The following is a 144,179-nucleotide window of genomic DNA, read 5'->3' as shown; positions in this document are numbered from 1 at the left end:
TGTTTTTCTCACTTTCTGACATGAAATCACAATAAACCTTTCCCATTTTAGGTCGATTAGGATTACCAAAATGATTAATATTTTCCTTTGTACCGCTTTATAACGGCGATCAGGAAAAAGAATATAGCGCCCCCCAGCATTGGAAAATCTCCGGGATTTCAGTTACCAGGGGTAGCTTAGAACCTGGAGATCATGATCCGGGTCAGTTTTTCCGGTTCCCGGTCATGTGATCGCTGTTACAAACCGTATAACAGTGACCACATGAAAGTCAATGCTGTGCCGGTAAAAAATTAAATCATCTTCCATCTGGCAGGATCAAACATGTCAGATGGGAGATAAATGTCTTCTCCGGTCCCCCAGTGTGGCCAAAGTCTCCAGCCCCTGATCCTCATCCCCAGCCTTATGATCTAAAATGGCCGCCGCCGCATGAGTGGTGTGCCTGCCGCATTCATCATCCTCCTCTGATTTCTGTGCAAGCTGACAAGACAGATGGCACAGAAAGGTCCTCCTTGGTCACCCTCTCTCAGGCTGTCACCCCTCCGGTCCTCTTCCAGTCTCCCGTTACCTGATGCAGCGACGATCCCCCATGACCCCTCCTCCTTGTCTTCAGAAGAAATGCTCTACACATGTGCAGAACAACTCTCAGCTGGCTCCTTGTGAGCGATGTTACTGTAGCTCAAACTGCCTTCAGTTGGACTGGGGCCATGTGAGTGCAGTATTCTCAGGTCACTGCACCCACACTCCTCACATGGAGGGTCTGCACTTCCAGAAAATGGGGGATACATTCCCTGAGCATGCCTTCTATATCCTGGAACAGAGTCGTTGTGGGACCTCTGAAAAGGATTGTAGCGGACCGGATTTTATTTATTTTTCAATAAATTGGTGAAAGAGTGAATGTGTTGGTGAGCGTAGATACCGTGACCGTCACTAACCCCATGGCTTGATGCCAGGTGACATTACAGCTGGTATTAATCCCATATATTACCCCATTTTCCACTGCACCAGGGCAACGGGATAAGCAGGGGCGAAGTGCCAGGATTGGCGCATCTAACAGATGCGACACTTCTGGTGCGGCTGCAGTCTGCTATTTTTAGGCTGGGAAGGGCCAAATAACCATGGTTCTTCCCACCCTGAGAATACCAGCTCTCAGCTGTCAGCCTCACCTTTGCTGGTAATCCAATTTGGGGGGCACGCCACATTTATTTCTTAATTACTTATAAATAATTATAAAAAAACAGCCTTGGTTGCCCTCTAAATTGGAACACCAGCCAAGATAAAGCTACCAGCTGTGGTCTGCAGGTTGCAGCTATCTGCTTTAGCCTAGCTTGCTATGAAAAATGGGTGTACCTCACAGCATTTTTTTTTTTTTTTGCAAACTACAAGGCTAAACACGCTTTAGTGCCACATGAAAGTCACTTCAGAGTGCCCGCAAAGAATATGTAGGATGGTGGGACATTATATATGTATTTACATGTCTGTCTATCCATCCATCCTAGCTTTTTTGGCTGCGTGCCCATGATTAGGGTTTGAAGCATTTTGGACGCTGTGTTTTCGATGCATCCAAAATGCTGCGTTGTACAACAGAAGTGCAGTGGAAGGATTTTTTAGAACTCTCCTGCCCACTGTCCATATTTTCTCCACAGCATAAACTGACATCTGGCGCTGCAGAATGTCAATTTATGCTGCGGAGATGAGTGTTGTCCGTGGGGCGAATAAAGCTAAAGTCAACAGCAGCCACAACCTGGATAGTGGTCATAGGCAGCTGCGTTCTTCCGTTGACAACACTCACATCTACGCAGACTCAGTGTTGCCAGATTGTGGGCACACAGCATAAAAGTGAGAAATTTGCTGCTACAGCAACATAAGTGTGACATCCCCGGGGATTCAAAATGTTCACTATACCCCTGAATAAAATCCTTGAGGGGTCTAGTTTCCAAATTGGGATCACTTGTGGGAGGTTTCTGCTGTATAGGTACCTTTGGTGCCCTGCAAAAGCAAAATAGTGCTCGCAATCTATTTCAGCTAAATTTGTGTTCCAAAATTAAAATATTGCTTCTTCTATTCCGAGCCCTCCCATTTGTCCAAACAGAGGTTTCTGATCACATGTGGGGTATCAAAGCGCTCAGAGGAAATTGGGAAACAAATTTTGGGTTCCATTTGGTTGCGCTACTTCTTCTAAAAGTGAATAAATTGTGACTAGAGAAACATTTTTAGGTAAAATGAGTTTTGTTCAAATCAAAATTTATTGATATTATTAAGGTGAGCACAACAAGAAACACATTTTCAAGTATTAATAAATGACAATTGAAAGGAAAATTAGAATGCCACTACATCAATTTCAAAGAACAATGTCTATTCAAGAATCTCAGGAACCAAATAATCATATGAGCAACAAAGAGATATCTTATAACAAGAGGTCAGATCTGCAAGGCAACCTAAGACAGATAAAGAGAAGTCTTGGCTCCATCACATATATGACTAGAACATATTTACTTGAGGAAATAAAGAGGTAGAGGAAGAAAGGTCAAGATTGAGAACAAAGCTGAAAAAAAAGTATAGAGGAATATAGAGGAGAAGAGAATTAGGAAAGCAGAAAGGTAGAGTAGATCCTGCATGGGTAGCCCAAGTCCCACCCCACCCTAAACTCCCACGCCCGCCCAGCTGAGTCATCCTGTAATCCAGAGTCCAAATTCCAAAGAGTCCCTAAACAGAAGCCAAGGGGCCCAAAAATCCATTACTTTCTCCGAAGTATCTGTTGCCTGATCTATAAGTTCTTCCATATGAAAGATCTCATTGAGTTCTGCTACCAGTTCAGATCTAGAAGGGGTCTTCACCTGTTTCCATAGTCTGGGGATCAGTCTCCGAGCAGCCGCCAGGAAGTGCCTAAGGATGCTTCTCTTATATTTAGCAAGAGACACAGGGACAAAAGGGAAAGCCCAGGGGACAGACGAATCCCCAACCCAGAAACCTTATTAAATAGATCAAACACATACGCCCAGAAAGTGTTAATAGAATGGCACTGCCACCAGATGTGCATATCAGAGCCTCTTTCACTCATACATTGCCAACAGGTGTCGGAAGCTCTGGGAAACATAGTCGTCGGACATCTTTACCATCTTATCAGATTCTTGTAGCTCCTCTCCTATGTCAGAGCACATATACTGTAGAAGAGTGCTTCGTAAATAGCAGTATCTTGGCCAGATCTTCCTCAGAAATAGGTCTCCCCAGGACCTCCTCCCACTTAGAGAAAAAGTGAAGTGGAGTACTTCTAGATGTTACAGTTTCCAAGAACAAGCTATACAACAGTGAGACCGAATAGACAGGCGGGACAATACCCAAACAGAGTTGTTCAAATGCTGTAGGGGATCTAAATATGTTGCTACGTGGAGAGATTTGATATAACTCTTTACTTGTATTTATAGAAACCAAGCCCCTGACGGAATAGTAGCCTCCGGAAAAAAGGAAGAGAGGGGCCTAACTTCCGAAGTGTCGATGTACTCATTAACTATTGGGTAATCTTGTGTAGTATGGTGTGGTTTTGTAAGCCTACCGAAAAATTAGAATTTCCATATAAAGGTGTAAGTATGCCCGGGATTGTGGGGAGGTGAGCTGTCTTGAGATTCCACCTTACCCATTTGGTTCTGAACCAAAAACGACAGCTCCCGGAGGGGTGTTTGTATAGTTTCTGGTGACCAGATCTCAGCCAATGGTCCAATATTTGTCTTAACATACTCAATGTTCACCCAAAGCTTGTTACTCCTATGGTGAAACAGATCCAAGATACAAGTTCCCAAGCAGGCAAAGTGGTACTGTCACGCTCCCCGGGTCCCCTGCCCTGCTCCCCGGCTCACCTGCCATGCTCCTCGGCTCCCCTGCCTCGCTCCCCGGTTCTTCGGTCCGGTCTCCGCCGCTCCCCGCTCTCCAGCCTCCATTGCCTGCGCTTCCCAGGCGTCCTGGTCCCCGCTCCCGGCGCCCGTCGGCTTCTCAGCCCCAGCCCGGCTCTGCTGCTTCCTCCTCACAGCTTCCTGCTCTGGCTTCTCGCACCCGTGCCGCGCGCATGCGCATTAGGGCGCGCGCGCGGTCATTGACCCTTTCTTAAAGGGCCAGCGTCCACTGACAGGAAATGATGCACACAGGTACAGGGTATAAAGGGGTTTAGTGTCCAAGTGGGCGGGGCCTGTTCTTCGTGTTTCCCAAGCTAGGAGTCAGGTCTCCTTGTGTTCCTGTGAGATACTCACCTCTCTTTCTTCTAGAGCCGATCCTGCCTTGCCATCCGGTCCTGCCGAATCCCGCACCCCGAACGCTGCCTATCTGCCATCCTGACAGTCCGTACCATCTCTGATCCCTGTGGTGACCCGTCATCTCGCTCCAACGGTTCCGGACTCCGCCTGACAACATCTCGGCTTCCGAACCTGAGCTCCGTCACCCGGACTACCATCAGTGACTCCGTGGTCCCAGGGACTTCTCCATTATACTCTTGTGCACGGACTCTCCTGCTACCTGTAGTGCTCCAGCTACCGGACCCCTTACCATCATCAAGGAGTTCGGCCCAGTGGATCCACCTCCTGGGTCTGCCCGTCCACCTGGCCCTAACAGGTACAAACGAAAATCAGGTAATCTGGCTCTGCCCCCCTTCCTTGATCTGTGTAGGATCTGATAGAAGATGTGACATTTTTTTATTGGCCCAGATGAATCTACTAATCAATGCCTTAAGTCTGGAAAAGAAGGAAGCTGGGAGACTCATAGGGATAGCTTGAAAGAAATATAAAAGGCGGGGCATAAGGTCCATTTTGACCATATTTATCCTGCCAAACCAGGAAAGGTTTAACTTGTTCCATTTAGTTATATCTTGTTCAATAGACTGTAAGGCCTTATGAAGATTCAAAAGAGGGAGATTGGATAGATCTTCGGATATTTTGATACCCAGATAGGTAAGAGAATCTGTGGTCCACTTATAAGGCAGAGAGGTATGTAATTGCAATTGCATCACCAGATGCAGAGGCAAAGAAATATTAGGAATTTCCGACTTATGTGAACTGACCCTAAAGTTGCTGAGGCGACCAAACCTAGAACTCCGAAACCAGATTTGGAATACTGGTAACCGGGGATGTCATATAGAGGAGCAAATCATCGGCAAAGAGGGCCAACTTGTGTTCTTCCTCTCCAACACTCACCCCCCTTATGGAGAGGTTGGCTCTGATCGCCACAGCAAGGAGCTCCATGGTCAAAACATACAGCAATGGGGAGAGTGGGCACCCCTGCCTGATTCCATTGCCAATGCCAAATGGCTGAGAAAGGGAACCATTTATTTTAACCTGCGCAGTTGGTGAGGCATATAGAGCTGAAATTCTGTTGAGCATACTATCACCTAATCCTATACTTTTAAGTGCCAGGAACATAAAATCCCAGTGCACCCTGTCGAAAGCTTTTTCAGCGTCTACCGACAGGGCGCACATAGGGATGTCTTTCCTTTTAGCCCAATCCACCAAGGAAACTGTCTTAATGATATTATCCCTGGCTTCCCTACCCGGCACAAACCCCACCTGATCTGTGTTGATTAGCATTGGGAGGAGGGATTGTAGTCTATTTGCTATTAATTTAGCATAGAATTTAATGTCAGTATTATTAGAGATTGGCCGGTAACTATTACAAAGGAGGGGGTCTTTCCCAGGTTTATGAATTACTGTGATATGAGCCCTAAGAGCCTGTTACGGAAACCTGCCCCCGGAGGATATGTAGTTACACATCTCAGGAAACATTGGACCCAAAAGATCTGCAAATTACTTGTAGTAGCCAGCGGTAAAACAGTCTGGGCACGGGCTTTACCTTTTTTCACATCTTTTATGATGGTCACTACTTCTTCCAAGGTAATGCCCTCCTCCAATTCAGTCAACGCACTTTCAGACAAAGGAGGAAGCCTATGCTGCCGGAGATAAACTTCAATTTTTTGTTTCCTCTGTTTTGCCGATAGATCAGCATCAGGATTTATAATATGAAGCAAAGCTGGATATAATCTCTTGTGTGATATGTACTTTGGAACCTCCTGCATTGTTTACACATGGGATATACAGTAAGTAGTTGCTATCCTTGGATGAAGAGCTCTGGACAATAATTTGCCACTTCTATCTCCCATATGGTAAAACTTGCTCGTAACTCTGTCCCGCAAGGATCTAGACCTCTGGTCCAAGATACTCATCAATTCTGGTGCTCCATGGCTAACTGGCTATATGTCAAGGGTGACAGGTGTTGCTTGTATTGTTTTTCTAAATTAGCTATGAAAGATAAGTTTTTTATATCCTCGGCTCTTTCCTTCTTAATTCAGGTTCCATGGGAAAAGATATCCCTCTAATTTACGCATTTTAAAGCCTCCCATTTGATTGAAGGTGAAGAAGGGTCGTCCCTATGATCCATTGCAAAATTCTGTATGGCTTGAGAGACCTCTGCCCGACACAATGGGTCCCACAGTAGGTTCTCATTTAAACGCCAGGTCAGATCTTGTCCACTACGGGTGCCCAGATTTAAGCTCAGATAAACTGGAGCGTGGTCAGACCACAGAATAGACCCTATCTCCTCCTCAACCCGAGAGTCCAATAAGGAGTGGGAGATGAAAAAGTAATCTATCCAACTATAAGTCTGATGGACTGAGCAGAAGAAGGTGTAATCCTTAACTTCATGATGTAGTATCCTCTATACCTCCACCAGTCTCAAGTTGTGTGTCAAAGCCTTTAAGTTCTCACTAATGAAAGAGAATATGAAGACCTACCCGAGGAGACGTCCAGACAGGGATTTAGAGGCACATTAAAATCCCCTCCCATAATTACTGGGGAAGAGCCAGCAAAATCCTTTAGAAGGCGTAGACAGTCCAGATGGAATTTTTCCTGGTTTTGGTTTGAGTTGTAGATATTTACGACCACGAATCTGGAATTCTTCCATGACACCTGGAGGAAGATATAGTGGCCTGCGGAATCAATAAGAGATTTCAGAACTTCAGGGACAAAGGATCTGTGGAACGCCACTGAGACCCCCGAGATTTAGACTCCGGATTTGTGCTATTAAACCAAGTCAGATAATTTCAGTTGGATAGTTTTGGAATCGAATCTGCCCGAAAATACATTTCATGTAGCAACAAAATTGCTATTTTTTGCTTATGGCTAGAGAACGTTATTTGACTTCCCTTCTTGGGCACATTCAGTCCCTTCACACTGTATAAACAGGTCTTTAACCTATTCATAGTCTAGAGGAAATCAGGCGGGAATCAAACGGGCGGGAGCCACCCCCCCATACAGGGAAAGAATAGAACAAAGAGAGCAAAGAAGAAGAAAGGGTATGCCAGAGAAAAGGTTAATACAAACTATAAAAGAATCCTGGCACACAGTTCAGGAAAGAATTGAAAGAGTCAATGGGTTTGTGGTATGCTAGTGATTTATTCAAGGTTGTCAAAGTGATAATTCACATGAACGGTTCTGTCCGACGCTTCGGCTCATAAAAGAGCCTTCATCAGGGCAAAAATGATACTAGATAAAACAGGATATAACAAAAAGATAATACAAATCTCAATATGACATCACATAGGATATACAGAGAAACATACAAAAAATGTCACAAAATTGACCTGTGAGAGATATATAGAAAAAGGGGCGATATCTATGCATGAGGAATGTGTGTGGAAATAAAAGAGTGACACTAATGCTGCATGGTTATGTGTCCGTGAATCGGAAAAGGAGGAATAACTTAAGAAAAAAAGGGGGTGTGTGAGAGAGGAAGAAAGAGGATGAGAGCAAGAGAACAAGAAAGGGAGAAAAAAAGGAGAAAAAAGAAGAAAAGAACGAAAAAAGAGGGAAGAAAAAAGGAAGAACAGGAAATAAGAGGAAAAAGGGAAAAAGGACGAGACAAAATAGTAAGGGACGTACCCGTAGAGTCAAAAAGGGAGAAGAATCCAATCAGCACATATAAAAAGGAGGTAGGTCTGAAAAAAGATGAATACAATATGAATATATGTTATGTTGCAACAAAGTGGCGTAGGGAAATAATGTAACTCACATGCCACGTCCTTTGGAAAAGGAATAGGATAGGACACCAAATGCGGGTCCAAAGAAAATAAGAAGGTGAAGGTGAATTCTGGATGGCAAATGAGACAAATAGGGCTAATTGCTAAGTGAATTGAACACAGAATATAATAAATTCATGTATAGTGGTACATACCAGTATGTGGGCTGTACTTAAAACTGGAGCTCACAGGTAATATGTTATGCAGCCACAGTAGTACGCTGAGGCTAAAGAGAGCAGTGATATATAACAAGGTTATAATAAAGTGTGTGACCAATGAGGGACACAATGCATACTGGGAACAGGTAAAATCTTACCCTGCAATGGTAAAAAAAGGATCTGTGGACTAATGACCAAAGGGGAAGCAAACCCCCATACAGTCAAAGGTGACCCAACTATGAGAGAAAAAGGAGGGCCATGAAAAGGAATTATATCATGTTAATGTGTAATATAGTGTATAAAGTAGAACATAACTAAGGCTGAAAAAGCATAGGTAAGAGTACCAGGAGAAAGGCCTGCAACAATATTGGAAAAGCAGGTGAAATATAGTGTACGAGAAAAACAGAAAGCAAGAGTGGAGTATACCGATCTTACCTATAGCCAGGAGACATGTGAAATCAGGGAGCCCAGAGACAGAGTGAAGGAAGGACGGTTTATATGCCAGCAAGGTAACGTGTGTTCAATTTCCGGGTATGGGATTGCTGGGAGATAGTGACATGTAGCACGTGCGCATTGCGCTAGACTCGCTCGCCTTCCTGTGTATGAAACGCAAGTGAGTCACGCAATGTACGCATGTGCGGTGCGGAAAAAGACGTAATTGCTCTATGCAGTAGTAGTTGCTATGCTGTGGTGTCCAGATCTGATGGAAACAGACGGTGGTGGACTGTGCACATGTGAGCAGGGCTGTATTTTGCCTTCGTGCTGCCCTAGGCACTTTAAGTGGTCGCGCCCCTTAGTGACAACGTAACACTGAGTTTTCGCACACAACATCTGTTTAAGGCAGATCTACTCTGTAAAACACTTGAAAAAGTATCAATGAGAAACGAAGGGCACTAACCCCCCCCTCCAATGGGGATCACCACGGGCACATCAAAACATAGCAGGAGTATAAAATATTCCCACCACACCATCCCCACTTATATACTGTGACTGCCACACTGCCCCTAATAAACTACACACTGCCCTCCCTTATAAATTATACCCACCACACCTTCCTCAATTATGAAATATGATCTGCACATTGACCTCACATCATGCTGCCCCCTCCTCACAATGTCCCATGCATGCTGCCCCCTCCTCACACCATGCATGCTGCCCCACTCCTCACAATGTCCCTATGCATGCTTCCCCCTCCTCACAATGTCCCACATGCATGCTGCCCCCCTCCTCACAATGTCCCATGCATGCTGCCCCTTCCTCACAATGTCCCATGCATGCTGCCCCCTCCTCACAATGTCCCATGCATGCTGCCCCCTCCTCACAATGTCCCATGCATGCTGCCCCCTCCTCACAATGTCCCATGCATGCTGCCCCCTCCTCCCAATGTCCCATGCATGCTGCCCCCTCCTCACAATGTCCCATGCATGCTGCCCCCTCTTCACAGTGTCCCATGCATGCTGCCCCCTCCTCACAATGTCCCATGCATGCTGCCCCCTCCTCACAATGTCCCATGCATGCTGCCCCCTCCTCACAGTGTCCCATGCATGCTACTCCCTCCTCACAATGTCCCATGCATGCTGCCCCCTCCTCACAATGTCCCATGCATGCTGCCCCCTCCTCACAGTGTCCAATGCATGCTGCTCCCTCCTCACAGTTTCCCATGCGTGCTGCCCCCTCCTCACAATGTCCCATGCGTGCTGCCCCCTCCTCACAATGTCCCATGCATACTGCTCCCTCCTCACAATGTCCCATGCATGCTTCCCCCTCCTCACAATGTCCCATGCATGCTTCCCCATCCTCACAATGTCCCATGCATGCTGCCCCCTCCTCACAATGTCCCATGCATGCTGCCCCCTCCTCCCAATGTCCCATGCATGCTGCCCCCTCCTCACAATGTCCCATGCATGCTGCCCCCTCCTCCCAATGTCCCATGCATGCTGCTCCCTCCTCACAGTGTCCCATGCATGCTGCCCCCTCCTCACAATGTCCCATGCATGCTTCCCCCTCCTCACAGTGTCCCATACATGCTGCTCCCTCCTCACAATGTCCCATGCATGCTGCCCCCTCCTCACAATGTCCCATGCATGCTGCCCCCTCCTCACAGTGTCCCATGCATGCTGCCCCCTCCTCCCAATGTCCCATGCATGCTGCTCCCTCCTCACAGTGTCCCATGCATGCTGCCCCCTCCTCAAAATGTCCCATGCATGCTGCCCCCTCCTCACAATGTCCCATGCATGCTTCCCCCTCCTCACAATGTCCCATGCATGCTTCCCCCTCCTCACAGTGTCCCATACATGCTGCTCCCTCCTCACAATGTCCCATGCATGCTGCCCCCTCCTCACAATGTCCCATGCATGCTGCCCCCTCCTCACAATGTCCCATGCATGCTGCCCCCTCCTCACAGTGTCCCATGCATGCTGCTCCCTCCTCACAATGTCCCATGCATTCTGTCCCCCCTCACAATGTCCCATGCATGCTGCCCCTCCTCACAATGTCCCATGCATGCTGCTCCCTCCTCACAGTTTCCCATGCATGCTGTTCCCTCCTCACAATGTCCCATGCATGCTGCCCCTCTCCATGAGCTCCTAATGCTGCCTTCCTCTTTTCCATAATGACACCTCCATGCTGCCCCATTCATCATACTAAGACCACCACACTAACGCTTATGCTGAGACACCTCTCCCACACACACACACACACACACACACACACACACTACCCCACTCTTGATATTGACTCCCCTACATTGCTCCACTCCATACTGAGCCCACACATGCTGCCCCTTCTCCATAATGAGCTCCCAATGCTGCCCCCCTCTCATTCTGAGTCCTTACACTCCCCCCCATCGATTTTGTCATTGCACTATCCCTCAACCCTTGTCCTCTGTCTCTTGGATTGGCCCCTCTCTCCCATTCCCCCAGCAGCAGCCACTCTCCCCCACCTTCACTAGCAGCCTCTCCCCCAGCTTCAGCCTCTCTCCCCCCAGCCTCCCCCAGCTTCAGCCTCTCTCCCCCAGCTTCCCCCAGCATCAGCCTCTCTCCCCCGGCTTCCCCCAGCATCTGCCTCTCTGCCCCCAGCATCAGCCTCTCTGCCTCCAGCCTCAGCCTCACTCCTCCCAGCCTCCCCCAGCATCAGCCCCCCCAGCATCAGCCTCCACCCTCCCAGCCTCCCCCAGCATCAGCCTCCCCCCTCCCAGCCTTCCCCCCTCCCAGCCTCTCCCAGTATCAGACTCCCCCAGCATCAGCCTCTCTCCTCCCAGCCTCCCCCAGCATCAGCCTCTCTCCTCCCAGCCTCCCCCAGCATCAGCCTCCCCCAGCATCAGCCTCTCTTCTCCCAGCCTCCCCCAGCATCAGCCTCCCCAGCATCAGCCTCTCTTCTCCCAGCCTCCCCCAGCATCAGCCTCTCTCCTCCCAGCCTCCCCCAGCATCAGCCTCCCCCCTCCCAGCCTCCCCCAGCATCTTCCTCCCCCAGCATCAGCCTCCCCCCAGCATCAGCCTCTCTCCTCCCAGCCTCCCCCAGCATCAGCCTCCCTCAGCATCAGCCTCCCTCCTCCCAGCCTCTCCCAGCATCAGCCTCCCCCAGCATCAGCCTCCCCCCTCCTAGCCTCCCCCAGCATCAGCCTCCCTCAGCATCAGCCTCTCTCCTCCGAGCCTCCCGCAGCATCAGCCTCTCCCAGCATCAGCCTCCCTCAGCATCAGCCTCTTTCCTCCCAGCCTCCCCCAGAATCAGCCTCTCTCCTCCCAGCCTCTCCCAGCATCAGCCTCTCTTCTCCCAGCCTCCCCCAGCATCAGCCTCCCTTAGCATCAGCCTCCCTCCTCCCAGCCTCCCCCAGCATCAGCCTCTCTCCTCCCAGCCTCCCCCCTCCCAGCCTCCCTTAGCATCAGCCTCCTCCTCCCAGCCTCCCCCAGCATCAGCCTCCCTCCTCCCAGCTTCCCCCAGCATCAGCCTCCCCCCGCACCAGCCTCCCCCCAGCATCAGCCTCTCTCCTCCCAGCCTCCCCCAGCATCAGCCTCCCTCAGAATCAGCCTCCCTCCTCCCAGCCTCCTCCAGCATCAGCCTCCCTCAGCATCAGCCTCTCTCCTCCGAGCCTCCCGCAGCATCAGCCTCTCCCAACATCAGCCTCACTCAGCATCAGCCTCTTTCTCCCAGCCTCCCCCAGCATCAGCCTCTCTCCTCCCAGCCTCTCCCATCATCAGCCTCTCTCCTCCCAGCCTCCCCCAGCATCAGCCTCCCTCAGCATCAGCTTCCCTCCTCCCAGCCTCCCCCAGCATCAGCCTCTCTCCTCCCAGCCTCCCCCAGCATCATCCTCCCCCAGCATCAGCCTCTCTCCTCCCAGCCTCACCCCAGCATCAGCCTCCCTCCTCCTAGCCTCCCCCAGCATCAGCCTCCCTCCTCCCAGCCTCCCCCAGCATCAGCCTCTCTCCTCCCAGCCTCCCTCAGCATCAGCCTCCCTCCTCCCAGCCTCCCCCAGCATCAGCTTCTCTCCTCCCAGCCTCCCTCAGCATCAGCCTCCCTCCTCCCAGCCTCCCCCAGCATCATCCTCCCTCCTCCCAGCCTCCCCCAGCATCAGCCTCCCCCAGCACCAGCCTCCCCCAGCATCAGCCTCTCTCCTCCCAGCCTCCCCCAGCATCATCCTCTCTCCTCTCAAACTCTCCCAGCATCAGCCTCCCCAGCATCAGCCTCTCTCCTCCCAGCCTCCCCCAGCATCAGCCTCCCTCCTCGCAGCCTCCCCCAGCATCAGCCTCCCCCCTCCTAGCCTCCCCCAGCATCAGCCTCCCCCCTCCTAGCCTCCCCCAGCATCAGCCTCCCCCCTCCTAGCCTCCCCCAGCATCAGCCTCCCCCCTCCCAGCCTCCCCCAGCATCAGCCTCCCCCCTCCCAGCCTCCCCCAGCATCAGCCTCCCCCAGTATCAGCCTCCCTCCTCCCAGCCTCCCCCAGCATCAGCCTCCCCCAGCATCAGCCTCCCCCAGCATCAGCCTCTCTCATCCCAGCCTCCCCCAGCATCAGCCTCCCTCAGCATCAGCCTCCCTCCTCCCAGCCTCCCTCAGCGTCAGCCTCCCACCTCCCAGCCTTCCGCAACATCAGCCTCCTCCCTCCCAGCCTCCCCCAGCATCAGACTCTCTCCTCCCACCCCATCCTCCCACCCCATACGCAGATCTCCAGTCTGCATTAGAGACACCCCCACGCTCCTTATGAATCTTCAGCTCTGCGAGCACTTACCTGCTCCAGGGCCCGCCGTCATCTTCCTGGCTCACGAGAGTATCCTCTTCTGACACCGGCTTCCATCGTGGCGTCCTCTGCGGCGTCCTGCTGTGAGCTCTGCATGTAAAATCCACACAGCATTGGACGCAGCACAGAGGAAGGAGCTGATTGGCGCGCCTGTGACCCCGGAAGTGCAGGCGCTGGCAGTTCCGGGGTCAATCAGCTCTCTGTGCCCGGCCGCCGCAGTTTGTCTGCATTCGCGTCTTAATTGACGCGGATACAAATAAATAAAGGTGCGCCTCTCCCCCCTCCGAAAATACAGCGGATTTAATGAATGTGTAAAAAAAAAAAAAAAATTAACTTTTTTTTTTTTTTTACTACTAGAAGCTGCCACCCCCCGGCATCCTGCCGCCCCAGGCACGGGACCACGGGTGCCTAATGGTAAATACGGCCCTGCATGTGAGGGAGCTATGTGCTCACAGAGAGGCCAGTGGAGGGTATTCTAGGACATCTGGAGGAAGAAAAGGGAGAGAATTAAAAATTTGAAATGACAATTAACATATATAATTAATACAATATGTTTGTATGAACAATGGTAAAAATTGCCAAAAGAATACATACAGTTAGGTCCAGAAATATTTGGACAGTGACACAATTTTCGCGAGTTGGGCTCTGCATGCCACCACATTGGATTTGAAATGAAACCTCTACAACAGAATTCAAGTGCAGATTGTAACGTTTAATTTGAAGGTTTGAACAAAAATATCTGATAGAAATTGTAGGAATTGTACACATTTCTTTACAAACACTCCACATTTTAGGAGGTCAAAAGTAATTGGACAAATAAACCAAACCCAAACAAAATATTTTTATTTTCAATATTTTGTTGCGAATCCTTTGGAGGCAATCACTGCCTTAAGTCTGGAACCCATGGACATCACCAAACGCTGGGTTTCCTCCTTCTTAATGCTTTGCCAGGCCTTTACATCCGCAGCTTTCAGGTCTTGCTTGTTTGTGGGTCTTTCCGTCTTAAGTCTGGATTTGAGCAAGTGAAATGCATGCTCAATTGGGTTAAGATCTGGTGATTGACTTGGCCATTGCAGAATGTTCCGCTTTTTAGCACTCATGACCTCCTGGGTAGCTTTGGCTGTATGCTTGGGGTCATTGCCTATCAGTACTATGAAGCGTCGTCCGATCAACTTTGCGGCATTTGGCTGAATCTGGGCTGAAAGTATATCCCGGTACACTTCAGAATTCATCCAGCTACTCTTGTCTGCCGTTATGTCATCAATAAACACAAGTGACCCAGTGCCATTGAAAGCCAAGCATGCCCATGCCATCACGTTGCCTCCACCATGTTTTACAGAGGATGTGGTGTGCCTTGGATCATGTGCCGTTCCCTTTCTTCTCCAAACTTTTTTCTTCCCATCATTCTGGTACAGGTTGATCTTTGTCTCATCTGTCCATAGAATACTTTTCCAGAACTGAGCTGGCTTCATGAGGTGTTTTTCAGCAAATTTAACTCTGGCCTGTCTATTTTTGGAATTGATGAATGGTTTGCATCTAGATGTGAACCCTTTGTATTTACTTTCATGGAGTCTTCTCTTTACTGTTGACTTAGAGACAGATACACCTACTTCACTGAGAGTGTTCTGGACTTCAGTTGATGTTGTGAACGGGTTCTTCTTCACCAAAGAAAGTATGCGGCGATCATCCACCACTGTTGTCATTCGTGGACGCCCAGGCCTTTTTGAGTTCCCAAGCTCACCAGTCAATTCCTTTTTTCTCAGAATGTACCCGACTGTTGATTTTGCTACTCCAAGCATGTCTGCTATTTCTCTGATGGATTTTTTCTTTTTTTTCAGCCTCAGGATGTTCTGCTTCACCTCAATTGAGAGTTCCTTAGACCGCATGTTGTCTGGTCACAGCAACAGCTTCCAAATGCAAAACCACACACCTGTAATCAACCCCAGACCTTTTAACTACTTAATTGATTACAGGTTAACGAGGGACACGCCTTCAGAGTTAATTGCAGCCCTTAGAGTCCCTTGTCCAATTACTTTTGGTCCCTTGAAAAAGAGGAGGCTATGCATTACAGAGCTATGATTCCTAAACCCTTTCTCCGATTTGGATGTGAAAACTCTCATATTGCAGCTGAGAGTGTGCACTTTCAGCCCATATTATATATATATCATTGTATTTCTGAACATGTTTTTGTAAACAGCTAAAATAACAAAACTTGTGTCACTGTCCAAATATTTCTGGCCCTGACTGTATTTTGTTATACGTACATAGATAAACGGGTACATCACTATAAGGAAACATAACATGTAATAGTGATGTGCATATCTCTCACAGGTCAATTTTGTGACATTTTTTGTATGTTTTTCTGTATATCCTATGTGATGTCATATTGAGATTTGTATTCTCTTTTTGTTATATCCGGTTTTATTTAGTATCTTTTTGTCCCTGATGAAGGCTCTTTTATGAGCCGAAGCGTCGGACAGAACCGTTCATGTGAGTTATCACTTTGACAACCTTGAATAAATCGCAAGCATACCACAAACCCATTGACTCTTAATTTTTTCCTGAACTGCGTGCCAGGGTTCTTCTCTAGTTTGTATTGACTTTTTTCTCCTGAGCACCAGACTAACAGCGGTTGAGCCTAGCATAATTCCTCTATTGCTAGAGAAAAGGTTAAAGCAGGGCTCAAATAGAAGAGGCGAACCCTGTGAGACATAAGTGCTAAATTAGTATGGCAAATAGCCACTTCTTACACCTAGAGGGGAGCAAGTGGAAGTCAAGAGCTTAGAAAGCCCCTACAGCCCCCCCCCCCCCTCCTATGCCTGAGTAGTAATACTATGTTAAATTTTTGAGAACAATTCTCCGCTATGTTATGGAGAGTAGAAAACACAACCCATAGACAAAATTCTCAAAATATGTAAGACATAAGGTATCAGGCATGAGATAACTGCCCATCTTCTCCAACCGCCAGGAGAACCAGATCAAAACAGTATGCAACAAAAAGAAAAAAATAATCCCTCTCTTCCGTCCTCAAGGCATCAGCCCCAAACACCTCGGCAGCCTCCAATTCAGGGAACAACAGGTTCTCTGTGGGGTTCCTCAAGGACGAGAGAGGAGGTATATTGTTTCTGGACAGAGATGCCTCATAACAAAATCTCACGTGTCCACGGGATGTCAAGTGTCCTCTGAGGTGCCATCTGAGGCCCTTGTGACGCCCTGGGCAAGCCAGGGGTCACAGGTCATGACACCACCACACCCTACACCCCGGATAGGTACACCAAAGCTAAACCAAAAATCCTTGTTGCCTTCCTCCAGGGGCTGGTGTCCACACCAGGGGGGTGGGCCAGGCGGTTGGCTCCGCTCACCGAGGAGTTCACAGCCCTGGAGGCGGGAAACCAGGGAGAACAGATCAGAGAGAGATAGAGTTTGGAGGAGGAAGTGAGAGGCGTTAGAGTGAAGTGGTAGAGGAGCAAGAGAGAGGAGAGAAAGTGATAGTTGAAAGCCTGAAGTTGGTCCGGGTGTGTGCCCCGGACTGAGACAGCAAGGTTGGCAGACGGTGGTGACCGTCTGCAGGAGAGGCTGATCGGAGGTTGCCGAAAGGACCGTGGACGGGTGGTGGCCCGGCGGTACCGGAACGGTATACGAAGAGAAGCCAGCACCATTGGCAGGGGCATTTCGGATCCCGGCAAGGGTAGGAGTCGCCGTGAATTTGCCAAATCCGTCAGTGAAGGGGACCTCTGGGTCTCCCAACAACGAAGTCCCGATTGAAGGCAACAGTCCAACCGTTGGAGAGAGACACCGCCAAGGCACCAGTTTCTCAGGGCCAGCGCCTGCGGGCAAAAGAGGGGCTCCTCCGGCCCATATCCAAGTCAGGGAGCGGGTAACCGGTGGGAATCCATCGCTACCAACAGTTACACTAGGTGCGGGGACAGAGACCGTCACCGCCAACTACCGGGGAAAAGCAACAGCAGCCGTCCGTGGGAACCATCTTTCCAGCCGTGTGTTTTACCGAGAACGGTGCAAACGTCTCTGGCTGAGTGAGTACCACCGTGCCGTGCGGCACAGCGCTGCCCCCGCGACCCTGCACCTCACCAGGCCCCGCACCTGGCCTGTCATCCCTCATCCTCCACCCCATCACTGGGCCCCGGGACAACCCACCCCTACCCACGGAGGGGAGAACTAACAACTCTGCTGCTCCCTGTCACCGCTCCCGGGATCCCTATACAGAGCAGCGGTGTTGTCCACACAATCACCACAACCGTGGGTGGCGTCACGGACAACAATAAATCCCCAAAACCAATCCCCTTTTCACTCACGGGCGAGGAGCGCCGCTCGAGTCCCCGGGATCCGGCCCATCGCTTGAGCCACCGAGCAGCAGAGGCCGCAGCCGCAGCGGCAGCCGGACCCGAGCAGTGGGAGAGCGCAGCGTCCCCTCCTCCGCCCGCGACACCCTATTCTTATTCTTCTTGGCCCGATGAGCCGTGATCCAACGCGGAGGAGAAATAGGCAGTTCAGGGGTAGAGGGCCACTCTGGCAGGTCCACCATAGAGATTTCGAATGTTCCAAAGAAGTTGGCAAGGTCTCCTAGGGAACAAAAGCTGGCAGATTTTCCTCCTTTGCTGGCTGTTAGTTGGAAAGTAAACCCCCCACCTGTATGGAATGTTTCTTCCCTTGAGTTGAAGCAAGAGAGGTTTTCTAGCTCTTCTTTGTAGTAGGATACATCTAGCCAGATCCAGGAGGAGGATTATCTGAGCATCCATAAAATTGATCGGGCCTTTTCCACGTGCTGCTGGCATAATTGACTCCTTTATGTTAAAAAAGTGAATGTGGCAAATGACATCACGGGGTCTGGTGTCTGAGGACGGTCTGGGGCCAAGGGCTCGATGTATCCTATCCAGCTCCACTGGGTAAGGCCCCTCTTCTCCCAATAGCTGCTTGAAGAGGTTTTGTGCAGCCTGGTCTAGATCTGCATTGCCGACAGCCTCAGGTAAACCTCTAATGCGTATATTATTCCGCCAATTGCGGTTTTCAAGGTCCTCCAGCCCCCCCGTCAACTCCTCCAGCTTGCAGGAATTACTAAGGATGATCTTTCTGTGGGCCTGGAGTTTGCTCAAAACTGCATCCTGTGACTTTTCAACCTCCTCCACTCTTTCAGTAAAAGCAGTGGTCAGGGACCACAGCTCCTTCCTATGTTCAGCCTACAGCCTGCCAGTGCAGGCCTCAAGATCCTCCCTGGTGGAAAGCAATTTTCAGTGCCTGTTTATTTCTGAGAGGGTCATCTCCTCCTCCCTCTCTGTGTTGTCACCCTGGGTCACCTCCAATCGGGCTCTGCTGGATCCGCTCGGCTCCTGCAGTGACAGTTCTCCAGCGCCATCTTGGATCTTACTGACCTGGGAGGCTGCGGCGTGGATCTTTGAGTTATGAAGCCATCCATGCATGCCGGTGCTTTCAGATCGGTCGTGCCCACTCCAGAGGTTCTCTGGATTCTGCCCATATGTTCTGGACCGCAGAGACTGAGTTTAGCGGAAGGATCGGGGGACACCGCAGGGAGCTTCAGACTCGCTTGTCTTACACAGCCATTAGCAAGCCACGCCCCCTCGATTTATTTTTTATTCCACATCGCTTTAGTTCCTTTGAAGCACCTGAAGGGTTAAAAAACTTCTTGGATGAGTACGTTCAGGGATGCAGTTTTTATAATGGTGTCCCTTTTGGGTAATTTTAAGCACCTTGGCCCCTCAAAGTCACTTCAAATGTGATGTGGTCCCTAAAAAACTGGTTTTAGAAATTTTGATGAAAAATTGGAAATTTCTGATGAACTTTGACCACTTCTAAATTCCTAACCCCCAAAAAATTGTGCTGCTGTAAAGTAGACATGTGGGAAATTTAATTTATTAACTAGTTTGTATAACCTAACTCTTGTTTAAGGGCAAAAAAATTAAACGTTTGAAAGTTGCAAAATTTTCAAACTTTGTGAAATTTCCGATTTTTTTTCATAAATAAAAGCAAAAAATATCATCCTAAATTTATAATTATCCTGAATATGTCACAAAAAACAATCTCAGAATCACCAGGATCTGTTGAAGCATTCCAGAGTTAACCTGTGGAAGTGACACTGGTCAGAATTGCAAAAAATGGCTTGGTCATTAAGTACAAAATTGGCCTATGTCCTTAAGGGGTTAATAATGGCACTTTTTTGGTCAATATAGTAAATTACCAGGTATTTTTATTGTCCCATTACTAGTTCTTTCCCCTATCGATTCCTTGTTTGGTTATTACTGTATTAGTATACTTAACTCCCAAATGTCCAGCATCCAACAAGAATAGGGAACAAAGAGGTCTGTTCACACCAAACGGATATTTTTCGTTTGAAGACTAAAGGGTGCTTTACAAGCTGCGATGTTGTGCACGATAGCACCCACCCCGGTCGTTCGTGCGACATTTGATCACTGCCGTAGCGAACATTATTGCTATGGCAGCGTCACACGCACATACCTTTTCAACGACGTCGCTGTGACCGCCGAACAATCCCTCCTTCAAGGGGGAGGTGCGTTCGGCTTCATAGCGACGCCACTGCGGTGTCACTAAGCGGCCACCCAATAGCAGAGGAGAGGTGGAGATGAGCGGCCGGAACATGCCGCTCACCTCTTTCTTTCCTCATTGCTGGTGGAAGCAGGTAAGGAGATGTTCGGCGTTCCTGCGGCATCACACAACGATGTGTGACGCCACAGGAACGACGAACAACCAGCGGCATGCACCACCAATGATATTTTGAAAAGGATACAGGGACGGAAAATAGGAGTAATTCCACATATCATATATTAAAATATCATATTTTATTATAATTTAGTACAAAAAAAGAGTGATAGACATACAAAAAACACACATTAAAATTGCAGTATTACAGTAACAAAAACACGCAAGGATGCATAGGGTTAACGTGCCATGATCCTATTGTTGGAAAGGAGTCTCAAGGTTACAATAAGCATTAGACTTTTTACAGTTTTGGTTCAAGATTCCTTCATTTAAAGATGTATAAGATGGGTAACATTGGGGGGCAATGGATGTAAATTTACCAATGTAGTACTGGACTAGTCCCAATGATATCTAAATGGCAACCAATGGCTGTAACGTATATAGCATTTATCAAGCTACACAATCAGAGTTTATAGCATGGACTTCCACATATAGGGATATAAATTGATTCAATAGATTCTGCATACACAGGTTAGACAGTCACATATCACTCAGTATAAAGCAATGCTAGTGAGTTCTAATTTCAGTGCTCTGTGGCAGTCATAAATATCACTATAAATCACAAGCCCAAATGCCACAAACCTATGCATAATCACATAGATGGTTTAGTACATTATGCATGAAAGGTCTGCCACCATTATACAGTTTGCGCTGTTTGTATACAAGCCCATAAGTACACCACTGTCAATTTCATAAATTACCCATGTTTATAGTGGTGGGTCAGCAACGCATAGCGACGCCACTGCGGTGTCACTAAGCGGACACCCAATAGCAGAGGAGGGGCGGAGATGAGCGGCCGGAACATGCCGCTCACCTCCTTCCTTCCTCATTGCTGGTGGACGCAGGTAAGGAGATGTTTGTCGTTCCTGCGGCGTCACACATAACGATGTGTGACGCCGCAGGAATGCCGAACAACCAGCGGCATGCACCACCAACGATATTATGAAAAGGAGCGACGTGTCAACGATCAACGATTTTTGACATTTTTGCGATCGTTGATCGTCGCTCCTTGGTGTCACACGCTGCGATGTCGCTGACGGTGCCGGATGTGCGTCACTAATGACGCGACCCTGACGATATATCGTTAGCGATTTTGCAGCGTGTAAAGTACCCTTATGAGCTACTGCCAGCTCGAAACACGTCAGCAATGCTTTTAATGTGAATAAAAGCTACAAAAAATATCCCTTTTGTGTGAACAGTCCTCTTCGTTCCATATTCTTGTTGGATGCTTGACATTTGGGAGTTCAGTATCCTAGTCTGTGTTACCTGGGAGTTAGCCCAGAGATTTTGTCCGAGCACTACACCTTATCCTGCAGGACGCTGAATGAACTTTGGATCTGGTGAGCTGATCGACTATTGTTTATAGACTATTATTGTATTAGTTTTTACTGGTGTCTTCAATGTCTGTGCCAATGGGTTTCATGACTCACTTCCTGTGAATGCCAGCAGAGCGCTGGCACTCATAGGAGATCAGCATTTCTGCTGTTCAGAGGGATGCTGAAGCATTCCTCTGCACAGGAGAAGTGATCAGACAGTGCAATGGTAAAGTCCTCTAAGGGACTAGTAAAAATCAAAAAATAAAAAACCTAAAAGTTCAAATTACTTGCCTTTTGCCCCATTGAATATAAAACAATAAAAAAATTACACAATTTTTGTATTCCAGAGTTCAGAAATGCCCAATCTATCAAAACTTAAAATCAATTAATCTGGCCGACAAAGGGAGTAACGAGAAAAAAAAATGCAAGAATTAAATATTTTTGGTCGGCACAACATTGCATTACAATGTAATAACAGCAGGCGATCAAAAATGATGTGATTAAAAATGTAAGCTCAAGATGCAAAAAATAAGCTGTCACTGAGCCCCAAATCCCGAAAAATGAGATTGCTAAGGGTCTTGAAAAATGGCAACAAAAGTGCGTTTATTTTGGCACAAATTTTAGACATTTTTTTTCACCACTTAGATAAAAGTAAAACTATATCTTTTTGATATCTACAAACTCGTACTGATCTGGGGAATCATATCGCTATGCCAGTTTTACCATATAGTAGGTATGACAAAATTAAAAACCCAAAAAATAGTTGTTGAATTGCACTTTTTTTGCAGTTTCACAGCACTTGGTTTTTTTCCCCCTGTTTTCTAGCACAATAAGAATGAATGGTGTTATTCAAAAGTACAACTCATCCCACAAAAAAACAAGCTCTCATATTGACAGAAAAATAAAAAAGTTATTGCTCTTGGAAAAAGGGGAGGAATAAACGAAAAGCTGAAAAATGGGATGAAGGGGTTATTGTAGTTTTGATAGAATTTTTGTTTGTGTGATATACATGTAGCAGAGTTATATCTTCTGGACTATGCATAATCATGTCCACGCCACTGACTGTCAGCTTCCTGTAAACAAGCTGTTTATTGCTGTGAATTGTCAGCAAGCTGCTAATCAGTGCTGGGGTTAGCGTTACACTGATTGGCCTGACATCCAGACACCTGAGATATATTCATGTAATGTTAATCTCCTGCTGATAAAGTACAGATTGTGTTGAAACAACAACACACAGCCTAATAAGTGACACATCCATGTAATAATCTTCTTGTGCTCTCAGAATTAATAGCAAAATCCTCCTGACAGATTCCCCTTAATCCACTAGCCACCAGTACAATCATATAAATGCCGAGAAGCTGAACTAATTATGCTTGTGAGTTTAGCATTATGCATATACAGTAAGGCCATGTGCGCACGTTGCGTCCAGTACCTTGCAGAAATGAACGCATCCCTCTGGCAGAATTTGTCATTGCCAAATTTGGTTTTGACCACAAAAACGCAGGAAATAGGCATGCGTTTTTATAGCGTTTTTGCTGCGTTTTGACCGCGTTTTACATGCATTTTCATTGCTTAAATTGAGATGCGTTTTCAAAACAAATACACAACTAAATAAAGTTTGAACATTCAAACAGTAGGAAAAAAATGAAAAAAAAAATAATCTTTAAATCAAACACTATAATGTTAATTTACAGAAAATGATTAATGAGATTTAATAATTATATTCAAAATAAAGTAAAAGTATTGTTTGACTCATTTTTTTAAAGTCGGAATGGATGTGAGGGCAAATGGAAACCTCTTGACCTCACTATAATGACAAAAAAGCATGCATTTAGCATCAAAAATGCATGTAAAATGCAAGGATTTTCTTTTAGGATGCGATTTGATAATTCTCATTGACTTCAATGTTAGCAAAAAGCTGCCAAAATGGTAAAAACAATTGACATGTTGCTTCTTCAAACGCAGAGATTTTGACACATTTTTGACACCAAAAACGCTGTGTTTTTAAAAGCATCGTGCGCACAAGAAAGCCCTATTTCCATAGACATTGCCTGGTAATCAAAACGCATGCAATTTTGCATTAAACCGCTGCAGCTCAAAATGCTGCAGAAATGCATGAAAAAAACGCAACGTGCGCACATGGCCTAACACCTGTTTTTGAGCCTATTGTGGATACCAAGAGCCTCCGCATGCAAATAATCCAAAGTACAATTTAAGTAATAAAAAATATGGAAATGTGTGTGGGATCCAAGTAAATTATTTTGTGGATATAGTTTCACCCCCAAACAATGCCCCATGTGACCCCTCTCTCAGTATAGCGTACTTGGGTTAGATCTTTATACAAGACTTTTGTTACTAGTTACAAAACCCTTTCATGGAGTATTTAAAGAGGGAAAAATATTTGGTAAAGCACTGGGTAAAAAAATATGTTCACTGGTCACCAGCATCTTAAGGGCTCATGCGCACGTAACTGCTGAATATTCTGCAGCGATTTGACAGCACATGTGCACTTCAAATCGCTGCAGAAACACTGCATAATGGATGCAGTTTTTTTGTAAAACAAAAGCTGATTTCATGCGGTGTGGCTGCTGCCCCCACCACAGACAGAGTGGGAGCTGCATCCAAAAAGCACAAATTAATTGACATGCTCATTTTATGAACTCACGGATTTGGCTCAAAATTTTAGCACCCAAATCGCTGTGTTCATAAAAGCATCGTGCACACGTATCATGCACAATCTTCATAGATTGTGCAGGGGACGCAGGACGCATGCATTTACGCTGCAGTGCAATATGCAGCGTAAATGCATGCTATTACGCAATATGTGCACGAGCCCTAACTTCCCAACAGTCTGTGTATAATCTCGAGCTTTTGTCAAAATATTTCTCGCTGTTTGACAATCACTTTAAAATAATAGCAATTTGATAAATAGAGATGACCAAGAACTAATTTTACCAACCATATTTTGGGGGGGAGGCGTAATAGGCAAAAATAGGCTTGAATTTTTTTTTGCTGCATATCAGGCCGACTGACCATATAGGCAATCAATGGAGAAGCATGTGTGGTAAATGTCTAAAGGAAGAAGCTACAGAGAATAATATTATTGAGGAAGGAACAATTCCTATATCAATCAGAACTCTCATCACCTGTCATGTTTCAGGAACATGATAAAATGACTGTCAGGTATTTGTTTTGGACATACATATGGCCTGGTGAAATATTGAGGAAGTATAGAACAACATTGTATATTACTGAGATAATAACTGACCTCAGCATTGATACAAGAAAGTACAACACATGACAACTTAGGCCAGTCATTGCCTGTAGAAGTCACGTCAATACTCCTCACAAAGTCCGGCGAGGACCCCTGCAGCATGCTTTATTATACAATCAAACAAAAAATGTCCCCTAATAGTCACAGGTTTCCCAAAATCAAACCAATGAAAAATATGTTTCTTCCTACATAAATCAATCCCTCATACAGCTGAGTCACCAAAATAATAAAGTTCTGGCCCCTAGAAAATCACAATACAATATTTTAATATATGCAGAAAACAATTCACATTGGATATCATCACAATTGTAGAATAAAGTTCATGTTCTAACTTTATTTCAAATGTAAAACGAAAATTCCACAATTAAACAATTTTTGTAATTTTTGACGTGCAAAAATGGAAGGGACATCTCTGAAAACTAAAACTGCAAAAAAACAAGTTCTTAGCTCCACTGACCTAAAAATTAAAAATCAAGTGTATCTCATGATTAGAGTTGAGCGCGGTTCGCAGTTCTCCAGTTCAGGGCTCGAGTGATTTTGGGCCTGTTCTAGATCGAGCTAGAAGTCGAGCTTTTTGCTAAAGCTTGATAGTTCTAGTTAAGTTCGAGAACGGTTCTAGCAGCAAAAGCAGGGCTTTTTACAGCTACAGTGAGCAGGAGCCATCGCTGGCAGCCTGCGGTAAGCTGGTAACTAAGGTAAACATCGGGTATCAAAGCAAAGCGCTTGGGTTAGTAACCCGATATTTATCCTAGTTACATGTGCAGGAAGCCCACACTTCCCCGCTCAGCTCGCTCCGCCCCCTCCTGCACGCAGCATATGTACACACACACACACACACACACACTCACCTGTCCCCAGCCATGCAGTCCATGACACTGACGTCCTCAGCGCCACATGGTCCCGCTGGGCTCCACCCACTTCACACTCCACCGCCCGCACACATAGCCCCGCTAGGCTCCGCCCACCTGGCACTGTGCACACATGGCCCGCTAGGCTCCGCCCACCTGGCACTCTGCACACATTACCCCGCTAGGCTCTGCCCACCTGGCACTCTGCACACATTAGGGCTGCTTCTCACTTGCGAGTTTCTCGCAGTAGAGCAATGCGAGAAAATCTCGCATTGGAATCGGACACATGTTAGTGAATGATTCAGCTCTCATCTGCGATTTTTTTCTCAGTCCGAATCGGACTGAGAAAAAAATCGCAGCATGCTGCTTTTTTGCGAGTTTCTACTGCGAGTTTCTCCAATGCAAGTCAATGGGAGCGTGTAAAAAATCGGATGTCACGGGACGGCACTCACACCATCCTAGTGACACCCGATTTTCTAAATACATTTCTCGCATGTTTCCTAAAACACTGGAAACGAGCGATGTCTCCCAATGTCTGTCAATCACTATTCTCTGTCAGTCGGTCTCTCCCTCTCGGTCTCTATTCTCTCTCTGTCGGTCCGTCACTATCTCTGTCCCTCTCTCACAGTCTGTCGGTCATTTTCCCCTCCTCTCTCATACTCACCGATCCCCGGCGCGGCGCTGCACGGCTTTCTCACTGCTGCGGCGGCTTTTACTATTTTGAAAAAGCCGGCCGCCGGGGATCGGTGAGTATGAGAGAGGGCTGCTAACTTCAGTCACTCGGGGGATTAGTGGTCACCGGTGAGCCCTTCACTGGTGACCGCTAATCAGGACGCGGCACAGACAGAGCCGCAGCATGACAATGAAGTCGGGGGAAGTTAACCCGAGTTCATTCTGATTGTGCGGCTCTGTCTGTGTCTGCTGTCATCTGCCATTCAGCTCTGCTACATGGCTGTCTGTGTCTGCTGTCAGCGGCCATGTAGCAGCGCTGAATGGCAGATGACATAGTAAAAAATACGCATTACACACGCATTACACACGCATTACACACGCATTACACACGCTAGTAAAATCATTAATTTATTCAGAAATAGCATCGCACTTGCGTTGCACTCGCACCTAACGTGAACTAAAATCAGCCGAGTTTTTTTCAGCCCAGTCGGACCGATTTTACTCGCATAGATGTGTTTCCACCCTTACCCCGCTAGGCTCCGTCCACCTGGCACTCTGCACACATTACCCTGCTAGGCTCCGCCCACCTCGCACTCCGCACACATGGCCCCGCTCGGCTTACCTGCAGTGATGAAGTCTCGCCCTCCCGACCTCAGCACTGTCACTGTTCTCCATGGCCGCCGCTTGTCACATCACCTTCTCTCGCTTCCGACTAGAGACTGTGGCTAGCGGTGACGTCACGGGCATCTCGCGATACTTGGCTGTGAAGGTCATTGAACTCAGTGACAGGTGCTGTCAGCAGTGCAGGAGATCAGCGCAGGTAATATACCTTGCTGACAGCAGCACTTGTCATCCCCTGCAGTGACCTGGGCTATTGATATTAGCTCAGGTCACTGCATTGCTCTCCCAGCCAATGGGGAACATCCTGCTCTTCATTGACTGGGACAGTGTGGATCATCATGGGAACGCCTTGTATTACAGCAGACCTGGATTTGTTTTTCTTTCTAATAAATTGGTTAAAGAGGGAATGTATTGGGCATTGTTTTTTCAAATAAAAATGTGTTTGTCGTCTATTAGTTTTTTATTACTGACTGGGTTGGTGATGTCGGGTATCTGATAGACGCGTGACATCACCAACCCCAGGGCTTGATGCCAGGTGACATTACTCATCTGGTATTAACCCCATATATTACCCCGTTTGCCACCGCACCAGGGCACGGGATGAACTGGGGCGAAGCACCAGGATTGGCGCATCTAATGGATGCGCCACTTCTGGGGCGGCTGCAGCCTGCTATTTTAAGGCTGGGGACAGTCCAATAACCATGGACCTCCCTAGTCTGAAAATATCAGACCCCAGCTGTCTGCTTTACCTTGGCTGGTGATCCAATTTTGGGGGGACCCCACGTGTTTTTTTTAAAAATTATTTATTTAATTTAAAATAACAGCGTGGGGTGCCCTCAGTTTTGGATTACCAGCCAAGGTGAAGCTGCCAGCTGCGGTCTGCAGACTGCAGCCGTCTGCTTTACCCTAGCTGGCTACAAAAATAGGGGGAACCCCACGTCATTTTTTTTCCATTTTTTTGGCTAAATACAAGGCTAAGCACCCCTTAGTGCCACATGAAAGGCAACAAAGGGTGCAAAATTACAAACTGCAGGAGAGTGGGACATTATGTGTCTTTCTGCCATTATAATGACAGAGAAGACTGATATGAAGTGTACAAGCAAAAGAAAATCACCAGAGCGCTCTACGCTGTGAAAAGCAGTAGAAAATGGCACTGGAGTGAACATGTGACCGCCTCATGTAGGTTGAAGCTATGGATCTGTACCGCCCTGGGGGCTCGGCTGCTCTTTGCCGAGCCGCTCGGATCCGGGCTTGGGTTGTCGGTGGCTCGAGCGCCTCCGTACCGGGGGCCACGTCGCTCTGGAAAGGGGGGGTTGGTTGTTTGGTTTGGGGTGGACCGGTTTCACGGCCGGAGCCGCGGTGACCGGTAACAGTTCGTGACGCCACCCATGGGTCGTGGTGAGGTGATGGGCACCACCGCTGCGGTGAGGGTGCGGGGGCTCGTCCAGGATCGGTGGTGGGTCGCAGCTAGGTGTTGAGCCCTCCGTTGGGTAGGGGGTTTGTTGGTCCCGGGGCCAGGTGGCAGGGGCGGGGGGTTGCAGGATGCAGGGGCTCGCTTGCAGCGCGGTGCCTGATGGCACTGGTGTACTCACGATTAAACCACACAGAGTCAATGGTAAACCAAGTTCGGTAAACCAAGTTCGGCCCGCAGCCGGCTGCGTGTGTCCTCAGTAGGTTGGTGATGTCGCCTTTCTCCTGCACCTTTAAATTTGCTATAGTGACTCCCATGCTTCAGCAACGGTAGTCCGCTCCCCGGCTTTTGGGTACCGGAGAAGCCCTTTTGCCCGCAGGCGCTGGCCCTTGGCGGTGGCTCTTATCCGGAATCTGTGGGCTGTTGCCGTCTATCGGGACTTTGAGTGGGAATGAACCCCTGAGGTCCAGACCGCAATCAGTAGATTTGTCTCAGCCCGGTTGCTTCTGGGCTAGAACGGGGTCTGAGTACCCTGCCTGGTGCTCCGGTTGACTTGTTAGCTCCCTGGTTCGGGTCCGAAGGGTCACCACCCTCTACTCGATCCCTACGGTTCCGCAGTTCAGTCCCTGACCGGACTCCTGCAGACGGCCACCACCGTCTGCCTGCCTGACCATTCCAAGGGGTCCTAGGCTCCGTCCTAGGCCCCTGACTCTCAGCTCGCCACTTTTACTCCTCTCACTACTCCTCTCCCCACTCGACTCACTTGTCTTTTCCCTGCCTCAGGCCAGCAGACTCCTCGGAGGGCGTGCCTATCTGCCTGGCTCCGCCCACCTGGTGTGCCTTGCTAAGGGAGGCGGTCAGGACTTGTTGGCTGCTGGTGCCTCACTGGGGTGGGGGTGTGTGTGGTGTTGTGTGTTGTTACCTGTGACCCCTGGGGGTCCAGGGCATCACAGATCCTGGGTAAATTTATTTATTTTCCCTCCTTCAGTTTTTTTGCAGTACGCAAACAAACGGAAGGCACACGGATGACATACGGACCGTATATGGAACAGAAACGGATGCCACACGGATGCACCCGTAAAAAAACGAACCGTTTTTTGCGGACCGTAAAAACGGATCGGTCGTGTGAATGTAGCCTTATTCTGATCTGCCGTTTATAAACAGCAGGCAGAAATAAGTGAATAGCGCCCCCCAGCGTCAGAAAATCTCCGGGGTTTCAGGGGGTAGGTGAGACCCTGGAGATCATGATTTAGGCCGGTTTTTCCGGTCCCCGCTCACGTGATCACCGGTATACACCGTATACCAATGATCACGTTACAGTAAATGACAGCATTGGTAAAAAATTATTTATCTCCCATCTGGCATGAACAAATGATAAATCTCCTCCCCGGTCCCCTCCGGACCCCCGGTGTCGCCAAAGTGCCCCCCCTGACCCACTCCCGGAAATCCAAGATGGCCGCGCACATAGCAGCGCGCCGGCCACATTCACCCTACTCCTCTGATTTCTGTCATATGTGCCATGACACATGCGACAGAAAACTCCTCCCCAGGCCCTGCCAGGTCACCCCCTATAACCTCACCGGTGTTCCCCGGTGTCCCACGGTACCTGTGTAGCGTTGATCCCCCGCGGCCCTCTCCTTCACAATAGATGCTGCCGCATGCACAGAGCGGCTGTCAGCTCAGCTTCCTGTGTTCAGACACAGTGAGTGGTGGTTATGCATCTGTAAGCTAAATGGGTGGCACGGTGGCTCAGTGGTTAGCATTGCAGTTTTGCAGCACTGAAGTCCTGGGTTCAATTCCCATCAAGGACACCATCTGCAAGGAGTTTGTATGTTCTCCCCGTGTTTGCGTGTTTGCGTGGGTTTCCTCCGGGTACTCTGGTTTCCTCCCACACTCCAAAGACATACAGATAGGGAATTTAGATTGTGAGCCCTAATGAGGACAGTGTTCCCAATGTATGCAAAGCGCTATGGAATTAATAGCGCTAAATAAATGAATAAAATTATTATTATTACTGCAATGCCCTGCTCATGAGGTAAGGAACATAGTTGATCAGGAGAGCTATATACTACATTTCCAAATGGAGGTATTTGATTTTATAGTTGCCCTGCTGAACGACTACCAAACATGAGAGTCCATTATATGCCACAAGAAAACACATCTAAATATCGAGCTCTGTTTAGTATTCATTCAGCTGGATAACTGGACTTAAAGGGGTATTCCATCTCCAAGATCCTATCCCCAATATATAGTAGGTGGAATAGCAATAATATCAGCAAATACCAATATTTGGAAATGTAGAATAGTTCTCCTGATTAGGCATGCCCTTACCTCATGAGCAGGGCATTGCAACTTTGGTAGCAACCGTTATGACATGGACTCTGCTGCTGTGGACCCGGGGAGAGTGAGTGCAGATTCATTGCACCCACACTCCTCACATGGAGGGTCTGCACTCCTAGAAAATGGGGGATACTTTCCCTGAGTGTCTCCCCCCATATTCTAGACGGTCCAGAGTCGTCGTGGGACCCCCTTATTTTTTTTCTTACAATAAATTGGTGAAAGAGGGAATGTTTTGGGGAGTTTTTTTTTCAAATAAATGTTTTTTGTCGATTTTTTTTTGTTAGTACTGACAGTTTATGATGTCGGGTATCTGATAGACACCATGACATCACAAACTGCTGGGCTTGATGTCAGGTGACTTTACAGCCAGTATCAACCCCATTTATTACCCCGTTTGCCACTGCACCAGGGCACGGGATGAGCTGTGGTGAAGCGTCAGGATTGGCGCATCTAGTGGATGCGCCACGTCTGGGGTGCCTGCGGCCTGCTATTTTTAGGCTGTGAAGGCCCAATAACTATGGACCTTCCCACCCTGAGAATACCAGACCACAGCTGTCCGCTTTACCTTGGCTGGTGATCCAATTTGGGGGGGACCCTACTTTTTTTTTGTAATTATTAATATTTATAAAATAATTATTAAAAAAGAGCCTGGGGTGACCTCCACATTGGATCCCCAACCACGGTAAAGCTGCCAGCTGTGGTTTTCAGGCTATAGCCGTCTGCTTTACCCTAGCTGGCTATCAAAAATGGGGGGACCCAACATCATTTTTTTTTTTAACTATTTTTTAAATAGAAAAAATGAATGGGCTTCCCTGTATTTTGATTGCCAGCCAAGGTAACGCCAGGCAGATAGGGGTGGCAACCCATAGCTGTCTGCTTTATCTTCACTGAGAATCAAAAATACCGCGAAGCGCTGCGTCATTTTTTTTAAAGATTTATTTTTACAGCACTGTCATGTAAGGCAATCAAAATACAGGGAAGCCCTTTTTGTTTTTAGTTATTTAAATAAATAATTAAAAAAAAATGTATATGGGCTCCCGCTGCATGTTTTGTATTGCTAGCTAAGGGTAATCCAAGCAGCTATTGGCTGCTAACCCCCACTGCTTGGTGTTACCTTCACTGGCAATGGAAAATCCAGGGAAGCATTTTTTATTTTTTTTGCCAAAAAACTACAAAAAAAAATGACGGGCGCTTCGCCATATTTTTGTATGCTAGCCAGGTACAGTAGGCAGGTACGGCTGCCCGCAGCCCCCGGCTGCCTATTTGTACCCGACTGGGAACTAAAAATATAGTGAAGCCCTTTTTTTTACTTAATTCATGAATTTTATGAAATAATTAAAAAAAAAAAAAAAAAAACAACGTAGGCTTCGCCCCATTTTTGTGTCCAGCCGGGTACAACTAGGCAGCTGGGGATTGGAATCCACAGCACAGGTTAGCCCGAGGTTTCTGGGCCCCTCTGCTGCAAATTGCAGTCCGCAGCCGCCCCAGAAAATGGCGCTCTCATAGAAGCGCCATCATCTGGCGCTGTATCCAACTCTTCCAACAGCCCTGGAGCCGGGTGGCTTGTTAGGTAATCATGAGTTAATACTGGTTTTGCTTTACTAGCCAGTATTAAGCTAGAGATTCTTAATGTCAGGCAAGTTTGACCCGGCCATTAAGAATCTCCAATAAAGGGTTAAAAAAAACACCACACAGAGAAAAAATACTGTAATAGAAATAAATACACAGACACATTAGAGACTCCATCTTTATTACCCCCTGTCACCCCTTCACGATCCTGTTCTTCGGTCTTCTTTCCCCTTCAACACATGCAGCTCTGTCTGCTCCATCAGACAGCACAGCTGCATGGGGAAAGACGCTGTGCTCCATGCAGAAATCACTCTGTGAGAGTGACCACAGGCTCCCGGCTGTAAGCGGTGGCACGGGTTGCCATAGCAACGCTGCTCCGATCACGTGATTCCGGTGCCGCTGCGTGCTGGTAGCGGGACGTCCCCGTCACCGCTACCAAGCGCGTTGCTATGGCAACGGTGATCTCCATGATTGACCGGCTGTGTCAGCCGGTTAGGAGCCGGCTTCTGCGGACGCTGGTAACTACGGTAAACATCGGGTAACCCAGAAGCCCTTTCCTTGGTTACCCGATATTTACCTTCGTTACCAGCGTACGCCTCTCACGCTGTCAGTGCCGGCTCCCTGCACACATAGCCAGACTACACATCGGGTAAAATTAACCTGATGTGTACTCTGGCTAGGAGTGCAGGGAGCCAGCGCTAAGCGGTGTGCGCTGGTAACCAAGGTAAATATCGGGTTGGTTACCCGATATTTACCTTAGTTACCAGGCGCAGCATCGCTTCCACGCGTGCTGCTGGCTGGGGGCTGTGGTCACTGGTTGCTGGTGAGAACTGCCTGTGTGACAGCTCACCAGCAACCCGTGTAGCGACGCTCCAGCGATCCCTGTCAGGTCAGGTTGCTGGTGGGATCGCTGGAGCGTCGCTTAGTGTGACGGTACCTTAAGGGAACGGGGAAGCAGAGCGGGGAGTCGACCGTGTGCTAGAGCATGTCGCCGGTACACGGCGATACACAAACGTGCACCGTGTAACAGAGATGCAATGACAGGTCCTACATGATGCGTCATAGTCATGTGACCAGTCTGTAGCCAATGAGATAACAGACACATGACTGGTGTGAGGTAGCGTGGTCGGCTGCGCGGCAGAAGACACGGGATCCAGGCACTAATGGTCACAGCACACGGTTTATTGTACAAACAAAAGTCCACAACAGCACCCATGTGTTATCTCCGGCAGAAACTCAGGGAGTTGTGTTCACTCCCTCACACTAGGCAACCACGCCCATGTTCCTGTTTCCTTTTAACCCTCCTTTCAGCCTGTAGGGAAACAGCATTAACCCCGGAGTGGAGTTACTTTCTATCATGGAGTGAGCACAACCGGGGCCAGACGTACCGGCCGTCATAGATAACCCCGGTCACAGTCTCACATACCCCCCCCTCAGTTCAAGCGAGCGGGGTTGAACTCCTGCCATCAAACACGGGCCGTGGGACAAGGCATCGGCGTTGCCCTGCAACCTACCGGCCCGGTGTTCAACCGTAAACCGGAAGTTCTGCAGAGAAAGGAACCACCGGGTAACCCGGGCATTCCGTTCCTTGGCGGACCTCATCCAGACCAGCGGAGAGTGATCAGTCACCAAGCGAAACTGTCGTCCCAGCAGGTAATAGCGTAGGGACTCCAAGGCCCACTTGATCGCCAGGCACTCCTTCTCCACTACGCTATAATTCCGCTCGGGAGGGGTGAGCTTCCTACTTAAGAAGGTGACGGGGTGTTCCTCCCCCTGAACCACCTGAGACAGCACTGCTCCCAGGCCGACCTCCGAGGCGTCAGTCTGTACTATGAACTCCTTCCGGAAATCAGGGTTGACCAGAACGGGCTGTCCGCACAGGACCCCCTTCAGGGCCCGGAAGGAGTCCTCGGCCTGCGGAGTCCAGCGCACCATGACGGACTTCTTGCCTTTGAGAAGGTCCGTCAAGGGGGCTGATAGTCCCGCAAAATCTTTTACAAACCTCCTGTAGTACCCCACGATACCCAGGAAGGCCCTAACCTGCTTCGTGGTCAGGGGTCTAGGCCACTTCTGGATCGCCTCAACCTTGTTAATTTGGGGCTTAATCACTCCTTGGCCTATTACGTAGCCCAAGTAGCGGGCTTCCGTGAGCCCCAACGCACATTTCTTGGGATTGGCTGTCAATCCGGCTGTTCGGAGCGCGTTCACCACCGCTTGTACCTGTTCCAAGTGGGTCTGCCACTCAGAGCTGTAAATAATGATGTCATCAAGGTACGCTGATGCATACGCCTGGTGGGGTTCCAGCACCAAGTCCATCAACCTTTGGAATGTGGCCGGAGCGCCATGTAACCCAAAAGGCAAGACAACATAGTGGAAGAGACCCTCCGGCGTAACAAAAGCGGTTTTCTCCTTGGCGGACTCCGTCAGTGGCACCTGCCAGTACCCCTTGGTCAGGTCGAGCGTGGTGAAATATCGCGCCTGTCCCAGCCTATCAATCAGCTCATCCACCCAGGGCATGGGGTAGAGATCGAACTTGGATATTTCGTTCAATCTCCTAAAGTCATTGCAGAACCTTAAGGAGCCATCGGGTTTTGGTATTAGGACAATGGGACTAGCCCATTCACTCCGGGATTTTTCGATGACCCCCAGGCATAGCATGGTCTTCACTTCCTCTGATATGGCTTGTCTTCGAGCCTCCGGCACCCGGTATGACTTCAGGCGTACCTTCAGGTGAGGCTCGGTGACAATGTCATGTCGTATTAGACTGGTCCTACCAGGCAGCTCGGAGAAGACATCGGGGTTCTGCTGAACCAGCCGTCTGGCCTCTCGCCTCTGTTGCTTGGTGATGGCTTCTCCAATCCTTACTTCCGGTTCGTCCTCTCTGGAGGTCGCTGGAGCCGGGTTTGAATGACCCGAAGAGGAGGGAGATGGGGAAAAAGCAACCATCAGGCTTTCCCGTTCCTGCCAAGGTTTTAATAGGTTGACATGGTATATTTGTTCAGGTTTCCGCCTACCGGGCTGCAATACCTTATAGTTGACCACCCCGACTTTTTCCTTTATCTCGTAGGGGCCTTGCCATTGAGCCAGGAATTTACTCTCCGCCGTGGGGATCAATACCAACACCCTATCCCTGGGTTTAAAGGTCCGCACGGTGGCTTGTCTATTGTAGCGGCCGCTTTGCGCGGCCTGAGCCTCCTGTAAATGCTCCTTCACAATTGGCATGACCGCGCTTATGCGGTTCTGCATTCCTAAAATGTGTTCAATCACACTTTTATGGGGGGTGGGCTCTTGCTCCCATGTTTCCTTTGCCAGGTCCAACAATCCCCGGGGATGTCGCCCGTATAACAACTCAAAAGGCGAAAACCCCGTGGATGCCTGTGGCACCTCTCGTATGGCAAACATCAAATCGGGAAGCATCATATCCCAGTCTTTCCCGTCTTTGAAAATCACCCTTTTGAGCATGGTTTTCAGGGTTTTATTGAATCGTTCCACTAAACCATCCGTCTGAGGATGATACACAGACGTACGCAACTGCTTGATCTGGAGTAGCTGGCATAGCTCTTTGGTCACTTTAGACATGAATGGGGTCCCCTGATCCGTAAGGATCTCCTTGGGCAACCCCACCCGGCAGAACACAGCAAACAACTCCCGAGCTATAAGCTTCGCCGCAGTATGTCTGAGAGGTATCGCCTCTGGATACCGGGTGGCATAGTCAACGATCACTAGGATGTGTTGGTGCCCTCGAGCAGACTTTACGAGGGGCCCCACCAGATCCATCCCTATCCGTTCAAAAGGGACTTCTATAATGGGTAACGGTACCAACGGACTGCGAAAGTGGGTCAGGGGTGCGGTAAGCTGACACTCCGGGCAGGTTTCGCAGAACCGTTTTACCTCCCCAAAGACCCCGGGCCAATAGAACCTTTGCAATATTCGCTCCTGCGTTTTCTTGACCCCTAGGTGGCCACTCATCAGGTGTTTATGAGCCAAGTCGAGGACCCGCCGGCGATACGGCTGGAACACCACCAACTGCTCTTCCCCCACGCCCCGTATTTCATCTACCCGGTAGAGTAAATCCTGCTTAAGAGCGAAATGGGGGTACCTTACCTGGGCACCGGGCAGCTGTGCCACCCCGTCAACCACTGTCACCCGACTCCGGGCATGTATTAATGCAGGGTCCTGGAGTTGGGCTGTCCCAAACGTATCCGGGGACGCCTCCAACTCCGGGATGGGCTCGACCGTCTCAGCCTCTCCTGCCAATACCTCTAGGGGCGACCTATCGGGTTCACATTCTGTCCCTATCATGGGGACCCCTACGGCAGGCGTCCCGGATTCGGGATTGTAGGGCTCAGGTCCCGGACTGACCAATATCTGAGGGGACTTAGGAGGTCCCTTCCATAAAGTCCAAAAATAGGGCAGATCCCTTCCTAGGATCACGTCATAGGGAAGAGTGTTAATAAGTCCCACCTCATGTTGCACCTGACCGCAAGGTGCTGTGATGGTGACAATCCCCGTGGGATAGTCTCGGCGGTCCCCATGTATGCAAACCACCCCCACGGTACGTCCTGTGGCCTTTACTTTAGCCCTTAGGGTTGATCGCACAAGGGTCACCAAGCTTCCGGAATCCAACAAGCCTGTAACCGGACATCCATTCACCTGTATTTGGCACAAGTGGGGCTCAGTCTCTGGGGAGACAAGGTCAGCGGTACACACCACCTGAGCATACATTGAACCCCGCCGGGTAACCCCACAATCCATGGGCTCCGTGGTGAGTGGACACTGGGCTTCCATATGTCCCACCCGCTGGCACCGCCAACATCTAATAGGGAAGGAAACCCCCTTGACGAGTTGTCGTTTAGGGTACATAGCCTTCCGGACCTCAGGGACGGCGGGCGCGGCCTCAGACGGGACGGTAGCGGACTCCCGCACCGGTGTCAGCGGTGGGTCCTTGGCCCTAGGCTTGGAGGGGCCGGACCGACGGGCGGTACGCAAAGTCTCAGTGTCCCGTATCAAGTCCTGCGTAGCCACATGCCGCTCTACCAGGCACACTAATTGGTCCAGGGTACTTGGGTCGCCCTGTCCTACCCACCGTTGAATGGTGACGGGTAAAGTGCGCACAAAACGATCAACTACTACCCTTTCCACCATTTGCGCCGGGCTCAGAGTGTCAGGCTGCAACCACTTCTTTACGAGATGCAACAAGTCATAGGCCTGGGAGCGTACGGGTTTGGCTTCCTCATAGAACCACTGATTTACCCGCTGAGCCCGTACATAGGTATTCACCCCCAACCGAGCAAGTATTTCGGCTTTCAGGGTCGCATATTCTAGGGCGTCCTCGGTACAGAGGTCCAGGTACGCTTTTTGGGGCTCCCCCGTCAGATAGGGCGACAATACCTCAGCCCACTGGGGGGTCGGCAGCTTTTCCCGCTCGGCCACCCGCTCAAACACCGCCAGGAATGTTTCCACATCATCCCCCGGGGTCATCTTTTGCAACGCCTGTCTCACCACTTTCCGGACGCTGCCGTCGTCACCCGGTCCCGGAGTTGTTGCTGCCGGTCCGGCACGGATCGACTTGGCCAGGAGAACCATCTGTTCTTGGTGCCTTTGTTCCTGCAACTGCAAGGATTGCTGCTGACGATCTAACGTCCGGAGCAGGTGTGTATTCGTCTGTTGTTGCTGTGCATTAGCCTGAGCCAGCTGCTTTAGTATGTCCTCCATGGCGTCGCCGGGTTTGGGCTGTAGTATAGCCGCTCGAATCCAGGACATGCGCTGCCGGGTCACCAGGGATGGATGCTACACCTCACCGGGCTGGCATGCCCGCATTCTCCACCATCTGTGAGGTAGCGTGGTCGGCTGCGCGGCAGAAGACACGGGATCCAGGCACCAATGGTCACAGCACACGGTTTATTGTACAAACAAAAGTCCACAACAGCACCCATGTGTTATCTCCGGCAGAAGCTCAGGGAGTTGTGTTCACTCCCTCACACTAGGCAACCACGCCCATGTTCCTGTTTCCTTTTAACCCTCCTTTCAGCCTGTAGGGAAACAGCATTAACCCCGGAGTGGAGTTACTTTCTATCATGGAGTGAGCACAACCGGGGCGAGACGTACCGGCCGTCATAGATAACCCCGGTCACAGTCTCACACTGGTCACATGGCTATTTTGACGTCACGATAGGTCCTGCATCACTGCTGGCAGTGCTGGTTACCGGGAGGATTCAGCGATCATCGGATGGAATAGCGGCAGGAGACAGAGTGCAGGAGGGATCGCGGGGACCGGTAAGTGTTATGGCAATGTTTATTAACTGTATGTGTACATTTATAATGTGTTTTTATGTGTTTGTGATTGCCTCCCATTGTTTCCTATGCGGTTCGAGTGGTTCGCCGAACCGGTTCGCCGAACCGAACTCGACCGAGACCTCCGTTCAGCGAACCGAACTCGAGCCGAACCACGGCCGGTTCGCTCATCTCTACTCATGATGTTAACTTCTTTCCAGCCACTCCTACAAATAATGCAAACCAGCTGGATATCTACGAGATGTAAATCTTACATCAGCCCCACATAGCTGTGTGGGGCAGCAAGATAAACGGATAGTACTGACAATAGGGAATTAAATAATTGCTACATCTTCAAACACCTCATTTAGATTGTAAAAGTCAAAAGCATTTACATGTATTAAAGAGGACCAACCACCAGGATTTTGCGATATGAACTAAAGGCAGTGCCATACTCACACTAAAGCAGGCTTTACACGCAACGACATCGCTAACGAGAGGTCGTTGGGGTCACGGAATTCGTGACGCACATCCGGCCTTGTTAGCGACGTCGTTGCGTGTGAAACGCACGAACGACCATTAACGATAAAAATTACTCACCTAATCGTTGACCGTTGACAGGTCGTTCTAATCCCGGTTATCATTGCTGTTGCAGGGCGCATGTTGTTTGTCGTTCCTGCGGCAGCACACATCGCTGTGTGTGACATCGCAGGAACGAGGAACATCACTTTACCTGTGGCCGCCCACAATGAGGAAGGAAGAAGGTGGGCGAGATGTTATGTCCGCTCATCTCCGCCCCTCCGCTTCTATTGTGCGGCCTCTTAGTGATGCTGCTGTGACGCCGAACTAACCTACCCCTTAAAGGAGAGATTGTTCGGCGGCCACAGCAACGTCGGTGAAGAGGTAATTGCGTGTGACGCTGCCGTAGCGATATTGTTCGCTATGGCAGTGATCACCCCGTGACGCGCCACTGACGTGGGCGGGTGCTATCGCTCGTGACATTGCTAGTGATGTCGCAGCGTGTAAAGCTCGCTTAAGATGCTGAATCTAGGAATGTCTGTTGTAGAAAGATTGGATGCTTAGTTAATGAAATATATTTAATCAAAGTTGCAGAAATACACGGCACTTTGATTGACAGGTGCAACGGGGCGGGCCTTTGTGGGTCAGGTTCTCTGCATTTATTTCTCTTCCTCTAGCGTCCACCTGGCTTGCCACCTTTTCTTTATTTGAATATCGTACTATGCAGCCATTGCTGTTGGTTGGTGGCACGTGCACATTGCCACAATAATTCTGTATTCATTAAAATGAAGCCGGAGTCCGTCCATGCGCGTACAGCGATCTCAGGTGCCATTTTATTGAAGAGACTTCTGTGAAGACTATGCGCGGCAGGGTGCATGCGCAAATGTAAAAAAATAAATCTTTGCTTTTCATAGTCTTCACATAGTGTCTTCAATAAAATGTTGCTGGAGATTGCGGTATGCGCATGCATAGACTCAGACACTATTTAAATGGTGACAGAAATACTGTGACAATGCACTTGCACCGCCAACAACAGTAATAGCGATGCGACCCAATATTCAAATAAAGAAAAGAGGGCAAGTGAGAGGACGCCGGAGGAGGAATAAATGTGAGGACTCGACCCACAAAGTCCTGCCCCAGTTGCACAGATCATGGAAAGTGCAGTGCATTTTTGCAACTTTGATTACCCCTTCACACCCAGGCGATTTTCCGTTTTTTTCAGAGTTTTTTTGCTCCTCTTTTTCCAAGAGCCGTAACTTTTTTATTTTTCTGGACAACATGCCATATGAGGGCTAGTTTTTTGCAGGAAGAGTTGTACTTTTAAATGAAATCATAGGCTTTACCATACAGTGTAATGGAAAACAACAAAAAAATTCCAAGTGTGGAAAAATTGCAAAAAAGTATGATTGTTTATTATATGGTAAAACTAATGTGTTGGTGTGATGCCTCGTATCGGTACGAGTTCATAGACCCCAAACATGTATAGGCTTGCTTTTACCTAAGGGGTAAAAAAAAAAAGATGTTTGTCCAAAAAAGTGACACACTTTTTGCGCCACGTTCCATGATCCGTAGCGCTCTTTGTCTTTTGGGATCTTTAGCTCAGTGACTGCTTTTTTTTTGTGTCTTGAGCTGACGTTTTTAAATGGTACTATTTTTGCGCAGATGCTACGTTTTGATTGCCTGTTATTGCATTTTGTGCAAAATTTGCTATAACCAAAAAATGTAATTTTAGCATTTGGAATTTTTTCGCTGCTACGCCATTTACCGATCAGATTAGTTGATTTAATATTTTCATAGATCAGGCATTTCTGAACAAGACAATACCAAATATGTGTATATTTTTCTATTTTTTAATCCTTACATTTTCAATGGGGGTGATTAGGGGGCGATTTGAACTTTTAGGGTTACTTTATATTTTTTTTTTACTTTTTTTATCTTACTTTTTCCCCTAGTGGGCTACAAGGATCAGCATTCTGATCGCTGATTCTTTTCTCCTGATCAGAGCTGCATCACTTTGATCAGGAGAAATGCTGCGTTCTTGTTATAGCCAGTGCTCTGTCTTTCAACAACAGGTATGCCTAGATTCAGCATCTTAGTGCCTGTATGGCACTGCCTTTACTTTATATTGCAAAATCCTGTTTGGTTCTCTATAAGTGCTGTATAAATATATCACCTTTTTCGTTATTTGCTTTTGCTTCTTCTGTGTTTTGATATATAAACCTTTTCTACCTATCTGCTTTTACTCATATTAGTTTAGATTATTGGATTTAAGTTACATCTCTTTTTCCATGTTTGACAGGAGATGATATAAATTCTTTTATTTATCCACACCATCCTCTTTGACTCCTAGAAGAATTTTGACTTTGCTATGCAGTTGTACTAGGATAGATGAGCGGTTTGCAAATCTCCCGAAATACTGTAGGTACTTTAGTGCCCCAAGTGGGATTAAAGAGGTGTACAGTCTACAACATTCTTAGAAAAATATCTCAATGAAAAACAGATGAGGTAACCAGGAATGCATAATATGAATTATGTTGTGCCAGACCACATGATGTTTTGCAGTGAATTAAGTAGAAGTATAAAAAGTTCATCTGGTGTAAAGATGAGACATGGTTTTAATTAAAGGTTTACTTAAAAATGTACTTATTTGATGTCATTTAGCAATAATTTGATTGCTTGTCTTAATAATTTTTTTAATCATTTCTGTCACAAACATATTAACTTTAAAACATATGTAATGGAATCTGTGACATGATATTTTGCGGTTTCAAAAAAGAACCCACATGAAAACTGTTTTAAAACTGTTTTTTATTTAGCTGATATCAATGTATAAATTTATCACCAATGATCAAAAAAAAAAAAAAAGGAAATTGTTTGATGACTATTCCTAAATAGAGATGAGCAAAGAAAAAGGTGCGCAAATCTAAAATTCGGCACGAGCTTTAAGATTCAGATTCGGGTTTGGATACCAGAACACTTTTTTCAAAATAAGTTAAATTCGGCCTTTATTCGGTAACTGTACGGGTTTACACTATTACAGAAACCATCCACTTCCGTCCCCATCATAAATCATATCAAGCATTGGCATGGCTGTGATTGGCCAGGGAAATCACTGTAAGAAAAAAAAGGAAGCAAAATGGTTAAAACAGAAGATACCAGTCTCCACTCATTATGGAAAATTATGGAAATGTGACCGCTCACTGCGGCTGTCAGGGACACACTGACTGAGCTGCAGCTGTGATGTCACTGAGTTCACCTGACGCCACAGCTAGAGGTTCCCACGGTACCCCAACTGTGACCTCAGGTGAACTGATCTCTGGTGAATTCATTGAACACAGTGACCTCACCTCAGGTGAAGTCATTTAACTCAATGCCAGATTACCGGATTAGGTAATATGTGCACATTAAGTATTTGGTTGCATCATTCTTGCACCAAATCTGCATTTGCTGGCAAGAAGCGCATCAAAACCACATCGCGTTTTAATGCATTTTTTTTGCCAGAAGATGAAGATTTGGTGTTTGAGTATTGTGTATAAATTCCTACACCAAATCTGCATCTTTTGGCAGAAAAACATAGCTTGGATCTGCACCAAATTTCTGTACCAAAAGTTCATCTTCTGGCATCAAAACCACAGGTTTTGTGTGACTTTCTACCATTAGATGCAGATTTGGTGCTAGAATTGATACACCAAATTACTGCATGAAATCTGCATCCCCTGGAAAAAAAAACGCATCAATATTGTATCAAAACTGCAACGTGTTAAAAAGCGTTTTTTTGCCAGAAGATGCAGATTTGATGCAGGTATTTGTTGTATACATTTCAGCATTATGAAAGAAGGTTTTCTCCCAGGAGATGTAGGTCTTATTAAAGTCAATGAGTTCACCTGAGGTGAATTTACCTGCGGTCACAAGTGGGGGACTGCAACTTCAGTATGTAGCAGAGGCAGGATCATCGTAGGATGTCATGTGGATCCCATTGGATCTGCAACGGTGTTTGGGGGTTGATAAAGGGGGTGTGTGTATTTTATTTCAAATAAAGGATTTTTTGAGGTTTGTGTTTTATTTCTTTTCACTTACAGGATTAGTAATGGGTGGGTCTAATAGAGTGAACCCATTACTACTCTTGGGCTTGATGACAGCTGACAAATCACAGCTGTCATTAACTCCTTATATTAGCCCGATTGCCAACGCACCAGAGTATTCGTGATGAGTCAGACAAAGCCTGGAATTGTCACATCTAATGAGTGTGACAATTCTGAGCAGCTATGAAGCTGGTATTTTTAGTCTGGGGGGCCCAATAACCATGGGCCTCTCCAGCATGAGAATACCAGCCCCCAGGTGTTGGTTTATCTTGGCTGGGTATCAAAATTGGAAGGGGGAACCAAAAGCTATTTTTTTTTATTTATTTATTTCAATAAATTTAAAAACAACATACAGGACCCCAATATTTTGATACACAGCCAAGCTAACGCACACTGCTGTGTCTGCAGCCTGTAGCCGTCTGCTTTGTCCGTGCTGGGTATCACAGTATGGGGGACCCATGTCAATTTTTTTATTTCTATATTTTTACACCACTATAGGGATGCAGATAGCATGTGTGATTCAAACAAATCACAGACACTGTCACACCGGGTGGGGGTGTGATCTGACTGCAACTAGAGATGCCGGGACTGATGGTGGAAGCAGCGAATATGTATGAGCTTAAATGATCGGACCCAAAATTAGTGTTACAGCTACGGGTAAGGTTGGTAAGTATAACTGTCCTGCTTTATTCCTTATTTTCTTTCTTTTGTGGCCACCCTAGCCTTTACTAACACATAAGTTTTGCCTCCAATTGAATTCAATGGTGTTCGGATAGGTTTGTTGAATTGTTCAGCAAACACTGGGAAAGTCGGCGAATCGAACCTCGAAAGGTTTGGTTATGTCTGTTCCTAAATTTTCTGATTTATTGATTATAAAAGGTCCCAAAATTAAGTGTTGGTTCATAAAAAGTATGGTGTCATACTGACAATGCTTCTAAGAAAAGAAACTCAGAAGTGCCACCTATTCTAGTGCTCAATAGATCGAGATTTTGAGAAATGAAGACAAGTCTCATAGATACTATGTTGAAGACGTTGTACACTTTCTACATCCCTGTTCTGTAGGATTAGATGTTACAAATGAACAAATTAATGTTTGAAAGGGGCTTCATCAGTAAAATTCATTTTACCACAGTCCACTACAGGCTAATCTATGTTCTTCTTGCAATTATTTTCTCTAATAACGCCTCCTTCAGACTGTTTGGAATATCTGGAAAAATGAATGACAATTATGATTGTCAGGAAAAAGAACAGTGAGCGTTACCATTAGATCTGTGTAATGTCAGCAGTAAAATATTTTGTGACCACTCATACATGGGGTTGCATTTCATCCAATGGAGTGGGCTCACTGATAATGTTACCTTAGAACCCTGCCATGAAGAAAGAATGGAATGTAACCATTCCCCCCATTCACCTTTTGTGCCTCCCCTATTTCCTCATAGACTGTAAGCTTACGAGCAGGGCACTCACTCCTCCTGGTATCTTAATTTTGATTTTTTGTATTGTCTCAAATTGTCTGTACATGTCCCCTCTGAATTGTAAAGCGCTGCGGAATATGTTGGCGCTATAGAAATAAAAAATTATTATTATTATTATTATCATCCTCCAAGAGCAACTATTACATTCATATAGCATAAAGGAAACGCACTAAAAAACTGCAACTGACCCTGCCGGTTACTGCACAGATGAGAGAGCCCAACCCCACAGTCCCTAGAGGTTTCTGCGGGAATTGGAATAGCCCTGACCACAGACTAAACAATGGTTACTCGAGCCTATGCTGCTCGATCGTCCATCAAGGACTTCATGTTCCTCCTAGAGAACCAGATTGCAGAACAGAGTGAAAATTACCACCAGGAGGAAAGGTGTTCTAAAGTAGAAAGAGATCCCAGAATGAGTAAGACAAACAACAAAATACAAGAAAGGGTGTATAGTGCTAAAGAATATGCCACCTACTTACTAACATTAAACAGTAGATAGTTGCAGAGTAAAAAACAAACCGCACTGAGAAATATCTCAACTGGTCTTCCACTGGCTGGCAAAAACTAACAGCAAAATGGCTGGACTTCAATATGAGACTATCAGGAAATACCAGCAAAAGGAAAGAAAAGCCGCACCAAAAAGGTGATTGGGCAAGCTAACAAGTAAATGAATACACCTGTTACCCTAATAGAACAAAGCAAGGACAACAGAAACTAAACATCTGAAGAAAAGATGTATCTGCTGTGGTCCGGTGGATAGAGAAGCCAAACACAGACTCAAGGGTTTGAATCCAGACGCATGACAGCAACTTCTCCCAACAATCCAGAATCAATTTTGTGATGAATATTGTTTTTCCAGTATGAAGGAGTACTATGTCACAAGGCAAAAAAGTGATAACTACATGGCATATTGAAAAAAGCATTGAATTTTTGGATCCAAATGACAAAAACTCTCAATATCCCAATCCCATTGAGAACCCATTGCCCATTCTCAAAAAGCAGATTGGACAAACAAATAGACATAAATTATAATAAACTCCAAGCACCAATTAGGCAAAAATAGATTGCCTTCCGATGGGATTTCGCCCAAACGCTGATATCCTGCATGCCTGGGCAAATTGTAGAAATCTTGAAAAATAAGCTACAACACTGCAAATATCGAGTCTTTACATAAGCTAGATATATTTGGCAATGAAAGCTTAAAAAATGATGTAATCTTTATGATTTTACTTCAGTAACCATAGAAACATCTGATTAAAGATAAATACCGAAGCAACAAACTTTTCTGTTGGTCACAACTGTAGTATAGGCTATTAGTCAATAGCAGGTTCAAAAAACAAAAGTTTAAAATATTTAAACAAATAAATAAAAATGAAAAAAATTATATATATATAATAACCTTGCTTTTCCCCACATTAAAAATAGAAACATATTTAGAACTGTTATGTCCATAAAAATCCAATCTAGCACAGCATAAAATTATTTAACCTGATCGATAAATGCTGTAATGACAAAAAAAAAACACCAGGATGTGTTTTTCAGTCACCACCCATCCTTAAAAATCCAATAAAAAACCACGATCAAAGCATCGTACAGTATGCATCTTAAAATGGCATCAATAATGCAGCCTGCTTGCCATGCAAAAAATAAGTCTCACTTAGCTCCATTAATGAAAAGTTAAAACATTACTGGTTTTGTAAACTAGAGATACAAACCAAAGTTTATTTTTGTTTTTACAAACATCAACATTTTTTGCCACCATTTAAATAAAAATAGGTAAGTTTAGTATCGGCATAATCATGTTGACCTGGAAAATCAGATTTCCAGATGATTTTTGCTGTACAATGAATACTGTAAAAAGAAAACCCAAACAACTATGGCAGAATTGCTGAATTGTCACCATTTTATCCCACTTAGCATTAATTTTACTGTACAATATGCTCAATAACGGGAAAAAATTCCATCACTCAAATTACAACTCAATCAAGAAATAACGTCTGGAACACCATTCTGAGTCTGAACTGGGTGCAAAAACCTAAAAAGATCTACACTATATGGAGATAAGGTATGCACACCAGTGACTATGTAAGGGGAATATATGAAAAGCAGAAACTGCCGTGTGAATACTGAAATGAAAAATCCAATAACTGTATGTAAGAATGAAAATATGAAAAATGGAATCTGCATTACTGCCATTAACATATGAATCAAGAGAAATTTAGCTACTGAATTGATCAATGCAACAGAGCCCCAACACTACGCCAAAGTATTTCTCTACGTTGGGGTCCCTAGCTAGTGTGTGTCCTCTCATGCAGTTAAAAAACTTACCGTGTATGGGAAGCTGAGACCCAGGCTATACAGTTAGGTCCAGAAATATTTGGACAGTGACACAATTTTCGCGAGTTGGGCTCTGCATGCCACCACATTGAATTTGGAATGAAACCTCTACAACAGAATTCAAGTGCAGATTGTAACGTTTAATTTGAAGGTTTGAACAAAAATATCTGATAGAAATTGTAGGAATTGTACACATTTCTTTACAAACACTCCACATTTTAGGAGGTCAAAAGTAATTGGACAAATAAACCAAACCCAAATAAAATATTTTTATTTTCAATATTTTGTTGCGAATCCTTTGGAGGCAATCACTGCCTTAAGTCTGGAACCCATGGACATCACCAAACGCCGGGTTTCCTCCTTCTTAATGCTTTGCCAGGCCTTTACAGCCGCAGCCTTCAGGTCTTGCTTGTTTGTGGGTCTTTCCGTCTTAAGTCTGGATTTGAGCAAGTGAAATGCATGCTCAATTGGGTTAAGATCTGGTGATTGACTTGGCCATTGCAGAATGTTCCACTTTTTTGCACTCATGAACTCCTGGGTAGCTTTGGCTGTATGCTTGAGGTCATTGTCCATCTGTACTATGAAGCACCGTCCGATCAACTTTGCGGCATTTGGCTGAATCTGGGCTGAAAGTATATCCCGGTACACTTCAGAATTCATCCGGCTACTCTTGTCTGCTGTTATGTCATCAATAAACACAAGTGACCCAGTGCCATTGAAAGCCATGCATGCCCATGCCATCACGTTGCCTTCACCATGTTTTACAGAGGATGTGGTGTGCCTTGGATCATGTGCCGTTCCCTTTCTTCTCCAAACTTTTTTCTTCCCATCATTTTGGTACAGGTTGATCTTTGTCTCATCTGTCCATAGAATACTTTTCCAGAACTGAGCTGGCTTCATGAGGTGTTTTTCAGCAAATTTAACTGTGGCCTGTCTATTTTTGGAATTGATGAATGGTTTGCATCTAGATGTGAACCCTTTGTATTTACTTTCATGGAGTCTTCTCTTTACTGTTGACTTAGAGACAGATACACCTACTTCACTGAGAGTGTTCTGGACTTCAGTTGATGTTGTGAACGGGTTCTTCTTCACCAAAGAAAGTATGCGGCGATCATCCACCACTGTTGTCATCCGTGGACGCCCAGGCCTTTTTGAGTTCCCAAGCTCACCAGTCAATTCCTTTTTTCTCAGAATGTACCCGACTGTTGATTTTGCTACTCCAAGCATGTCTGCTATCTCTCTGATGGATTTTTTCTTTTTTTTCAGCCTCAGGATGTTCTGCTTCACCTCAATTGAGAGTTCCTTAGACCGCATGTTGTCTGGTCACAGCAACAGCTTCCAAATGCAAAACCACACACCTGTAATCAACCCCAGACCTTTTAACTACTTCATTGATTACAGGTTAATGAGGGAGACGCCTTCAGAGTTAATTGCAGCCCTTAGAGTCCCTTGTCCAATTACTTTTGGTCCCTTTAAAAAGAGGAGGCTATGCATTACAGAGCTATGATTCCTAAACCCTTTCTCCGATTTGGATGTGAAAACGCTCATATTGCAGCTGGGAGTGTGCACTTTCAGCCCATATTATATATATAATTGTATTTCTGAACATGTTTTTGTAAACAGCTAAAATAACAAAACTTGTGTCACTGTCCAAATATTTCTGGACCTAACTGTATATGCGTATAATGTGGACTGGCAATAGGTGTGGGTGGGGCCGGGTTCACAAACGAAAGACTACAAATCAATCAAGAAATAACGTCTGGAACATTATTCTGAGTCTGAACTGGGTAAAAAAAAAAAAAAAATCTACACTATATGGAGAGAAGGTATGCACACCAGTGACTATGTAAGGGGAATATATGAAAAGCAGAAACTGCTGTGTGAATACTGACAACACTACGCCTCTCTTTATTCATATGTTCATGGCAGTAATGCAGATTCCATTTTTCATATTTTCATTCTTACATATAGCTATTGGATTTTTCATGTCAGTATTCACACAGCAGTTTCTGACAGCAGCAGGCAGAGTAGTGGATCATCTGGGATGTATGGATGGATAGATACGGCAGCGGCAACCGGTGTGGATTATTGCAGTGACAGGTATCGTGTTAGCCAGCCAGCGTGAATGGTAGCAGCAACAGATCAGCAAACTGGCACAGCACTGAGCTATAGATAAATGTCAGTGGCAGCACACAGCCCAATAACAGCAGCAGCACAAAAGGGACCTGAGAACTAGCAACATAACTAACTCGCTGCCCAGGCACCTACCTTAAGGAGAAGGTACATTAAATACCTGAAACCTCTCATCTGACCTAAGAGAGGCACTTCCAGGTGAGGTGCGCTGGCCCTTTAAGAAAAGGGGTGTGGCCGCACATGCACCCTTCAGGCAGAATCAGGATGTACTGGGAGACAGCAGCCTAGACTGGACACAGGGCAGCCACTACAGGACAGCCGGGCAGGTGAGAGAACTGATGTCCTTGCCAGGGGAGGAGAGCAGGACCGTGCGGGGACGTTGTTATGGGCATTACAATGTAGTTACAATATGTCTACATCATAATATTCCTATGACTATGTGGTCTGGGAGTGCAGAAGTGCTTTGGTTGTGTGCAGGTGTACTGGGAGACCGTAAAAAAGTAGGACTATTTATCATTATTGATATATCATCAAAATGTATGTGGTGTGCAGAGCTTGCACTCACATTGAACCTTTGAACCTGTACTCCTAGAGATAAGTGATTATTTCTTTGATGAATCTCTCTTTTACTAAAATTGCTAACTTCTTCAAGGAATTAATAATTTCGAAATTACCCAACAACATATTAAGTGGTTGAAAGGGTGCAGCTTTACTTTACCTTGGAATTTGGAAGAATTCCAAATGTATAATAGATGTTACATGTATATTTACCACAAAGATAAACCTTACATATCTGCATGACCATGCTATTTAGAATAGTATTTACTGCTTTTGTTCTTACAAATTTTTTCAACTTTTCTGTTAAAGTTAATGTAGAAGGGAGTGTTTGGTAAATATTCACAATCACCCTGGAGGCATAGGGCATTTCCAATTCTAAAAATGTGTACCTCTGCGATAGGCAGGGAGGCCCCAAATGCATATGTTTTGCAGACGTTACATTATTTGCCAGAATCATAGTACAGCCTTGTGCACACAGTTTACATTCTCATTTCTGGCACACTTAAAGGGGTTTTTGCATGAACAAAGTTAATTTTATCAATAGATCTTGAAATAATATTAAGTTCCACAATTGAATTTGTTTATCCAAAAAAAAGTTCCTATGCTGAGATAATCTTGTATACGTGTCCCTGCTATGTACTGTGTAATGGCTGTTTCTGACCATACAGGGACATAGTCTGATAATGGCACATTTCCTGACCGGGAAGGTAGTAATAGTAATAATATTTATTCATTTATATAGCGCTATTAATTCCACAGCGCTTTACATACATTGGCAATTGGTATAAATTTACATTGGTAAAAAAAAGTATACAGACATTACAATACGGAATCACAAATAATTCTTTCTTTGTTTTTAAAAAAATGTTTTACTTCAGTCAGGGAAATGTTTTACCTGAGAAAAAGAATCCGCTTCTGACGCTAGTCAGTACACAGACAAGTCAAGAGACAGGATAATCAAAAGTTCTGGGTTCGGAATGTGACACTGTTCACTACACAGACAAGTCAAGAGACAGGATAGACAAACGTTCAAGGGTCGGGTACCAGGAAAGCACGATAAAAAATAAAAGGAAAAAAGGCAGAGGCATAGTCAGGCCAGAATACTTGGAGGGCAGGGGATTAGAGCAGAGGGATGAGGCAAAAGGTAGGTGAAACAAAGTCAGAGGTCTGGCAGCAAAATATCAATACACAGAGAACAAATAACAGGCCAACAAGCCCCACTCAACAGAAGGCTAAGACTGGCAATGTACTGGGATAAACTGCACAACTAAATAGCTGGGAAATTATTGGGAACAGGGGACACCTGAAGAAACCCAGCACCACCCAGTATGGGATTAGATGACTGAACTGTGATTCAAAACTTTGACAGCTCAGCATGCCCCTGCTCCAAGTTGGACAAATGAGCTGTCGCTCATTCAACTGACAGCTCAGCGTGACACATTGATCACTGAATGGAGGAATCATGACAGTACCCCCTCTTCAAAGGGGTGTCACCGGACCCTCAAGTTTCCCAAGAAACCTCCAGTGGAAGGCGCTGATCCAACGATCAGCATTTACAGAAGGTGCCAGAACCCAAGATCTCTCCTTGGGTCCATATGCCTTCCAATAAGGCAAATATTGGAGAGAATTCCAGACCTTCCAAATTTATGAGAATCCACAGTCCTCTGAACCTCGTACTCTAAACCCAGGTCAACGGAAAAAGGAGGAAGCGGAGACAAGAGCGACAACACAGGAAAAACAAATTCCTTTAAACAGAGTTCTGTGGAACACACTTGGGATGTGAAAAGTACTGTCCTACTTCTCTTGCTCGGCAGGGATGCCGAAACACTCACTATCCCGGGTGCTCTGCGGTTTCTGCTTCATTTTCTCTCCATGCTGCCAGCTCCCAGGCCCAGCTCATACTGCACAGGCCTCCTGGGAGCACACTTAGGTTGCGTGCACCTATTCTTAGTGGGCTAGCCTATGACTGAGAGGCACTAGGTATTTAAGGCAACCTCCCCTCATGGGAGGTGCCTGGCAATGAGGTCTAATCTAAGAGACACGTTGCTAGTTGTTCAAGTCCCTTACGTACGTGCTACTGCTGTTACTTACATCTGTTTCATAGTACCAACTGCTCCTACTGCATTGTTCCATAATGGCCATGCCTGATGAATCGACCACCCGCTGCTGTACTTATTTACACAAGCCGTACCTGCCATACCTGCTGCTGCATCTATACCGGCCGCATCATCAGTCCCAGCTGCATCTGTTTTGCCAGAGACTGTCAGTATCAATACCCCTGGGGCCAGCTGTCACAGTACAGAGTCTCCCTGAGTGGCATGTGGTTGCTACCGGCAGCCCAGTCCATCATCACTATCAGAGGCTCTGGTGAAAATTCAGTGTGCCTAAGTCACGCCTCTCAGGTGTACTGTGTGTGGCTCTACTCCCACTTGAATCTGCGAGCATTACAAACGTTTTAATCTAAAGGTTACTGAATTAACTACCTCTAAAATCTCACATGGGCCAATAAATTTAGGACTTAACTTTGTCAATATAACCTTCAGCTTAATATTTTTAGAAGATAACCAATCCTTATCTAATACTATGAAGATGGAATCTGCTGAATGGTTCCTATTAGCTTTCTCTCCCTCCAGACATCCACGCGTTTTTGTATGGCTATGCACAAAAAGATAATAGTGTTGCTTACCGTATAGTGGTAATGAAGCTCTGTCCAAATGACACAGAGTGCCTTCCATCTGCTGACCAGCAGGAAAGTGTGCAAACAAAAAAAAAAAATGGTGCAAATATAATAAAACTTTCTTCAATCTTTATTACAGTCCACAAGATAAAACCCCCAAAAATGGGCCACAACATCTGATGTGTTTCTGGTGCACTATCGAGGTTCACTCATTAATCCTCATACATATTCACTGCTTCCCCCACCCACCATCAGTCCCAGTATTTATGATGGATTTTAGCCAGACTGCGCCCCAACCCTGTGTGATAGGGTCTGTGATTAGTGGGAATCACACACGCCTGCATCCGCATAGTGGTGTAAAAATAAAAAAATTGGCCTAGGATCCCCAGTATATTGTGACACTACAGTCTGCTGCCCCCAACAAAGTGCATATCTTAGCTGTATATCAAAATAAGAGGCACTCAATGCAGCTTTTTACCCAGCCAACATAAGGCTGACAGCTGGGGGCTGGTATTCTCAGGCTGGTGAGGCCCATGGTTATTGAGCCATCAGCCTAAAAATAGCAGCCTGCAGCCACCCAGAATTGTCACATGCTTTAGATGTGACAATCCTGCCACTTTAGCAAACTCATCCTGATTGCCCTGGTATGTTGGCAATGGGGGTAATATAAGGGATAAACAACAGCTCCCAGCTGCCACTAAACCTTAAATAAGTAATGGGTGGGGTCTATGAGACCCCTCCCATTACTAATCCTATAAGTGTAAAGAAATAAAACACAAACAATAGAATAAATCATTTATTTGAAATTAAAAAACCCTCTTTCTCAAATTTATTAACCCACCAAATACCTAGATCCGACATAATCCAAATGAGGTCCCACAATGATCCCAGCTCTGCTATATCCTGAAATTTCAGCTCGTGAGCATATTACAGAACATGACAGCCCACTGCGGCTTTAGGCAAACACTGACTGGACGCAGCTGTGAGCAGTGCCAAGTCAGCGAGATGTAACACTCCTGGCCATGCTTGCTCATCTAGGGGCCAGTAGTAAAATGCACCCTGGGAGACAGTTTCTCAAGGAAAAGGCAATGACTGCAACATGATGGTGCAGCGCATGCACAGTTTTATTAAAGAAATATTGGTGATTAGGCAACTTGTACTAGGTGACTGCACCAGCCATCAACTTTCGGAAACCCTCTGTATCCACCAGGCAGAAAGGCAGTATTTCCGTGGCCAACAGATTGGATATGGTAAAGTTCAAGCTATTAGCTTTGGCATGTGTAAGAGGAAATAATATTTTCTGTGACCAAAACCACTGTGCGGGACCGAGGCCTGGCTGGTGTGCTGAGAGAGGTCACAGTAGGTTTTACTCAACAAGCTGGTCGATAAGGGAGGTGCATGCAAAGATGTAATGGTGGAATGTGAAACGTGGTGTGCTTGGTCTGTGAAATTGTTCAAAATCCACAGGCATGTCCACTTCCATAACAACTCATGGGCTCTCACTCACCCATACTGCGGAATTGTAAATAAGGGATGTTCTGCAGGCGGAGGTCTAGGTGAGAAAAGTTTTGAGAGTGATGGAGAAAGAAGAAGCATCAGATGTGGTTGATGGGGTGTCGGGTGGTTGGGGATGCCTACTAGGCCACATTTTAGCGGAGTAAGGTTTTCAGACTAATGGATGTTGGTTGATCATGTGATAGTTCATCCATGTAGTAAACAAATTATTTTAATTTCTCCATCTACTGACTAATTTTTCACAAAGTTTGCAGAATACGTGAGTTGGGTCATCCATTCTGGTCACAAAACTGCCCAGGATAGGCAAGACTTGCCACTCCTGCTGCTGAACACAGCCCGAGTTGTAGCTGATGATGCAGTGGTTGTCCTGGTTGCATCACTCCATGTCTGTGTGAGATGCACCTCATCTTCCTCCTCCATCTCCTCTGTGGAGCTATTCAGCTGCGTGCCTCTGTGTTCACACCAAGTAGGATGTACAACTTCATCATCATCCTCTCTATTGTCCCACTCCTCTCCCTGACAGTCACCCTCCTCCTCTTCCTGATCGGATATCACACTACAGTACGCGTACACCTCAGGTATCTGAGTCTCATCATCATTATTATCTCCAACCCCCAGGGATAAACTTCTGTTGATGAGGGTCTAAATCCTGCTTGGACTCTACTTCACCTGTGCCCAGATACAACTGAAAAGATTTTGGGCATCGGTGCAGATGCTTTACTACTCTTCGGTCTGTGAAACTTTGTTGCAGACCTCTAATACCCAAGGGATAGAATGTGTGAACAGCTCTGCAGACTCACCCATGTGTGGTTCCCCACAGTCATATTGGAGGTTGGAAAGTTGTAACGGGGTGAGACACAAATGTAATTTGGGTGGCACTTTTGAGGAATGAACGGTGTTTGATGTTGAGGTGCAGGAAGAGGAGAGGCCACTTGATGCAGCACTTGCCATCCACTTTAGCACATGCTGTTTCTGGACCTCATTTACAAGTTGAAGCATTGTGCAGCTGCCAAAAATAGAGTGGAGTACTCATCCAATAATGGAAGTTGTTCTCAGTTCTCTTGGGATAGGACGAGCCGATGTTTGCTGAGTAGAGCTTTGATTAACATTAGAACGTCCCCCACATAGACCTCAAACACCCCGCCTATTCCTCCTTCCACCATGACCTCATGGCCAACAGTTGTCAGACACCTGACACAAAAGTATAATTCTATATTTCCTGGCTGAGATGGCAATATTAGGATGGCCTACAGCAGTACCAATACCTAGCTAGATGATTTGCTAGAAATTTTTTAGCAGGCACCGAAAAGTACCAATACCTACATAGATGGTTTATACAGGCAACTTTTTAGCAGGTACTCAAAAGAACATTTACCTAGTTAGATGGTTCACTGGCAGCTTTTTATCAGGCACTCACAAATAGCAATCCCTATTTATATCATGAAATGCCAATTTGTAGCACACCCCTTTCCCTACACTGCACGTCCCTATTCTACACTATTGCCCTCCTATATATCTAAACTACCTAAAATTAAACCCACTAGCTAAGCTAACTGTGTAGCAGCAGCAGCAGCATGTCCACTAAGCTTTAGCAATCACAAAATGGCATCGATGCCGTATGTCCACATTTTATATGCAAAGGGACATGTGACTTAGGCAGCCAATGACACAAACCCTTGTGTCTTAACCTTGTGGATGTTTTCTGTGCCATAATTTGCTGCAGGAACATCCACAAATAAAGTGAAGGAAAAAAAAGTCAGTCGCTCCTTTGGCCTCTTCCCACCCCTTCATGTCATTAAACCCATCCTCCTATTCATCATACAGCACCACAATTCTATCCGAAAGCATAATATGTTATTAGAAAAGCATTTTGGAAACCGTGAACATAGCAGAACATTACGTATTTTCACAAAAATGCTTGGGTACCATAGCTTGAAGCAAACAGGAAAATGCTTGTACCAAATTTAAATTTGGCAGAGGTCAACCGAACAAGTTTACCTTTCTCTAGTGACCATCACAACCTTTCAAGGTGAGCGTTGCTTGTCTTTTTATCCTGGCATATCCCCCGGATAAGACCCCATTTGTGCTTCTGTGTCTTCCAGGCTAGTTTCTTCTTCAGAAGAACAGTAAGGCATAGGACTATGGCATCTCCACCATCAGAGGTCAACTGAAGGTTAGGGATAGCCTAGGGACCCGAGTGAATAGGAGCCCCTGACCAGCCCTGATCTAGTAGCACCTTTCTCCATACTCTGGAGGGATGGGGTGGTACAGTAGCGTGTAAACACTAACAGTGATAGACACAGAGGTGAAACTAAAACTATCACACACCACACTCACACAGAGTAATCATACACGAAGTGATAAGGAGGAAAACTAAAGCAGGTAGTAAATAACCAGATGACAGGAGGAATTTCATAGCACACCAAACAACATGCAGTAAATCAACAGACTGGAAACCAACCTCACACAGTCCGGTTTACTACAAAGCTGTAGATGGCACAGGAAGACAAATTCATCCATCTTAAAAAGGCGGGGAGCACCGGTGATAATTGTCCAGGACCAAGTGATCCAAAAGGTAACCAGCAGGCTAGCAGAAAATAACTCCTGCTAGTCTGTCTGATCAATAATGAGCACACAGCTAGTCAACGCCCAAGCCTGCCTGTGCTACTCAGAAGCATCAGAGAAAATATAGTGAGGAATGTCAGAATCTGTGGTCTGATGCTGCCATGACACTTGGTAAGTTTAGAGCACACCACCATGTGACAGTTCTTCATAAAACTTACAATTGCACAGAATCAACTCCACTTTAGACTGGCACAAAGCTGGATAAGTAGTTTGTTTTTTGTTGGTTTTTTTTAAATGGCTTTCAGCTCGATCTCAAGCTATGTCGACTTGATGAATGAAGGCTCTGTAGGAAGATAAGTCTTGTTTAAGTCTAGATAGGCCAACTAAGGTCTTCTCTATCGTTACACTGAATGTATCAAGCCTTTGGGTTGCTGGTCTTCCTCTTCGCATGTTTCCTTCTATTCTTCTGACATTTATGTGCTTCTCCAGTGATTGATCTCTTCGTATGATGTCTCCAAATTAGGAAAGTCATAGCTTGGTGATCCTTGCTTCAATTTACATACCTGGCTTGATTTCTTCCACAATTGATTGGTTTGTTCTTCTTGCCATCTATGGGACTGATAACATCCTTCAGCACATTTTAAAGGTGTTGTTTCCTCTTCTGTCTTGTTTAGCCAAGTTATTTTATTGACTTCCAGTGTTATCATTGCATGTTGAGTGATCATCGATCCGAGATAAGAGAATTCATTTACAACTTCCAGTTTCTCAAATGTGTCTCGGTCATACCTGGCAATAGTCAATATCTTTGCCTTCTTTGTGTTAAAAAGCAGTTCTATGTATGAGCTTTCCACCTTTGCACTGTGTAATAAGTCTTTCATACCATCTACACTTTTTGCTATCAATCTTATATTGTCAACATATTTAAGATTGTTGATGATTTATCCAGCTATTTTGATTCCTTTTTTTTGGCAAGTTCAGCCTTCCAGAAAAAAAAAGCTTCTAAATATATATTGAAGAGAAATGGTGACAGGATACTGCATTGTCTAACACCCGCTCTAGTTTGAGCCATACAGTGTTGCGGTGTTCCGTTCAGACTGTTGCTTCTTGGTTAATGTAAAGGTTCCTAATGAGACTGATGAGACTGATCAGATGGTTCAGTACTCCCGTATTCTTCTTGGTATTCCACAGTTTCTGTTGATCAACACATTTGAAGGCTTTGCTGTAGTCTATGAAGCAAAAATAGTTTCCCCTTGTTGTATTCTTTGGCCTTTTCGATTATCCATTTGTTAGCAAATCACATCTCTTGTCCTCTGCCTTTTCTAAAGCTCTTTATCAAAGTAAGGCTGAAACAGTCTTTGTGGGATCTTCCGTACAGTAGTATTTTTCTGGTATGAGTGCAATAGTACAATAGTTTCCACAGTTGGTAGCATCTCATTTCTTCAGAATAGGAATAAACACCGATCTTGTCCCGTCCTTGGCCCATTTGCCAGTTGACCACACAGTTGCAAGTAGCAATATCATGATTACCACCTAACACCACACTTCTCTCCAAAGAAAAAATTGTTAAGTTGATAATTTTTATGGCCTGCAAATGATGGTATACATTTCTAAATACACCTTGGCAAAAAATGTTGTCCACCCCTTGCCATAAACATTACAGTCATTTTTTCCATGGTGTTAATATAATGAAAAAAACAACTATCTGCTACAAAAACGTCACCTTAAAAGCATAGTCAAGAGATAATTTAATGACAAATGATGCATCTTCACATAGTTAAATTAACGTTATTGCAACTTTCAAATGCAAGTTAGTACACTAATACATCTAATTCTCTAGGCTATAAAGCTAAACATGCGTTTTTTTATTTCGGCTCTATAACAGTTGCATGGGAAGGCCTGCAACAAATATATGTGTTTCTTGTTACTCTCATATTTTAATAGTTATAACCATAAGATGCTACTGATCAGTGAGTGAGGTTTCATTTTGCAGATGTTCCAGCAGACAATCCCAGGTAACAAACATCATTTTATATATGAAATAAGGAATTGGGAACTTAAAAAAATATCCCTGTGACATACCTATAATGTATTTTATACAATTCTAGAATCAGTCTAGAAAATGCTGGAATGCATTAGCACAAAAGATTTCATAAGAAAATAAGCTTGTCTTCCCAGCCCAAGGGGAAAAAATGTTTGGCAAATGAAAAGTACATTTTACAAAATAACTAGACCACTTCAAGAGCGAGATGACATTAAGCAGTGAGAACAATAACGTTCCATTAGAAAGGCAGCATGTGAGCATAAAGAAGAGTTTAATCAATGATATATGTGCAGAGTCAACAACTGCACAGCACATACAGTGGCATGTAAAAGTTTGGGCTCCTCTGGTCAAAATTACTGTTATTGTGAACAGTTAAGCAAGTTGAAGATGAAATGATCTATAAAAAGGCATAAAGTTAAAGTTGACACCTTTCCTTTGTAGTTAAGGCACAGAATATATAGTTTTTCAGCTTTTACATTTGAAAAATTACAAAAAGGAAACTAGGCCAATGCAAACGTTTGGGCACCTGTGGAAATTTGTGTGCGGAGATAAATTTGTTCATCGTTTCAGACCTTAATTAGCTTGTTAAGGTTATGACTTGTGTACTACTATAGTTGGGGAAACCCAAGTGATGCAAATTTCACAGCTTTATAAAAACCTTGCCTCCTCTAATCTTGTTGCAAAACAGCAGCCATTGGTTCTTTTAAGGCGCTGCCTAGAACTCTGAAAATGAAAATGATGGAAACCCACAAAGCAGGAGAAGGCTATAAGAAGTTAACAAAGCGTGTTCGTTCAAGTTGCCCTTTCCTCAGTTGAAATGTAATTAAGAAAAGGCAGTTAGCAGGAACAGTGGAAGTTAAGATAAGGTCTTGAAGACCAAGCAAAAATTTTATGAGAACTGTTTCTAGGATTGATAGAGAGGTAAATCAGAACACCTACTTATCTGCAAAAGACTTTCAGGAAGATTTAGCAGACTCTGGAGTTGTGGTACATTATTCTACAGTTCAGAGACACCTGCACAAATATGGCCTTCATGGAAGAGTCATCAGAAGAAAATCTCTCCTTCATCCTCACTATAATAGCATCAGAAGTATGCAAAAGAACATCTAGACAAGCCTGAGGCATTTTAGAAACAAGTCCTGTTGACCGATGAGATTAAAACAGAACTGTTTTGCCCCAATAATTAAAGGTATGTGTGGAGAACAAAGGGCACAGAATTTCAGGGAAAAAAATCTCGCCAACCATAAGGCATGGAGGTGGATCAAACATGCTTTGGTGTTGTGCTGCAGCCAAATGGCATGGGGAATATTTCACGGGTAGATGGAAGATTGGATTCAATTAAATTTCAAGAAGTTCTTGATGCAAACATAACATCATCTGTAAAACAGCAGAAGTTGAAAAGAGGATGGCTTCTACAAATGGATAATGATACTAAACACATCAAAATCCACAATAGACTATCTCAAAGGCGCAAGCTGATAGTTTTATAATGGTCCTCACAGTCCTCTGATCTGAACATGATTGAAAGTCTGTGGCTAGATCTCAAAAGAGCAGTGCATGCAAGACTAGCCAGGAATCTCATTGAACTGGAAGACTTTACCAAGGAAGAATGGATAAAAAAATCCTCAAAACAAGATTTGAAAGCCTCTCGGCTAGCTATAAAAAGCATTTACAAGCCGTGATACATGCCAAAGGGGCTCCTACTAGGTAAAAACCATGTTGGGTGCCCAAACTTTTACATTGCCTGATTTTCCTTTTTGTAGTTTTTCAAATGTAACAGATGAATTATTTTTTGCCTAAAACCCCAAAAGTTAAGGTTATCTTTAACAGTATGTCTTTTAGTGATCATTTCATCTTCAACTTGCTTATCTGTTCACAATAACAGTAATTTTGACCTGGGGTGCCCAAATTTTTATATATCACTGTAGAACACAGTACATGTTGTGACTGGATCCCACTTGTGCAGTTGTGAAAATTACGGCTATAAATTCTAGCAGGTAATCTTACCAACCATTTAAAATTGTTCCTGATCCCACTGCATTTTTGCAGTGCCTCCTAGGGTTCCATCAGAATCCTATAAAAATCCAATTTTTCTTGGTTTGTAATAGAAGCCCCAAAAGAGTAACTGAATGCCATTCGTGTCATCGCATTCTAGGAAATCAGTTTGTGCTTGTTTCAGAAAAAAAGTTCAATCTGAATTTTGTGTTTCGAGGACTCATACGGATCTACAGGACACCATGCATAAACGCAGTGTGTAGAATGCTTTAGCAATATTAGGATCACCAGCTCAGACTAGACAGCATCCCATGATGATATTATATTATTGACATGATATGAATAACATGGTGTTGCTAAATGTAATTGATTTGCTTGCAAGCTGTTTATTTTGCTGCATATACAAGTCTTGAAAGTCACTGTCTCTGTATGATATCAACCAGCCTGAACTAAAAACAAAATGTGGCAGAAAAACAATCCATATAGACCCAAAATACATTTAAAGGGAATCTGTTACCAGGTTTTTGCTCCCCCATCTGAGAGCATAATGTAGAGACAGAGACCCTGATTCCAGCGATGTGTCACTTACTGAGCTGTTTGCTGTCATTATGATAAACTTAATGTTTTCTCTGCTGCAGATCTCCCAGTTATACATAGCTCATGAATATGCTGGCCTACCTCGCAGCAGGCCAAGTAGTCCTCTAATGATAATCTACTGCTGATTAAGCAGTGATTTTATCAAAACTACAATAAGCAGCCCAGTAAGTGATACATCGCTGGAATTAGGGTTTATGTCTCTAGATTATGCTGCTCTCAGATTAGATGGCAAAAACTTGGTGACAGATTCCCTTTAAGCTTATTATGGAGCCTCTTTCAAGCTTTGCAAAGAATTTAGATGGCAGGTGAACATTCCTGATGCAGCTAATCAGCTCAGTCAGAGATTCAAGAAATATATTGCATTTTACAGTAATGCATTAGAACCTAAAGAAACGAAGTTCATCAATGTAACAATGTGATCCCAGGGGTTTGTATTTACTTCATTGTTTGATAATTTAGCTTCCTAGCGACCAGTGACATATAGATCCATAACAGGTGATTTATCCGGTACAGCAACTGAAATCCCTCACTGTAATTCTTTAGTTATTGCCAAGTGTGTATCCAATTGTGTAGTTAAAAAAAAACAAAAAAAAAACAAAAAAAAACAAAAAACAAATGCCTCCCCAGCAAAAACGTGAACAAAGTATAAGTGGTAAAGAAAAACAGATATGTTTAGTATCATCAATATATAAATTTGCATCAAAATTTTTTACATTAGAAGATGAATGAATTTCATTCAAACCTTCACGCACACTAATCTGTACAGCTACTTCAAAAATACCACAAAAACCTACATGAGAAGTAAAAAACAGAAGCATTATGCTTATAAACAATTCTAAAAAGAAGTGTCAGCAATGACAGATTCCAAATTTATTTTATTAATGGCAGGATAGATCATGAAAGTTGTGAAGTGATTGGTTACCATGTGACCAGGTATTTGTGTTTTGTCAATGTATAAGAGCCACGGTTGTACCTGGGAAGGATAGCATGACACGTGCCTAATAAAGAGAATGCAGCCATTTTGGGCATTACAGATAGTGATTTTTTTTTTTTTAGTTTTTGCATTACTCTTTTTACACACAGACATTTTGTCAATTTAGCCCTGTTTTTCATAGGTCAAGTTTTATTTAGAGATGAGCCAACTCAAACTTTAAAAGTTCAACATTCGGGTGCTTTACTTACACAAACCATTCAAGTGAGGATTGCTGTACTGAGTGCTCAACCCAGTGCGAGCCGCTTCCAGTGTTTGAATTGCTGGTACTGGGGGTAAAATCAGCGTTATTGTATGTATACAAAAAAAAAAAAATGAAAAAGCCAGCACTCCTTCCCCCGGAAGTGATCTATTTATAGCTGGCTGTATGTGGGCGGAGAGCCGAACTGGCCAATCAGAAACTTCCAATGGGGTTCGGGTCAAGAACAGAACTTTATCCAAAGTTTGGCTTAACTCGCAGAACCCGAATTTCCAGTCATCTCTAATTGTATTTTTTATTGTCACCATTTTGAGACACTTTTTTTAACTTGTTTTATTTATACAACATAACAAGGTTACATTACAGAACAAAAGAACAAAACAGCATTTCTCAGTGCTTATTAATACTGTATGGCAAAGGTAACCTTGCCTTTAACATACCGTGGGTCCAATATCTTAACCAAAAGCATAAGACTCCTATGTCAGACAACAAATATCACATACTGTAATTATGAAATAATATTCCACATCACCTGGTGACTAACATGAGTCAAAAGACAATCAAACCAAGTTTTCCATACCTTATCAAGTTTTGGAAGACAATGTCTACCACCCTCTCATAAGAAATTGCAGTATTTACCACTTTGAAATCTGTTTGGGTCTCCTATTCATTCAGCTCATGACAATAGGTCTATGATTCAAAAACAATGTTTCTCTGAAATATTAGACAAAGATTACACAATAAACACAAAATGCCATTTTTAAATGACGGTCTTTATTATTAAGGGGAAAAGAAATACAAACTTACAGGCCCCGTGTGGAAAAGTGCTAGCCCCCCTTAAAACATAACTATGGTTTATCACATCTTTGGGAGGCGGAGTTCAATTCTCCAAGTCACAACCAGGCCTGATTACTGCAACACCTGTTCTCAATCATGAATTCACTTAAATAGGACCTGCCTGACAAAGTGAAGTAGAATAAAAGATCCTCAAATGCTAGACATCATGCAGCGATCCAAAGAAATTCAAGAACAAGTAAGAAACAAAATAATCGAGATCTATCTGTCTGGAAAAGGTTATAAAGTTATTTATAAACCTTTGGGACTCCAGCAAATCACAGGGAAGAACCACTATCCACAAATGGTGAAAACATGGAACAGTGGTGAACCTTCCCAGGAGTGGCCAAAATTACCGCAAAAGTGCAGTGCCGACTCAAAGAGGTCACAAAAGACCCCACAACAACATCCAAAGAATTGCATGCCTTACTTGTCTCAGTTAAGGTTAGTGTTCATGACTCCACCATAAGACACTGAGCAAGAATGGCCGGCACGGCAGATTTACAAGATGAAAACCACTGTTGTGCAAAAAGAACTTATAGGCATGTCTCAGTTTTGCCAGAAAACATCTTGATGATCCTCAAGACTTTTGAGAGAATACTCTATGGACTGATGAGACAAAGTTGAACTTTTTGGAAGGTGTATGTCCAATTACATCTGGCGTAGAAATAACACAGCATTTCATTAGAGGAACGTTATACCAACAGTAAAATATGGTGGTAGTGTGATCATCTTGGGCTGTTTTGCTCCTTCAAGACCTGGAAGACTTGCTGTGGTAAATGGAACCATGAATTCTGCTGTCTACCAAAAAATCCTAAAAGCAAAATATCCGGCCATCTGTTCATGACCTCATGCTGAAGCACAATTGGGTTATGGCAGCAGAACAATGATCCAAAATCCACCAGCTTTAGAAAAACAAAATTAAGACTAGAGTGGTTTAGTCAAAGTACTGACCTTAATCTGATTGAGATGTTGTGGCATAACCTTAAAATGATGGATTGTGCTCGGAAATCCTCAAATGTGGCTGAATTAAAATGATTCTGCAAAAATGAGTGGACCAAAATTCCTCAAAAAGCATTGTAAAACTCTCATTGCCAGTTATCGCAAACGATTGATTGCAGTTCTTGCTGCTATGGGTGGATCAACGAGTTATTAGGTTGAGGGGGCAATCACTTTTTCACACAGGGGCCTGTAAATTTGGATTTATTTTCCACTTAATAATAAAGACCATCATTTATAAACTGCATTTTGTGATTACTTGTGTTATCTTTGTCTAATATTTAAATTTGTTTGGTGATCTGAAACACTTAGGTGTGACGAACATGCAAAAGAATAAAGAAATCGGCAATGGGGCATACACTTTCACACCACTGTACATTAGGGCTAGCTTGTTTGACGGTAAAACATTGTGGGGAGGTCAAGGCCTCACTCCAATTTTCCTCTGAAAGGAAAGGCATTATTATCCTCCATTCGGCCTCTACTAACAAAACTCCTTTAGGTCCTTGGGTCCATAAAATCTCAAATCGGGTATGAGGATATGAGAGAATTTCCAATGTCTTGGAACTGGGTATTTAAGGCATGATTTAGTTACAGATACCTAAAGAAAACGCGTCTGGGGACTTAATAGAGTTGTAGACATTTCACAAAGGAAACAAGAACACCCTGGATATATAAATGTGTCTTGACTTAAGTTTGACCAAAACTGAGAATCTCAGGATTGTAGCAAGTCAAAAACAGCTGTTATGCCATAAACGGGACCCAGCTTTGTTGTCCCTGATTTGAAAAATCTTTTTGGCGGCTCTCCAAACTTGATCCGAAAGTCTGTGAATAAGAAAGAAGGAGTGTGAGTATTGCTCTGGTGCCTGCAAAACTTCTCCCATAGACTATGAAGACTCTTAAGGGTACTTTACATGCTGCGACATCGCTAGTGATCTAGTTGGCGATGTGAAATTCTAGAACGCAAGTGCGATCTTTCGAGATCGCACATGCGTAAAATGACCTATGTGCGATCTCGTAAGATCGCACTTGCGATCTAGAATTTCACATCGCTAACGAGATCGCTAGCGATGTCGCAGCATGTAAAGTATCCTTAACAGTGTGAAAGGTGGTGTTCAGAGTTAAGGGTGCTTTACACGCTGCGACATCGCTAGCGATAGCTAGCGATGTCGTGCGCGATAGCTCCCGCCCACGTCGCTGTTTCATCATGGGGGTGATCGCTGCCGTAGCGAACAATATCGCTACTGCAGCGTCACACGCACATACCTGCTTAGCGACGTCGCTGGAGACACCGAACAATCTTTCCTTTAAGGGAGAGATTCGTTCGGCATCACAGCGGTGTCACTAAGCAGCCACCCAATAGAGGAGGGGCGGAGATGAGCGGCCGGAACATGCCGCCCACCTTCTTCCTTCCTCATTGCCGGTGGACGCAGGTAAGAAGATGTTAGTCGTTCTTGCGGTGTCACAGGAACGACGAACAACCAGCGGCATGCACCACCAACGATATTATGAAAAGGAGCGACGTGTCAACGATCAACGATTTTTGACGTTTTTGCGATCGTTGATTGTCGCTCCTAGGTGTCACACGCTGCGATGTCGCTAACGACACCGGTTGTGCGTCACTAACGACGTGACCCCGACGATATATCGTTAGCGATGTCGCAGCATGTAAAGCACCCTTTAGGCAAGTGGTTACCTGCTATCTAGTGCTCAAAAAAGTGAATTTAGCCAGCTATGTAATATAGAAAGAAGACCAGGAGTGCTTCACCCCTACCTCATCCTTGGCCTTCTAAATATTAGTCAGTTTCAGTTTGTGTCAGTCTTGGACCCGTATATAGGATGCTAAATAGGAATTGACTGTGGCAAAGACCTTGTGTGGGACTATAGGGGGGAGGGGTGGGGGATTAAAAAAAAAAAAATATTCCATTTCCTTTAAGCAATCTCTGTCCATGATCCAAGTCAGGACCAAATTTCCTTACACTCCAAGATCTCAAGCTCAGGTTATGATTAGCTTGGCAGGCAAGACATGACCTGTGTACTGCATAGATGATGTCACATGTCTGGCGAATCAAACATCATGCAGGACTGTTTGGAAATTTATGTAGCTCCTGTCCACAGCCAAAAGAGTACTGTCTTGCACCGTGGTTACGTGTACGTAACGATACGCTCATCTCTACCAACTGGCAATTTTTTGGAGGATCTACAGTATACAGTATCACAAATGTGTCTACACCTCTCACATTTTTGTAAATATTTCATTGTGTTTTCATGGGACAACACTGACGATATGACATTTTAATGCAATGTAAATTAGTCAGTGTACAGATTTTTATAACAGTGTGAATTTGGTGTGCCCTCTAAATAACTCAACACAGCCATTAATGGTTACACTGCTGGCAATAAAAAGGGAGCACATCCCTATGTGAAAATTGCCAAATGTCAATATTTTATGTAGCCACCATTATTTTCAATGGCGGCCTTAACTCTCTTGTGCATGGAGTTCACTAGAGCTTCACAGGAGCCGCTGGAATCATTTTCCACTCATCCATAACGACATCACAGAGCTGGTGGATGTTGAAGACCTTGTGCTCCTCCACCTTCCATTTGAGGATGCCCCACAGATACTAAATAGGGTTTAGATCTGGGGACATGTTTGGCTAGTCCAGCACCTTCATCTTTACCCTGTATCTTTAGCAATAAATTGGTCATCTTGAAGGTGTGTTTTATTTCGTTATGTTGGAATACTGCCCTGCGGCCCAGTTTCTGAGGGGAGGGCATCATGCTCTGCTTCTTTGTCACAGTACATGTTGGCATTCATGGTTCCCTCACTGAGCTGCAGCTTCCCACAGTCGGGAACACTCATGCAGCCCCAAACCATGACACTTCCATCATGCTTGACAGTAGGCAAAACACACTTTTTTTTTTACTTCTCACCTGGTTGCCGCCACACATTTAACATCATCTGAATCAAATAAGTTTATCTTGGTCTTCGACCACAGGACATGGTTCCAGTAATCTATGTCCTTAGTCTGCTTGTCTTAAGTAAACAGTTTGGGCGCTTTCTTGTGCATCATCTTTAGAAGAGGCTTCCTTCTGGGACAACACTCATGCAGCCCAATTTGATGCAGTGTGTAACGTATGATCTGAGCACTGACAAGCTAATACCCCACACCTTTAACCTCTGCAGCAATACTGGCTGCACTCATACATCTATTTTGAAAAGACAACCTCTGGATGTGATGCGGAGCATGTGCATTCAACTTCTTTGGTTGACCATGGTGAAGCCTGTTCTGAGTGGATCCTGTCTGGTTAAACCACTGTATGGTTTTGGCCACCATGATGCAGCTCAGTGTCAGGGTATTGGCAATCTTCTTATAGTCTATGCCATCTTTATGTAGAGCAACAATTCTTATTTTCAGATCCTCAAGGAATTCTTTGCCATGTTGAACTTCCAGTGACCAGCATGTGAGAGTGTATGAACAATAACAACAAATGTAACACACCTGCTCCCCATTCATACTTTAGACCTTGTAAGACTAATAAGTCATATGACATCAGTGAAGGGAAAATAGCTAATTAGGCACAATTTTGCCATTTTTACTTAGGTGTGTACCCACTTTTGTTGCCAGTGGTTTAGACATTAATCGCTGTTAGTGTAAATTTGTTGTGCCCTCCAAATTCAACAGTTATACAAGCTGTACACTGACTTATTTACATTGTATCAAAGTGTCATATCTTCAGTGTTGTCCCATGAAAAACTATAATAAAATATTTACAAAAATGTTAGGGGTGTACTCACTTTGTGATACACTGTATGTAAAAAAAATGGAGAGAATTACACATTTGCAGCCATTCCTGATAGATCATGACAAAAATCCATGCTAGCAAAAAATGTATCTGTACTGGACATTTATGGCATGTCCTGTCAATAGGACAACTCCTATAAATTGTGTCAAATAAAACGGATTTATAATCCGCATACCACAACATCAGTAACATATGATTCACTGTTATTTGGCATATTGAAGAGAATGTATCAGCAAGAAATTACCAATTATTTAAACAATGTTTTTATGTTAAATGTATTTTTTTAAATGGTACTGTTTTTATCACCTTTCTAGATCAATATCTAAATAAAAAAGTGAAATTTGGAAATTTGCACACTGGCCACTACGCAATTTCCAGACAAGATTTTTTATTTTTTTTTTTAATTACAAAAAAATAATTTAACATAAAAGCCTGATTTAAACAATGGTTCATTTTCTGATTACATGGCTCCTTTAAGATCAGCATAAAAGAAATTATGACAGGTCTGTTTTAGAACTTGTACACAGAACCTGAAAGGCTCTATATGACTGAGTCTCCTCACTGGCAGTCACAGACAGAAAAGGGCCCTTGTGTAAAAGCACTAAATGAGTCCTCTAGAGCCCAAAAGCTGATGGAAAAGCTCAATTTCACCTGATTTGGAGGTAGAAGTTACTTCCTTATCTCTTGGTCCCCTTTGCGGCTGCACAGGTTGCACCAATGATATGTCCACCCCTAAGTCTAGCTATATGAGAACTACATATGGAGTTCAATTCAGCATGCTCGGATTTTTCTCCTGTCAGGTTGATACAATAATACATTTGTTACCCCTGATGAAGCCGCTGAGCGTGGCGACACGAGTAAGGTCATCCTCTCCTCTACCCCAAGGTTGTTACGGATCCTCCTGCAGCTGTTCTAGCCTCCACTATTCCTCCTACTGGAGGGTAGGTTCCTTCTGCTTGCTATTGGGGTGTTGTACCTCGGGTGTAGGATTATGTTTCCTTGAGATGACGAAGAAAAGTACAAATGAAAAGATTAGTAGCATAGCGTGTTAGAAGGTATGTCCACTTTTTAACAGATTCTGCCTGTGGGCTCCTCAATAATATGTGGATGTCTTCAGGGCTAACATGCTGGCAGGTCCTTTAACAAGATTATTTGTAGGTAGTTATGACATTTATGCTCAAAGTACTTAAAAACCGTGGACATCAGGGATTTCTTTGTTAAGCCATATTGCTGTTCTGAGGTGCTTCTTTAGACAAGGTTCTTGGCTTTAGCTAATAGAGGGAAGATCAAGATGAGGAGCATTTCAATAAAAAAATAAAATACATACTGTACAAGTAATTAAACAATAAATGCAAAAGAAATCAACCAAATCAGTTGACACTATGTCAAGTAAACTTAAGTAAATACTAGTTACTAAACAGCATACAAAATGTTACAAGTGAGCAAGGAAGACTAATGCAAATGAAAAGTAAAACTGTTATCAATAACAAACAACCTATCCTAATTCAATATTCCATTCTTAATTGGTTGTCTAAATGTCAATAATGGTTAAAATAGTAAAATGCTTATAAAAAAAAGCCATTTTACTATTTAAATCTTCTAAAAACAGGGAGAATTTCTAATGACAGAGGGATTTTTAAGTTTATTGCTAGTGTTGAGTGAGTAGTTAACTATTCGTACGTGCTATGCTGATAGCGAGTACTGTCCGGTACTTGCATATTCGTTACGAGTAGTAGGCGCAATATAAGTCAATGGGAAATACTCGCTAAGTAGCGAGTAACCCGAAAGCTCTACTATTCGCTACTCGCACAAAAAGTACGGCTTTCGGGTTACTCGCTACTTAGTGAGTATTTCCCATTGACTTACATTGCATCCGCTACTTGTAACGAATATGCGAGTAGTGGACAATACTCGCTATCAGCATAGCGAGTGTGAAGAGTTAACTACTCTCTCAACACTATTTATTGCTCATTGTCTACGTTACCAGAGTTGAGCAGTGTGGCTGACCATATGCAGTGCTTACAAGCTCTTTTTAATATAGACAGTCTATTTTAGGAAGCGGATGGCCTTTGCTGAACATTTTGGAAGTATGAGACACCGGTTTTACTACTTAAGGGGTTATTCCCATCTCCAATATCCTATCCCAATATGTCTTAGATTTAATGATAATAATATTAGAAAAAACCTACAATTAGAAATGTAGTATAGTTCTCCTGATTATGTCTCTAACCTCATCTCATCTGCAGGGCATTGCAACTTAGGTATTCATGGTAAAAATACAAAAAGCCAGCTTACCCCAGTTAGTTGTCAGATTAGATGGCTGTAGACTCAGGAGGATCCGACAAGGGAGGGAGGGGTGGAAGCACACCCAGAAATTAAGATAAAAAATAGGGGTTTTTCATCCAGCGTATCACTCCAATAAACGGTCTTGTGAATTTAAATATAACTATATTTACACTGGAAATTAGGACACTGCTGGGTCTGAATTCCAGACAAGATCTGATAACACAGAATTAATCACCTAACAGATCTCCTTCATCTCAAAATATCACTTTGACTTTAGATCACACAAAAAAGAAATAATTCAATATAGACTTTGCAATTAAACCATCTCCTTCTCATGATATCTTTGATAGGGATGGGCGAACCCCCCCGATGTTCGAGAGACTCGCCCCAACGTTTTGTAAAGTTCACGTTTGGGTTCTGATATAACGCGAACTTGCGTCCGAACACTGAACTTGGACTTTACAGTTATGTGAAGGGGGGGGGTTGCAAAATAAAGAATATAGTTAATAATAAACAATGTCATTATACTTACAGGTCCCTCGATGCGTCCTGCAGACTCTGTCTCCCGCCGCTTCTCCTTCTGATCATCGCTGTGCCCTCCCGGTAACCAGCACTGATGATAGGACCTTCCGTGACGTCATAGCATGTGACCAGTCATGTGTGTATTATCTCACTGGCTACAGACTGGTCACATGGCTATGACGTCATGCTAGGTCCTGTCAGTGCATCCCGCCAGTATGCAGTGCTCTCCCGATCATCTCCCTACTCCGTATACTCAGCGAGTGCCGTGTACCGGCGAGATGCTAGGGTACATGGTTGGCTCCCCATCCATGCATGTCGGCGCTCTTTACAGAGTCAGCCCACATGCAGGGACTGGCTGCCACAGCCGATGAATAGCAGCGCCGGGAATCAGGTGATCGGAGATCACCGTTGCTATAGTAACCCGCCTGTCAGGTTACTATGGCAACGATGGCAGCGGTGACGTCACCGCTTACCAACCCGCAGCCTCTGCTCACTCATGAGTGATTAGACTGCACGGGGAGCAGAAGTGTTCTTCCTCCCTTCCCGTGCTGTCTGATGTAGAAGAGCTGCATGGGTTGAAGGAGAAAGAAGACAGAAGACCAGGATCGTGGAGGGGTGAGAGGGAGTAATAAACATGGAGTCTCTAAGTGTGTCTGTGTATTTATTTCTAATAAAGTATTTTTTCTCTGTGTGGTGTCTCTTTAAACCCTTTATTAGAGATTCTTAATGGCCGGGTCAAACTTGCCTGACATTAAGAATCTCTGGCTTAATACTAGCTAGTAAAACAAAGCTAGTATTAACCCCTTATTACCCAGCGTGCCACCCGTCACCAGGGCCACTGGAAGAGTTGGATACAGCGCCAGAAGATGGTGCTTCTATGAAAGCGCCATTTTCTGGGGCAGCTGCGGACTGCAATTCGGAGCGGGGGGACCCAGAAAGCTTGGGCTAACCTGCGCTGCGGATTCCAATCCCCAGCTGCCTAGTTGCACCTGGCTGGACACAAATATGGGTCGAAGCCCATGTCGTTTTTTTTTTTTTTAATTATTTCATGAAATTCATAAAATAATTAAAAAAGGGCTTCCCTATATTTTTAGTTTCCAGCCGGGTACAAAGAGGCAAGGCAGCTAGGGGTTGGGGGCAGCCCGTACCTGCCTGCTGTACCTGGCTAGCATACAAAAATATGGCGAAGCCCACATCATTTTTTTTTAGTTTTTTGACAAAAAAAAAACTTAAAAAAAAAAAATTGCTTCCCTGGATTTTCTGTTGCCAGCGAAAGTAACACCAAGCAGGTGGGGTTAGCAGCCAGTAGCTGCTTGGATTACCCTTAGCTAGCAATACAAAAAAATGCAGCTGGAGCCCACGCATTTTTTTTATTATTTATTTATTTAAATAACTAAAACAAAATGGGCTTCCCTGTATTTTAATTGCCTGACATCACAGTACTGTAAAAATAAATAATTAAAAAAAATTACGTAGCGCTCCACGGTATTTGTGATTCTCAGCGCAGATAAAGCAGACTGCTACGGGCTGCCACCCCCATCTGCCTGGCGTTACCTTGGCTGGCAATCAAAATACAGGAAAGCCCATTAATTTTTTTTATTTAAAAAAATTTAAAAAAAAAAATGCGTGGGCTCCCGTCAAAATTTTGATCGCCAATCAGGTAAAGCCAGGCAGCCGGGGGCTGGGATTCTCCGCAGCCCGCAGCCTCCCCTGGAAATGGTGCATTGTTTCTTAGCGCCATTTCCAGGTGCTTTACCCAGCTCGTCCAGCGGCCATGATGGAGGTGGCTCGCTGGGTAATAAAGTGGTTAATACCAGCTTTGTATTCTCAGATGATACTAAGCCCGAAATTCATGGTGTCACGCCAAAATAGACATGGCCACCATGAATTTCTAGGATACAGTTAAAAAAAAATTCTGTTTTTTTTTTTTTATTAGAAATAAAAGCAAAAAACATTTGGAGACTCCACCTTTATTATAAAAAAAATCCTTAGTCCGACAAAATCCACAGGGACAGCATGTCAGCTTCATCACTGTGCACAGACACAGTCTATACACAGTGAGAAGCAAAGAGCAAAGTCAACTCTGCTTCATCTTGTGCACAGAGACAGTCTATACACAGTGATAAGCACAGAGAGTCATGTCAGGTCTGCTACATCGCTCTGGACAGAGCAATGCAGCAGGCTGACAGTGACAGTATGATTGCACTTGCATCTCGCATTGCATCACCCCACTCTCCCAACAGCAGTGCCTCAGCTGTGGAAATACATGCAGCTATATTTAATATATAAAGCTCAGTGTATGTATGTATGTATGTATGTATGTATGTATGTATGTATGTATGTATGTATGTATGTATGTCCGCTAAAGGAATCCGCACCGTCGCATTTACAATCACGAAATTTTGCACAGACACTCCCATGTGACTCAGGAAATGTCATAGACTATGTTTGGGCGGTAAAATTTAACCCCGTGCTTTCCAGTTACGCTACACAAAAATCCGGCAACCATTAAACTGAATTGAGCTGGGAGCTATAGGCTATAAATAGCAACTGTCAGTGGTTGCTATAGGAGCAAAATAAACTGTTAGTATAAGATAGGATAGATGGATAGAGAGAGACAGAAAAAGACAGACAGACAGAGAGAGACAGCCCGGGCAAAAAGGCAGCCGGACAAAGACAGAGATTGAGACAGATACAGAGATTGAGACAGATAGAAACAAACAGACAAGGAAAGAGACAGACAGCGAGACACAGACAGAGACTGGGAGAGAGACAGAGAGACAGTTACTATCCCGGTACTACAGCTATATTATTGTATATATATATATATATATATATATATATATATATATATATATATATATATATATATATATATTACAGTCATATGAAAAAGTTTGGGCACCCCTATTAATGTTAACCTTTTTTCTTCATAACAATTTGGGTTTTTGCAACAGCTATTTTAGTTTCATATATCTAATAACTGATAGACTGAGTAATATTTCTGGATTGAAATGAGGTTTATTGTACTAACAGAAAATGTGCATCCGCGTATATACAAAATTTGACGGGTGCAAAAAAGAGAATTTTGTTACTTACCGTAAATTCTTTTTCTTATAGTTCCGACATGGGAGACCCAGACCATGGGTGTATAGCTTCTGCCTCCGGAGGACACACAAAGTACTACACTCAAACGTGTAGCTCCTCCCTCCTAGCATATACACCCCCTGGTAGCCAGTCCTAGCCAGTTTAGTGCAAAAGCTGAAGGAGGACATCCACCCACAAGTAGAGACAGAGCAAAACCCGGAACAACCGGAACCTCTGTCTACAACAACAGCCGGTGATAACACACGGAACAAGAAAACCTGCCAAGCAGGCAACAGGGAGGGTGCTGGGTCTCCCATGTCGGAACTATAAGAAAAAGAATTTACAGTAAGTAACAAAATTCTCTTTTTCTTCATCGTTCCTTATGGGAGACCCAGACCATGGGACGTTCTAAAGCAGTCCATGGGTGGGAATAAACAGAAAAACTGAGAAGTAGGCGAAACCTAACTTCACAAATGGGCGACAGCCGCCTGAAGGATGCGTCTGCCCAAGCTCGCATCTGCCTAAGCAAGAGCATGCACTTGGTAGTGCTTCGAAAAGGTATGCAGACTAGTCCAAGTGGCAGTCTGACAGACCTGCTGAGCCGTAGTCTGGGCCTGAAAGCCTAAGAGGCACCGACAGCTCTGGTCAAGTGTGCCTTGATCCCTGGCGGGAGAGGCACTTGAGTACACTGGTAGGTATCGGAAATGGCCGACCTAAACCAACGAGCCAGGGTCGGCTTAAATGCCGAGAGGCCCTTACGCTGACCAGCGGTCAGCACAAAAGAGAGGTGCACCGCCTAAGAACAGCGGTGCGAGACACATAGATCCGGAGCGCCCGCACCAGATCCAGAGTATGCAACGCCCCTTTCAAAGCGATGAACAGGATCCGGACAAAAGGAAGGCAGGGAAAATGCCCCGGTTAAGGTGGAAGCAGCAACCACCTTAGGGAGAAAGTCCGGAGTCGGACGGAGAACCACCTTGTCTTGATGAAGGGGGGACTCCGAAGAGAGTGCAGCCAAAACAGAGACTCTCTTGAGGGAAGTTATGGCCACTAGAAAGACCACTTTCTGTGAAAGACTAAACAAAGAAAACCTCCCTAAGAGGCTCAAAGGGGGGTTTCCGGAAGCCGTGAGGACCGAATTAAGGTCCCAGGGCTCCAAAGGCCGCCGGTAAGGCGGAATGATGTGAGATGCGCCCTGCATGAAGGAGCGCACCTGGGCCAGCCGGGCGATACGCCGCTGGCACAACACTGACAGAGCCGAGACCTGTCCCTTAAGGGAATTGAGGGATAGTCCTAGCTGCAGACCGGACTGTAGAAGGGACAGGAGGGTCGGCAAGGCCAAAAGGCCAAAGGATACTTCCGAGCTCGAGTCATAGTGGAGATGACTTCAGGAGGGATACCAGAAGTCGTCAAGATCCATGACTCAAACGCCACGCCGTCAATCTGAGAGCCGCAGGTTCTGGCGGAAAGACTGACCTCGTGAGAGAAGGTCTGGACAGTCCGGGAGATGCCATGGCACCTCTACGGACAGACGGAGCAGGTCAGGGTACCAAGCTTGCCTGGGTCAGTCTGGAGTAATGAGAATGACCCGACGGCCCTCCTTTCTGATCTTGCGCAGGACTCTGGGCAAGAACTAGAGGGTGAAACACGTAAGACAGACGAAGCTGGGACCAAACTTGAACCAGTGCGTCTGCCGCAAAAACCTGAGGATCGTGGAGCCACGGTTTGACGGCTGAGACAATCTGCCTCCTAGTTTTCCACGTCTGGGATGTGGGCTGCGGATATGGTGGACTAGGAGTCCTCCATCCACTGAAGAATGCGATGAACCTCCAACATTGCCAGGCGGCTGAGTGTCCCGCCCTGGAGGTTGATGTAGGCAAACGCTGTAGCGTTGTCTGACTGGACTCGAATGTGCCTGGCCGCCAACAGATGGTGAAAGGCTTAGCGAGCTAGAAACACAGCTCTGATTTCCAGCACATTGATCCAGAGGGCTGATTCGGACAGAGTCCAAGTGCCCTGCGCTCCATGGTGGAGATATACTGCTCCTCAGCCGGATAGACTAGCATCTTGGTGAGGATCACCCGGGACGGAGCCAGGAAGGAGCGTCCCTGAGACAGAGGGGCCGAAGCCACCACTGAAACGAGCCCCTGGTCTGTGGCGAAGCCACCACTCCGTGGAAGGAGGAAGTCCGCTTGTTCCAACAGCGGAAAATATCCAGCCGCAGAGGACGCAGATGGAACTGGGCAAGGGAATCGCTTCCACTGACACCACCATCTGATCCAGCACCTGTATTAGGTGCCTGATGGAACGACGTCGACCGCCAGCGGAGGGACTGCTGTTTGACTAAGGGCAGCTTCACAAGTGCCGACAGAGTCTCGAATTGCGTCCCTGGGTATGTGAACTTCTGGGTCGAAGTCAGAGTGGGCTTGGACAGAATGACAAACCACCCGAATTGGTTAGAGTGGCGAGAGTGAGCGAGGCACTCCGCTAACAGTCTGCACTGGATGAAGCCCAGACTAGAAGGCTGTCCAGGACAAAAGGATCACTGCCAACCCCTAGAGGTGCAGGACCGCAATCACAGCTGCCCCGACCTTGAGAATACTCGAGGGGCCGTGGCTAACCCCAAGGGAAGAACCACGAATTGGACCACTCTGATTGCAAAACGTAGCCAACGCTGGTGTGAAACTGCGATTGGCACATGCAGATAGGCATCTCTGATGTCGATGGATGCTAGGGAGTCTCCTTGGGTCATTGATTGATCGCAGAGACTCCATGCGAAAATGCCGCACCTGAACATGCTTGAGAAGATTGAGATCCAGGTCGGAAGGCACCGCCCTCTTCGGGTACTAGGAATAGATTTAAGCAGAAATCTCAGAACCGTTCCCAGTCGGGAACCGGTACAATTACTCCAGTGGCCTGCAAGAATGCCACAGCCTGTGAGAAGGCGGCGGCCTTGGAGCAGGGGGGAGTTGACAGACAGAAAAAATCTGTTTGGCGGGCTGGATAGAATTCTATCCTGTAGCCGTGGGAGATGGCATCTCGCACCCACTGATCGGAGACGTGTTAAAACCATACGTCGCCAAAGTGGGAGAGCCTGCCACCGACCAAGGACGTTGCTGGCATGGCCAGATAGCCAGGAGGAGGCTGACTTAGTGGCAGCATCTCCTGCGGTCTTCTCGTGCGCCATTTGGGTGTACGATCCTTGGCTGAGCCAGTGGACGAGGCCGAGGGCTTAGAGAACGATCAGATGGAGGAACGAAAAGAACGAAACCTCGACTGATTCCTGCCCTGGACAGGTTTCCTGGTTTAGGTTTGTGGCATGGAAGAACTCTTCCCGCCAAGAGCTTCCTTAATAATTTCATCCAGTTGTTCCCGAATAGTCTGGTCCCAGCAAAAGGGAGCCCAGCAAGGAACTTCTTTAGAAGCATCCGCCTTCCACTTCCGAAGCCACAGGAGCCTGCGGATAGCGAGGAAATTAGCCGAGGCCACCGCAGTGCGGTGAGAGTCTCCAGCATGGCAGACATGGCATAGGATGAAAAGACTGAAGTCTGGAAGTTAAGTCAACCATTTCGGGCAAAGAGTCCCTGTGAGGGAATGCATCTCCTCTAGAGAAGCAGAGATGGCTTTGAAAGCCGCAGTGCTGCAAAAGCTGGGGAGAACGAGGCCCCTGCCGCCTCCATACAGATTTGGCCAGAAGGACAACCTGGCGGACAGCAAAGCCGTAAGTGAGGAGCCATCAGCCACTGATACAATGGTCCGGGCTGAGAGTCTAAACACCGGAGGGACCACCTTTGGTGAATGAGCCCACTCCTTGACCACTTCTGGTGGAAAGGGAAAACGGTCATCAGAACCACGCTTTGGGAAGCGTTTGTCAGGACAGGCCCTGGGCTTGGTCACAGTGGCCTGAAAACTGGAGTGGTTAAGGAACACACTCCTTGTTCTCTTAGGCAAGGTAAACTGGTGCCTTTTTGCCAGAGAGGGTTGCTCCTCTGATACTGGCGGATTGAGGTCCAGTACAGAATTAATGTACAGTGGGATCCTTAGAGAGGTGCAGTCAGCCACTGATACAACTATCCGGGCTGAAATACTAGACACCGGAGGGACCACCCTTGGTGAATGAGCCCACTCCTTGACCACCTCTGGTGGAAGGGGGAAACAGTCATCAGAACCACGCTTTTGAAGCGTCTGTCAGGACAGGCTCTGGGCTTGGTCACAGTGGGCTGAAAACTGGAGTGGTTAAGGAACACACTCCTTGTTCTCTTTAAGGTATACTGATGCCTTTCTGCCAGAGGGGGATACTCCCCTGATACAGGCGGATTGAGGTCCAGTACAAATATAATGGACGCAATCAAATCATTAGCATCTGCATCACCTTCGGACAGATCAATGGTACATTAAGTAGCGTCCGAGCCCCCAGTAAAGACATCCTCCTCGTCCAGTGAGTCAGCTCGTGAATCAGAGCTGCGGGACGGGGAAGGACAGGGGACCCTGCGTCTCCATTTTAGGAGGACGGGGTCTGAGACCAGATGAAGAGTCCTCTGAGAGCTTTGCTGAGCGAGCCGTAGCAGCAGAAGCGCCCTGAGAAGGGGGCTAATGCATGCTCAGCACCACCGGAGCAGCTGGAGGGACCACTGATGAGCCTCCAGGCTGAGGAACCACTGTGTTTATGTGCTCAGTACAGGCAGTACGAGTCTACATGCAGTGCGTATTAAGAACAGCCTTGCAGCCTTGCTCTGATGTGAGACATGCTGCAGAAGTGGGGGCTCTGTGAGGGAATGCATCTCCAGAATGACCCCCAGCAGAGTACATAAACAGAGAATATAAGCAGCTGCACAACCGGAGGTTGTGGCTTGCCAGACCGTTTAACATACATTTCTGTGCCCTCCAGTCCCCCAGCCCAGGCCCCCATTTGTCACAATGTGGTATCTCTGTGCCTATGCAGACATTGAGAACGCTGAGAAAATGGCGACCGGAGCGAGGAGAGGGGGCGGGGCCTACTCAGAGCGGGCAAATGAGGTATACAGGGGAGGGAATCTTTCCTCAGTGAGGAGTGTCCGTTCCCTGTGCTGAACAGCCGCTGGGCGGAGCCGCACTGTGCCTCTGCATGACTGACATGCAGAGGCAGTGAAACCGAAAGTAGGCCTCAGGCGAAGCCGGGGCCTAGATTTAAACATGCGGCCAGCGTGCAGGCACCATCGGCGCGGTTCTCCAGTGAAAACTGGAGAACCGGCCGGAAATGTTACCACAGTCATATAACACACTCCCCCCAATAAATAAAGTACAAGGGACCCCTGGAAAGACCACTTTCTGTGGTAAAAACGTCTCAATACTTAGCTTGTGAGACGCAGGTGCCAGGTCCCTGGGGGGAAGTTAAACGCTCCGTCCGGCAGGATCCTGAAAAGGGCTGCGGATGGAGACCGGTCTCCTGCAAAGCAGTGAGAACCGTGATGGCTCCCACTTCAAGCCAGAGCCCCAGGGGATGGTGAAGGAGCGCGGCATGTGAAGGCTCCAGCCTTGTAAAATCAACCTTAACAGCACCGCCGACACAGTGGGGTGAGAAGGGACATGCCGGGAGTCCAGATAGGACCCGCTTTTCTTCCAAATCCTTGAAATCCAAAAAATCAAAAATCAGAGAATGCATGTGTGTGTGTGACCTCCTGAACACAAAGCATTGAAACTGGCTAGGACTGGCTACCAGGGGGTGTATATGCTAGGAGGGAGGAGCTACACATTTGAGTGTAGTACTTTGTGTGTCCTCCGGAGGCAGAAGCTATACACCCATGGTCTGGGTCTCCCATAAGGAACGATGAAGAAAGTATGTGCACCTCCACATAAAAGTGACATTAATATTTTGTAGATCCTTCTTTTGCATAATAACAGCCTCTAGTCGCTTCCTGTCGCTTTTAATGAGTTCCTGGATCCTGGATGAAGGTATATTTTACCATTCCTGTTTACAAAACAATTCCAGTTCAGTTAAGTTTGATGGTCGCCGAGCATGAACAGCACACTTCAAATCATCCCACAGATGTTCAATGATATTCAGGTCTGGGGACTGGGATGGCCATTCCAGAACATTGTAATTGTTCCTCTGCATGAATGCCTGAGTAGATTTGGAGAGGTGTTTTGGATCATTGTCTTGCTGAAATAACCATCCCCTGCGTAAATTCAACTTCGTCACTGATTCTTGCACATTATTGTCAAGAATCTGCTGATAGTTGAATCCATGCGACCCTCAACTTTAACAAGATTCCCGATGCCGGAATTGGCCACACAGCCCCAAAGCATGATGGAACCTCCACCAAATTTTACTGTGGGTAGCAAGTGCTTTTCTTGGAATGCCGTGTTTTTTTGCCTCCATGCATAATGCCTTTTTGTATGACCAAACAACTCAATCTTTGTTTCATCAGTCCACAGGACCTAATTCCAAAATGTAACTGGCTTGTCCAAATGTGCTTTTGCATACCTCAGGCGACTCGGTTTGTGGCGTGCTTGCAGAAATGGCTTCTTTTGCATCACGCTCCCATACAGCTTCTCCTTGTGCAAATTGCGCTGTATTGTTGACCGATGCACATTGACACCATCTGCAGCAAGATGATGCTGCAGGTCTTTGGAGGTGGTCTGTGGATTGTCCTTGACTGTTCTCATCATTCTTCTTCTCTGCCTTTCTGATATTTTTCTTGGCTTGTCACTTCTGGGCTTAACAAGAACTGTACCTGTGTTCTTCCATTTCCTTACTATGTTCCTCACAGTAGAAACTGACAGTTTAAATCTCTGAGACAACTTTTTGTATCCTTCCCCTGAACAACTATGTTGAATAATCTTTGTTTTCAGATCATTTGAGAGTTGTTTTGAGGAGTCCATGATGCCATTCTTCATAGGAGATTCAAATAGGAGAACAACTTGCAAGTGGCCACCTTAAATACCTTTTCTCATGATTGGATACACCTGCCTATGAAGTTCAAAGCTCAATGAGGTTAGAAAAGCAATTTAGTGCTTCAGTAAGTCAGTAAAAAGTAGTTAGGAGTATTCAAATCAAGAAATTGATAAGGGTGCCCATACTTTTGCACCTGTCAAATTTTGTTTAAATGCAGATTGCACATTTTCTGTTAGTACAATAAACCTCATTTCAATCCAGAAATATTACTCAGTCCATCAGTTATTAGATATATGAAACTGAAATAGCTGTTGCAAAAATCAAAATTGTTATAAAGAAAAAAAGGTTAACATTAATAGGGGTGCCCAAACTTTTTCATATGACTGCATATATATACACAGACTCCTTTTTTCTACATCAATATTAATTATATTTTGCTCATATTTATACTTATATTTGTATGAAATGTATTCTTCTAAGTAAATAGTGCTTATATATGGTACGTTTTCGTCTCTCTTCACCCTTGGTGGATTTTAGTTTATACAACAATAATTAATCAATCCTATTGCCAGATCACATGGTTTAATTCCAGTGTTTTAAAATGGTGGAGGGGCAATCCTTTTAACTTCGACCATGATGAAGACATCTAGCATGTTGAAATGCGTTGTCTGAAGCCAAGATCTAAAGAATACTTTTTGTCTGTCAGACACACGCAAGATGGCTTTTTTATTCTGCTAAAAGTTATATTTTAATTCACAAGACCTTTTATTGGAGTGATACGTTGGATAAAAAAACCCCTATTTTTTTATTTAGGTATTCATGGTTACGATCATGGATATAGTGACAGTAAGTTGCTTGCGGTTGTAACCATCGATGCCTAAGGTGCAATGCCCCGTACATGAGGTAAGAGACATGGCTATATCAGCAGAATTATACTACATTTCTAATTGGAGGTATTTGCTAATATCATTATGCTTATTATAAATCGGGATAGGATCTCAGAGCTGAGAATATCCCTTTAATGGGAAGCATGTGCTACAATCATTGATTCAGAAATTTAGACTAACATATATAAATTAAAAGTAGTACTATTTTGAAGACTTAAGGCCCCGTTACACGCAACAACGTATCTAACGATATATCGCCGGGGTCACGGATTCCGTGACGCACATCCGGCATAGTTAGTGACGTCGTTGCGTATGACACCAATGAGCGGCCATTAACGATGGAAAATACTCACCAAATCGTCCATCATAGACACGTCGTTCATTTTCAAAAAATCGTTGATTGATGAGGACGCAGGTTGTTCGTCGTTCCTGAGGCAGCACACATCGATATGTGTGACACCTCGGGAACGACGAACTACAACTTACCTGCGGCCACCGGCAATGAGGAAGGAAGGAGGTGGGCGGGATGTTACGGCCGCTCATCTCCGCCCCTCCGCTTCTATTGAGCGGCCGCTTAGTGACGCCGCACGAACCGCCCCCTTAGAAAGGAGGCGGTTTGCCGGCCACAGCGACGTTGCTAGGCAGGTAAGTCCGTGTGACAACTCCTAACGATATTGTGCTTCACGGGCAGCGATTTGCCCGTGACGCACAAGCGACGGGGGCGGGTATGCTCGCTAGCGATATCGCAGCGTGTAAAGCCCCCTTTAGTCTTAAAATATAAAAATGAATGCGCCAAATAGGTTAAAAGCGGCATATCCATCTTGTACAATTATGGCATATCCACAAGATAAGCCATAAATGTGTGGTAGAAGTGGATCACACAAATGGGACCGCTATCTATTTTGAGAACTATACACTCAGATGTTAGTGGTTGGAATTCTCATACATTGGAATCCAACCCCCTCCGCTGACAGCAGTGCATGTCACAACCTGGCTTCCGACAAAGGTGGCACTTGCATGTACTATTTTTGGCAAATATTGTGGTTACGGTGAGCGCATCCAAAAGGTTAATGTCATAATGCTGAGGGCTTTTGGATTCTCCTTCATGAAAAAAAAAAAAAAAAAAGAGCTTTTCAACAGGTAAGAGTAATGGTACATTTTATAAAGTATTATTTTATTACATTTTAAATTCACAATAAATACAAATAAGTGGTAAACTCACTAGATTTATTACGTCAATTCTTTCAGGTAATTTTAGACCTGGACAGAAAATACAAAATAAATATAATACAGTAATTTTATGCAATATATAATATAAAATATTGCAATATAAAATATCTTGGAATGCTACTTTCTTACAGCATTATTATTAGTAGGTGGTTATAGAAACTATACAGAAAAATTGTCAAGACATGTAGAGAAAAAGGAGTAGCAAAAACCAGGCTACTGGGACATCTGTACCATAACAGCTTTCCACGCCTTCTCTTTGTCAAAGTCTCTCAAAGAATTGCTGGAAACCTACAAATGTAAAATAAAAATGTATCTCATTTATGAGAAATGTATCGGCATCATGAAATATAGGAATAGGCAAAAAATATGACCCAAATGCACTTGATTGGGATAAGTCATTTGGAAATTTACTGCACAAATGCCTAAAACACATTTGATTGTTTTTTAGAAACTGACAATTCCATACGCACTAAAACACAGAGACGTGCATTAATAAACTATTGGGAGCAAGTTTTGGAGTACATCCAAAGAATTTAGTCTTTTTATAAGGTAATTTTTCTTATTGTTTCTCACAGAGTAATTATGCAGGGCAGTCTAAAGAGTGACACACCCGAAGAGAATCCCATGAGCAATGCCCTCTTGGTAAAGATCATAAAAATCTGAATTCAGGTCTCACTAAATAAAAAGGGCCTATGGAACCATATGGCAGATTTAAAAAAATAAAAAAAATAATGGAGTAATCAGGGGAGCAGAATGTATAAAATACAAATAATGAAAACTAGCAACTTATGACTGGTTACAGGTTCTATTTAAAGGGGTTGTCCAGGAAAAATAAAAATTTTTTTACTGGTGGCTTGGGACATTAAGAAATAGCAAACAAAAGTGATATGCACCTGCCAACATCTAGCTGGATCCAGCGGAAGCCACTTCATGATCTGAGTTTACACTGGGAAACAACACCATTCTTATAGCGGCAAATTTTGCCCGGACGACCCCTTTTAACCCCTTCATGACCAAGGACGTACTGATACGTCCTTGGCCATGTCCGTCCCTTTAATGTGGGCTCTCGCGATAATCTCTGCATGTCTGCTGATCTGATCAGCAGACATGCAAGGCTAACAGGCGCAGGTGGATCAGAGATAAACCTGCGTCTTTTAACCTCTTAGCTTGCGCTGTCAAACTCTCACAGCGCCATCTAATGCGCTCCAGCAGGAATTGCGCAGATACCACCATCGGCAGCCTAGTAACATGGTCACGGGGCGCCAATGGGTTGTCATGGCAGCGCAGGTTCAGCTGATGACCCCTGTTGCTGAAATGACTCACTTCCTGTGAATGGGGCAGAGCGCCGGCACTCACAGGAGATCAGCATTTTTGCATATCAGCAGAAGTGATTGGATAATGTAACCATAAAGTCCCGTAGGGGGACTAGTAAAACCAATAAAAAATAATAAAAAAAAAAAAAAGTTCAAATGACCCCCCTTTTGCCCCATTGAAAATAAAACAATAAAACAAATACACATTTAGTATCGCTGCATTCGCAAATGCCCAATCAAAATATAAAATCAATTAATCTGATTGCTACACAGCATAGCGAGAACAGGAATTCGAACGCCAAATTTTCATTATTTTGCTCGACGCAACATTGTATTAAAATGTAATAATAGGCGATCAAAACATTGTATCTACCCAAAAATGGTATCATTAAAAATGCCAGCTCAAGGCGCAAAACAATTAGCCATCACTGAGCTCCAGATCCCCAAAAATGAGAACACTATAGGTCTCGGAAAATGTTGACAAAAATGCGATTTTTTAAAAAAATTTTTAATAAAAACTTTAGATTTTTTTTTTACCTCTTAGAAAAGGGTAATTCTGTACATATTTGGAATCCACAAACCCATACAGACCTGGGGAATCAATGTCAGGGCAGTTTTTCAAAATCGTGAACAATGTGACTAATAAACCCCCCAAACAATCGTGCAATTGCAGTTTTTTTGCAATTTCTCCACACTTGGAATTTCCCCCCTGTTTTCCAGTACAATATGGGGCAGAATGAATGGTGTCATTCAAAAGTAAAACTCATCCCGCAAAAAAAAAGCTTTAATATGGCTATATTGACGAAAACTAAAAAAGTTATGACTCTTAGAAGAAGGGTGGAAAAAAAATGGAGAATCGCCGGGGTGAAGAGTAAAGGGTACTTTACACGCTGCGATATCGGTACCGATATCGCTAGCGAGCGTACCCACCCCCGTCGGTTGTGCGTCATGGGCATATCGCTGCCCGTGGCGCACAACATCGCTAACACCCGTCACACGGACTTACCTTCCCTGCGACGTCGCTCTGGCCGGCGGTCCGCCTCCTTTCTAAGGGGACGGTTCATGTGGCGTCACAGCGACGTCACACGGCAGCCGTCCAATAGCAGAGGAGGGGCGGAGATGAGCGGCCGGAACATGCCGCCCACCTCCTTCCTTCCTTCCTCATTGCCGGTGGATGCAAGCAAGCTGCAGTTCCTCTTTCCTGCGGTGTCACACACAGTGATGTGTGCTGCCGCAGGAATGACGAACAACATCATACCTGCAACAGCAACGATATTAAGGAAATGAACGACGTGTCAACGAGCAACAATTTTTCACGTTTTTGCGCTCATTGATCGTCGCTCATTGGGGTCACACGCTGCGATGTCGCTAACGGCGCCGAATGTGCGTCACTAATGACGTGACCCCGACGATATATCGTTAGCGATGTCGCAGCGTGTAAAGCACCCTTTAGGTTTAAATGTTACATGCATTTTTTTTTGAGCCAATGTAGTAAGTTCACATAAAAAGGAAGGGAATTATTCTGGTCCATCCTTGATCTTCCCCTAACTTTCAAATACACTCCTGGTTTTGGCTCCAATACTTGCATTAGAAATAGCATGAACAGTTGAAACCAGAAGTTTACATACACTATCTAAAAAGACACATACTGTATGCCACTCCAAAAACAGTGACTCTGCTATCCTTAAGCCACTTTCTAACCAGTTTGGCAGTATACTTTGGGTCATTGTCCATTTGGAAAACCTATTTCCACCCAAGTTTTAAGTTCCTGGCTAATGTCCTGAGAGGTTGCTTCAGTATTGCCGCAATCTTATTTCCCCATGATGCTGCGCTATTTTGTGATGTGCAACAGTCCCTCCTGCAGCGAAACAACCCTACAACATGATGCCGACACCCCCGTGTTTCCCAATTGGGATGGTGTCTTTAGACTTCAAACCTCCTCCCTTTTTCCTCCAAATGTAACAATGGTCATTAAGGCCAAACAGTTCAATTTTAGTTTCATCAGGTCTCAAAAAAATGAAGATCCTGTGTGCATTTGCAAACATTAATTTGGCTTTTTTAGGTTTCTTTTGGAGTAATGGCTTCTTCCTGGCAAAATGGCCTTACAACCCATGTTGATACAGCACTCGTTTCACTGTGGATAATGATAATTACACAATCTTACCAGCTTCCTCCAGCATCTTCACAAGGGATTTTGCTTTGTTCTTGAGTTTATATGTACATGTCTGAGAAAACCACGCTCATCTCTAGTACACAGAACCTGTCTCCTTCCTGAATGGTATGATGGCTGCACATTCCCATCTTGTTTGTACTTGCGTATATTTGTTTGTACAAATCAACGGGGCACCTTCAGGTATCACCAAAGAATGAACCAGACTTGTGCAAGTCCACAATTCTCTTCCTGAGATCTTGACTAATTTCTTTTGACTTTCCTATGATGCTACACAAAGAAGCAATATTCAGGGGTGCATTAAAATACATCCATAGGTGTGTCTCTAATTAACTCAGATGTTGCCAATAAACATATGAGAAGCTTCCAAAGAGATGACATCACCATATGGGCTGTCCTATATTGTTTAAAGGCATAGTACTCAGTGTATGCAGAAAGTAATAAAAATGCCTTAAAACATTCTCTCTCTCATTATTCTGGCATTTGGCAAATATAAATAATTTTGGTTCCTAATTGACCTAAAATGGGAAAGGTTTATTCTAAGTTTAAGTCAGATAGTGAGAAAAACATGCAGATGTCTTTTAAGATAGTGTATGTAAACTTCTGGTTTCAACTGTATAATCTCTGAAATAATTTCTTAATGATCTAAACTTTAATTTTGCAGAATACTTTGTCAGACCAGTATCATACCTACCAGCATATTGGAAATAAAACTATACTGATCTATTTGCTTTGTGCTGTGTTACATAGTAACATAGTTTCTAAGGCTGAAGGAAGACCTTATGTCCATCTAGTTCAGCCTATTTTTAGTGCAGCTGTTCTGCAGTGTTGAACCAGAGGAAGACAAAAACCCACAGAGTAGAAGCCAATTTTTCCCATAGGGAAAAAAATTCCTTCCCGACTCCTAAAGCTGGGTTAACTATCTATCTGTAATATTATGTTATTCATAGCCTTCTGTACTGTTACTAAGAAAAGCATCCATTGCTCTCTTAAATTCATTCACTGAGTTGGCCATCACCACTTCCTCAGGAAGAGAGTTCCAGAGCCTCACTGCTCTTACCGTGAAGAACCCTCTTCTATGCTGCTGCAGAAATTTTCTTTCCTCCAAACAAAGAGAATGCCCCCTTGTTATTGTCACAGTCCTTGGTAAAAACAGATCATGGGAGAGATCTCTGTATTGCCCTCTGATATACTTGTACATATTTATTAGGTCTCCTCTAAGTCTTCTCTTTTCTAAGTTTGATTACCTTTCTGGGTATTGTAATACACCCACTCCATTTATTATTTTAGTAGCCCGCCTCTGAACCCTTTCAAGTTCAGTAATGCCTTTCTTGAGCACCGGTGCCCAAAATTGCACACAATAATCCAAGTGTGGTCTGATGAGTGATTTGTACAGAGGGAGAATTATGTTTTTCATCTCGTGCCCCCAGACCTCTTCTAATGCATCCCATCACCCTATTTGCTTTGGTGGCAGCTGCCTGACACTGGGCACTCCAATTTAGCTTATTATTATTTATTATTATTCTTATTATGTTATAACCATTCAAAAAACGAGACGGAATGAGATGTTATTACAGCAAACATTACATTCCCCAAGTAAGTTTCCTATCAACACTGAATGCCATATGCATGATCTATATTGTTTTGACTGATTGATTGAATGGCAAAATCTAAGTGTTTCTTCAGTTCACCTGACACTTACTTTATTGCTCCTGTAATCAGACTTGCCCAGGTGTGACACGTTCCACAATGAATCTCGCAATTTCATCTGTGATTTGTAATGTACACACTGGATGACAGTGACATTTGTGAGCACGGCCTGTATCAGCAGGATCAGCATCAGGAGTAAAAGCAAAACTTCATGGAAATGCTAGAAGAGAGAACATCAAGTAGTCACTCATCCTATGATGATACTTAACCATTTGTCAAGATCCAAAGAAAAAAAAAAGAACCCACCAATAAACTACATTTATGACAACATGGAGAAAATATTTTATAACAAGCTAGAATAACAGCATGTAAAAAATAAATATTTTCTCTCCTGAACATTGAAATTGCAATAAAATAAAAATAGAGGTTGTGGAGTTTTTGAAATCACAGGACTGATAATCATGTTAATGATATGCAAATGATGAGAATATAGAAAGTAAATTTTGAAAACATCTTAGTTTATTTAATATTGAGTATGATCTCCACACACCACACAGAAATACATGCACTTATCACAGATTATTAATGGTTGTCTGTGGAATACTTTGACATGTTGAATGAACTTGGGCATTGAAATCATCAAGTTCCGTTGCTGGCAGCTTCCTTTGCAATTGTCAACCAATATATTCCCAGATTTTCTCAATGTGAGACAATTCCAGTGAAGCTGCAGGCCATGGTAGTACATTTGGCCAAGCAGCCGTCTCACAGTAACACGCACAATATATGGCCCAGTGTCGTTGTGTTGAACAGCAGTTCCTAAGACGCTATGGAGAAATGGGCATATGACTCATTCCACGACCAAATCAATATAACGCTCAGCTGTTAGTGTACTTAAGGCCTAAGCCACACGGCGAGAAAAACGGTGCGAGTGGAGTGCGATAAAAAACAAACAAAAAAAAAAAACGCATTCCACTCGGACCAATTCTAGCCTGTGTGTCAGCACAGATGAGCAATTATTTTCTCAACCCTAATCGGATCAAAAAAAACAATCGCAGCATGCTGCGATTGTAATGCGATCATTGTTTCTCTCGCACCCGTTCAAGTCAATGGGGCGAGAGAAAAATCGCACTGCACTCGCGGTACACCAATGTACTGCGAGTGCAGAGCGAGAATGGCAATAGCCGGCTACAGAGGAAAGAGGGAGATAAATCCCTCCCTCCCCTCCTCAGAGCCTGCCCGCCCCTCCACAGCTCCGGCCCGCCCCCCGCAGCTGAGGTGAGCTCGCACAAACGGACCTCAGTCGCAGGGACACTTGCATGACACTCGGCTCACGCTGGCAGTACAGCAGAGCAGAGTGTCATACGAGGGGATCGCAGTAATCCCAGTGTGGCCCCAGCCGAACATGAAAACTCCATTATTGTCTTGCTCTGCACCATGATAGCATGAGAGTGGTGGCATGAGACATCTGGCTCATAGACTTAAGGCCATTTTACACACAGACTTTCTGGCGATCCCACCAGTGATCCCGACCTGGCCGGGGTTGCTAGAAAGTCTCTGGTGAGCTGTCAAACAGGCAACCTGGCCAACGACGCAGCAGCGATACGGACCTGCAGAACGACCTAGCTGGTCGTTGGGGATGTGTCAAAGCTATTTGAAAGGGAAGTCGCTAGCAAAGTCGTTGTAATGGTGTCAAACACAACGATGCTTGCTGCGCAGCGGGAAACAAAGGACCAAAAAATGTTCCTGAGAGATGTATAGCGATCAGCGACCTCACAGCGGGGGCCAGGTTGCTGATGCGTTTCACACACTGCAATGTCGCTGGGGAGGTGGCTATTATGTCACAAAACCAGTGATGTTACAGCGATATCGCTAGCGATGTTGCAGTGTTTAAAGGGGCCTTTAGGATTGTTGTCTGATAAAGCGTGCGAGTCATTTTCTGAACATGTCGCCCATACTTGATGCTGAAATAATTGATAGATTTTTAAAAAATGTTTTTGCAATTTTTCATTATTTTCAGACAAGTAAGATTTCTAGCCGTCCTGTGATGTACATAACTTCACAACTTTTCCTTCTTGGAAAATTCAAGGTGGCAATGTTTACTAAATGGAAAATAATTATAGTAGACTTACATTAACAGCAGGTGGGTAGGTTTTAAAAAAATCTATTGTTCTCACAATATTAACAGATAAATATGCAGATGTAGTAAATAATACTGGCGATGTAACACTGCTGGTAGCAATCAGAACTTCCACCTATAGGAAACCACAAAAAGTAAAGTTAAGTTAAAGAAAGCAAACTGATGCCAAATTTTTGGTAAAAAAAGGGGTGGTACAGATTAAGAATGATTATATATGTTAAAATCTATGAAATCAAAACATGTCACAGCCCTCTTCCGCGCAGGAGATAAACTACTCAAACTACCAGAGGAATCAATCGGCTTATGATGGATTTAAGAGAATTTGTCACACTATGGTGTTGGTGATTCCAACCCATGAACAAGCACAATTTCTCTTGGGCAGTCAACTACTGTTATTCATCATGCTTGGCTGTTTCCATAACTCCCATAGACATATAGAGAGTGGAGGGGAAAAAAACGAATCTACGTTCCTGAAGCTACATGAGGGAATGTACAGTTTATAAATCATGAATCTGAAAGCAAGTCAATGGGAAGCTCGAATAATTTTCTGGCGGACCCTCCCATGATGTCTGGCAAGGTGGTAAAAATACTAAAATGAATGGAAAAGTGCTGAAATGGAATGGGAACAGCGTGGGGAAGATGCCTGGATGCATCTCTGAAACACGGGTCGCTTCTGGGAACAATGTTGTCAGTTTATTACACCACTTTCACATGCGATCCCCTACTAATTTGTCATAACCAGTGCAGGTAAAGTAGACAGCTCTGGGCTGCAGACCCCAGCTGTGTGCTTTATCTTGGCTGGTTATTAAAAATAGAGGCTTTCCCACAACATTTATTTTAAAAATAATTTAAATAAATAATTACAAAAAACGATGTGGCTCCGGTCCATTTTTGATAACCAGTTCAGGTAAAGCAGACAGCTGGGGACTGGTATTATCAGGCTAAGAAGGTCCATGGTTATTGGGCCCTCCCCAGCCTAAAAATAGCAGCCCGCAGCCGCCTCGCAATTGGCGCATCTATTAGAATTGCCAATTGTGGCACTTTACCTGGCTCATCTCGATTGCATGGTGCGGTGGTTTTGGCACCAAGACTGGGGTGGGGTATGTGAACAGCCAGTTCCACCCATCTCTCTGACTGCTCATAAATCTGGCCCTTGTCAGCTCTATTAACCCTCACAGTACTACACATACTAGAGCAAACTTCCAGGCTTACATCACAGATAACCACCTCTGTGATGCATATCTCCCTTCCATGACGTGCCCGGCGGCCATCTTACATCACTAATTGAAAATGGTTTAATAACTCAATGACAAGCTCTGCACTACACTAGAAAGGCACAAAAGCTAAAAAGTAGACGAAGAACATAGTGAAGGGTTAAAATTATATAATAAAGGTTGGGAACGTCACTGCCCATCTCAGGTTTTTCTTAACCTTGGGAGGCACATCATTTTCAGTCAAGCCAAGTTAAAAGAAGGGTCCTCTGATATGGAGACCCTCTTTGGGAAGTAAACAAAACTGAATACAAAGTGTTAAGATTACAAAGATAATTTACTGTACTGCTTAGTTATTTTAGGATAAGCCAACATGGTGACATGAGTCAGGTGACAGCAAGTCTAACACAAGTTGCACGACCAAAACCATTTCTGTAACTGTTGTATAACTAATACGAGGTATATGGCAGAGAACTGGGTGTAAAAAAAACATCCAAATAGTAGACAGGTTGCAGTCAAACGGTATTTGGAAACTACTTGCAATGTCATTCATTCTGGATAGGTTTTGTGCGATTTGCTAACCAAAATGTAACACATCTGAATTTGTTGCAACTGAAGCATCACAGTCATGGGTCATAATACAACCCTACCTACAATTGTCAGAGAAGATATAAGGCCTCTTTTACACTGCGTTTTGCCTTACGTTTAGTGGTCCCATCGAGGCATCCGTCCGAACCGCCACTCCCCCACCCCGCAAAGCGTGTTTCGGACGCATGCGCCGACAGGGCCATTGACTGTAATAGAACAGACTAAGTTAGCGTGTGCTCTCTTTTGTACCATTTTTGGGCACATACGTTTTCTGCAGGCGTACACCAAAATGTACTCTACTACGTTTTTGTGTCCGTCTGCAGAAAACTTATGTGCCCGAAAATAGTACAAAATAGAGCACCCGCTAACGTAGTCTGCTCCATTACAGTCAATGGCCCTGTTGGCGCACGCGTCCGAAACATGCTTTGCGGGGTGGGGGAGGGTCGGTTCGGACGGATGCCTCGATGGGACCACTAAACGTAAGGCAAAAAGCAGTGTGAAAGTAGCCTAACAGTACCGTGTTGCCCTGACTTTATATGAAATATACGGATTCATTTTCGGTGAGCCTCTCAACATAATAGTTAATAAAATATGGCCAGCCAAGAATTTAGGGCTGGGATGCTGCTATACTCTTACCAAACATTTACTTGGATACTCTGCTGCAACGTGACTGGTAATAGCACTAGGAAAACACTGGAAGAGAGCACAAACAGAGGATATTGATTAGCTCTAGGATGTCAGTCGCGAGCACTATCATTTCAGAAGCAATAATGATGATTTCTTGATTAATAAGTTTGCAAAATTTTCTACATTTCTGTTTTTTTTTCATCATTTGATCATTTAACTCTGGTCAAAAGCCGGATTTTTACCGCCTTGCCAGTTTAAACGATCAGCTGACAACATCATCTGATCATTTAAGTCCAGTGGTAAAAAGCTGGCCAGCTTTTTACCACCCGTCTTTTAAACAATCAGATGATGAATCAGCTAATCGTTCATAAAAGCCGGCCGGCTTTTTACCGCCCAGCCGGTTTAAACGATCAGATGATGCTGTAAGGTGACGGCATCAGCTGCTTACCGGCGGGTACTGGAGCCGATCGGATGTGTCCCGGGAGTCTGCAGAGAGGTGAGTATAGTTTTTTTTCTCTACTGATGTATAGCCTGATGGTTTAAACGGCTTTTAAACAATCAGCTGATGTGTCATCTGATTCAGGTCCTTGACCCTGGCACATCATCGGCAAACCGATTAGATGATATTGGATCCGGATTGGACATCGCGGGACACTTGATCCAGGACTACGGCGAAGGGGGGGGGGGGGTCTTTAGTTCAATAAAGATGGAGTCACTAATTGTGTTGTGTTTTATTTCTAATAAAAATATTTTTCTCTGTGTTCTGTTTTTTTTTAATCTTTACTAGAAATTCATGGTGGCCATGTCTAATATTGGCATGACACAATGAATTTTGGGCTTAGGGCCAGCTGATAATACACAGCTGGCCCTAACCCCATTACTCAGCAAGCCACCCAGCACCAGGGCTGCTGGGAATCAGGTGATCACTGTGGCATTGCAGTGTGTGACAGCCAATCTTTGCATATAGGCTAACTTTGTAAAGAGCGCCAACATGCAAGGAGGGGGGAGCCGAGCATGTGCCCAAGCATCTCACCGGTACTCTGTGCTCGCCAAGTATCTCGAGTACTGAGATGGTCGGGCAAGCACCGAGTACCGGCGATTATGCTTGCCCATCCCTATCCACTGACACTACAGGACCTTGCATGACATCATAGCCATGTGACCAGTCCGTAACCAACGAGTTAATACAAAATTCAGACCTGACTGGTCACATGGTTATCACGTCACGGAAGGTCTTGTAGTCAGCGGTGGTTACTGGGACGGCACAGCAATGATCGGACTCGGAAGCAGAAGCGACGGGAGACAGAGTCTGCAGGACGCGTCGCAGGACCTGTAAGTATAATGACAATGTTTATTATTACCTATATTCTTTATTTTACAGCCCCCCCGCCCCATCAAATAACTGTAAAGCCAGAGATCGGTGATCGAGCGCAAGATCGCGTTCTCTCGATCCCGATCTTTTGAAAACGATCGGGTGAGTCTCCCCGTTCCCGACCATCGGGGGATCGCCCATCACTAGTATTAGACAGTAGTAGTTATGAGTATAACGAGTACGAATAGTTGGGTACTCACTCAACTCTAGCTATAGAATTTCGGGAGATTTACAAACAGCTCTTCTATCCTAGTATTATACATCTGCATAGCAAAATCAAAATTCTTTCTAGAATCCCAACGTTGCCATAATAACCTAACGAGCGGGTTACTATAGCAATGGTGATCTCCGATCACCTGATTTCCGGTGCTGCTATTCATTGGCTCCTGCATGAGCTGGTGAATAGCGTCTCCGGTAACCAGGGAGTTAACTTTTGTGGCTCCTGCAAGAGTTGGTGAATAGCGGCGCCAGGAATCAGGTGATTACTGTGGCATTACAGTGTGTGCCAGCCAATCCCTGCATGTGGGCTGACTCTGTAAAGAGCGCCAACACGCAGGGAGGGGGAGCCGAGCATGTGCCTGAGCATCCCACCGGTACTTGGCGCTCGCCGAGTATCTCAAGTACTGACATGCTCGGGTGAGCACCGGCGAGAATGCTTGCCGATCACTAGCAGCAACAACTTGTCTATCCTGGTTTGGAGAGATGGAGTGGAGTGTTTCACTTGTAACAGGTGGTTGCTGTGTACAATTTGGTGTATTCCTTCCCTTACTTAAGGCCCCTTTACACACTGTGAGATCACTGTAATATCACCGGTTTTGTGACGTAGTAACGACCTCCACAGTGACATTGCAGTGTGTGATTGATTGCTCTCAGTGAGAGAAATAAAATTAAAATTTTGTAGTTGTGATACCTTTTAGTGGCTAACTAAGATAAAATATGATGATGTTATAAAGCAAGCTTTGGAGACATCTCAGGTCTCTTCCTCAGGCATTGTATGACAAAATATCTGAAGAAACACAAATATATACACAAAACAGGGCAGAGGGATGCATAGTAAAAGGACATTTAAATAAACAAACAATGAGATTAGAAAGTGAATCCTTAATTAGCTTTGACTAGTGGTGTGAGAGTTTTATTATCCCAATATCCATGTAGGATCAGAGGCCTGTGCCCTCAGTCTCTGGAGCGGACTCCTCAGATTTTGTAATGAGTCATTACACACATTGTAGTGTGTCAAAGGCATCAGTACCTGGCCCCCGCTGTGAGGTTGCTGATCGCTATAAATCTTTCAGGGCCATTTTTTTGTCCTTTGTTTCCCGCTGTGCAGCATGCATCAGTGTGTTTGACACCGTTACAACGACTTTGTTAGCGCCTTCCCTTTCAAATAGCTGCTTTGACACGTCCCCAACGACCAGCTAGGTCGTTCTGCAGGTCCATATTGCTGCTGCGTCGTTGGCCAGGTCTGCCTGTTTGACAGCTCACCAAAGACTTTCCAACGATCCCGGCCAGGTCGGAATCGCTGGTGGGATCGCTAGAAAGTCTCAGTATGTAAAGGGGCCTTTATTGCTGCTCGGAGTAGTTTCTTTGCCTTACAGGCTTTTCTCTTTTGGTCATTACTGAGTAATTTTGGAGTGTGTTTTTGTTTGCCCAGGTGTCACCACTATCAGCGGTAATCCTGAGGTCCCTACAGTTTGAGGGACAAAGAATGAGCCCATAGTCACCTGCTATCCTGCAGTTACAGTGTGACACTTACGATCCCCAACAGTATAATTTTGCTGAGCTGGTGAAAACAGTTTGGAGACAAAAGACCCACAATAAATGAGGCCTCTACCTCCAAGAGCAACAGCTTGTTGGGATTGGGGTGGTGCAGCACAAGAGTATTGGCTGTTTCAAATGCTGGAAGGCCATTTTCCATTTGTTGCTCTTAACCAAAAGTGTTTGTATGTCATCAATGACTTATATGCTGGCATCTGTTCGGCTGACAAACACTTTGCATTCTTATCAATGCTTGTTTGCCTATAATCGGCTTAGGCAAATGAGGTTAAGTAGCCACCCTTGGAGAAGGGGCCACATCTTGATAGGCTCAAAAATCGTCTATGGGAATGTCAAAAGGAGTATGGACTGACAACTGGAAATACATTTTGTGGCATTATAAAAAGCACAAACATGGAAGTACACATGTACCAGGCAAAATGTGTGCGTGACATTCTTCCACTATTGATATAACATAATACAGCCCATAAGGAGGAGGATCTTGGATGGTGTATTCGTCACCAAACAGAGACCACCTATATGTGTACATGTCTGACGGTTCACAGATACAAAGGATCCAACAAGCTTGGTGGTCTAGAAAATGTTTGATTTTAAGACCTTTTCTATACATATGTTTGTGTGTGTATATATAAAAGGGAGGAATAATAATAATAATAATAATATACTCACAGCTGCTAGTACCCAAAAAATTGAAACATATAAGTAAGGACTGTACATTAAAGCATCAATGTGTAATGCAATAACACCTCCAAACACAGCAGAAATCGAAACAACCACCTCAACGATCTGGGAAATATAAAGACGAAGGTATTAATAACCAAACTGAAGCAAGTAAGGATTAAGACACCTTTATGCTGTACATAAATTGTGCACAATAAAGGAACAAGATCAATTTAATGACATTGTTCAAATTTTTATACATCTTTACTTAAAATGGGTTGTCCTAGACATACGGTTTAAATGTACCCAACATGCTGAATGCAAGACAATAGACAAAGAAAATCTCTTAGCTCATGGACAAGTGCCACTCCTCCATTTAGAGTCTTGTTCCCCAATCTAGTGTGTTTGTGTCACATTTTATTCAGCAGGTTGTGGGCATCAAAATGTATTGGCCAGTAGTGTACAACCACTTATTAAAATATATACTAAATTAGTAAAGAATAAAATTTTTCACTACTAAAAACAATACAATTTCAACGTTTAGTTGTACACCACCAAAAAGGAAATGAAATGAAAGGAACAATTGAAAATCGTATGAATATGCAAATGATGAAAAATCTCAAACCGAATTTCAATCTATTGAGCATCGAACAGGAGCCCCATGTGCAGAAATGCAGACTTTTACAGGCCTTGAGCAGTGCGTGTGCACAGGAGAGTAAGGCGGCCTCTGTGTGGATGACGTAGGATGTATCAACCAAATGGAGCTGGGAAGGAAGACAGCTATAGAAGAAAGAAAGGAGGTGTTGGACTGAGATCAGTGACCCCCATCAGATTGGACCGCCTCGTAAGTGATTAGAATACAAAAACGTTTGCTTTTTTTACGTCAGATTGGTCTGGGCACTTATATACAGCATTCTAGAATATTGTATATAAGGGCTGACTGGTGGTGGCCACAGGTTATAAGGGACAAATCTGGTATCAGGTTCCCTTTAATGGTTGTCTGAGAAATGTTCAACCATGCTGAATACACTTGGGGTTGTAATTCATCAAGATCTGCTGCTGGCAGATGCGACTTTTCCTTTTAGGTGTTGCAATTTTAATGTTCAAGAGTGTATACACTGTATAAACAGTGTGCTTTTTTGTACACTAAAACTAAGTGGAAAAAAATAAACTTTTTTCCACCAATGAAAACTGAATGCATTCAGAATAGATTTGTCTTACAGAATACGACTTAATTGTTCGAGCAGGGAACTGTATACTTCGTAGATTACTTGAACTTCCACAGGCAGTACCCTAGTGAATAAAAGGAATTTCAGCATCACTTTAAAAAAAAAATATTATATACCATCCAAATATAATTTTAAAAAGTTTTCCACAAATATCTGAGTCATTAGCCGTTATGAGCATATAAGGAGATAAACGCATGGTGTAGACACCAGACTACCCGGACCTCAACCCTATTGAGAACCTTTGAAGTATTCTCAAGCAAAATATAGTGGGATGCAGTTCACGTCCAAATAGTACTTCTGAGAGGCTATTCTGACATTCTGCAAAGAAATTCAAGCAGAAGCTATACAAAAACTCAAGTTGTGAATGTAATATTACAGAAGGGGCCCTATGTTAACATGTAAAATTGGCCTGATTACATGTTTGATTTCAGTAAATGTGACCTCAATGAAACAAATTCAACAAATAACCATTTTAAAGATCTTTACAACCTATAAAATGTTGGGAAACTCTGTTGTGCATAATAATTTGGAACTGTAATTTTGAGGGATTTTTTTCAGTTTTGAAATACTGTTATCATTGGGAGGTTTGTCCAATAAAATTTGATTTATGCCCTAACAGTTGATGATATGAACATTATACTTTGGATTTGGATGTACCGTTTAGGAAAATGAGAGAAAAATAGTAGTAAAAATAATAATGTGTAATGTTGTCCATTACATGACATGTCCAGTTCAACATGGAAAACTTGGGGAAAAGTCCTTAGGCATGAGAATTGCAGATTCTGCTTGATTTCACGTCACCTGAGTGCAGTTACAGCCCTTGACTAGTCAAGCTGAATTACATATGGCATTATTAAAACTGTGTTTGGGGCAAACTGATATTATATTGAAATATTCTATGTGCATTATAGGAAGCCTTTCTATGATGATTGTAGATTACAAAGAAAAATCTTGTTGACAGACTCTCTTTAAAGTATGTAAGTACAAGATCAAGAAAATTAGTACTTACGCTTTTTACTGGGCAACAGTCTACACTTGATCTTGCAGAAACAATTACTGTTGTTGCCATGAAAATTTCCATGAAAATAAGAAGAATCAAATTGAAATTTATCTATAAAGAAAATCAAATAGTCATTCTGGTAAAGCAGTGTAACCAGGTTTTACATTTTTTATGACTCCTCATTAAAAAAAAAAAAAAAAAGGATGAGGCAGTTACACCAGTGGTGTACCACCAATGGCGAAAGGCCAAGCAAATGCTATGGGGCCCGTGGGCTGGGGCGGGACTCGCTGACCTCAGTGCCTGATTGAGCTGGATGTGTCTAAGGGGTACTTTGCACGCTGCGACATCGCAAGCCGATGCTGCGATGCCGAGCGCGATAGTCCCCGCCCTCGTCACAGCTGCGATATCCTTGTGATAGCTGCCGTAGCGAACATTATCGCTACGGCAGCTTCACATGGACTCACCCGCCCTGCGACGTCGCTCTGGCCAGCGACCCGCCTCCTTATTAAGGGGGCGGGTCGTGCGGCGTCACTGCGACGTCACACAGCAGGCGGCCAATAGGAGCGGAGGGGCGGAGATTAGCGGGATGTAAACATCCCGCCCACCTCCTTCCTTCCGCATATCCTACGGGAGTCGCGGTGACGCCGGTAGGAGATGTTCCTCGCTCCTGCGACTTCACACACAGCGATGTGTGCTGCCGCAGGAGCGAGGAACGACATCGGACCGTCGCGTCAGCGTAATTATGGATTACGCCGACGCCACACCGATGATACGATTACGACACTTTTGCGCTCGTTAATCGTATCATCTAGGCTTTACACACTACGATGTCGCATGCGATGCCGGATGTGCGTCACTTTCAATTTGACCCCACCGACATCGCAGCAGCGATGTCGTAGTGTGCAAAGTGCCCCTAAGAGTGCGCACCCAGCTGAAATGCATTGCAGCACAGAGACCTGTGGGGTCCCAGTGCTGCAAACATGCCTTCCCCCCCCGAATAAGGAAATGAATATTCACTATTCCCCACGCCCATAATCCCGCCTACCTCTCGGAATGGAAGATGGTACTGAGAGGTGGGCAGGATTATGTTTGAGGGGAGCAGCAAATAATCATGCTCTTTAATAGCAGCCCACCTGATTGCCCAGCAACCGGCTGAGAGCAGCTGCTGAGCAATCACGTGCGCTGTTATTACAGAGAATGATTATTCACTGCTCCCCAATCTGATAATCCCAGGCATAGAGAGCACTGAATATGCCGGCATCTGATGGCGATGTAAGTGGGCGCACTTGGCAGCAACATAATGCGCTGCGCTACTTACAAGCTAAAGTTAGTTGCCAGCATCAGAGGAGGACACCGGGGGAGCGGAGGGAAGCAGATGAGATCTCGACTTCTCATGTAGCCGAGAGCTCAATCTGTTTATGTGCCGACTTCAGGCGCCATTTCTTTGAAGACCTTATCATCGACATTTTACTCCACCACCGCCCCTGCCTCCTGTGACCCCGCTCCACCACCGCTAATGCTCCCACCAGATGCCATTTATTTGAAGCCCGCACTGCCAACATTTTTTTGGATGGCTCCTGCTTTACAGCGCCCACAGCGAGCATAGCCGGGATACCTGCCACACTGCTCGCAGCACCGCCCCTGCCTCTTGTGACCCCACTGCACAACCCCACCCCAACTCCGGCAAGCTACAACCGGATTATTTATAGGAGCAAAAGTGCGTCTTATAATCCAAAAGATACGGTATATACCAAAGAATGGATATGTGGTTTATTTGTATCTGATGATTCCTTTGCATGGATTAGTCTAAAAAATAATTAATTTGAAAGTATATCACTGCAAATATAAAACAAAAATATAAAATACAAGAATTTTTTCACTTCCTATTATTTTTGTTTCTTGGATTTCTACGATGTATTATGGTACATGACACTGTGTATTATGGCACATGGCAAAATGTATTATGGAATGATGTAGTATGGCACAATGTAATACGACACATGGCAGCGTGTATTATGGCAGAGTGTATTATGTCACATAGCACAAGGTTTTATGGCACCATGTATTAGGTCTTGATGTAAAATGGTACATGAGTATTATGGCATGATATACAATGGCACCTTAAATAAATAAATCTTTAATTTTTATATAGCGCTAACATATTCCGCAGCGCGGAATGTCTTTGGAGTGTGGGAAGAAACCGGAGTACCCGGAGGAAACTCACACAAAGACGGGGAGAACATACAAACTCCTTGAAGATGTTGTCCTTGGTGGGATTCGAACCCAGGACAACCCAGGGCTAACCACTGAGCCACCATGCCACTCACCTTGTATTATTGCACATGGCAAAATGTATATTGGCACATGACAAGAATTATGATCACTTGATGTATAAATGGCACAATGTATCATGGAACTTCTATTTCAGGACAATCTCTTTCTTGGACAATGTTTGGCCTCTAATACATGCATGCCTGAATTTAAGAACACCTGTTGATGATTTTTATTTTTTGCGAGGAAAGGGGGGGGGGGCGGACATTTAGACATTTCCTATGGGGCCTCATGATTTACATGTATGCCCCTGACTTACACAATATATTAAGAGGAATTTCTTAAAGGAAACATTGCACATGCATGCAGTCCAATTTGTGGACAGCATGGATTAGAGAAGAAGCGGAGCAGAATGATATATGAATTGGTTAAAAGCGGTTGATCATATCTTGTAATTTGTTGAAATACCTTGCGTTTGTATCCAGTGGACTGTCCTACCAGTGAGTGACAGCTATTCCTGCATACACAGTCATACAATGGACTCAAACATACAAACACCAGGGATTTTAATGAATAGAATTCAGGTTTTACTGAAACTTTTCCCACAAAGAATATTAATCTGTTCAGCTCCTACCGCTATATATCACCATGTCTGCAGATCAAATACCATTTTCGACATGACAGGTTCTCTTTAATAGCAAATAAAAGAATTTGAAGATAGAAATTGCTACAAATGTTATTTCAACCTTAAATCTACTATTTTCCTTTGGTGTTAGATTGAAGGGATGTTACAGCAATTTTGACTACTTTTGGTAGCACACAGTTCATTTGAAGGCACAATTATTTTTCAGATATACTTTTTCCACAATAAATATCCATATGATATACTTACTATTTAGCAAAGAGATGATTATTATAAATCATTTTTTTTTTACTTACATTTATTGCTGTTGGATTAATCGCAAGTTTACATCCAAACCATATAAGACAGGTAGTAGTGATTGAAAATGTGGAAACAAATAAAATCTGATAATGAGAGATCTAAAAAGAGAAAAAAAGATATATAACATTATTAAAGGGTTTAAATGTGACTTTTCAGAATAGGCCATCATATGAATTGTATGCTGCATATCTCACTTTCTGTAGGCTCTATTTCAATTTTTAGTTTTCCTTGAACTAGTGGCTACGACATCTCCCATACACAGTACACAGAGACATGAGGAAGCCAATAAGTGAAAAGGTGTTTTGCTTCAGATATTACAAAGTTTCTTAGCTTCACTTGTACTTCTGATTAGGCACTATCATTTTAACAAACTTTGCAAAAAATCATATATTACATACGGTTAGTGAGTGGGCTTTCCATAAGAAATTAAGGTTCTATTCACAACGCAGTCAGGCTTTAGGTTCAGTACAGGGGCAAAAAAAATACTGATACAGATGGAGAAAGTATCTGTTCATCTACAGTCTGCATTAAGCTTTATTCAGACGTTAATGTATCACAGTCCAAGTACGGACTGTGATGCACAGAATAGATGTGGCTCTCCTGACCTGAACTTGACAGCCTAATCTATCACTACATCAAGTTCAAGTCAGGAGACCCACGGCCAGTCCGTGTATCATGGTGTTACAAGAATGTCTGAAATAGGCTTTCTTGATCACTTAAATGGGGGACAAAGAAACCATCTGTTAGTCTGCTGCCACCTGGAGGGTGGCATGAATAAAATATAATAACAAAGGATAGCCAGTCAGGTATTTGTGGCGTTTGGTTCTTTTGCACTGTGTTGACTCCAGAATCGTGGCACCTTTGCATGGAGCGAAAAATTGACTTCTGGCTTTCCAACTCCTAGCCACCAAATCAAGCTTCTTCAAGACAAAGGAGTTAAGTAGGTCCCTTGCTGCAGCCCTGCGCTGTGCTGGTTTCCCATATGACGGTTTTCAGTGGTGATGCTGTCTCCTTTTTCACCGTCTGAGTTTAGCAGATACATGGTTCCCCTTATTTTAGCCCTTTGAGCCTCCCTGTGTTTTCTTTGGTATCCTCTGCTCCCCTCTCCTTTCACCTCTTTCCATACCCTCCTCTACTCTCTTTGGATCTTCGGATGCCGGCCCCTTGGTTGGGTGTGTGTGTGTGTGTGTGTGTGTGTGTGTGTGTGTGTGTGTGTGTGTGTGGGGGGGTGCCATGGGGGAGAGGGGACCTTACCATATGGTCAGGAGTCTGTGTTGCTGTTGGGTGGAGGTAGAGGTCCTGTATTGTGGTGGCATGTGTTTGTCACATTAGATGTTTAGGCTTATAGCCTGTGTTTGCTCAAGCTACATGCAGTATGGGTGATCTAACATGGGTGTAAATTTGCACGATTCACACTCTATTATTTTTTTATGATCAGTGCTTTCAGTGATCTCACACCCTAAGCCAGTCAGTACAGTTAGTGGGTACCCCCCTCCCCCAGCCAGTTAGTATAGCAGGTGGGCCCCCGACCAGCTTGCTAATCAATGGAGCAGACATGTGCCTGCCCTCTGACCCGTCAGAGCAGGCCATTGAGCCACCTGCTGCGGTCACAGCCCATTTCTGCTGTTGGTCCCAACCCAACCTACCACAGGTCCCACCCACCCATCTTCCTGCAATATGGACATTACCATTTTCCCTCGGGATTCATCCTGGATGGTTCTTCTACCATCACTCCTTTGCTTTAGCACAATTCTACGCACCCATACTGGCCAGCATAGGTGTCCTTGGTCACAATTTTGTTGGGGTGTGCACGTTCTCTGACCTTAGTGACCCTTCGACCAGGTAGGCTGCTTGTTGGTGGGTACTCAACACATTAGGTGTCCCAACAGCTTTCCCTCCCTCCTATCATTCAGTTTCCTAGTATTCATTTTGCCTCCTCTGTCTATCATGAGGTCTCGGCCCAGAGAAAACCACACACTCCACTATCCAGCCTGCCCTGGTTAACCATTATGCTTGCATCTCTTACAAGGTTGGGTTTCCCTTTATGTTAGCCGTTACATATTATGCTGCTGGCACCTCCCAACCTGAGTATGAGGATGCACCCCTTGCATAGACCCCAACTCTTCTGTACCCTAGACTCTGTTATGGTTGAGGAACTATCTTCTATGGCCTCTACCACCGAAATTACTATGACAACTGCCCAGTGTCACACCCACCAGCTGGAAAGCATCTGCACAGTCAATTGAAGTCCGCTTGAACAGCCTGCGCAATCAGTTTATCACCCAGATCCCAGTCTTTGTTTCGTGGGATGTGGTCACTGTCTCATTCCTTCTCTCCGGAGGCCTGCCTCAGTTTGGCCTCTCCAGGCTGCTGTTGAGTCTCAGCTCGTAGCTTCACCTCAAGCCACTTCCCCATCAATTTCTGCCCGCAGCTATGGGAAATCACTACATATGAGCAAGCACTAAAATGCTGGTGTGCTTGGTACTCGAGTCAAGCAGGTCAGATGCTCTGAAAGTGCTGAATAATGGAAGTCAATGATTTGGCAGTTTGTCTCTCAGTCCACAAACAACCAGCCATAAAAAGAGCATTACCAAGGGGAGGAAGGGAGCTTTTTTTTCTTTTGATACATTACAGCCAAAAACATTGTTTCAACCTCAGTGGGAGCCATTCAGAGACTGCGAATGGCTCTCACTGGGGTGCTTGCACACATCATGCAGTGAAGAAAGACTATGCTTTGTGGTCATTGTTTCATGAATGACACATCCAAGCATCCATGTTCTTCGGTCGAGCACAGCAAGTACCTGAGCACTCCAATGCGCCATCGACACCGAACAGTGGCGAGCATGATCACTCAACACTAGAAATCCCCTTTCAGGACCAAGTAGGTGGATGGTCAGCCAGGTGACAGAGAGTGGTGGTGTCCTGGCAGCTCGATCATGCCCATTGGGTCCAAACATGCAAAAGATTGTATTCGCCAGACTGACTTGGCTATCAGTAGGTTATTGCAGTTTTCAGAGGTTCAGTCCATAGGGATATCAACTTTTAGCACTGCATGCACCTTTGTTGTCGCTCATGCACTCTGCTCCTAAATTGAACTAGTTTTGCAGATGGACCCTGCAATCCAAGAAATTATTCTGACCACCTTTCAGCTTTTAGAGTCAAACCTACAAGATGAGACCTTACAGTCAGGCGAGTCCCACAGAAGACCATGCAGCCCAGAGGTTATTGTGATCACCGTCTACACCAGGGGTCTAAAACTCAGCTGGGTGTATGGGCCGCACATAGAGAAAAAAAAATTGGAGTGGGGCCGCATTCTTTGCAGGACAAAGTGACATTTTTAATGATTTCATGTTTTTTTACTATACACCTTTGGATCACCATTACGAACATTTTTTGCTTGATGATAACAAACCTGCACTTTTTTGTTTAGTTAAGTAGTTAAGTATGTATAATATTATATTATATATATATATATATATATATATATATATATATATATATATATATATATATATATATATATATATATATATATATATATAATATTATATTATATATATATATATATATATATAAAATTATTAATGGCTAAAAAGTGATGCTTTATTTTGAATTATTTTTTTTTTACATTTTATCTTCTTCTAATATTGTTTTACAATTAGCAGCATCATCATACAGTCATCTTAGCCAACATCCTGTATTGTCCCTCATCCTGTAGTAATGTCCCCCATCCTGTAGTAATGTCCCCCTTGTGTCCTGTATAATATGCACATCCTTGTGTCCTGTAAACAGAAAGTGAGCACAGACTGACCAATATATAGTCATTTGGCGCTCATTAAAGTCATTGTTTGGTTTTCGGGTTCAAATCTGCAGTCACTCAGTGACTACAGATTTAAGAATCCTAAAAGCACATGCTGTGAGGATGCTCTGCTGCCAGTGACATGAGTAGATTGTCATGTAATCACAAGTATGTGATTTGCATACTTTCGGCCACATTCTGACTAGACGTATCCAACCTCACTCAGTTCATTTGCACTCAGTGAGGCCATGCAAGTCTAGTCAGTACTTGACCGAATGTATGTAAAATACTCATATATAATTCCCTATGATGCACTACATTAGGATAAAAATGGTTACAGTACTACTATAACATGGGAATACACCTGTAAACTATATTACAAAAAGAAGTTAAGACATTCAGACAATTACTTACAACATTTTCTTTGTTCTTCAGCACGGCAAAATGTGCAACAGCAGACGGTACACACTACAAAGAAATACAAAACAAAAAAAAAAAACAACTTATCAGCTACTCATCTAGCCATAGCATAGCTCAATCTGGTAAAACCAGGCACTTTAACAAGTTATATCTGCATTTGGCTAGATTCACTCAGTTTTTCTCCAAAAAAAAAAAAACCACCATGTTCTTCAAAATGTTTTTCAAGACACATTTTGCATTTTTGTGTGCAGGCAGATGCTATTTTGAAGTCTATATTGCAAAATAAACAAAAATAAAAAGTTCTACATACTATACCCTTATTGACTTTGTGGAGAATGCTAACTAAATCACAATTTTGTAAAATGTACAACATGGATTTGTGATCCATGTTATTTTTTTCCCTACAGTTGAGTGGTTTCTTCTAAGTATGGCATGTTTTCTGGCTTTCCCATAGATTTACCAATAGGAGTTAAAACACATTTATGAAATCTTACACAAACCCCCCACTAAAACAGTATGAAAACACTTTGAAAAACATTCAAAACACAATGAATATCAAACAAGTGCTTAAAACACTGAAAAATAAAATACGAAAGGAGGCCTTAGAAGTAGATCATGATGTGAATACTAGATATAAACAAAAAAAAAAATAATAAAAAATTGTAGCACCATCCAGCCGCCACATCTGTAGTCTGTGGCCACCGAACCAGAGTTACAAGACACTGATCTCATGCCAGACCAACAAATCACCAGAGGCGCCAGATATGCCATCATGTGGGAAAAGGTTCACACGGTTCTGGTTCGCCAGCAATGGACAACCAACATGGTCACTGGTCAAGGTTCCGGTATAATCCTTTTACTCAAATTTACTTAATTTTGTCCTAACCAATTCAAAAATGGGTATTAGCTGAAGAAAGTAAATTTGTTTAAAATGTTCTCTTTCTTTAAAGCAAATGGATCAAAACTACACTGTCAGCAAAGTTTAGCAATTTTTGTTTTTTCAAAAACAGGTAGTAACTACTTTTGGCATGCTTACCATTTCAGAAATAGGTGAACTAAAAGACAATAGTCTTTGGCACAACTGCAAACAAGCAATATAAGTCAGCCATAAGACATAAAAGACACATACTTACCTTCCTAGCGACCTCGCTGTGGCCGACGAACAGCCTCTTTTTTAAGGTGGCGGTTTGTGCGGCGTCACAGCGACATCACACGGCAGGCGGCCAATAGAAGCAGAGGGGCGGAAAGCAGCCAAAGGAAAGACACGCCCACCTCGTTGCCGGAGGACGCAGGTACGGTGTTGTTCGTCGTTCCTGGGGTGTCATACGCAGCGATGTGTGCTGCCTCAGGAACGACGAACAACCTGCGTCCTGCACCAGCAACGATAATTAGGATTTGAACGACTAGTCAATGATCAACGATTAGGTGAGTATTTTTGATAGTTAGCGGTCGTTCGTACGTTTCACATGCAACGTCGTCGCTAACGAGGCCGGATGTGCGTCACGAATTCCGTGACCCCAACGACATCTCGTTAGCGATGTCGTTGCGTGTAAAGGGGTCTTATGGCTATCATTCTCTATAATCTGATCCTCCCACTCGAGTCTCCAAGATTTCTCGTGAACGGTGTTAATTCTCTGGAATGTACTACCCAGGACAACTGATCAATTTCCAATGCCCACAGTTTTCAGTGTGCTCTAAAATTGCATTTCTTCAGACTGGATATCACCTCACCTCACGTATCTAACTATTTCTGTTTTGCAGTTACAACATTTTCTTACAAATCTGTTCCCTTGTATTATCTGTTTACACCCTCCATGCACTTAATAGCACTCTACTGTATATCTGTACTTTTACACATACTGGATGGTGACCAGTTTATGCAGCACTATCTGAATCCCCTATTATATTGATGGCTGGAACAGACAATACAAGGGGCTGCTGAGAAGTGTTTGGCTTTATCCAAAAAGAAATGAGATAGGATGATGAAACTTTACATTTAGTTCACATACTCTCCACTGATGTCAGCACACATCTTACATTGGTATTCCAAGTTCTGTAAGCCTAGCAAAAAGAAGGATTTCAGTTGTGCCTCAAACTAGGCATCCGTAACAGCCATGGCATCAGAAATGGTTTGAAATTTGGTACCCTTAAGGTGTTTCTTCAGGTTTGGAAACAGATAATAGTCGGAGGGAGCTAGGTCTGGTGGATAAGATGTGTGGTCAACCAGCTGGAAGCCCAGCTCTGCCAGTTTTGCTGTGGTCGCTTGTGCAGTGTGAGCGGAGGAGTTGTCTTGCAGGAACCAGATTTTTTTTGGACAGCTTGCCACGCTTTTTGGCCTTCAGAGCTGCCTTCAATTGGTCCAAAAGTTCAATGTAATACCTTGCATTGATGGTGGAACCCTTATGAAGATAGTCCACTAGCAGCACACCCTTCTTATCCCAGAACACAGACGCCATCACCTTCGTGGCTGATTTTTGCAACCTGAACTTCTTGACTGCTGTTTGTTTTCCGGGCCATACAAATAAATCCAGGTCTCATTCATAGTGACCAGTCGATCCAGAAAGTTCTTATCAGTCCGGAAACGCTGACAAATGGACCGGGAAGTTTTCACTCGCATGCTTCTCTGATTTGCTGTCAAACATTTGGGGACCCACTTTGCAGATAGCTTCCTCATGTCCAATTGTTCATGGATAATGACACAAACTCGTTAATGGGAAATCCCCATGACGTCTGCTATTTGCTTTAGCTGAAATTCAGCGATTCTCCAGTATGAAGTTGTACACAGCATCGACGCTCTCCGGAACAACCACTCTCAGTCATCCAGGACGTTCCTCATCATTGGTGCAGAAGAGGACGGTTTTAAATTTGGCAACCCAGTTTTTAACTGTGGAATATGAAGGGCATTGATCCCTCAATGTCTGCGACATATCACCATGAATATCCTTCGTGGACTTTTCTCGCAGAAACAAGAATTTTATCACTCCTCTGCTCTCAATTGCTGTGAATATCACATTAGACTCCGCCATTTTGTTTTCCTGCATGCGTAGAACACTAATAAATACAATGCTCCGTAATACCATACAATGATATTTGTAGGTGTGGGTTCCACAGATTCCCCACTTGTAGCACAAACTCAACAACATAATCATGCAGAAAGGAGAAAGAGTTTTTATAGTGCAAAAAGGTACAAATTTTATTTAAGACATGAGGTGAACATCCTTAAAAGCACTTAAAAAATACCTGGACCGGATATCAACAACACTTCATTAAAGGTCCCAGGATCAATAGGCCATTAACATATTTTCATAGGTAGAATATTGCTAGTCATAACAGATACACCATATTTAAACGGTGTCACAGATTGCCTATAACACCAGAGTACCAATTCAATCAGTATACATACAGTATAAGATTATGGGCACAGTGCCCAGGCAATAAGAATAACATTGTCAATAACCAGTCACAGGGGGGAAGCCTCAGGAAAACGCCCAACGTACGTTTCGATGTCTTTTTGAGGTATTCAAATCTTCATCAGGGGAAAGGATTCCTGGTTGCGTCCCCCAGTGTGCCAGGTTTAAATAGAAATACTCAGCGATCCAGGCTAATCGGAAGTCCCGGAAGTGGCGCTGGCGCTGACGGCCGGTCACATCCCGCGAGACATCGGCCGTCACGTCATAATCGTGCATGTGCGGGAGCGTGGACGCGTTACCATAGCTCCCGCGCAGGCACGAAATGTAAAGACAGCGGCAGTCAGGCATGGACGAGCTCCGGAGCCAGCGCGTTTGCACTGGGACTGCCGGGTGGCGCTGGAAGGTAAATAGTAAACAAAAGATATTGTATTGTGACGCTCATGTCACATAAGGTAAATAGTAACATGCCACGTAAAAAATGAGAGGAATTCCTTTTTCATATAACGTGATTCCATTCTCCTCACATCCTTATTCCTCCTTATATCACCCATCAAGCCATGATAAGGGTGTGCATCACTTTATTGGCCTGTGGATACAAGACCCAGTATTATTCTGGGGGCACGCAAACACGTTAAAATACATAAAAGCACAAAAGATGTAGGTGGAAGGAGTAGAATGGCACCACAAAACCCAGCAGAGACCAAGGAATTGTTACTATTGTCAATATATATATCTCCATTTTATATACATATCAGTGTGCACGACTGTGGAAATCCACACTACCGCAAACACTAGCAATTCACAAATATCACAAAAATGGGGAATAACTGACAGATTCGTTGAGACCTCGAGGGACCAGAGTGTCCAAGGTCACAATCCATTTGGTCTCACACTGCGCCAGGCGCTTTTGGAGGTCACCACCCCTGATCCCACCCTCTCTGGTATCAATGCCCCTAATCTTTAATTTAGAGGGGTCACAAGAGTGGTGAGATCTAAAGTGCCTGGGCAGTGTTTTAAGCAGAGTAGGGTTGGTTTCTGACCTGGTAGCAGCAATGTCCCTCACGTGCTCCCTGACCCTAACGCGGAGCTCACGTGAAGTGAGGCCCACGTAGGTTAGGGGGCACATACATGTAGCAAAGTACACCACGTGTGTGGTACTACACATGATGTATCGTCTGATTTGGAAATTCCTTTGTCCATCAGACGACTAGAGGTTTGTGCTACGAAGGACATTACTGCAAGCCAGGCAGTGACCACAGGGATAACAACCCTTTAGGGGACCCCGAGAACCGAACGGATTGGTTCTTGGAGGGATGTAATGACTCTGGACCAGAATGTCTTTAAGACTTCTGGCCCTCGTCGAGGACATCAACGGATTTGGGGTTAATACTTCTGCTAACACTGGATCTGTCAGCAATACCGGCCAGTGTTTTTTCATGATCCGCCGCATTGTCTCCCACTCCTGATTGTAAGTTCCAATGAACCTCACCGCAAATTCTTGTTTATCCTGTTTCTTAGGGGCACTATTTAGCAGTTGCACCCGAGGAGTTCTTTTGGCACGGTTATAGCCAGACCTGATGCTCCTGCCACTATACCCTTTGTCACGGATCCTCCTCCATAGTGTCACAGTCCTCAGGTGATGGGTCCTCCTCCGGGGCATCGGTGAGCTCCAGTGTGATTGCAGAGACAGTTGGTGCACGAGTGAAACAGAGGACTTACAACCTACAAAGCTGTCAGCAAGGTAATGGGCTTATATAAAGGTAAATACCAGAAAATGGAGGTCAGAAACCAGCATATAAATGCAACACCTAAAGATATGACCACACATTATTCCATCAAAATATAAAAACATACCTAAAAATTAAAAAGGTTGATAACCTGGAAAATAATTATGCAGAGGAAGGATAATAAGGCACTTTATACACAGATGACATCATCACAGGCCATAATAATACAGTTAGCAATACTAATAGTTCTTCTTTGGCTCTGTGCCAAGTCAAATAGTTAGAGGATAACTACAAAGACTCCTTCAAAAAGGTGTAACAAATGAGATCACAAACCCATACTTGGATGGAGGTAAAGTGTCCCAAATAAATAAAGTGTGCATAGTGCTGACTAGTGGAGACAAAAATGCTAATACTCATGAGGTTTAGTAAATTACAGGGTAAAAAAAAAAAACCAAAACAACCTTTTACGCTTCTGTACATAGTAAATATTAAAAATTTTCAAAGGGGAACAGTACCATAGTGCATAACATCTATTATCCTGTAATGCCCAAAGCGCGTTTCACATGGCTTCTTCCAGGGACAATGCAAAAGGAGGACCTAGCAGGGGTTTATACAGTAACTCATTACAGATATGATGGGAGGCACCCGGCAAGGATAGCCAGGTAATGAAGTTAATGCAGCCTAATTGGTTGCAGCACCCTACAGATAGGTCTGACCACCTATAGTGATAATGGGTTTTAGAGGCTGACATAAAAATAGTCACTGGATTCGTCTATCCATGGAATAACAGAGTACGATCTCCATATTCAAGGGGACGGCTACACAACAAGCAGTGTACTAGTGAAACTCATAATGTGGTCCAACTGGCCAGAGATCAAGCCGCACGTATGAAAGGAGAAGGTGGAACACAATGTGGATTGGTAAATCTTTACTGATCGGTAGTCATTTATATTGCCTGTATACATAGTCAGACCAAAATAAAAGATGCACTTTGCGCAATCTGCTGTATACCAGATCGCTCCATGTCACATATGCTGCCATGGGTCTTGACACTGCGAGTCCTCTTTACACAGAACGATGCACCGTCGAGAATAATGACTTTTTGCACAGGGCAAAAGTTAATTTCTCCAGATATTGCTCATTCATCGGGCGATCATATGCCTGTTTACACTGAAAGAGCAGTTCAGTAATAATGCAGCTTTATGCTTGGGTCACAACCTGATCATCCAGGCAGCCTGCATTACTTCCTTGTCCTATAGCAGCCTGTTTTACACTAATCGTACACTTTACCAAAGTACAAAAATGGGCTATAAATCTATCCTTAAAGTGCTTCACTTATGCCAAACATAGGGGTAAAATCCTGTATTACGTCTGTTTAATGCAAGTCATACTTACAGCTCCTGCTGCACATCTTAAGTAGTCCATTTCTGAAGGGAATACATTTCCTAAGTAAAGTGAAAATCCAGATATAACAAGAAGACAACTCTGCAACAAAAACAAAATGTATAATAGAACACTGACGATTACTGCATAATGATATAGTCATGTTTTTGCAGGATTTTTAGCGGTTATTGGGTTGTCTGAAACTTAAAAGGGAGCTAAATTGCCGTACTGAGCAGTGGCCACTAACCAATGTACAGAGCTGGAGAGTTCGGCTCCATATATTGGCCTGTATCCAGCTGCCGCTAGAGAAGGCATCAGATAGTTGGGGATATAATTTCCAGCGCACCCCAGAGAGCTTGTCTTGATGATCTAGTTTACAGAATGTCATCAATAGGTCATCTCTGGACAACCCCTTTAAGAAGTTGTTACAGAAAATTATTGAACTTTTATATTAAACTGCTGCAGAAGTAGCAAATAAATACACCTGCATTAGCATTTGGTTTTCCTGGCAGAATGTTTAAAAAATACAAATTAAATATCTGGGCATGCATTTTGCATTTTCTTTTTATTCAATATGTTGGGTAATTTTAGTTGTACAGTGGCAAAAATAACAAAACAATGAAATGGTAAGAAAAAAACCCCATAAAAATCACGTGGGTAGTCTACTAATAATGTAGAGAACATACTAAAAAGGGAACATCCGTGTTATCGTTGAGTCACATCTCAGGATCTAATTTTATTGCAGATTATTCCCTCTTAAGGACACAGATATGTCAGGCCTTGTGAATACTGACGATTTTTTTGACTTGTTCACTTTATGTGGCAATAATTGTGGAACACTTCAATTTATACTAGTGATTTTGAGATGGTTTTCTTGTGACATATCACACTTATTAATTATACATGAATAATACATTAAGGTCAATATGTTTTACAATTATTCATTCAATAAAGTTTACATTTATTTTTCCGTAAGTTTACAAATTTTTAAAGTGTTGAATGTTTTTGCCCTTAGAGAGGATCTTTCAGCAGGTTTTTGCTTTGTAATCTGAAGACAGAATGCTGTACGGGGTTAACATACAGATTTCAGCGATGCCTCTCTTAAGGTTGACGCTGTTCTTTACCTGCAATGTTTGTTTCACTTTTAAGAGAATATCAGTGCTACATTAGGTCAGCTAGAGGTAAGCTTGTCTGGAACATCCCCTGCTGTTATTAGCAGCTCACTTTCTATAGTCCTTGTACATGGAGAGCCTAGTGTGGGAGAGGGAGGCTTTCTCAGCATTGCTGCATAGTTAAAGGGAATATATCACCAGGTTTTTGCTCCCCCATCTGAGAGCAGCATAATGTAGAGACAGAGACCCTGATTCTAGCGATGTGTCACTTACTGAGCTGTTTGCTGTCATTTTGATAAAATTAATGGTTTTCTTGGCTGCAGTTATACATAGCTCATGAATGTGCTGGACTACCTGGCAGCAGGACAAGTAGTCCGCTTATGAATATAACTGCTGATTAATCAGTGATTTTATCAAAACTGCCCTAAGCAGCTCAGGAAGTGACACATTGCTGGAATCACGATTTCGGCCCCTACATTATTCTGCTCTCAGATTAGGTGGCAAAAACCTGGTGACAGATTCCCTTTAAATCTAACAATTCTGATAGTTTACTGGATGCAGCAGTTGTGACACACAGTGATACAATGTTGGATTCAGGGTCTCATGCTGTTCTGAGATGATAACAAAATGCTGCTGACAGATTCTTTTTAAAGAGGACCGGTTGCTTAAAAGGGTTGTCATAGTCTTTTACATTGATGGCTTATCTTCAGGACAGGTTATCAATATCTGATCAGTAGGATGCAACACATCTATAGAATAAATAGGAAGCAGCTTTGCATTATCCGACTGCGGCCACTATACCGTTAGCAGAGCCATGCAGCTCTGCAACAATTATTAATAATAATAAATAATAATAATAATAATAATAATAATAAATAATATTTATTCATTTATATAGCGCCATAAATTCCAAAGCTGAGCACTTCTGGTCTCCATTGACATGGGAAATTGCGGATTGGCATGGGTACTGAGTGTCGCACTCCCGCAGATTAAAATATTGACAGTCTATCCTAAGGATATATAAACCTCCCGGACAACCAGTTTAGTATTGCCATAAATATGTTCCTTTTTGAAATGCTGATAATCTCCTAAATCTGATATTGTTTTTCTATTGTTTTGGGCCTCTTTGTTCCCGAAATATCACCCCTTCTTCCATTCATGTACATACCATATAGAAAGGGGGGGAGAGGGGGAGACAGCACCGCTTGAGAATGGCATGCAAACAATTATATGTGTTGTGTTATAGGTGTTGCTTCAATATAGTTCTGCTTTTAATGAATTTAGGAGGCCGTATGGCACAATGTAAACATTAAATATAGAGTAGGACCCCCCTATCGAGATTTGCCGTGATGTGGCAGGGGTGGCTCAAAAAATTGATCGATTTTTAGCAGAAAATCTCTTTTTGCATTATAGTACAGTTGGAATAATAATATGTGAATTTTCACTTTTAATTGTTTGCATGCCATTCTCAAACAGTGTTGGTTCAGCCGCTTTCTGTTACATACCATATAGTAAATTTTTCCAAGTAGGTGTGAAGTGAACTATTTACAGTTGCCCAAGTCTATTAGAATATATTATTATATTATTATAGGAGTAGAAACACTAGAAAGACAATTCACGCAATAGGGTCTCATCAGAGTACAGGATGTAACCAAAAGGGAGTATTAGGCTCATCTGGCCGGGTTATGACAGCAGAGTCACTTGGTACACTTGAAACAGGTTGATTCAGACCCACAAAATGGAGGAGTAATACAATTGGAATTGAAGGAGTTAAATCCTGCACTGCCTGGGAGGTTATAGATTGATGTATACGATCACGGTATGAATAGAAAGCAGTTTGTCAACGCATACAAATCCTTGTATGGCCCCCATCCTGGTATGTGGGCTGCTGCTGTGATGTGCCCCAATGCTGGTATGTGCCCCCATCGTGGTGCAGCCACCATCCTGACATGTGCCCCCATCCTGCGGGGTAATGTGTGCGGCGGGGGGCGGAGTGGAGCCGAGCGGGGCCATGGCACTGAGGATGTCAGTGCTGGGGACAGGTGACTATTCGTGTGTGCGTGTGTTCAGTGTATACATGCGGAGGGCGAGGGGCGGAGTGCGGGGGGGGTGGAGACGAGCGGGGCCATGGCGCTGAGGAGGTCAGTGCTGGGGACAGGTTACTATTCGTGTGTGTGTGTGTGTGTGTGTGTGTGTTCAGTGTATACATGCGGTGGGGCGGAGTTCAGGGGGCTGGAGCGGAGTGGGGTAATGTGTGCGGGGGCGGAGGCGAGCGGTGGGTATGTGTCGGCTGGATTGCAGATGTGGGCTCCCGGGGGTGCAGCACTCATCGGGGAGTTGGGGCTCAGTGTGGGTGCGGGGGAAAGTGTCGGGCGTTATCCTGTTGGCCCGTAGTTCGGGCTGTTCAGTTACTTGAGCCGTTGGTCGCAGGCTCTTTAGTGCACGCGGTGTGGCGACGGTTGTCATTGTAATGACGTCATTTTGGAGCAAGACAGACAGACAGAATAAGGCAATTATATATATAGATTATTGTAGTGTTATAAAAAGTGGCTGCAGCATTTGTGTCATGTAAGGAGGCAATGTCTGCGAGAGGGAGAAGGGACTGAGAAAGGGAGTGTAAATCAAAGTGATTGAGATTTCTCTCCTTCTTTAAAGAGGTTATGTATCTATTCTCAAATGGCATGCAAATAGCCTCTTTAAAGAGGGAGAGAACAAGGTCGCCATGGCCGTGTCTTATCCCTGTCGTCTTATGTTTTTCTCTCAAAAGCCACAGTGTTCCAGGGTCAAACATATCTGCCTGAGATCATACAGCCTATGTCTGAAACATAATGCCTGTGGATCAGGGGATGAGATTAGTACATTCTTATAAAGGTCATTGCCAAAGTAACCAATAATGTTTACATATATGGTATTAATGGGTCATTAATAAAAACATCAAAGAAAAAACACTTTAATCATTCTAATCATTAAAAACCAATGGTGGGAAAGTTGCTGCAACTCGCAAACCCTTTGATGTTTGCAGAACCAATACTCCAAACAAAATTACTAGGGATATCTTTTCCATCTATCCTTATAACAAGATGTGTGAATTTACCATGTACCAAATGGACTATTAAATTAGGGTTACATTTGTAAAAAATGATTGGGTAATATCTAACAAAGAAAAATACTAAAAGACCATGCAGATTGGTGGTGGAAGTCATAAGGTCAGATAATTTACTTTTTGTAGAGCAAAATTTGGATAAACAGTATTATTTGTCTCTGTGATATGATGGATGTGTTTATTATCTTTTACTATACAATATCCTTTTTTGTGTAAACTAACCATATTTTCTTGGATGTACAATACAAAATTATATTGTGGTACAGTGTTAGCCAGAAAAATTGATGTAAATAATTAAGCCCTCAAATGACAAATGTATTCTAGGAACGATACCTTTATTAGTTAACCAGAAAAATTATATTTTTTTTTGTTAGCCAATAAACATATCACTCCTAGAATGCTTTTGTAGTTTTGGGACTTAAAGGGGTATTCCCATCTTCAAGTTCCTATCTCAATATGTAGTCGGAATAATATTCATTATTATTATTATTATTATTAATAATAATCATAATATTAGCAAATACCTCCAATTAAAAATGTAGTATAGTTCTTCAGCTTCAATATGTCGCTTACCTCATGTGCAGGGCATTACAGGACCTTAGATATCCATAGTAGCGACCCCTCATATAGTGACAGTTAGTTAGTTAGTTGCTCGTGGTCAAAGCCATGAATATAAAACTGTCATTGTATGAGTGGTCGTAACCAAGGATATCAAAAGTCCTGTAATGCCCTGCACATGAGGTAAGCAACAGTGAATCAGAAGCACTATAGTACATTTCTAATTATTATTATTATTACACATACTACATATTGGGATATGATCTTGGAGATTGGAATACCCCTTTAAGTATTTACATCTTGTGATACTTTGTAACTGTTGATGAATAATGTACTCAGATGAGAGATACTGATCTCTTTTCCTTCAATAAAACTTATGTTTAATGCTAAAATAAGTAAAAAAATAAAAATATTTGGATAAACTCCAGGGCTCGGTTCATAGACGTACAGAGCTCTCCACTGAACACTGCGTAAGTGTTTCTCTTGGAATCCCTATAACACAGGACTCTGCTGGAGACCAGATGGAGTGATTCAATATTATGATGACAATGGAGTCACTTTGGACACAATCTAGTCTCTGTCCTGACAGTGTTCATCTTTTTCAGACATACACAAAAACATTCTATGCCACGCGTTTGTGTATGTCTGAAAGAGATGAATCCTGCCAAGACGGGAGACCAAACAGTGTCCAAAGTCATTCAGTGGGCCTCATAATAATGAATAGCTGTGTCGGGGATTATGTTAAAATCCTGTTGTTTAGGGATTCCAATGTAAAAACCTGATGCAGAGCTCAATGGAGAGCTCTGTATGTGTGGGAACTAAGCCTAAACTGGGTAAGTTACCTTTTCTCCATTTACCATACTGCGCCATTTTAGGCAGAGAGGAGTGTAAAGGCCCCGTCACACTAAGCAACATCGCTAGCAACATCGCTGCTAACGAACAACTTTTGTGACGTAGCAACGATGTTGCTAGTGATGTCGCTGTGTGTGACATCCAGCAACAACCTGGCCCCTGCTGTGAGGTCGTTGGTTGTTGCTGAATGTCCTGGGCCATTTTTTAGTTGTTGCTGTCCCGCTGTGAAGCACAGATCGCTGTGTGTGACAGCGAGATAGCAACAACTAAATGTGCAGTGAGCAGGAGCCGGCTTCTGCGGAGGCTGGTAACCACAGTAAACATCGGGTAACCAAGAAGCCCTGTCCTTGGTTACCCGATATTTACCTTTGTTACCAGCCTCCGCCGCTCTCACTGTCAGTGCCGGCTCCTGCTCTGTGCACATGTAGCTGCAGGACACATCGGGTTAATTAACCCGATGTGTGCTGTAGCTAGGAGAGCAGGGAGCCAGCGCTAAGCGGTGTGCGCTGCTCCCTGCTCTGTGCACATTTAGCTGCAGCACACATCGGGTAATTAACCCGATGTGTGCTGTAACTAGGAGGGCAGGGAGCCAGCGCTCAGTGTGCGCTGCTCCCTGCTCTCTGCACGTGTAGCTGCGTGCGCTGGTAACCAAGGTAAATATCGGGTTGGTTACCCGATATTTACCTTAGTTACCAAGCGCAGCATCTTCCACGCGGCGCTGGGGGCTGGTCACTGGTTGCTGGTGAGCTCACCAGCAACTCGTGTAGCGACGCTCCAGCGATCCCTGCCAGGTCAGGTTGCTGGTGGGATCACTGGAGCGTCGCAGTGTGACATCTCACCAGCAACCTCCTAGCAACTTACCAGCGATCCCTATCGTTGTTGGGATCGCTGGTAAGTTGTTTAGTGTGACTGGACCTTAACTGTAAAGGTTCCCAATATAATCGCTTATAAGGAAAATCTACCTAAGAGTTTATTTATCTCCCATTTTCCAATATTCCACAATAGCATAAATATTGGATTATAGTATTAGCATTCCTTCTTAACCCCTTCAGCCCCCGGGCACTTTCTGTTTTTGCGTTTTTGTTTTTTGCTCCCCTTCTTCCGAGAGCCGTAACTTTTTTATTTTTCCATCAATCTTGCCATATAAGGGCTTGTTTTTTGCGGGATGAGTTGTACTTTTAAATGAAACCATAAGTTTTACCATATAGTGGACTGGAAAACGGCAAAAAAATTCCAAGTGCGGAAAAATTGCAAAAAAGTGTGATCGTACAATAGTTTTTGGGATATTTTATTCACTGTGTTCACTATATGGTGAAACTGATGTATCTATGTGATGCCTGAGGTCAGTGCCAGTTCGTAAACACCAAACATGTATAGGTTTACTTGTATCTAAGGGGTTAAAAAAAAATTCACAAGCTTGTCCAAAAAAAGTGGCGCACGTTTTACGCCATTTTCCAAAACCCGTAGCGTTCTCATTTTTCGGGATCTGAGACTCAGTGACGGCTTATTTTTTGCGTCTCGACCTGACATTTTTAATGGTACCATTTTTGCGCAGATGGTATGTTTTGATCGCCTGTTATTGCATTTTGCGCAAAATTTGTGGCAACCAAAAAACGTAATTTTGGCGTTTGGAATTTTTTTGCCGCTACACCATTTACTGATCAGATTAATTGATTTTATATTTTGATAGATCGGGCATTTCTGAACGCGGCGATACCAAATATGTGTATATTTTTTTATTTTTTTAACCCTTTAATTTTCAATGGGGTGAAAGGGGGTGATTTGAACTTTTAGGTTTTTTTATTTTTTAAAACTTTTTTTTTTTTACTTTTTTTTTTATTTTACTAGTACCCCTAGGAGGCTATAGCGATCAGCAATCCGATCGCTCTTATCTATCTGCTGATCACAGCTATACAGCTGTAAACCGATACAGATCACTTCCTGTTTCACCCTGCTCCTAGCCGGATGAAAACGAAAGTGAAACTTCGTAGCTGCAGGCGTCATCACAAGACCCTGCGATGGCAACCACCGATGGCAACCACCGAAAGTCACGTGATCATGTCACGTGACCTCCGGTGGGGGCGGGGTAAGTAACTGTCATTGCGGCGCCCATATACATATTGCTGCCAGATTTTGGCAACGAAATGTAAGGGGTTAATGGCCGCGGGTGGAAGCGATTCCACCCGCGGCTAGCAGGCACACATGCCAGCTGTTGAAAACAGCTGATATGTGCACGGATCGCCACCGCCTGCCCACAGCAGGGGGCGGGGATTAACGGCACACGATCCATGACATACCCAGTACGTCACGGGTCGTTAAGGGGTTAAAAGTTCTCTGCTGAAGGTTAACTAATTAAAAGAATTATAAAAAGGTGAAAAAGTGAAGAACGACAGCAGCTTGAGACCAATATGAAGACTTACCCCAATTAGCAGAGAAAACATCCACGTCTTATACTTTACACATGGGTGTATAGCATCCGACGACTGCAGGCTTGAATGGTACATTCTGCCTTCTTGCATCCCAAGTTCTAAGGTTGCCATCCTATCATAACCAAATTCTTCATTGTATTGCTCTTCTTTGGTCATTCTGTTCTACATCAAAGAAGTAGAAGTTAAAGAAATTCCTTCTGCAAAAGATCTGTGTCTATAAACTTTAAGGAAAGACACAAACAATTCACAATTTTTTAATTACAATGGTATGCTGACATATACACAGTAAGGAGACAAAAAACTATTGCAAGGTTTAGATGCATTTTCATTTTTTTGATGGATTTTATCAACAATAGATTTGCAGACAAAGTAGTGACAGAAAGTGAGTAAGAGTCAGAGCATTACTGGTAGTAAGACAAAATATTAGAATCCATCCAGTCTTCAATGTATGGAATGCATAAATTGGATATACTTGAACAGATCGGTACGTACCTAACTTTGGATATTTGTCAGGATGAAATAGTGAAGCAAGGAGCTGGACAGATCCCGTCTGGGTGTTTTCTCTGCTCAGAGATTCATGATGCATCTGAAAAGTTTGCTCTCTTGCTCTTCTGTGAAACAACATCTATTCACATGTAGACAAAAGAGAAGAACTGTATGCGGGCCAGAGAACACAAACGGCTCTAGAATTCTAATGAGGAGATACAACAGGGTTGGGTCAGGTTATTTAATCTTCCACCAAACTGTTCAGTATAAAGGATATTACCATCTTCTTTTTATTTGCCCAAAAACTAACGTCCTATGCTGCAGAAATACCGTATCTACGATATAACTATGCACCGGTACTAAGGGAAAACACTACTGATGGCTTCAATCTAAAAGGGTTTCCAAGTATTCCAAATGTCATTAGATATTCCCTGCAATGCAATCATTCCAGTAATGATCATCTTAAACAGTCTAAACAAAAGAAAACTTATCCAAAAAAAAAAAAAAAGCTCAAATATTGCGGGAAGGAGGCCGAATACTGGTACTCCTGACTACAAGTAGATGGCCTTGGTGTTCTCATACTTTGTAACGTCTATTTAAGAACCCTTTTACATAACTATTTAGTGATGTGATGAACGTATTGGAAATCATTTTACTTACATCTTATGTTGGGGTTTTTCTGGTGTGGGGGGGGGGGAATTGTATTCCACGAGGTTACAAAAATTTGTTTTGTTTGGAAAGCTTTAATAAAAAATATTAGATTTTTACAAGTAGATGGCCTAGCAGATCGTTCTTCTCAAACACCCAAGTGTAAAGAGGTCAACGCTGCGGTCAATGTGGCTAACATAATGCAACTCCCAATGCTAGGGATCAGATTAAAAAAAATATCATTTATTTAGAATAACTAAGAAAATTCTAAAATAGTCCTTTTTATGTCAATATTTATAATACATGTGCATCGTCAGTCAATGTGTCAATGTTTTATGGCCTTTTTGTGGTACAGTATGGTATTATTGTGGTTAGTACTTAGTTTCTAAGGAAAAAGAACCTCATAACCCATTATCAACATGAGAAGTCCAGGGCAGTCCTCGAGTTGTAAATAAAATCCAATGTTTATTTAGTAATTTTTCATTAAAAATAGCGGTGTGCAGGATGATTTTTTCAGTCTTTTACCCCATAATAGACCAATAAAATCATCCTGCACACCGCTATATTTTATGGAAATTTACTAAATAAATGCTGGATTTTATTTACAACTTGAAGACTGCGCTGGACTTCTCTTTTTGGATTTTTGGCAGCCAAGCTTTCCATGCGCTGGGTCCGAACAAGGAGCGGTGGATAGCAGGATCGGTGAGCTGATCTTTCCTCCCTTTATTCAGCATCAACATAGGTTTATGAGGGATCGGCCCTATCAAACTAATATGACAAACGTCTATGAGGAGGTAAGTTTCAGACCGGATCGGGGTAAGACTGTGGATGTCGTGCACCTTTCTATTTAGAATGAATACTAGGAAATGAAAAAAAAAAAAAAAGTTTAGCATCGGCAGTATTTTCTGAACTACTATCTGTACCATGTGCCACACCGGAAAGTAAGAGGCAGGGGATTAAATACGTTGGTCAGGAGTAGGTGTGTGAAAAAGGGTTTCTGCAGAATTGGACTAACTTCTTTATTCAATACAGGCTCTATGGTGGGGGGCTGCACCTAAATAGAAAAATGGGCAGCGGGGCTAGGGGAAAGAATGGTAGAAGATTGGAGGAGTGTATAAACTAGGAACTGGGGAAGGGCAATTACTGTACAGGAGTGGGAGATAGTGACCTCGGCGTTAGTAATGAAATTGGGGGTGGCATGAGGGGAGGGGTTAGAACAGTTAAAGAAGACTTTTTACTGAATTGTTTTTTATATTTAAACATAACATCTCCTTCAATGGCTTCTGCTCCACTGATTCTGGAACAGTCGCGCTCTTTTTTTTTTTTTTTTTTTTTTGGTGCTCCTCCGTTTCCCAGAAATAAAGATGGAAATGATCCCTTCAACCAAATGTTCATTTGCTTTTTTACCTCTATGACAGAGGCTCCGTGGTATATGCCCAATTGGTTGGAGAAAAAAAAAATTGCTTGTCCCTAAAGCCTACATCACAGGATAATATAAATGAGACATGTGAAAATGTAAAGTCCCTGTGGGTGCAGATAAGAGGAAGGAGAAAGAATAATTAAATACTGCTAGGGGTTTGTTAGAAATCTATGAATATAATGGCAGCAGCAAAAAATATCCTTATAAAGCAAATAGATGAGGCAGCAAATCAGGGGGAAGTCATTATTATGGGGAACTTCAACTACTCTGATAAAAATTGGGGAACAGAAACTTGCAGGTCCAGGAAAGGAAATAGGCTTTTGACAACAATGACAAAGTAGGGGGTGCGTCTTAAAACCGAATATACGGGGGGGGGGGTGTACATACATTTTATATATATATATATATATATATATATATATATATATATAAAATGCAGGGTCCGCTCTGGAGCGGTGCTGGGGGCAGGTGACAGCTGCGAGCGGCAGCGTTTCATCTCCTGCTCCCGCTCGTATAATATGCACAGCCGCTGTCCATCAGCAGCATGGTGCTGAAAGTGCATCACGCTGAGGGGCTGGGGCAGTGGGGCATATTATATCTGCCTGCGCCCTCCTTTGATCACACATGATTCCCCCTGTGTTAGATATGGCCCCGTGCTGCTGCCCATAGTAAAATAAAAAAAGCTTTACTCACCTCCTCCAGCGCTGATATCCGGTCTCCTGCTGCTGTTGTCTGTGATAAGGCACGCAGAGATGATATCACTCTGCCGTGCCGATCACATGACCGGCAGCAAGAACCAGGCAGTAAGGAAGCCGGAGCTCAACTGCGAGGAGGGAGACACGAGGAGGGACAGCGCTGAGAAGGTAAGGAAAGAGTGTTTTATTTTATTATGGGCAGCAGCATGGGGGCATATCGAACACAGGGGAGGTGTGCCATCTATAGGAGCCATGGGCAGCACAAATGGGGGGCATATCTAACACAGGGGAGATATGCCATCTATAGTGGCCATGGGCAGCACATATGGGGGGCATATCTAACACAGGGGAGATGTGCCATATAGGGGCCATGGGCAGCACATGGGGGCCATATCAAACACAGGGGAGGTGTACCATCTATAGGGGCCATGGGCAGCACACATGGGGGCCATATCAAACACAGAGGAGGTGTACCATCTATAGGGGCCATAGGCAGCACAGGGGGACGTGTCCCAGCACAAGGGGGCTATATTCAATATAAGAGGGCCATATCCAGATTAAGGGGGGCTAATTTTAGGATGGGGGGCTATGAGGGACATATACCCTATATGATTTGTTAGACAGATACTGGCATTATAAGATGGACCCCATTTAACATTAAAAAAAAAAAAATTCTATTTTCCTTCACCAAATTTGGGGGTGCGTCTTATAATCAGGTGCGTCTTATAAAGCGAAAAATACGGTACCTTTCACAACTGGTTCAGGAGCTTACAAGAAAGAGGGAAGAGGGGCATTTCTAGACCTTATTTACCTCTTGCTTTGGCAGCCAATCTTTGTTTTTGAGATTTTGTTTTTCCCCTCCCGTTTCTCTTTCTACATGGCCATATGAGGGCTTGCTTTTGCCTAACAAGTTGCAGTTTTGAATGACGCCATATGTTTTACTAAACAATGTACCGGAAAATGGAGGACAAAAAAAAAAAAAGTTGCCAATGTATGTAAAGCGCTGTGGAATTAATTGCGCTATATAAGTGAATAAATATTATTATTATTACATACAATTTGATCATTTTTTATTACATTTTTTTTGCTGAGACACTGTCAGCGGCTCTGATGATTGGCTGCAGTGCTGTCAAAATAATGTGACTGATGAGACCATAAAACAGAGCCTGAGGCAATGGCAGAGGGCGGACAAAGAACCCGGGAAGGGCAAGCGGTGGTCAGTTTCATACTTTTTCGTTTTCTGAAAGAAGAAGAAAACCACTTTCAGGAGTGATCTGAAGGCTGAAGAAATTTCAATCTAAATCCTTATCTATTTATTGCCCCCATCTAAACTAATTTGTTATACAACCCCGGGCAAAAATTATGGACTCACCTGGTTCTGAGGATGTTCATTCTGTTATTTACTTTTGTTTAAAAAAACAAAAAGCAGATAAAAAAAATTATGGAATCATTAAACACAAACAAAAGAACACTCCAATACATCACTAGTATTTTGTTGCACCACCTCTGACTTTCATAACAGCTTACAGTCTCTTAGGCATGGACTTAATGAGTGACAAACTACACTCTTCATCAATCTGGCTCCAACTTTCTCGGATTGCTGTTGCCAGATCAGCTTTGCAGGTTAGTGCCCCGTCATGGACCATTTTCTTCAACATCCACCAAAGATTTTCAATTGGATTGAGATCCGGACTATTTGCAGGCCATGTCATTGACCTTAGGTGTCTTTTTTCAAGGAATGTTTTCACAGTTTTTGCTCTATGGCAGGATGCATGAACATCTTGCTAAATGATCAATCTAAAAGTATATTCACAAAATTATATACAAATCATCAATCAACAACTACAGTCATGGCCGGAAGTGTTGGCACCCTTGATATTGTTCCATAAAATATAGTACTTCTCCCAGAAAATTATTGCAATACTACACATATTGTACACATTTTTTTAATTTGTGTGTATTGGAACAGCACAAAAAAACAGAGAAAAAAAAGGCAAATTGGACATAATTTCACACAAAACCCCAAAATGGGCAGGACAAAATTGTTGGCACTTTTCCATATTTTGGGTAATCTGTGTTTCAAACATGTGATGCTCGTTTAAAAACTCACCTGTGGCAAGTAACATATGAGGGCAATATGAAAATCACCCCTGAAACAGGATAAAAAGAGAAGTTGACTCAATCTTTCCTACAGTATATCCACGTTGTGGAACATAAATCAAGAAGTTTACAACCCATGGCACTGTAGTTAATCTCCCTGGACATGGATGGCAGAGAAAAAGAATCAAGGAAGGTTGCAACACAGGATAGTCCAGATGGTGGATAAGCATCCCAAATCAAGTTCCAAAGAAATTTAAGCTGTCGTATAGGTTCAGGGTGCACCAGTCTCAGCTTGAACTATCCGTCGAGTGAAATTATATGGCAGGAGACCCAGTGTTACGTCACCGCCGGAGTCTGCTCCAGCGACTTCTGCTCCGATCGCCAGGCGACGCCGTGTTCCTTCCATGGATGGTGATGGGAGAGGAGTCGATGCCAGCGGTGGGCGCAGGCTCCGATCATCCACTGGGCTGGGATAGCTTGGGATCTGCAGTACCACTGGCTGATTGTGGGTGGCATGTGTCTTCCAGCATTCAGCTACAGCCAATGGGAAGACACCACACCCTTCTTATTTCCCCTCCTGTCACATGACCACTGCCAGAGATAGTTCTGATTTTCCTGGCTCCTGTTACGTCCTATTCTGTTTGGTGATTCCTGTGTGCTGACTTCTGCGTGTTTTCTGACTACCCTTCTGCCTCCTGTTTATGTACCTCGCTGCCAGATCCGGATTTGACCTCTGCTACGTTTGCTGACTATGTCATTGCCTGCCGATTCTGTCCCTGTTCCGCTATTCCTGGTTTGACCCTGCCTGACTACTACTCTCATCGGACTGCAGCCTACCACAGGTAGTGATCTCCAGTTCCCTGTGTAATTCCAAATCCCTGTAGAGGGGTTAAAGGGTTTCAGGGTTCTGGGGGTCCTGCTTGGTGAGTGGCTGCCCTCTACCCTCTTTACAGCCCATCTGAGTCTGTGGATCCAGGCAGGCGTTACACCCAGGAGGACTCCATTGCTGACACAGTGATATAAAAAAAGCTAGACTGCAGTTTTTAAAAGTGTACATGAGTAAGCCAAATTCCTTCTAGGAAAGCGTCTTGTGGACAGATGAGAACAAGACAGAGCTTTTTGGTAAAGCACATCATTCTAGTGATTACTGAAAGCGGAATGAGACTTTAAAAAAAAAAAAAAAAAAGGACTGCCTACAGTCAAATATGATGGAGGTTCAAAGATGTTTTGGTTGATTTGCTGCTTCTGGCACTGTATCGTCATGTATTGCCGATTGTCAGAAGGCTGAGTTTGCATACTTGATCATGGGTCTTCCAATTGGACAATGCCTTCAAATATACTTCAAGAAGCACCCAACAAAGGATGGAAACAAAGCAGTGGATAGTTCTAAAGTGGCAGCAATGAGTCCACATTTAAATCCCATTGATCCCCTTGAAGATATCTTAAAAATTGCTTGTTATTTTTATGTTTTTCTAAAACACACAAAGAAAATAAACGTGTATAACAAAAAAAACATGTAATTGCAATCATTGTCTGGGAGTAATACTTCATTTTCTGTAACAATTTCATGGGTGCCAACACTTTCGGCAATGACTGTATAGGGAAAAAAAGGGGGGGGGGCACTGTACTGTAGGACAATATTTAGGGTATGTGCACATGTTGAGTATTTAGTTGCAGAAATGTATGCACCATTTCTGCATCCCTGGACAGGAAAAACGCAGAGCAAAAACAAGCATTTTTGACATGCTTTCACTGGTGAAAAAAGCGCTGAAAGAATTGACATGTTGCCAATTACTTTCTGCACCAAATCTGCAAAAAAAAAAATCCCCTCAATATGGGCACAGAACGTCAGGATTTTTCATTGACTTTGCTGGTATAAGGATTTGCTAGTTTTATGACAAAACTGCACTAAAAGAATGCAATAAAAACACACTGTGTGCACACAGCCATATTGTGGTGAAAGTATATACATTATTTTACACACTGCATGGTGCTGGTTAGTTGGGCAACGTATGGAATTGTATAGGCATTATATGGTTCTGTTTGAGCACTCTATGCACTGAGTACTTTGGCAAGAATACATATAAAAATGAATTACTGCAGCAGCGTCTAAAGTACGGCAAACAACCCTAGAAAGTGCCAGCTTTAGCTCTCCCAAGAATGGCAGAACATGATGTGTGAGTGGCCAATAAGCACAAGTCATTGCGTCAGCAGTGTGAACAGCTCCACATTGGGGCTAATATCAGTGCCCAGTAGAGATGGGCAGTCCGGCTCTTTTTGGTGATCCGGTTCCCATGGCTCCGCTCACCAAAAAGAGCCGGCTCTTTCGGATCGTTCTTGGCTCCCTATTAAATATATGTTCACCCCAGGTGAACACATATTTAAGATTATATTAACACTGCTGAAACCCTGCCCACCCGCGGCTAAACCCCACCCACTTACAACTGGCCAATTAAGTTGTGTGGGCAGGGTTTTGTTCAGGTGGGCGGGGTTTAGTCTTACATCCAGTGAGAGCGGTTTAGAGAATTTAGTGGCTCTCACTGGGAATCCGGCTCATCAGTCACAGCAGGGAGCCGGATCTTTGTGTCAGATCATTCACGACTGACATCACTAGTGCCCGGCCTCTCCATTGAGACAAACAAGCTTTAGAACAGACTTTCCTGGTCCACTGGATGGTTCTCTTTTTCAGGACACTACCTACATGGAAACAATGGAAATATGATTATAAATGTATTTGAATAGCGGAAAGGAAGTAATGTAAAGTTCGCCATGCTTACAACACTACTGTATTTTTGTTACAATCTAGCATAGCTTAACCCCTTAGTGATGGAGCTAATTTTCACCTTAATGACCAGACCAAATTTTGCAATTCTGACCAGTGTAACTTTATGAAGTTATAGCTCTGGAACGCTTCAACGGATCCCAGTGATTCTGAGACTGTTTTTTCGTTACATGTTACTTCATGTTAGTACTAAATTTGACAATATTTTTTGCGTTTATTTATGAAAAAAAAAAAATTTTCGCAAACATTTTGAGAATTTAGCAATTTTCAACTTTTGAATTTTTATACCGTTAAACCAGAGAGTTCTGTGACACAAAATAGTTAATAAATAACATTTCCCACATGTCTACTTTACATCAGCACAATTTTGGAAACAAAATATTTTGAAATATTTTGGGATTAGGGTACTTTCACACATCCGGATTTTTGCTCTGCGGCACAATACGGCGTTCTGCAGAAAAACCGCAACCGGCTTTTGTAACGCCGATTGCGTTTTTTTTTTGCATTGACTTACATTAGTGCCGCATTGTGCCGTAGGGGCTTGCGTTCGGTCCGGTTTTTGCCGCATGCGGCAGATTTAGCCGATGCGGCGGCCGGATCGAATGTACCCTGCAACGTTTTTTGCTCCGTCAAAAAACACCGCATCGCGCCGCATCCGGCCGCTGCGGCGCATTTTTCAATGCATCCCTATGGAGGCCGGATGCGGCGCGATGCGGAAAAAACCGCATCCGGTCGCCGCATGCGGTATTTTCCACTGCGCATGCTCAGTAGCATGCCGCAACCGGAAAAAACCGGACCGGCCGCATGTAAAAACTTATGCAAAGGATGCGGTGTTTTCACCGCATCCGTTGCATAGTTTTCACAGCCGGATTGAGCCGCAGGGCTCAAACCGGATGTGTGAAAGTAGCCTTAGGAAGTTAGAAGGGTTCAAATTTCATCAGCAATTTCCCAGTTTTATAACAAAATTTACAAAATCTTTTTTTTTCGGGACCACATCACATTTGGGGGGGCTTGGGTGACAGAAAATACCTAAAAGTGACACCATTTTAAAAAGTGCACCCCGCACACTGTTCAAAACCACATCCAATACGTTTATTAACCCTTTCACTTTTAGAAGTAACACAACAAAATGGAACACAAGATTTGTTCTTCAGTTTCTCCTGAGCGCGCAGATACGCCACATGTGGTCAGGAACCTCGGTTTGAACAAGTAGGAGGGCTGGGAACAGAAGAAGCAATATTTGAATTTTGGAACACATATTTGGCTGAAAAATATTGCGAGCACCATGTTCCATTTGAAGGGCCCCTAAGGTACCTAAAAAGCAGAAACCCCCCACAACTGAACCCATTTTGGAAACTAGACCCCTCAGGGAATTTATTTAGATGTTTGGTGAGAACTTTGAACCCCCGGGGGCTTTACAGAATTTTATAATGTTGAGCCGTGAAAATAAAAAAAAAATAGATTTTTACCGCAAAATGGTTATTTCAACAAGTAGCTTTTTTTTCACAAGGGTATCAGGAAAAAATGCACCATAAAATGTATTGTGCAATTTCTCCTGAGTATGCCAGTACCTCAAATGTTTGGGTGCACGGCAGGGCTTGGAAGGTAAGGAGCGCCATTTTACTGCAAAATTGGTTGGAATCATTAGCAAACGCCATGTCGCGTTTGGAGAGCTCCTGCGGTGCCTAAACAGTGGAGCTCCCCCACAAAAGACCCCATTCTAGAAACTAGACCTCTCAAGGATTTTAGCCAGTGGTATAGTGAGCATTTTAAACCCATAGTTACTTCACAGAATTTGATAACCTTAGGTCATCATATTGAACGTTTTTATTTTTTCACAAAAATGTTGCTTTAGCACCAAATTTCTCTCTTTTTCAAGAGGAAACACTAAAAAGTGGACCCCACAGTTTGTTATCCAATTTCCTATGAGTGCAGGGATACCCCACATGTGGCCAAAAACCTCTGTTTGGACAAATGGGAGGGCTTGGAATGGAAGGCGCACCATTTGAATTATGGAAAATTGAAATAGATTGCGGCCACCATGTCGCATATGCAGGGCCCCTAGGGTACCTGTACAGCAAAAAAAAAAAAAAACCACAAGTGACCCCAATTTGAAAACTAGACTCCTCAAGGATTTTAGTCAGGGGTATAGTGAGCATTTTAAACCCCCAGGGGCATCACAAAAATGTTGCTCTAGCAGCAAATTTCTCACTTTTAGGCTATAAGCCCACGATCCGGCGACACAGTCTATAGAGATGTGAGTGTTGTCGACGGGAGAGCGCAACTGCCAGTGACCACGATCCAGGTTCGGGCTAATGCTGACTATAGCTCTATTCTTTACGCAGAGAACACTCCTCTCTGCAGCATAAATTGACATGCTGCAGCTCCAGATGTCCGTTTATGCTCTGGAGAAAATAAGCACAGTGGGCACAGGATTTCTAAAAATCCTTCCACTGCACTTCTACAGTGCAACCCAACATTTTAGACGCAGCAAAAACACAGCGTCCAAAACACTTCAAACCCTAATCGCGGGCACACAGCCTAAAAAGCTATGAAGGATGGATGGATGGACAGACAGACGTCAAACACATATATAATGTCCCACCCCCCTACATATTCTAAGCGCGCACCCTTTAGTTACTTCCATCCTAGCCTTGTATTTAGCCAAAAAATAAAGTAAAAAAAACAAACAAAAAAAACAAAAACAAAAACGACGTGGGGTCCCCCCATTTTTAATAGCCAGCTAGGGTAAAGCAGATGGCTTAAGCCTGCAAACCACAGCTGTCCACTGTACCTTGGTTGGTGATCCAATTTGGAGGCTTTTTTTTTTTTTTTCAATTATTTATAACTAATAAAAAAAAAAAAAAAGAAGAAGTGGGGTCCCCCCCAAATTGGTTCACCAGCCAAGGTAAAGCAGACAGCTGTGGTCTGGTATTCTCAGGGTGGGAAGGTCCATAGTTATTAGGCCTTCCCAGCCGAAAAATAGCAGGCCGCAGTAATCCATTTTGGAAGTCCCACAACGATGACTCTGGACCTTCTAGAATATGGGGGCACGCTCAGAACGTATCCCCCATTTTCTAGGGGTGCAGACCCTCCATGTGAGGAGTGTGGGTGCACAGATTCTGCGCCTACTCTACCCGGGTCCACAGCAGCAGTGTGAGTGCAGCAAGCTCAGAGTCTCTGAAGGCAGGAAGCTGAGCTGACAGCAGCTCTCTACGCATGCAGTCAGCATCTAGTGAAGGAGGAGGGATCACGGGGGATTAATGCTGCACCAGGTACCGGGGACACCGGTGGGGTTATAGGGGGTGGGCTGACAGGACCTAGGGAGGTGTTTTCTGTCACATTTGTCATGGCACATGCAACAAAAAATCAGAGGAAGAGGGTGAATGCGAGAGGCGCGCTGGTGTACATGCCGCCATCTTGGATTATCGGGAGAGGGTTAGGGGGGGCACTTTGGCGACTTCGGGGGACCAGAGGGGATGAGATTTATCTCCCATCTGACATGTTTGATCATGCCAGATGGGAGATAAATCATTTTTTACCAGTGGTGTCATTTACTGTAACGTGATCATCAGTATAAAGTGTATACCGGTGATCACGTGTCCGGGGCCCAGAAAAAACGGCCTAAATCAAGATCTCCAGGGTCTCAGCTACCCCCGGGTAGCTGAAATCCCAGAAGGGGGGCGCTACAGGCTTTTTTTGGCAGAGCCTCTCAAAGCGTCATAACAGAATAAGTACCCTACAATTTTCTGACCTTTTGATACGTTAGTCCGTCTTTAAGTGGTTAAAGGGGTGGTTCACTACTTAGCCACACCGATATAACGTTCAGAAACAAGGCTCCTCTCAAATACCTTGTGTTGCCAATAGTGTGTGTGAGCGGGGCTACTGCAGTCCGCTCATCCCCATCGCATGACCCCCGGGCTCCGTGATCCTGGGGATCCGGTGATGTCACGTCAACTTCCAGTTGACCTGATATCCCCGAGGACAGCCCCAGTCCTCCTGAGTGACTGGGCTGTGGGCGGAGTTTACCGTTTATCCCAGCCCATCGTTTTGCGCGCTCTGTCCTTAGCTGCAGAGCGCCACAGGCAGGAGCAATGCTGGGCTGTGAGGAGTGTGGAAACTCCGCCCACAGCCCAGTGACTCACTGCCACTCACAGGTACTATTGCCAACACAAGGTATGTATTTGAGAGAAGCCTTGTTTCTGAACATTATATCGATGTGGTTAGTAAAGCTAAGTAGTAAATCACCCCTTTAACTATGTAGATTTATACAGTAGAGATTTGATTACACAGGCCAACCTTGGGCACTAAGCGCCCACCGATCAGCTGCTTGTTTGTCATTGGTGTTCAATTAATTGCCTGTTTACACACAGACAGTGCTCAGCGATCATTAATAGATTGTTTAGTGCGCATAGGATGCCACTGTTCTTAGCAGCGCTAGTTCTGATTACACAGGATGCACTGCCAAGAAAGATTATCTTTAATGGTATCATCTTTAATGATAGTCTAATAAATCACATTTGCATTACCTTTGTCTCATGTCCTATTGTGTGCTTGGGATTTACTATACTATTTAGAATCCCCTTTTTCCCTTAAGCACCTCCTTGTTATACAGTTGAGCCCAGCTCTACTCCTTTATTTAACAGGGTAAACTAAGTCTCTGACTGCCGCTGCCCTCTTTGGGGAGCTCGTCCGGGTCCCGTCCCCTGCAGCACTGCCTGGTGGTCCGTGACCTGCCTCCTGGCACAGTAGTTTTAAAGTGTCCTTTGTTGCCCGTCAGCTTGGAGCTTTCCGGGCCCCGCTCCCCACTGTGGCGAAGTAGAAGAGCTTGCTCTCAGGGCCCACGCTTGGGATTTCAGTGGGCTGCTTGTTTGGAAACCCCTATACCCCTCATTGCGTTAGTGCCCCCGATCTCTGAGCTTCGTGGGAACAGTCCATACTGTCCTCCGCAGGTTAATTGCCGGGTCGCCTGAAGCTTCTCCACGACCTAGGGACTGTGTACCCCATGGCGTCTTCGGTCCCAGACCGGTGATTAGGCCCAGGCTGCTGACTGTCCTCCAAGACAGGTCCCAGGCAACTAGCCTCAATCCCCTGCGACCGGGAGTCCGACTCCTCTAGGTCCAAACCACCGTCTGCGACCTAGTCTGCTTCTCCCCTGTGAGCTACAACTCCCAGCTTCTTCAGAGCTCCTCACAGCTTGAGGGCTACCACTGATCTGACTTGACACCTCCCTGCTTGACCCCTAGGTGGGCGGCCCTATTGCAGCTTAGGCAGCCCACTGGTGTGCCTGACAGGGTGTGGTGCAAGGTGTATCTAGGATTTGTGAATGCTGGTGGAGGCAGCACCGCAGGATGGAGACCCAGAACCATGGGGGGTTGATCCCTGCACGGGGAGAGAAAGAATTGTGCAGAACCCTGTGACGACCTGACTAGTCCAGGGCGTCACACCTACAATTCCCATACACTGCATAATGTCATATATATGTTCAAATGAATGGTGCCATACAGAGCGCATACAAACAAAACCCATAGAGTGCACAGATGAATAGTTAATACACTCAGCTCAATAAGACACAGAGCACACAATCCGTTCCCTACACAGGACAGAATCACACAACACGCACAGTCCATTCACTACACAGGACGATGTCACACATCACACACACAGTCCGCACCACGTCGCACGGTCTGCACAGGATGATCTGTGCCCTGCACAGTGCGGTCCGGCAGCGTCACATGGCCTCCACTCTGCGTGGCACAACATGGTCTGCAATCTGAACACGGTCTGCACTCTGCCCAGGACAGTACCACACAGAGCGCACGGTCTGCACTCTGCCCAGGACAGTACCACACAGAGCGCACAGTCTGCACTCTGCCCAGGACAGTATCACACAGAGCGCACGGTCTGCACTCTGCCCAGGACAGTACCACACAGAGCGCACAGTCTGCACTCTGCCCAGGACAGTATCACACAGAGCGCACGGTCTGCACTCTGCCCAGGACAGTACCACACAGAGCGCACAGTCTGCACTCTGCCCAGGACAGTACCACACAGAGCGCACAGTCTGCACTCTGCCCAGGACAGTATCACACAGAGCGCACAGTCTGCACTCTGCCCAGGACAGTACCACACAGAGCGCACAGTCTGCACTCTGCCCAGGACAGTACCACACAGAGCGCACAGTCTTCACTCTGCCCAGGACAGTATCACACAGAGCGCACAGTCTGCACTCTGCCCAGGACAGTATCACACAGAGCGCACAGTCTGCACTCTGCCCAGGACAGTACCACACAGAGCGCACAGTCTGCACTCTGCCCAGGACAGTATCACACAGAGCGCACAGTCTGCACTCTGCCCAGGACAGTACCACACAGAGCGCACAGTCTGTACTCTGCCCAGGACAGTACCACACAGAGCGCACAGTCTGCACTCTGCCCAGGACAGTACCACACAGAGCGCACAGTCTGCACTCTGCCCAGGACAGTATCACACAGAGCGCACAGTCTGCACTCTGCCCAGGACAGTACCACACAGAGCGCACAGTCTGTACTCTGCCCAGGACAGTACCACACAGAGCGCACAGTCTGCACTCTGCCCAGGACAGTACCACACAGAGCGCACAGTCTGCACTCTGCACAGGACGATATATCGCACAGAGCGCACAGTCTGCACTCTGCCCAGGACAGTATCACACAGAGCGCACAGTCTGCACTCTGCCCAGGACAGTACCACACAGAGCGCACAGTCTGCACTCTGCCCAGGACAGTATCACACAGAGCGCACAGTCTGCACTCTGCCCAGGACAGTATCACACAGAGCGCACAGTCTGTACTCTGCACAGGACGATATATCACACTGCAGACGCGCAGTATCCTTCCCCTCGGCGGCCGCACTAACGCCTGTCCGTGACGTCACGGCATCAGTGTGCCCGCCTACCACGTGATCCCTGGTCGCAGGCTGGAGCAGGCAGTTTTCTGTAGGGACTGAGCGGCGCCTGTAGGTGGAAGCCATGCTGAGCCTGATGAGGAGCGCGGCCTCCTTCTTCTGGAGGGAAGCGGACGCTGGTAGTCACCAGAGGAAACCTTACAAGGGTGAGAACTCAGGTCACCTGGAAGGACCATTCCACACCGGCACCATGCTGTGTGCGGCCCTGTATTTTACCGGCGGGGATAGGCAGTTGTGCAGGGATATAGCCCGCCCTCTCCACAGTATAAGAGCAGTTCCCTTACTGACCACCAGGGCCTGCCAGAGAGCCACCCACAGAGCGCGGGCTGGAGGAGCACGTGACCTCTCCTTACAGTGACATGTGATGCAGGGAAGGCGTCTGATACAGCATTTTGCATTTAAACCAATTTAGTTCGTTTTTTTGCTGCTATGTCACAGTGTATCAGTCGTGAATGAGTAACCCCTATGTACACATCAAGACCGGCCATTTTCTCTGTCAGTTTAATGAGGGTTGGGCCTAGAATGTACAGGCTCCTTCTAGGTTATTAGGCGTTTCCTCCTGTCCACTATAATCGGACCGTCACTTTACATTTAAACAACTCCATGCCCACGTGGACATAGAAAAATAATGTTTATTCCGTCTGGAAAAGATCGGCCTTTATTTTGAACACGTCCCATCAAGTGACAAATTACGTCATACCGGGAAGGAGCCCATACAGTCTAGCATCTACTGTTTAATGAGAGGTGTGGTGGAGTCAGACACCTCTTCATGAATCAGGAGCGTCTTATGTGTGCGCCACTCCAGGAATCTTAGGCTATGTGCACACGTTGCGGTTTTTTCCCGCGGAAACGCTGCGTTAAGAACCACAGCGTTTCAGTGCCAAATAGCATGCGTTCAGCTTCCTCAGCAAAGTCTGTAAGAGCTGAAAAATCAATACACATGCTGCGTATCTAAACGCAGCGTTCTGGATGCCAAAAATCGGTGCGGAAAAAAAGCAGCATGTCACTTCTTTTGTGCGTTGTAGCTGCGTTCTCCTCCCATTGAAATCAATTATGTGGGTCAGAACGCAGCTACACCGCAGTTCGCTGCATTTTTGTTGCGGTCCGCATGCTTTATCGGCATACAGAACGCAGGCATTTTACCTGGAAGTGAGGTCAAGAGGTTTCCTGTTGACCTCACTTCCTGGCAAAGTTCAGGAAAGCCCCGATGTCGCCAAAGTGCCCGCCCCGACCCCCCCCCCCCCCCCCGAAAATCCAACATGGCTGCGCGCACAGCAGCGCACCGGCCGCCCTACTCCTCTGTTTCTTTCGCATGTGCAATAACACATGCGACAGAAAACTGCTCCCCAGGCCCTGCCAAGTCACCCCCTATTCCCGCCTGGTGTCCCCCGGTAATCCCCGTACCTGTCACAGCGCTGATCCCCCGCGGCCCCCTCCTCCTTCACAGTGCGCGCCGATCACATGTACCGAGCAGCTGACAGCTTCCTGTGTTCAGTGTGAGCTGCGCTGGCTGCTGCTCGGCACACTACAGCTGTGACCCGGGGAGAGTGGGTGCAGATTCTTTGCACCCACTCTCCTCAAATGGAGGGTCTGCACTACTAGAAAATGGGGGACACCTTCCCTGAGCGTGCCCCCCATATTCTAGAAGGTCCAGAGGCGACGTAGGACGTAAAAAATGGATTACTGTGGACCCAATTTTTTTCTTTTTTTTTCCAATAAATTGGTGAAAGAGGATATGTTTTTGGGGAGTGTTTTTTCAAATATTTTTTTTTTTTTTGTCAATTTGTTTTGCTATTACTGTCAGTTAGTTATGTCTGGTATCAAACAGACGCCGTGACATCACTAATTGCTGGGCTTGATGCCAGGTGACATTACACATCTGGCATCAACCCAATATATTACCCCGTTTGCCACCACACCAGGGCAACGGGATGAGTTGGGACGAAGCGCCAGGATTGGCGCATCTAATGGATGCGCCACTTCTGGGGCGGCTGCGGCCTGCTATTTTTAGGCTGGGAAGAGTCAAATAACCATGGCTCTTCCCATCCTGAGAATACTAGACCCCAGCTGTCAGCTTCACCTTGGCTAGTGATCTAATTTGGGGGGACCCCACGTTATTTTTTTTTTTAATTCTTTATTTATAAATAAAAAAAAAAAAGCCTGGGGAGCCCTCCAAATTGATCAGCAGACAAGATGAAGCTGCCAGCTGTGGTTTGCAGGCTACAGCTGTATGCTTTACCCTAGCTGCCTATCAAAAATAGGGGGGACCCCACGCCATTTTTTTCATTGTTTTTTTTTTCTGTTTCCACAATGGAGAATGTAGAGAATGTGGAGAAGAAGGAAATGACATCACAGGTTTTTTTTTTCCCAAAGGTCTGTGTTCAACCAACTTTATTAACACTGACAAGTCTTAAAAAACGCACCTAAAAACGCATGAAAAACGCATGCGTTTTCGATGCGTTTTTTTCAAAAAGCATTGTTTACAATTCTCCCCTCTGCCAGAGGGTGCGTTTTTTTTCGCGCTGAAAAAAACGCAACGTGTGCACATAGCCTTACAGCAACCCCTTGACTGGAGTAAGATTTCTAATGACACCAAAACTCCTCATGAATTAGACAAGCAGTGGCATCATGCCCTGGCATGATATCCCATCCCCTGGCGTCACATCAGATGTCCCGGTGTCATGGCCCTACTCTTGATGTCACGCCCCATCTACTGATGTCACAACCCATCTCCTGGTTGCATCCCAGTGACACGCCCCTCCTCCTGGCATCTTGCCCCTGTCCCAGTGACACGCCCGTCCTCATGGCATCACGCCCCTGTCCCAGTGACACGCCCCTCCTCCTGGCATCACGCCCCTGTCCCAGTGACACGCCCCTCCTCCTGGCATCACGCCCCTGTCCCAGTGACACGCCCCTCCTCCTGGCATCACGCCCCTGTCCCAGTGACACGCCCCTCCTCCTGGCATCACGCCCCTGTCCCAGTGACACGCCCCTCCTCCTGGCATCACGCCCCTGTGGCAGTGACACGCCCCTCCTGGCATCACGCCCCTGTGGCAGTGACACGCCCCTCCTCCTGGCATCACGCCCCTGTCGCAGTGACACGCCCCTCCTCCTGGCATTATGCCCCTGTCCCAGTGACACGCCCCTCCTCCTGGCATCACCCCTGTCCCAGTGACACGCCCCTCCTGGCATCACTCCCCTGTCCCAGTGACACGCCCCTCCTGGCATCTTGCCCCTGTCGCAGTGACACGCCCCTCCTCCTGGCATCTTGCCCCTGTCTCATTGACACGCCCCTCCTGGCATCACACCCCTGTCCCAGTGACACGCCCCTCCTCCTGGCATCACGCCCCTGTCGCAGTGACACGCCCCTCCTCCTGGCATCATGCCCCTGTCTCAGTGACACACCCCTCCTCCTGGCATCACGCCCCTGTCGCAGTGACACGCCCCTCCTGGCATCACGCCCCTGTCCCAGTGACACGCCTCTCCTTCTGGCAACATGCCCCTGTCCCAGTGACACGCCCCTCCTTCTGGCATCATGCCCCTGTCCCAGTGACACGCCTCTCCTGACAACACGCCCCTGTCCCAGTAACATGCCCCTCCTCCTGGCAACAGGCCCCTGCCCAAGTGACACGCCCCTCTTCCTGGCATCATGCCCCTGTCGCAGTGACACGCCCCTCCTCCTGGCATCTTGCCCCTGTCTCAATGACACGCCCCTCCTGGCATCACACCCCTATCCCAGTGACACGCCCCTCCTGGCATCACGCCCCTGTCGCAGTGACACGCCCCTCCACCTGGCATCACACCCCTGTACCAATAGTAAGATAAACCAGGCATTCCAAAATGGATGCAAAAAGGAAAACTTTATTCAAAATATAGAACAGTTCAAATATTGCAAGACGTTTCGGTCAACGCAGTGACCTTCGTCAGTGGAACTGGCTATATGTGGAAAAATAGATGATCCGTGCAAAGGAGAAAATTCAGAATTATTAGTAGAGAATTTTTCTCCTTTGCTCGGATCATCTATTTTTCCACATATAGTCAGTTCCACTGACGAAGGTCACTGCGTTGACCGAAACGTCTTGCAATATTTGAACTGTTCTATATTTTGAATAAAGTTTTCCTTTTTGCATCCATTTTGGAATGCCTGGTTTATCTTATTTTTGGATACAGATTTGGACCCTACCAGAGCACCCATTCCTTAAAATAGAAGTGCCGTGTCATTCTATATAATATATGGCCCCTCCTCCTGGCATCACTCCCCTGTCCCAGTGACATGCCCCTCCTCCTGGCATCACTCCCCTGTCCCAGTGACACGCCCCTCCTCCTAGCATCACTCCCCTGTCCCAGTGACACGCCCCTCCTCCTGGCATCACTCCCCTGTCCCAGTTACACGCCCCTCCTCCTGGCATCACTCCCCTGTCCCAGTGACAGGCCCCTCCTACTGGCATCACTCCCCTGTCCCAGTGACACTCCCCTCCTCCTGACATCACTCCCCTGTCCCAGTGACACGCCCCTCCTGGCATCACTCCCCTGTCCCAGTGACACACCCCTCCTCCTGGCATCACTCCCCTGTCCCAGTGACACGCCCCTCCTCCTGGCATCACTCCCCTGTCCCAGTGACACGCCCCTCCTCCTGGCATCACTCCCCTGTCCCAGTGACACGCCCCTCCTCCTGGCATCACGCCCCTGTCCCAGTGACACGCCCCTCCTCCTGGCATCACGCCCCTGTCCCAGTGACACGCCCCTCCTCCTGGCATCACGCCCCTGTCCCAGTGACACGCCCCTCCTCCTGGCATCACGCCCCTGTCCCAGTGACACGCCCCTCCTCCTGGCATCACGCCCCTGTCCCAGTGACACGCCCCTCCTCCTGGCATCACGCCCCTGTGGCAGTGACACGCCCCTCCTGGCATCACGCCCCTGTGGCAGTGACACGCCCCTCCTCCTGGCATCACGCCCCTGTCGCAGTGACACGCCCCTCCTCCTGGCATCATGCCCCTGTCCCAGTGACACGCCCCTCCTCCTGGCATCACCCCTGTCCCAGTGACACGCCCCTCCTGGCATCACTCCCCTGTCCCAGTGACACGCCCCTCCTGGCATCTTGCCCCTGTCGCAGTGACACGCCCCTCCTCCTGGCATCTTGCCCCTGTCTCATTGACACGCCCCTCCTGGCATCACACCCCTGTCCCAGTGACACGCCCCTCCTCCTGGCATCACGCCCCTGTTGCAGTGACACGCCCCTCCTCCTGGCATCATGCCCCTGTCTCAGTGACACACCCCTCCTCCTGGCATCACGCCCCTGTCGCAGTGACACGCCCCTCCTGGCATCACGCCCCTGTCCCAGTGACACGCCTCTCCTTCTGGCAACATGCCCCTGTCCCAGTGACACGCCCCTCCTTCTGGCATCATGCCCCTGTCCCAGTGACACGCCTCTCCTGACAACACGCCCCTGTCCCAGTAACATGCCCCTCCTCCTGGCAACAGGCCCCTGCCCAAGTGACACGCCCCTCTTCCTGGCATCATGCCCCTGTCGCAGTGACACGCCCCTCCTCCTGGCATCTTGCCCCTGTCTCAATGACACGCCCCTCCTGGCATCACACCCCTATCCCAGTGACACGCCCCTCCTGGCATCACGCCCCTGTCGCAGTGACACGCCCCTCCACCTGGCATCACACCCCTGTACCAATAGTAAGATAAACCAGGCATTCCAAAATGGATGCAAAAAGGAAAACTTTATTCAAAATATAGAACAGTTCAAATATTGCAAGACGTTTCGGTCAACGCAGTGACCTTCGTCAGTGGAACTGGCTATATGTGGAAAAATAGATGATCCGTGCAAAGGAGAAAATTCAGAATTATTAGTAGAGAATTTTTCTCCTTTGCTCGGATCATCTATTTTTCCACATATAGTCAGTTCCACTGACGAAGGTCACTGCGTTGACCGAAACGTCTTGCAATATTTGAACTGTTCTATATTTTGAATAAAGTTTTCCTTTTTGCATCCATTTTGGAATGCCTGGTTTATCTTATTTTTGGATACAGATTTGGACCCTACCAGAGCACCCATTCCTTAAAATAGAAGTGCCGTGTCATTCTATATAATATATGGCCCCTCCTCCTGGCATCACTCCCCTGTCCCAGTGACATGCCCCTCCTCCTGGCATCACTCCCCTGTCCCAGTGACACACCCCTCCTCCTAGCATCACTCCCCTGTCCCAGTGACACACCCCTCCTCCTAGCATCACTCCCCTGTCCCAGTGACACGCCCCTCCTCCTGGCATCACTCCCCTGTCCCAGTTACACGCCCCTCCTCCTGGCATCACTCCCCTGTCCCAGTGACAGGCCCCTCCTACTGGCATCACTCCCCTGTCCCAGTGACACTCCCCTCCTCCTGACATCACTCCCCTGTCCCAGTGACACGCCCCTCCTGGCATCACTCCCCTGTCCCAGTGACACACCCCTCCTCCTGGCATCACTCCCCTGTCCCAGTGACACGCCCCTCCTCCTGGCATCACTCCCCTGTCCCAGTGACACGCCCCTCCTCCTGGCATCACTCCCCTGTCCCAGTGACACGCCCCTCCTCCTGGCATCACTCCCCTGTCCCAGTGACACGCCCCTCCTCCTGGCATCACTCCCCTGTCCCAGTGACACGCCCCTCCTCCTGGCATCACTCCCCTGTCCCAGTGACACGCCCCTCCTCCTGGCATCACTCCCCTGTCCCAGTGACACGCCCCTCCTCCTGGCATCACTCCCCTGGACCAGTGACACGCCTCTCCTCCTTGCATCACTCCCTTGGACCAGTGACACGCCCCTCCTCCTGGCATCACTCCCCTGTCCCAGTGACACGCCCCTCCTCCTGGCATCACTCCCCTGTCCCAGTGACACGCCCCTCCTCCTGGCATCACTCCCCTGTCCCAGTGACACGCCCCTCCTCCTGGCATCACGCCCCTGTCCCAGTGACACGCCCCTCCTCCTGGCATCACGCCCCTGTCACAGTGACACGCCCCTCCTCCTGGCATCACGCCCCTGTCACAGTGACACGCCCCTCCTCCTGGCATCACGCCCCTGTCACAGTGACACGCTCCTCCTCCTGGCATCACGCCCCTGTCGCAGTGACACGCCCCTCCTCCTGGCATCACGCCCCTGTCGCAGTGACACGCCCCTCCTCCTGGCATCACGCCCCTGTCGCAGTGACACGCCCCTCCTCCTGGCATCACGCCCCTGTCGCAGTGACACGCCCCTGTCGCAGTGATACGCCCCTTCTCCTAACATCACGCCCCTGTTCCAGTGACACGCCCCTCCTGGCATCTTGTCCCTGTCGCAGTGACACGCCCCTCCTCCTGGCATCATGCCCCTGTCGCAGTGACACGCCCCTCCTGGCATCATGCCCCTGTCGCAGTGACACGCCCCTCCTCCTGGCATCTTGCCCCTGTCTCATTGACACGCCCCTCCTGGAATCACGCCCCTGTCGCAGTGACACACCCCTCCTCCTGGCATCATGCCCCTGTCGCAGTGACACACCCCTCCTCCTGGCATCATGCCCCTGTCGCAGTGACATGCCCCTCCTCCTGGCATCACGCCCCTGTCGCAGTGACACGCCCCTCCTGGCATCATGCCCCTGTCGCAGTGACACGCCCCTCCTCCTGGCATCTTGCCCCTGTCTCATTGACACGCCCCTCCTGGAATCACGCCCCTGTCGCAGTGACACACCCCTCCTTTTGGCATCATGCCCCTGTCGCAGTGACACACCCCTCCTCCTGGCATCTTGCCCCTGTCGCAGTGACATGCCCCTCCTCCTGGCATCACGCCCCTGTCGCAGTGACACGCCCCTCCTGGCATCATGCCCCTGTCGCAGTGACACGCCCCTCCTCCTGGCATCTTGCCCCTGTCTCATTGACACGCCCCTCCTGGAATCACGCCCCTGTCGCAGTGACACACCCCTCCTTTTGGCATCATGCCCCTGTCGCAGTGACACACCCCTCCTCCTGGCATCACGCCCCTGTCGCAGTGACACGCCCCTCCTCCTGGCATCACGCCCCTGTCGCAGTGACACGCCCCTCCCCCTGGCATCACCCCCCTGTTGCAGTGACACGCCCCTCCTCCTGGCATCTTGCCCCTGTCTCAGTGACACACCCCTCCTGGCATCACGACCCTGTTCCAGTGACACGTCCCTCCTCCTGGCATCACGCCCAGTGTCCTGGTTTCACACCACTTCTCCACTTCTCCTTGCGTCATGCCCCGTGTACCATTACCCACACCAAGGTTCTTCCTAGTTTTGTGTGAAGGAACGGTCTTGAAAATGCCAGGAGTTGCAAAAAAAGTTGTGACTTTTCAGTGCACTTTATGCAGAATTCTGGTGAGCTTGCTTTGATGAATCGGGGCCTATGTGGATAAAAGTATTGGGACAACCTACACATTACATCCACAGGAGCTATTCTACTATCCCAGCAGTTCTTCATAATGCACCCGATTACGTGTCTGGGACGTAAGCCTCCTTGGAGGTGGCAAGGGCCTCCTTACCTCTTGGGTCCCTGTGCGGCTGAGCAAATTGCATCAATGTAATGTCCAGCACTGTAACCAAAGGTGTTTAACTGCGTTCAGGTCAGGGCTGTGTGTAGATTCGTCAAGTATACCCAACCATGCCTTTATGAATCT

General features: G+C 45.1%; 2 protein-coding genes across 5 annotated transcripts in view; one reads left to right on the top strand and one right to left on the bottom strand.

Moving 5' to 3' along the window:
* Positions 1-62,333: 62,333 nt before the first annotated feature.
* Positions 62,334-121,052, bottom strand: MLC1 (modulator of VRAC current 1). Of its 4 annotated transcripts, XR_012753040.1 has the most exons (15): positions 120,944-121,052; positions 120,443-120,613; positions 112,410-112,499; positions 105,872-105,925; positions 101,655-101,756; positions 98,454-98,555; positions 97,437-97,508; positions 96,225-96,341; positions 92,420-92,476; positions 89,977-90,099; positions 87,900-88,067; positions 82,946-83,002; positions 82,707-82,744; positions 68,654-69,099; positions 62,334-64,846 (listed from the first exon to the last, which is right to left on the bottom strand). XR_012753040.1 is itself a non-coding variant. In XM_075345101.1 (14 exons), exons 2-13 carry the CDS (start codon positions 120,605-120,607, stop codon positions 82,739-82,741), a joined length of 1,113 nt encoding a protein of 370 aa, XP_075201216.1. In that variant the 5' UTR covers positions 120,608-120,613; positions 120,944-121,052; the 3' UTR covers positions 67,756-69,099; positions 82,707-82,738. The 4 variants fall into 4 exon arrangements, 3 of the variants coding, with proteins under 3 accessions (XP_075201216.1, XP_075201214.1, XP_075201215.1); XM_075345101.1 differs by lacking the exon at positions 62,334-64,846 and having other exon boundaries at positions 67,756-69,099; XM_075345099.1 differs by lacking the exons at positions 62,334-64,846; positions 68,654-69,099; positions 82,707-82,744 and having other exon boundaries at positions 82,751-83,002.
* A 14,492-nt stretch (positions 121,053-135,544) lies between these two features.
* The window catches only part of MOV10L1 (Mov10 like RNA helicase 1), a 371,844-nt gene continuing 363,209 nt past the window's right edge, over positions 135,545-144,179 (top strand). The window contains exon 1 of the mRNA XM_075345097.1: positions 135,545-135,673. Coding sequence (XP_075201212.1) covers positions 135,592-135,673 — 82 coding nt within the window. The 5' untranslated portion in view covers positions 135,545-135,591. The remainder of the gene's footprint in view (positions 135,674-144,179) is intronic.

The sequence above is a fragment of the Anomaloglossus baeobatrachus genome, chromosome 4 (genome assembly GCF_048569485.1).
Source record: "Anomaloglossus baeobatrachus isolate aAnoBae1 chromosome 4, aAnoBae1.hap1, whole genome shotgun sequence".
NCBI classification, from domain to species: Eukaryota; Metazoa; Chordata; class Amphibia; order Anura; family Aromobatidae; genus Anomaloglossus; species Anomaloglossus baeobatrachus.
The sequence above is the reverse complement of the archived record's forward strand: the minus strand, read 5'-3'. Positions and strand labels throughout refer to the sequence as shown.

What these genes read in the sequence shown, in the direction of transcription:
- MLC1 (XM_075345099.1), bottom strand. Translation starts at nt 120,607, where the DNA reads ATGACCAAAGAAGAGCAATACAATGAAGAATTTGGTTATGATAGGATG. An exon ending in GAACAATTAAGTCGTATTCT is followed by an intron (nt 96,342 to 97,436) that starts GTAAGACAAATC and finishes TATATTTCCCAG; the next exon opens with ATCGTTGAGGTGGTTGTTTC. An exon ending in TTTTTTGGGTACTAGCAGCT is followed by an intron (nt 92,477 to 96,224) that starts GTGAGTATATTA and finishes GCTCTCTTCCAG; the next exon opens with TGTTTTCCTAGTGCTATTAC.